The sequence below is a fragment of the Mauremys mutica genome, chromosome 12 (assembly GCF_020497125.1).
Source record: "Mauremys mutica isolate MM-2020 ecotype Southern chromosome 12, ASM2049712v1, whole genome shotgun sequence".
NCBI lineage: Eukaryota > Metazoa > Chordata > Testudines > Geoemydidae > Mauremys > Mauremys mutica.
The window spans coordinates 33921683-34063455 of NC_059083.1; the positions used below are offsets into that span (position 1 = coordinate 33921683).

Sequence of the window (141773 nt, forward strand, 5' to 3'; positions counted from 1 at the left end):
GCCCAGCTCAGAGAGGCTGTGCCCAGAGCTGGGGGTCAGGGCTGTGGGGGAAATGGGGTCAGGGGGGTGCCCAGGTCCGAGGGGCTGAGCTTGGAGCTAGGGGTCAGGGCTGGGGGGTAATGGGGTCAGGGGGTGCCCAGCTCAGAGAGCCTGGGCTCAGAGCTGGGGGTCAGGGCTGTGAGGGGGATGGGGCCAGGGGGGTGCCCAGGTCTGAGGGGCTGGGCTTGGAGCTGGGGGTCAGGGCTGGGTGGGGAGGATGGGTTTGGGGGGGTGCCCACCTCAGAGGGGCTGGGATTGGAGCTAGGGGTCAGGGCTGGGGGGTAATGGGGTCAGGGGTACCTGGCTCCAGCCTGGCCCCTTACCATGCCACTTACCCCCTCTCCCAGACAGCTCTGCAGCGGAGTGGTGTCTCCAGCGGGGCCTGAGTTCCCGCTGCTCAGCTGCAGCTCGCAGCCCCACCCACTTACCAGCTGAGACACCAGGGGATGGGGGAAGACGGAGGCAGGGGGAGCTTCAGACATACCCTGCGGGGCCCGGAGCCTGGGGAAAATTGCCCCACTTGCACCTCCACCCCCGCGCGGGCGGCCCTGACTCTGGGAGCCCTTCTCGCTGCCGCCGCAGCCCAGGCTCGGCTCCAGGGGACCCTGCCTCCGTCCCTGGCTCCTCACACACTCTGGGAGCCCCTCTCACTGCCGCCGCAGCCTGGGCTCGGCTGTGTGAGGAGCTCCCAGAGCGTGTGAGGAGCCGGGGATGGAGGGGGAGCCAAGCCCGGGCAGCGGTGAGAGGGGATCCCGGAATGTGTGAGGAGCCGGGGACAGAAGGAGGACGGGTCCTGCTGCCGCTGTCACTCCTGGTGGCGCCGCGTTTCCTAGTGGGCTGTGCAGGGCGGCCGCTGGGCTGGGCAGTGGGCGCAGATCCTGGCTCGGGCGAGTGGCTGCGCCAGGGCCGGCTCCTGGCAATGAGGCCCCAAGCAAAAAAATAAAAAAGGGGGGGAGGGGGGCAGAGTGCCGCCCCTTAGAAAGTGCCGCCCCAAGCACATGCTTGGAGGTCTGGTGCCTAGAGCCGGCCCTGCATGGTTTTGACTCCATCCTGGGCTTCCTCTCAACAGCACCTTCCCAGCACATGTTGCTGGTCTGGACCCACCTTTCTGCTGCTGGCGTCCCACTGGGGCCATGGGAAATGGCAGGGGAGGGGCCAGCACAACCAGCTCTGTCCCTGCATGGTCCTGATTCTCAATTCTGCTCATTGTCAGGCAGCCAGGCCAGAAATTAAAGCCGTGAAAACAATAATAAAGTACCATAGATCCCAATGACATCTCTATTGGGTCTGTGAAATGACAGGAGTTAATGTCTCACCCAGCATCAGCATCTCAGCGCACAAGGGAGCCGTGCTGGTGTCTGGTTGTGTTATAGCAGGGGGGATACAGAGAGAGAAACACAAAGGAAAGTGAATGTCTGTGAGGATCTCGTGACTCCCATAGTGTGTGTGGGCTGCAAAATCAGCAGCGTCACTAGGGGTGAACGATGAAACCCTTTCAACACTGCAAAGCCAAACTGCTTCCAGACTCCCCTGTCTGACCTCAGCGCAACACTCGCCCAGCTCAGGCTCACCAGCTCCCTCGCCACAGACGGCACCGAAGGAGGGGGCTACTGGGGACAGAGCAGGGCAAGGAGGGGTTAGGGGTCTGGTTGTACAGGAAGGTGCCCAGGTGAAGGATGTGGAGTTGGGGAGGAGCCATGTGGTTGGGTGAACACGTGGCGAGAACAGGAGACAAGCTGCCTGGGCTCCTTCCTGTGAGCGGGTCCCATTTACCCAGCCTGGGCCCATCACTCACATAGCCCTGGGCCTGGGCTCTCACTCCCCTTCCCCTGGCCCAGCCACCGAAGCCCCTTCCCCAGCTAACCCCACCCCTCCATCACATTGGAACCAGCTCCCCCACATAGCTGAGTTTGTAGCACAGAGTAGCCCCCTACAGCAGGGCCCTGGCGCTCTCACTCCTGCCCCCACACTACCCCCTGTGGCTGTTTCACTCCCCTCCATGGGCAGAGACTCCCCTGGGGCAGGAAATGCCGGGAGGTTCCCATCTCTGAGTCAGATAATACAGATAATGGCCCTGAGGGGACCTGGGAATCACTGAATCTCCCTCCCCAAGTTATCCCCTCCCCCATTGCACAGACACAGCCCCGCCAGGTAACGCTGAGTGGGGCGTTATCAGTGCAGATAAAGGTCTCTCTTGAGCTGGTCACTGTGTGTAACAGGGATGTAAATTCCTTTATCAGGCCCTTGTCAGCAGCCCAGTCACAGCCCCACAGTGACATCAGCTTAGCAACGTCCAAAGTCAGATCTCCAGTGCAGTGACTGGCTACAGGAACTTCCTGAACCAACGCTTCTTCCCCAGTGTCGCTGAGATCCAGGTCTCAGTGCAGCTCCCAGAGGCTGCTCAAGGAGTGTCGTAGGGCTCCTGGGGTCATATTGCATCAACAGTGATACACTTGAACCCAGGAGCGAATGAGCAAAATTTGGCCTCATCCCAACTTTTAAACAGGGAATGGGTCAACCTGGGAACTAGACAGCAGAGCAGAGGAGGGCATGCAGGTAAACAGGTCATTAAAGTTCCCTGCAAAGCAGTGTGGGATAGCTATTGGAGGACTGCCAAAGTGGTGTGCAGCAGGATTGTGTGCACACAAACAGACGGATCAAACTCTATTCGCAGCATGGGGATCCACTGTGCAAGAGGACTCCAGAGTTCACCATAAATGCAGAATTAGTGTGCTGGGAAGGACTGTGATATGTGTGCACATATGTTTTTAAATCAAATTAACTCAACTTAATCCAGTTTAAACCCCTCATGTAGACAAGTAGGGTGGCCACTGATACATCCCCAGAGTACTGGACATTCCAGTATTTCTGGAACGGGATGGGTTCACTCTTGCTGGCTTGACCCTGCCCCTGCCATCATGACTTCACAGGCTCCATTTGTGCAAAGTCAGGCTGTACAGAGGACACTATTTTGCAGAGTGTGCCGCCCTGCTCCTGTAATGCTTATGAAAACTCACGGAATCTTTTTCAGGGGACAAGGCAATACACCGTGTTTATTTAAAATGCTAAACAAGTATTAAAATCAGTATATGCACGCACACACACCAAAAAGGTTCTGCAGCTGGTATAGTTACCAGTCCTTATCGTTGCTCGAGTCAGCCTAGTGGCCAGCTAGACCGAACAGGAGTGGGAGCAGGGCCTTCGTTGGATGCACCTGATCCTCCGTTGTTGGTGCAGAATGAACCCAAAGTCTCCTGGCTCCTGCCCATCTTTATAGCAGTTGTCTCTTGTGTAAATCTATGGATTTTGCTGTGTCAGCTGGGATTCATTAATTACAAATTTGCCATTCTCACAGTGATGTTTGGATCCTTAGTCTCAAACTGCATACTGGATGTTTACACAGGGACAAACCTTTCCAAAAACAGCACTGTCTGACTGGAAACTGGACAAATGGCCTGCCTAGAGATGCGCCTTAAATAAGTTTTTTTTTCAACCAGTTTAGTTTAACTTGTGTGAAAGGCTGTGTGGACACTCTTAGTTTGGGTTGAACAAGACTTGTTTTAGTTCATCTCAAATCAATTAGGAATCGGGTTAATCTAAACTGCTTTTAAAATGAAATAAGAGGAGCCTCCACACAGGGATTTGCTCTGGTTTAACTTTCTACCTAAATAGTTCTAGCACTACAAACCATAGTGCAGCTGCATTGAGATCAGTATAAAGTGACTCCTCCTGGTAGAGCATATTCACCTCCCCATAAGGGAACAGCTGTACTGCTATAAACATCTTTGTACAGGTTTAACTCCATCTGCACTAGGGGGGCGTTTAATCACATTGGTTTAAAAAGACACTGTTAGTTAAACAGGTGTGAATGTGTATGCAGCAGGGGCCCAGCATTTACAGTTGTGGTGATTAACATGTTAATTCACAGTTAAGGATGTTGAGTTAAAAGAGGCCCTAACACTCTTCTGAACAAACCAGATGGGGAGTCACTTCCTGTCTCCCCATCCAGGGGACACCAGGTGCAGACTCTGCCCCAGCGATTGCCTGTCTCCCAGGGGAAAGTGCTACTGGGATACTGAAGACAATACAGAGAGGACTTGGAGCCATGTGATGGTTTGGCAAAGAGGGCTCAAGCCCTAGGGATCCAGGACTTGGGCCTTGGCTGCACTTGAGAGTTACAGCTGTTGGTGGCTTTATAGCTCTGTAACTTGCTCCCCATCCACACTGGCAAAGCACATACAGCGCAGTATCTCCCTGGCTACAGCGCTGCTTGTACTCCACCTCCACGAGAGGAATAAAGAGTATAGCGCTGCTGCTGTTGCAGTGCTGGGGTGCCAATGTAAACAGGGAATAATCTTAGTACGCAGTGACTGACCTCCGGAAGCTTCCCATAATCCTTTTAAGTGAAGGTCCCGCTCTTTGTTTTGTTGTGAACTCGGCTCCAGAGCTGCTTATCAAAAAACCAAACACAGCCCCTGTTTGCTGTGAATTAGCAGAGGCAGGGGGGCTCCCTTTGGAACGTCCACGGCTAGTGTTTGCTTGAGGAGAAGAGGAAGGAGGGGGGCTTGAGGAGAGAAGCAGCGTGGTGGGGGGGTCCATTTTGGAGCAGCTGCTTATCAGGTCTGTGAGGGGGGAAAAAAGCTGCTGTTTGCTTTCAGTGAGTGAGAGACGGGTGCAGGAGGGGGTTGGAACTAGCAAGGCAGCTCCTAACACAGTGTTGACTCCAAAAATCCACACTCTCTCTGCCCCACGCTCCTTCTCACACTCCACTCCACCCCCCTTTTGAAAAGCACGTTGCAGCCACTTGAACGCTGGGATAGCTGCCCATAATGCACCGCTCCCAATGCCTCTGCAGATGCTGCAAATGTGGCCACGACAGTGTGCTGGTAGCTGTCAGTGCGGACAGACTGCAGCGCTTTCCCTACTCAGCTGCACCAAGACAGGTTTAACTCTCAGCGCTGTACAGCTGCAAGTTTAGCCAAACCCTTGGATGAAATGGTGATGTCAAATGTCGGGGGTGGGAACTTCACCTCCAGAGAGACCTGGTCTGTCTGGGAGTACCAGGGGCTGGGGAACCTCAAATACCTTCCCTGACTGCAGGAAGCCCCCATTCCTGCTGGGGAGTGTGAAGAATGCTGCCAGGCAGCTTCAGAGCAGTTATTTGTCTGTGCATCTCCTCTCCACTTCCTATGCAATGATCCTGCAGCCTTCAGCTATGAATACAATGCATGCAGGGAGTCAGCCACCTGCGTGCCTGGGGATGTAGCAATGGCAGTGATGCCATTTGCCCAAGAACACTATCACCTATGATAAGTATGCGGAGACATGAAGACAGGAGACAGTGGTGTGGAAAGGGTGATGGCCCCAGGGGCATGGAGGGATCTGGAGAGAGTAGCAGACACATCAAGGACATGGTGGAGGGTATAAAGAAACCATGTTCCATGGGAGTAAGAATGGTTTAATGCAGGGGTCGGCAACCTTTCAGAAGTGCTGTGCCGAGTCTTCATTTATTCACTCTCATTTAAGGTTTCACGTGTCAGTCATACATTTTAACGTTTTTAGAAGGTCTCTTTCTAGACGTCTATAACTAAACTATTGTTGCATGTAAAGTAAATAAGGATTTTAAAATGTTTAAGAAGCTTCATTTAAAATTAAATTAAAATGCAGATCTTATCAGTTTAGTGTCCTTGCTCTGACTTTTCCTTGCTGAGTTTTCCAATGTCTGGCCCGTATTTGGATACTTTAAGCTGCACACAGGCTTCTGAGTGATCAGTTATTAACCGGCTCCGAGAGGGACAGAGGACAGATTTCATGTGTGAAAATACCTGTTCACACAGGTATGTGGATCCAAATGCTGAAAGCATTGCAAACACAATTTTCTTCAAAGAGTTAAATTTCACTGGCAGGGACGTCCAGCAGGTCAGAATAGAGGCCCCATGATCTCTCTCAGTAGCTTCAAGTGCACTCCACAGATCTCCAAACTGTGATGCCCACAATTCTGAGCTTTTTAACTGAATGAGCTGAATTTCAAAATCTTCAACATCCACCCACCAAAATAGAGACAAATCAAAGTCGCTTTAGTTGAACTTTTCAGGTTTAATTAGAAAAGAAAGCATTGGGCCGGATCGCTGGAAATCTTGAAATCTATCAGAAAAGTCTGATTCCAGTTCTTGCCTGTACATTTAATCTGAATGTCCAACGCAATGGGCTGTTCCACATGGCATGATAGTGATGTAAGCAGCAAATCAGGACTTAAAAATATCCCAGCACAATGTTGCTGGAACAATTTTTAAGGTGGAGGTGATGAGCTGTGCCCCCTCTTGCCCCGTCTGCACCCCTCACTGCCCCAGGCTGGGGCCAGTGGGCCACAGCTGGGGGAGGCTGCAGAGTCCCGGGCCGGCAGCAGAGCCCCCTGGACGGGTGGCCGGGACCCGGGGCTGGCAGCGGGCTGAGCAGGGCTGGCGGATGGAACCCCAGCTGGCAGGGGGCCAGCGGCTGGTACCCCAGGCAAGCAGCGGAGCCCCCGGGACTGGTGGCCAGGACCTGGGCAGTATGAGTGCCACTGAAAATCAGCTCATGTGCCGCATTTGGCACACGTGCCATAGGTTGCCTACCCCTGGTCTAATGGTTATGGCACTGGGCTAAGAATCAGGAGACCTGGGTTCTCTTTCCACCCTGCAGGGTAAGTCAGCAATTCTTAGTGCACAGACTGTAGATTAAAATAGGTTTGACTTCTTCAGGGACAAGAAACTGTCCAGAGCTGTGGCATTTGAGGCCCTTTCAATTATCTTGTGCTGGTTCCATCAGGCAGTTTGTGTTTCCGCTGCTTGGTTTGGGTCCCTCTGAGATCTCAAAGGAGACCGTTGAGGGCTCTGGGTAACGTTCTCTGGTTTCATTGGAAAGACAGCAGAGAACACAGGGAGTTACAGAAGGTTCTGGTCACCCTGCTGTCTCTGTCATATGCTTTGCAGGAGTTCATACAGGATCTCATGCCAGGCAAATGTCCTGCTTGGATTGGACTTAACTTTACAACTCCTGCAATGACGTGGACCTGAGCGGATGGCTCCCCATTAAATCAAACACTTTGCATCTTTCCCCATGTTAAATACATCTGACGTATTTTTAAACATTAGCCAAGCTGATTATTTATCATTATCTGTATTTATTATTGCTGCACAGTAAAGCCTCTAATCAGCTCTAACAAGTGCCCCTGTGAACTAATGGATGACATAGTGCAGCAACGACTTCTATTGTGTTTATGCAAGTTTTCAGTTGCAAAAGTTTGGCCTGTATGTTTGTCTGAAAAATACCAAAAGTTAGATTCTGACTGTGTGGAAACATCAACTATTATAGAAACCACATTATAATGTTTACTTTGCTTACTATGTATGGGATTATAATAAAAATGTCATAGGAAAGATCCAAATGATAACTCCAGCCTGTGTTCTTGCACACAGGTTGTTAAACCCTGGGGATTGCGGGGAGCAGATTTAATTGGGCTCTATCCAGTACCACAGAAGCGATACCAGTTTGTACTGACAGTTACAGATGATTTTTCAAAAGAGGTAGAAGAATTTCCACTTAGAACTATGACAGCACATGAGGGGAGAAGAAGACATGTAACATTATATACCAACATGGCTGTGCAGAGCAGACACTGGCAGATCTGGGTTCTGAACTGAATGATGAGGTAACAGTTTACATTTCCACTCTATGGTCAATTACACACTCATGGCCATGTGACAGAGGCTGTTAGCAGGTACAGACTGAGCGGCTCACCTTTGGAAGCCGGCAACCTGGTCACTGAGAACACCCAGGCTACCTGCAGGGCCGTCCCTAGACGTTGTGGTGCCCTAAGCAGCTCCCCCCCACCCCGTGGGAGGGGGACCCCAGGCCTCTGTGGGGGGGTGCCCAATGTCTGTGGGGCAGAAGCAAGCTTGGGGGGCAGAGGGGAAACCACCCCCTGGCATGAGCCAGCGGAGTGGAGCAGATTGGGGCTGGGTCGCTCCACTTCCCACTGCCTGGTGATTGCAGGACAGGCCCAACCCTGAACTCATGGGGTGGCAGGAAGTGGATTGACCTGGCCCCCGACCCCTCCTCTCTGCTCCCCTGACTCCCAGCCTTGGGATTTGAGGGGCTGGGGGGAACCACCCCCAAGCACTCACTGGCAGTGCAGCTGGGAGCTGGCGGAGCGGATCAGGCTGGGGCTGGATCACTCCACTTCCTGCCGCCTGCTGAGTGCAGGACAGGTATGACATTATTGATATAATCTGGGACCATATAGAACATGGTTGCAACCAAGGTCCTGTAGTGGCACCAAATCTTATGTAAAGGGGGTCATGTAAGGTGTCTAAGACCAGGTTACGGGTTGCTGGTTATGATTATGGTGTCTATATGTATGTATCATTTTGTAGTGGAAGTTATAAGTATTAGCTCTGTACTATCTGTATTTCAAATCTGTGCAGTGTTTCTGGTGGTGTTAGCTCTGCCTAGCCTGCTTAATGGTCCATTAAGGACCATCAGCTACACAATTGACCCATGGAGAGAAGGCAGATACGCCTTGTAACTCAGCAAAGTATGCAGGGCCTTGCCCAGGTGACTCCAGACTCCATTTTGCTGTAAAGCCTATAAAAGGCTGATGCCTCATCTCCATCTGATCTTCAATCCTGCTTCTTACCTCTGGAGGAACTTTGCTACAAACTGAAGCTCTGCATAAAGGACTGATCCCCCAGTGGGGGATGTTCTCCAGAGACTTGACTTGAACCTGCAGTTTACTCCATCACTGCTACAAGCCTGAACTAAAAACTTTGCCATCACTGTGTGTAATTGATTCCATTTAACCAATTCTAGCTCTCATCTCTACCTTTTTCCCTTTATGAATAAACCTTTAGATTTTATATTCTAAAGGATTGGCAACAGCGTGATTTGTGGGTAAGATCTGATGTGTATATTGACCTGGGCCTGGGGCTTGATTCTTAGGAATCGAGAGAACCAGTTTTCTTTTACTGGGGTGTTGGTTTTCATAACCATTCATCCCCATAACGAGTCGCACTGGTGGTAATACTGGGAGACTGGAGTGTCTAAGGAAATTGCATGTGTGACTTGTGGTTAGCCAGTGGGGTGAAACTGAAGTCCTTTTTGTCTGGCTGGTTTGGTTTGCCTTAGAGGTGGAAAAACCCCAGCTTAGGGCTGTAACTGCCCTGTTTAAGCAATTGGTCCTGACTTGGCACACTCAGTTGGGTCCCGTCAGAACTGCATTCTCACAACAGGCCTGACCGCTGCTGCAGTACCCCGGATGTAGCTCAGGGGAAGGGGTGGAGTAAAGGCGGGGCTGGGGTGGAGCCGGGGTGGGAAGAGGCAGGGTGGGAGCAGGGGCTTTGGGGAAGAGGCGGGGTGGGGACAGAGTGGGGGTAGGGGCAGCTTTCCTGGTTGGCTCAGCTGGCCGGGGGATCAGGCTGGCTTCTGGAGCAGCACGCAGCTGCGTAGGTGTGACAAAATGGGGGATTTTCTTATATTTTCATGGTTTTCCAATGGTTTGAGTGCAGAGGGAGTGGGACTCAGTGCCCCTGGGTGTTACTGGTTTAACGAGGTGAGGGGAGAGGGAGTTTGTTGTGGCAGAGGACCGGAGAGGGAACTTGGGACCCCAGCCAATGTCCTGGAGGAGGGACACCCCAGAGACTGGTGACCTGATGATGCAGCCGATTCTGGCCAGTGGGAGGACAATGGGCTGCGAAGAGAGGACCCCATGAGCTAACCAGCCGGTTCCAGCCAGAGGAGGGCGGAGAGGAGAGGAGGCCAGACGACCCTGTTTACCTGGAAAAAAGACAATTGACAGAGGCAGGGCCTGGGGCTGGTGATATCAGATGCCCAGCTGGGAAGAGAGGGGCTCTGGGCTGGAGAGGGGGAGCAAGCAGAGTCCACCTGGATGCAGGGGAGACTGGGATGTGCTGTGCTGAGGGAGGCCAGGCCTGGCCACCGGGTGCAGTTAGAGTAGCAGGGACAGAGCAGTTTGGGTTTGGAAGGGCAGAGGGGATCACTTGCACCTGTAGGGAGCCTGATGCGGTCACTAGCTCAGCGCTGAGAAGAAAGCAGCAGTATAAAAGGCTGAACCAGGGAGCTGGAAAGGGGCTCCTCATAACTGCTGCTATGTTGTGATGCACCATAAAAAATCATAAAGACGCTTGGTGGAGGTGCCCTGGCAGACTGCCTGCTGCTTCATTCACAGAGAGGTCTGCCAGCCAGGGGTTGCAGGAACTGATGGGGGATTGTAGAAGAGATTTCTATCTATAGGAAGAGAGCATTTGTGTTTTCTTAATTGATGTGAGAAAAAGAAAGGAAGGGTCACATCTTGATTAACAATTATATGTAGCTAGAAAGTTAAGTCCCATGAATTAATGCTGACAGAAGTTCAAAGACTATTATATAATCATGTGTGAGTTAAGTTAAATATATTGCTTAATTAATGCTATCATTTTTTTAACCTATTAATTTTCAAAGATGTACTGCAGGAGGTGGGTGTATGTGCTCTGCCTGCCAGGGAGAACCAGTCAACACAATAAAGCGGGTGAGGGGGAAACAGAGAGAGCAGCTGCACGTGTGTGTAGTTGTGATGTTTATAACACATGTACATTGTAACTGAACAACCCAGTCTGAGAATTTAATACTTTATTTTAAGATAAATGTTTTGCATTTCTTGTATTCCACAGTTGAAATACAAATGACGTTATTTAGAGAAGTTAAACTTCAATATAGATTAGATGGAAGAATCAAAAAATAAATGTAAATAATTCCATTTCTAAAAATGTTTACATGCTTGTTTTTGAAGTACTGTTTAAATGTAAATTAAAATATTCTTGTATTTTCACCTTGTTACAATATTTTCTAAATCTTTTTTCTTTCATATTTTACATTGAGATCTCACTGCAGAAAATTCTGACGGGGATAAATGTCTCTCATCCACCACTGTCTGCTACCCCTGGGGCAGGGGACGGGGAAAGGTGGGGCCTGGGGGTTGCCAGGTGTCCAGTTTTTGACTCCAGTTGAAAAGGGAAACTGGCAGCGTCCAGTCAGCACAGAAAGTCCAGTTGCTGCAGTAACTGGCCCCCACCACTGGGGACGGGAAGAGCAGCAGGGCTGGGAGGGGCCAGTCTGTGCGGCGGGGTCACTGTCAGGGACAGAGATTCCCTCCGGCCTGAGCTGGGACCGGGCAGATTATCAGGGGAGCCGCATTTGTACCCCCAGGGTTGAGACCAGGACTGAAATAAGGGTGGAGCTGCCCGGAGAAGGTGTCAGTGAAAGTGAAGAGATGGGACCTGTCAGTCACATTGTAAAACGAGACCTCGCCCACCTCATAGTCCATGAAAATCCCCACCCGGCTGGGCATGATGCTCACGGGGAGGGGGGTTGCGGGGGAGGTGCAGGCATTGTATCCTCCATCCCTCAGCACCATGACCCAGTATCCATCCTCAGGTGTGCCTGTGACCTGCCCCTTCCTGCTCACAGATTCCCTACAAACCCCCAGGTTCCAGCATGTCTTGTCTCCCACCTCCACCTCCCAGTAACGCCTCCCGCCCGCGAACCCCTCAGCGCCCAGGACAAAGACATAAGGATCAAATCTCTCAGGGTTGTTGGGCAGATCCTGGCGTTTGTCTCCAAGTCTCACACGTTTCCGATCCTCAGACAGGACGAGGTTGGGATGAGCCGTGTCTGGATCCAGAGTCACGTCCACTGGGGAGAGAGTCACAGAGTCAGGGCCGGGGGCAGGGGCTGGTCACTGGGATAAACGGTAAATTAACCTGCGTCCCCGTTAATCACTGGGGCAGGGGGAGAGGTCGTTGCCTGAGGGGAGTCAGGGCCCCTCTGCCTGTGAGGAGACGATGAGGGGAAAGGGCAGGAGGAGCAGGGGGAGGGGTGAGAAGGTGGTGGGGGAGGCAGGGGAGGGGAGGTGACAGACTGATGTTGGGAGAGGAAAGCGGAGGGGGAGGTGACAGGAGCTGGGGCGGAGGGAAGGACATAGGGGTGGGGCAGGCACAAGGGCTATGGGGTGATAAGGGAAGAGACGGGAACCAGAGGGCAGAGGGGTGTGAAAGGAAGGGCAGGTTGCAGGGGGTGAGGGGAGGGGCGGGCTCCATGGGAGAAGAATGGGACAGACCCCAGGAGGCTGCGGGGGCAAGGGATGGGGCAGGCACCAGGGGACAGAGGAGGGGTGAAGGGAAGGGCAGGTTCCAGGGGGCTGCAGGGGGTGGGCACCAAGGCAGAAGAAGGGGATAGACCCCAGGGGGCACAGGGAAGCAAGGGAAGGGGAAGGCACCGGGGGCAGAGGGGTGTGAGGGAATGGGGGTGCTCCAGTGGGGCAGGGGAAATCAAGGGCAGGGTGGGTGGAGGGAGGGACATAGGGTGGGGCAGGCACAAGGGCTATGGGGTGATAAGGGAAGGGAGGGGCACCAGGACGACAGGGGTGTGAAGGGAAGGGCAGGTTCCAGGGGGCTGCAGGGTGTGAGGGGAGGGGTGGGCACCAGGGCAGAAGAAGGAGATGGACCCCAGAGGGCACAGGGAAGCAAGGGAAGGGGAATGGGAGGAGCTCCAATGGGGCAGGGGAAATCAAGCGGAAGGACAGGTGCCAGGGGGTGGGACGATGAGGAGTGGGGAGGTGGAACCATGTGGGGGAGCGAATGAACAGGCATTGGTGCCAAAGAGGCAGAATGGGGGGTGAGGGAGCAGGTGAGCAGAAGGGGGCCAGAGAGGGGTGTGGAGAAGGGCAGGCCCTAGGGGGGCAGAGGTGTGTGCAGGGAGATGTGGGCACCAGGGGGGCAGAGGGAGGATGAAGCCCAAGGGTTAGGACACAGTGAGGGGAGGGGTGTGGCAGTGCTGAGGTTAGGGGAAGGGCTGAGACCAGGGGGGTGAGGGAAGGGACTTGCACCAGGCAGGCAGAGGGGGCAAAGGAAACAGCAGGCACCAGGGAGGCAGATGGGGCCAGGGTAGAGCTGGGACTTGGGGCAGAGGAGGAGCTGGCACCAGGGGACTGGAGGGGTGCTGTGGGGTGCAGGTGTCATGGAGCCAGAGGGTGAGGGGAGGGGCAGGGGTGAGAAATAAAGAGAAGGTGGCAGAGTGATGGTGGCAGAGGGGTGAGAGGAGAGCAGGGTCAGTGGGGCAGAGGGTGGTGAGGGGCTGGGCACCAGGAAGGAAGGGGGCAAGGGGAGTGTCAGGTGTTGGGGGGCAGGAGGAGGGAGGGAAGGGGCAGGCAGCAGAAGGGTGCAGGGGGGGGGGAGGGGAAGGGCAGGTGCCAGGGGATTGAGGGGGTTGAGCAGAAGGGCAGACACAGGGAGGGCAGAGGAGGGGAGGGACAAAAACCAGGGGGCAGAGAGGGGTGAGAGGCAGGGCAGGTGGGCAGAGGGAGGTGTTAGGGGAGGGGATTGGGGAGAGGCAGGTGCCAGGGGGTCAGAGTGGGGTTAGAGGAGGGGTGGGCACAGGGGGACGAGGGAAGGGGCGGGTGCCAGGGGTCAGAGAGGGTGGGGAGAGGGGCAGGTGTCAGGAGGGCTGAGGGGAGTGAGAAGGGCAAAAGTCAGGACAGCCGAGGAGGGTGAGGGGAGAGTTGGGAGACATGGCACAGAGGAGGGAAAGGGGAGAGGTGGATGCCAGGACATAGCGGGGGTGTGAAGTGATGGGAGGGCTCCAGGGTGCAGAGGATGTTTGGGGGAGAGGGGCAGATGCCAGGATGGCAGGGGGAGAAGGGATGGGCTGTTCCAGTGGGGCAGAGATGGGTGGAGGGCAGGGGCATGTGCCAGGGAGGCAAAGTGGGAGTAGAGGGGCAGGGGCCCAGGGGAGCAGAAAGGGAGTGAGAAGAGCGGGAGGGATGTTGGTGAGGGGTCAGAATAGACGCAGGGTCCAGGGTCCCTCACAGGGGTGAGGGAAGGGTAAGGGAGGGGCGGGAGCCAGAGAGGGGGTAGGAAGAGGAAGGCCCCAGGGAATCTCTGTTGCTTTCGGGCCACGTGTGGTTGGTTTCTCACTCAGACCAGGTCGGTGCTGTCCCCACTCACACTGGGGGTGCACCTCTGCCCCAGAGGAAGCAGTTGGGACTCTCCATGCTGGCAGGCCCCACGGGCCCCACCTTCCAGCCACGAAAACCTCACAGCCAGCCCCTACCCTTGCCAGGCTGAGCCCCACCCCCATGGGGTCAGTTGTCTGGATTGGGCTCACGTGGGGGGCATTACAGTGGAAGATTCTGGGGGAGGGGTATAAATGCGCACTAATGGGCTGTTGCTAATAAGGCCAGGACAGTGGGGAGAGAAGGAGGCATTTCCCCACTTATTGCCCCCTCCATCTGGGAGAAGCTGCACCGCGGACCAGTCCCAGTTCACACCTGCACAGCGCGTCTGCACTAGGGGTTTGCACCGGTGCAGCTACATCAGTGCAAGGAAACCCCGGTAGACATGGCCTGAGACACTGCTGTGCCAGGGGCCATAACCCCTCCCCTCACTGGGGTTATGGATCAATAATTACAGGGTCAGTGAAGCAGAGGAGCTGGACTCTGGGCTCCCAGGTGGGGGCTCAACCCACTGGGCTGCAGAGTCATTCTCACCCCCACGCTCTGGCCCAGTGCTCATGGCAGTGTTTGGACACAGGGGGACGTCATCAGACACCTGGAGCCCAGCGGTTCGAGCTCTCATGGCATCACACGGGGGGATTGAACCAGGGGCTCCCAGCTGAGGGCCCAGCCACTGAGCTAAAGGCTACAAGGGAAGCGGCGGCACCTTTTTCTCTTAACTGAAACGAGTCAGCGAACCTGACATGGATTCACAAATAATTTGTTGACCCGAAATATAATTTTGCAGCAAATAAACTATTTGTCCAAAACATTTCACCCAGCTCCACTGCAAACCTGTCTGAGCAACTTAGGAGCCCCAATCCCAATGACTTGCAATGAGAGACTGTCAACATCCCCAGAAACGCAGTTACAGGCAGGCCAGGCTCAGGACATCAGCTGTGAAACACTCCAGAGCTGCTGTTTAATTTGCCCTTGGCAGACAAATGCCCCCTGGGCCCCTGATCTCACCCCCACAAATCGGGCTGAAAATGGAGACTTGGCTCCAGCCTGAACTCTCTGCCCAGAGCCATTTTTTCCATGGACGATGCTAGCGGCACAGACCCCCTGCAGCTGCACCTGGGCATCTCCCAGAGCGGATAACAGTCACAGAGACCGTCTCAGAGCCCCAGGAGCTCAGGTGTCTCCATCTAACGACTGTGCCAGCCCCCCCCCCCCCCCGCTCTCATTAACCAGCCCTGGGACAGACACACTGGGAACTTTCACATCCAGACTCTGGAGACACTTTGGGTCGTTCTACACAGCCTGCAGCAGCGAGTCTTGGAACAGGGTGGACAGATTCAGGCTTGCGGGGCTCCCTCTTTGGAATTAAAAATAGCCGCATAGATTTTCAGGTTCTGGCTGGAGCTCAGGCTCTGAAGCCCAGCGTGGAGCCAGGTCTGCCCCTCACAGTGCAAGAGGGGACATTGTCTGTATCCACGTCCCCTTCACCCCCTTCCTGGGATGGGGAACAGCAGCCTCTCCTTCCACCCCCAGGGCAGGGGAGTGAGAGCCCTCGGGCTCCTGGGCAGTGGGGCCTCCCAGCACAGGTTCCTGGGTGAGCGTGAAAGTGTCTCCACACAGAGAGCTCTGTACACCCGGCAAATACATAGATGTGCCCGTGGATCAGGATCGGGGATGGTGCTCTCCCCAGGAGTGATGGAAGCTCCCTCAAAGTAGAGGGGTCACCCACTCGTGCCAGCCCTTCTCATTGAGCTCCTGTCCCCGCACCCCTGAACCCTCGCTCTCACACTGCCCCTTCTCCCTGAGCCCCTGCCTTCACCCCACCTCTTCCCCAACACCCTGACCCCCTGGTCTCTCCTCTCGGTCCCTTCCCCCATCCTCGCTCACCATTACAGCTGGTAAAAAGTGGGAGGGAATAGACCTCCCATTGGTAAAAGTGATGGGGCCATGGCCGCCATGGCCCCCTGGGCCCCCTCTTCCAGTGCCCCTTATCACCCCCCAACCCCAGTAGCAGAGGACCCTTGGGGCAGTGTCAGTGAGATCGGTGCTGGGGATACGAATTGGGTTTTGCACCCCATCTGCTGGAGCTCTGTGTATTGAGGGTATAAGGAGACAGAGGCCATGTGAGCCCCCCACTGTCCTGCCAACGTGACTCAGCCCTGACATCTGACGGAGCCTCTCCCTGGGGAGGAATCGTCCCTGCGGCCCATTCAGGCCTTGGCCTCCCTGCGGAGGTGGCCGGTGAGGCTGCCGTTAAAGCGAGTTACGATGTGAGCTCCTGTCTGCTGGGAACTGGACTCTAAGCCTGGGCTGATATCGGTGACTGGGGAGTGAAAGGCCCCAGCTCCCCTCACTGCCCCCCTGAGCCAGCCCAGTGCCCCCAGCCATTCAGTGCAATAACAGCGATGCTCAGGCTTGGTGACACAGCCAGTGCCCCAGCGGGCAGGGCGAGGGCCTGTCCATGGGGCAATGGGCACAATCTGCAGCAAGGGAGGTTGAGGCTGGAGATGAGGAAACACTTTCTAATTCTCAGGGCAGTGAAGCTCTGCACCAGGCTCCAAGGGAGGTTGTGGGATCCCCTTCACTGGAGGTTTGTAAGAACAGGTTGGACAAATCCCTGCCAGGGATAGTCCAGTCCCTGACCTAGTGTGGGGGGCTGGACTAGGTGACCTCTCAAGGGCCCTTCCAGACCTGCATTGCTCTAGTTCCAGGTTACAGCAGTTCCTGGGGCTGGGCCCAGGGGGCTCTAAGCCTGGTGAGTGGCACGTGACAGAGTTAACACTGTTAGTGACTATGACAGCTGGCAGCTCAGCGTCTCTGCCAGGGGCCTGGGCTGGCATGTGGCTGCATGTACCCGGCTCAGCAGGGTGTTAGTGGGCCATGTGGACAGGACCTAGGGTTGGCACCTGTCCATAGGGTTGCCAGGCATCTGTTTTTTTATTGGAACGCCTGGTCGAAAAGGGACCCTGGCGGCTCCGGTTGGCACCACCGACTGGGACATTAAAAGTCTGGTCAGTGGCGCAGCGGGGGCCCAGGGCTAAGGCAGGCTCCCTGCCTGCCCTAGCTCCATGCAGCTCCTGGAAGTGGCCACCAATTTACTTCCCTGGAGTTTGAAACTTTTCTAGCAGAATATAACCAAGTGTCAGCCACGGTCAAGCCTCCCTTTGAATACAGGTTGGCTCTGGGGGTGGGGGGAAATGTATCAAGAGGGCTGGTCCTTTTAGGGGACTCAGGGACCAGACCACCTGTGACAGGCAGCTGTAAGGGAGAATGAGACAACCCAGACCGAACTTGAAGTAATTTAATCCCTAGGTGGCTAGTCGGCAGCGAAACAGCTAATGAGGCTGATAAAGGGTAACCAGGGCTCAGCTGAAAGGATCCTAGGGACAGGAAGCTGCTGAGGAGAGGAGCTCCCAGGAGAGCTCACCAGAGCAAGGAGCCTGGAAGGGGCTCCTAGAGCAGTGTTCCCCAAACTGTGGGTTGTGCCTCCCTAGAGGGTGTGGAAGAACATTTGGGGGGCATGGCAGGGCCTGGACCAGCCCCCTTGGGTGGTGGGAGGGGAACCCCACCCAGCCCTGCTTTGCCCCCAGCTCCACTCCGGCCCCACCCTCAGCCACAGCTGCATCTCCGGCCCCGACCTCAGCCACGGACTCCCGGCCCTGCTCCAGGCTGAGAACCCAGCTGCAGCCCCAGCCCCAAACATGGTTCCGCCCCCGGCCGAAGCCCCCAGCTTCCTGCCCCAAGTGCGGGTTCACTCCCAGTCACAGCCCACAGCTTCTGGCCCCGACTAGAGCCCTGTTACTGGCCCAGCTCCTGACAGCAGCTCCCAGGGTGGGGGCGCCAACCAGGTAATGGAAGGCAGGACCAAAACAGTTTGGCGACCACTGTCCTAGACAGAGGAGTTCCCCTAAGGGGGAGAAACTGCCAGAGACGACAATGACAGCAGCAGCTGTAGCAGAACAGAGCCCTGGAGAGCTGCCCCCGGCTGGAGAAAGTGGATGCAGAGAATAAAGGCACAGTCTGAAATGACCCCAGCTCCAGGAGTGGGGGCTGGAGTCGTCCGATTCCACCATGGACACTAATCCAAGACCAGCTCCGGGAGGGACTGAGGGCTCCTGACTTGAGGACAGTGAGGAGCTGGAGTGAGAGCTGGAGGCTGGAGCAGAGTGAGGGAAAAGATTTTATTTCGGGGTTTACTTGGACTCAGAGCGGACCCCAGCAGGGGACTTTTCAGTCAGATCTTTTGGACTGTGAGGCGTGATTTAAGGAGTATTGAAGAGGATAAACTGAGGCAAGATGCTTCCCAAGATACCAGCCTCAGCCATTTCAGGGTATCAATAACAACACTCACTGCCCAGCCCCTAAGGGCTGCATGACAGCGCAGGACGTTCTCCATTGCACACAGGGACCCTGGGGTGCAGGGAGCTCTGGTTACTGTGCCCCACACATTCACCCAGAGACTCCCCTGAGCTGCTGGACCCGGGTCCCTGGGGTCAGAGCATGGGCAGTCGAGTGGCACTGACCAGCCGGGGCTGCTGGGGTGGGAGGAAGGAAAGGGTTAATCCCAGCGCGGTGGCACTTTGCTGCCCGGCCCTGGCTGGTCTCTGCCGTCTGGGTGCAGCTCAGGGCGTGTGTCTCTGAGCAGGTCCCTGCCCACTCACCCGCCATTTGCCCCAGACACAGAGAACCCAGGTGCCAAGGGAAGGAGCAGCCCCAGCAGCCGCATTGGCCCTGGCACGGGCTGAGCCTGCGAGCACAGCAGCAGAGGCAGCGGCACAGAGAGGGGCTCAGCCATTGAGAGCAGCAGTGTCTCCACCCGCAGGGGAGTGGTCAGCGCTGGGACAACAGGCCGGGCTGGGTCAGGGGCTGGGAGATCTGGCAGCGAGCGCGGTGCCAGCACCAACTGCCCTGCTGGAGACCCTGGGCCTGGCCAGCCTGGAGCAGCCAGCGAGTGACTCAGGGCCTGGGACCCTGCCCAGGAAGGGGCTTCTGGGGGGCTGACAGGAGGCTCCCCAGAGGCTGGTGATCCCCTAGAACGAGGCACTGAGCTGACTGGCTCAGGATCCCGACAGGCTCAGGGGCCAGGGGTGTGGAATGGCCCAGAGCCCAGCCGGGTTCAGGGCCCAGTGGGCACAGACTGGGCTGGGAGCAGTGAGGGGAGCAGGGATGTGCTGGCCCCAGCCACTCACAGACAGGAAGCTGTTTCCCCCACAGCCTGGGGTTCCTGCTCCCCGGAGCACTGAGATCCTGGCCCTGCAGCCGGCACCGACTGCACAGCCTCCATCAGCCGGGACAGACACACCCAGCTTGGCCCCTTCGACTGTCCCCTGCTGGGGTGGGTGGGAAGAGAGGAGCGGCGGGGGTAGGAGGAATGGGCCAGTTCAACAATCACAGACCGAGCTCACTGAACCTTCCCACCCCCCTCTCCTCTGCCTTAGTTTCTTCTCCGTCCCTCCTCACTGTCAGGTTTCTGCCTTTGCCCACAGTCTCGGTGCTGGGGTTGTGGGAGGGATTTGGATGGGGGCAGCTCACACTCCGCCGTTGTGACAGGGTCACACTCTTGTGAATGAGTCTCACTCACTGAGCAGCAAACCACTGACCCAACCTGACACTGGGCTGTGCTCAGAGCAGATGAGGGGCCCGTAGGATTCAGCTTGTTACCCAGTAACACACGGCCCAGGTCAGACGTCAGCAGCCAGACTGGCCCCTCCTCTGCTCATAAACTGGGCCAGCCTTGGCTGATGGGGGCTGGGGCAGTGCTGAGAGGTGGCCACACAACGCAGCCCTCATGTCCCAGGAGAGAGGCACAGACACATCATCCGTTACCCGTCTGTGCAGCTCCCAGCACGATGGGCCCAGTCCAGGCCTCACAGCACCTGGCTCAGGGACACCCAGTAGCTCAGCCATGGAGGGGTCAGGATATCAGAGTGACGGGGCCTGGTCAGACACCTGGGCAAGTACCAGCAGGTGGCTGTAAGTAGCAGGCAAACTGCCCAGCACTGAGCACATCAGCCTCCCGCTATCACAGCTCCAAGCCTGTCAACTGGGTTCAAGCGTGTCCTGGGGTCCCAGGCTCTGTCCAGAGCCCCAGGCACAACACAGCTGAATGTCCCAGTAGAATCCACTCACCTCCGAATCTCTTCAGCGCTTCCCCCATGTCAAGGGAAATTTTATACACGTTCTTCAGGTCAGTAGAAACAGCTTCTGGTTCCTGGAGTTTCACATTCTCACTCCTATGAAGAAAACATCCCGTCATCACTCAGCTGCTTGTACACACATCATCCCAGAACCACCACCAAGAATATAAGAGCAATGAACATAGGAAACACACCTGCTCAATGTGCTTTTCACATCCTGAAAGGAAAAAAAAGAATCAATGTTCTGTATTAACACAATGTGCATAAAACTGTGTGAGTTTCACTCTGAGCATCAAACTTTCATCTAGAAAATAGATGTATCATCCATTTAATCTCCCATGGCCTCACTGGGTCTCCATGAGGAGATTCCCCTCGAACATGAACTGGAATATTTTGGAACTGATGGAGCCCTTAGCCTGATGCTCTGTTTGTCAGTAAACCACAGAACACATTTACTCTAATTGTTGGAATCCAGACACAGGGATCTGAGTTCTAATTCTGGATGGGTGGAGAATTTTGATGCCATCTCACCTTTAGCAGCTCAACAACTGGTTGCTGACACTTCTCCTCTAGCTCTGTGATCAGCTGCTGCAGAGAGGAGCTTTGCTGGGAGAGTTTGGTTACATTTTCCCTTAGTCTCTGCAGAGTCTCCTTCTCCTCCTCCTCCAGGCTCTGTAGAAGCAGCTGCTCCTCCTCTCTCAGCAGTGTGTGCAGTTTGTTAAATTCACCCGCAATCATCTCTCTCCTATTCTTCACTTTCCCCTTGAAATAGAAGAATAGGAAAGGCACAGAGAAAACATGAGCCAGATGTTGACTTACACAGACTGGGACTCTGTCCATGAAGCAGGGCATTAGATCAGTATCAGGTTTGTAAGGAGATTTACTTCTTTGGGAAATGTACCATAATGGGTTTCTTTTAGTTCAGAGTTCATATGGCCAGTTCTATAGCGGGGTTGTCTAGGGTGCTTTGTAAAGCAGCAGTATGTTATTGCAGGGGATGGACACAGGGGATGGACACAGGGGAGTGGGGAGAAATCAACGGAGCAGGAGAGATTTACAGGGGGCCACACAGGGCATCCATGGGGGGATTTGGGTGCCAAGTGCTGGGCACTCAGACACCCAGGGGAGCCATCACAGTGGGATGTAGGCGATGCTCCTTCTTTGACAACCTGCTCCCAGGGCTGCAATGTTCAGGACTAGGGCGGGTTCTAATAGTCCTTTGGGTGCATCCGGGGGCTCACATGGGTGTTGGGTGCCCAGGGCATTGTCAAGGCTGGCTATGGCCTCACCCAGCCTGGCCGAGTGCCCGATGCCCATGTGCCCAGTGCCCCTGGGATCGCAGCCTTTAGGGAGCCCATCAGCTGTGGGGGGGCCCCACCAATTGCTCCTCTCCGTCCTTCCCCCGCATCACTCACCCTTAAGGGGGGCAGAAAGGAGCAAGCAGCAGGCGAGGGGGACTTGGGGGAGGGAGTGGGGGAGAGGAGCGAGCTGCAACAGTGAACGGTGAGCGGGGAGCCTCTGGGGAGGGGGCTGAGTGGGAGCCGGGCATGGAGCAGAGCAGGAGTGGTGCATGGGCGGGGCCTCAGGGAGAAGAGGAGAAATGGGGGTGGAGCAATGGGCAGGGCAATGATCTGGGTGCCAGGGAGTTTCCCGCACTCATGCCCGGCCTCCCCAAGTACCGGAGGCACACGCTGCCCATGGCCGGCACCAAGCCTGTGCAACGGAGCAAACAACCAGAGCACGTTCGTAACCTCATCCCAGAGCTTTATGGCCCCGTCTTTCCTGGGAACGCTGCAGGGGGAAGGGCTCAGGGAGGAATAAACCCGGACACCCACCTGCCACTCTGTGATCTCCTCCTCCTCTGCAGACATCAGAGCCAGGGCCTCTTCCAGCTCCTTCCTCAGAGGGCCCAGGGCTCCCTGGAGTTTCTCCTGCAGGGACATCACGTGTGATAAACAGCCATTAGTCTGCCTGTCCGATGGGTGGACAGTTCTGTCCATATTGGCATTTCATACACGAGCAGTAAATATCCTGGAAGGAGGCAGCAGACTGGGCTCTGCCTGCCCCAAAGGCCTCATGGGACCAGAGACGCCAGTCTCAGAGCAGGGGCTCTGCTCCCTGCAGATACTCAGGACTTCTCAGAGCCTATGTCTGAGCTAAAGCTTCACATCACTGAACACAGGCCAGAGGGGAAACAGCTGGGAAGGTTCTGAACGATCCCTCCTGCCGGTGCCAGTGAAGAGGTTGGGGCAGCACCTCGCTGCCCTGTACCCAGACCCAGGCCAGGAACAAGACCCCACTGTGCTCTCCTCTGTCCAGGCTCCCATGTGGCCTCCCTCAGGCAGCGGCCGAGCACCTGAGCCAGCGCAGTCCCATTAACTGCAGAGGGTGAAGCTGTGATGTGGCTGGAGGTCAGTGAGGACCAGGGAACACTCGGTCTGGGGGAATGTGTCACCCATAATTATAACTGCTCCAGAGCTGTAATAACCCAGGGCTCTCTTCCCCTTTGACAGCGTGTGATTCATTCACACAGCAACGTGCTCCTGTCCCGCCAGCCCCGCTCTGTGCAACACCCCTGGCAGCCCCCCAGAGCCGCCTGCTGAGATCTCCCCATTTCACTTTTTCTCTGAGCCCTCGAGTTCTTTCCTCCCCTCTGCCCAAGGGCCCAGGCTGCTGCTGAGAGCTCCTGGGGAGCTGTTCGGTGACACCCCTGCAGTGCTGCTGCAGGGAAGCAGTGAGTGATGGAGCCAGCAGGGACTAGTGAGAGACAGGAGGCGGAAAAGCAGCCTTTGCATCCAGCAAAACAGCGTCATAAACAGTAGGGATCAGAACCGGGGAGGGGCAAATGTGGCTGGATTCTTTGAAGCTCCACCCACAAAATAAGCTCCGCCCACACGAGTCACTAAAAGGAGACACATGATCTGTTCAAATGGTGCATTGTTCAAAACAGGATGGAGTTGCTGATTGTCTCCAAGGGGCTCCTGGGGCCGAACTCCCCTCATGGGGCTAGAATGTACCCCCGGACTCCCTCTCCGCTGTAATTCTCCCTCTCCGCTCTCACAGGGGAACGAAATAATTAACAGTGTTGAAATTTAAATGATCAGTTCTCCAGTCTGAAGGTAACACACTCACCTAGACTGGCCTGCAGCTCGTGTGATTTAAACCTCACTGATCGTTAACACCGGCCGTGGTGTAAAAAGTCCTCTTATTTCAGCAGTGGAAGCGGAGTGTGAAAAACATTCAGAATCTCAGAGAAAAGTTTCCCACATAAAGTATCTTTGAAGATTTGATATTCTAATTCTGTCACCACACTGCCAGATCATTCATTTTGTTATAGCATCTCCCATGCACTGAAGGCTTTACAGAGCTGAATGATGCATCACACCCATGATAGGCAACTTTCAGTGAAATAAGCCTGTAATTAAAATCCAGAGTTATTACCCATTAAACTTGACAGCAATTCCCTACCTTGTACTCCTGGGCAGCTTCCTTTATGGGAACCACCCTGTGATCTCTGTGATCCCGGGACAGATGGCAAACCACACAGACAGAAGTTTGATCCTCTTCACAGAACAGTTTCAGAGTCTCCCGGTGTTCCCCACACACCTTCTCCTCTCCTGCTCCCTTTGCTGCCTGTAAACTCAACCTTTTGACCATTTCTACAACATTTGCCAGCTTCCTGTTCGACCTGAGGTTTCCCTGTTGCACAGTTTCTCTGCACTGAGGGCAGGAGATGTCTGTATTCGATCCTTCCCAGCACTGGGCGATGCAGGCTCGGCAGAAATTGTGCCCACAGTCTATAGTCACTGGGTCCTTAAAATACTCCAGACAGATGGGGCACGTAGCTTCCTCCTGGAGACTTTCCACGGGGTTGTCTGTGGCCATGGCTCCCTCTGGGCAGCGTCACAGGGTTAGTTTCACTTTCCTGAGCTCAGAAATATGCCCCGCCTGCAGCAGCAGCAATTGGGTGTTTCCCTTCCTGGAACTGACTCAGGCTGTTCACTGAGCTGGAGCCAGATCACCCATAATGTTCCAGCCCTGGGGGCTTTGGTGAGAAATGTTCCAACAAGGCTCTGATCCTACAATCAGCCCCCTCTGCTGGTGTGTGTGGGGGGAGTCACTGGGGCTTCACGTGGACATCAGCTTCCCCTTGTCCTGCTGAGCTGACAGAACTGCATGTCTAAGGAGTGATATTTAGCCTTGGCAGAATTCATTTGATTTAATATGTAATTTTGACAGATAAGATTAATATTAATTTGTAAGAATGTTTATATATTTATCTATTTAAACTGTCACAGTTTCAGTTGTTATCAATATTATTGTTCACAGTTGTGGGAAATTGGGGGGGGGGGGTTCAGACAATAGTTTAGTCAGACAATTCTTTTATCACAGTAGTCACAGATTCAAAAAGTTAAAAAGTGTAACTGTTAAAACACAAATTGTCAACATCTCATGTCAAAACATGCTAAGTAAATTTCCTTAAATTAAACTCTAGTACAGGGGTCGGCAACCTTTCAGAAGTGGTGTGCCGAGTCTTCATTTATTCACTCTAATTTAAGGTTTCGTGTGCCAGTAATATATTTTAATGTTTTTAGAAGGTCTCTCTCTACAAGTCTATATATTATATAACTAAACTAGTGTTGTATTGTAAAATAAACAAGGTTTTCAAAATATTTTAGAAGCTGCATTTAAAATTAAATTAAAATGTTGATCTTGTTGGTGTTAGGCCTGAATAAATATAGCACAAAACCAGTTATGCCAACCTGACTGAAGTCAGGCTAACAGAGGTTTCTGGGTAATCCCAGCGTGGAAAAATACTGAGAAGCAGCATGTTTCACAAAGCCTTGGGAAAAAGTAAGATAAGAGAGGGGAGTGTTTGAAGGATTGATAGGGAGCCAGCCTCCCTGTATTCACTCCCTGTTTCTGTCTTAGGTTCATTGTTAACTCCTGTCTTCCAGTTTCTGGTGCTTGGCAACCATGCTGATAAGAAAGTTGCTGGGGCATCACGACTTGCTTACATTATAAAGAAAGACACATGTGCTTTGTTATTAGGGTTTGTTACTAACCAAAGGGGGGTGGGATATGGGTTGTGTGAAATGAATAATTTGTGACGCGACGGAACTGTCTATATAACCTATACTTCAGTTGTAAGAGGGGGCTGGTTCTTTTTTGGATACGGGCTGTTCTTTACTGATGCGTGCACTTGTCAATAAAGAACTTTTAATCGGACCTTGCTGGTGTTGCCTGTCACTCTGCGGTCAGACAATGAACATCGCTGTCGGGGTTCGAGTCCCTGACATCTTTGGCGACTCCGCCGGGGCTTTGTCTGACTCTCTGGCGGGGGATCAGACTCTGAGGCAACGCAGCGCGCATCCTCTGGTTTAGAGGAGCCTTGCCTGGTAATCTGATCTCTGTGTCGGCGATAAGGCGAGTTCTGTGAACCAGCTGAAGCTCGTAGAAATCCAGCAACATCCACCTACCCGTTGAGTAGGGTCAAGGTTGCCTGGGTTAGAGTCCCAGTGCAGATTGTCGGGGTTCGAGTCCCTGACAACTTAGGTCTGGGTTAGAGTACCAGTCCAGGTCTGGGTTAAAGTCCCAGTCCAGGTTTGCACAGGATCCAAGTAGTCTGGGTTAGAGTCCCAGCCTGGGTTTGAGTCCCAGTCCAGGTGTTCGAGTCCCCTGGAGAGGTAAGTGAGCGCTCGATGCGGGAGGTGGGGGTTAGAGTCCCTTTACCTCGACGCGGGGAAGAGGGGTTAGAGTCCCCTTACAAAATGGAACAAGTTGGCAGTAAGTGCCTGGGGGACGCCCCATTGTCTCTAATACTTAAAGATTGAAAGAAGATTTCTGGAACCGGATAGCTTTTGGAGCTGTATGTTTAAAGCTGTATGGAGAGCTCTTGTAAAAAGCCCCCATCATATGCCCCAGAGCCACACTGGGAGGAAGACTGTCCGTGGGGACGTCTGTCTCTGTTGGGCTCACGCCATCTGAATTTATTGACTGTGCAGCAAGATAAGATGCATCGTGGTAATAGGAAATAATGGCCTTGGTGTGTGTGTGTGTGTGTGCGGAAAATGGGGAAGGGACAATCTAAACATTCCACCTCACCCCCTAAGGGTACCCCAGCATATTATATGTACGTACATTATGGTCCTAAAACCTGCAGGAATTTAGAGAATTGGAACCTTTATACGCGTGAAGATCCATCTAAACAATGCCCATTAGAAGGTACCTTCAATCTAGATAAGATCATATATCTCAAAGGAGCTTTTAATCACCAAAGAAAAGCCTCTGACACAGTGTGAGCAATTTGTCTAGGAACGGGTTAATTTGAAATTCAGCTTGGCTTGGTGAAACTGGAGAAGCCACAGGCTGGAATCTGAACTGGAATCTCTGAAAGAGACACCACAGGAGATTCCAGGGTGTAAAGAACAGCTCTCCCAAGAGCAGAAGCATGTTGGAAATTCTGGACAAGCTGTATACAGGATAATCTCCCGTCCACTTATTCCCCTTCTCTGAACGTTATACAGACGTGGCCAGTTTGGACATGTGTGAGTATTAAAGTGGCTTAATGGTTGAAGTATTCATGTTTTTCCTGAGTGATGTGGGAGCGTTCCCAACACTCTCCATTGTTGTTTTATTATTTTTAATGAAGCTTTAAAATTTGATTATATGGTGTGTTTCCCCAACGTCCTGCAGTGACAGCCTGATCCCCTGACATGAGGGATAAATTGGTAACAGAAATTTGTCACAGTTTGGTGAGTAATTGAGAATGGGGGAGCCCTGCAGAATTCACACCATCTATTTGTTTTACCCTTGTTATTTTATGTTTGTTTTGTTTGGTATTGTTGGTGTTATATGTTGAGGATTGCATAATTAAAAGGTGTGCCCACTCTCCGCTGCAAGTTTCAGAACTGGAGAGGGATTTAGCATTTTTCTCTCCACCCTGGTTGACCGGAAGGGTGGCAGGTGGATCTACCCCCAGTCGTAGCAGGACTGGGCAATAGAGTAGTTGGAGAAAAGGGACGAGATGTGTACTTGATAACTAGAATTGAGCAATTAAGAGCATAGATCATGACCCAGGCAGCACCTCAAACCTGCGCCAGGGCAAGTTGCAGGCCTTGACACAGGACTTCCAGTTAGAAAAGGAAGCCCTGGCTAAGCAAGTACCAGTCCTTCAGGGACTTGTTAGAATTTAACCATTTGTGCTCAGCATATGTCGTAACAGCAGTGTGTTTGCTACAAGAGGAAATTGAATAGTTCAACGCCAGTGGGCCATGTGTTTTGCCCAGGTGGCAAGCCTCACAGGGGAAGACTCGAGTAGTTTTGTGAGTAGAAATGTTTTAGGGAAAGGACCAGAAGGGTGGGGGCTAGTTAAGAAGCCAACCCTCCTAGTTAAAACTGGTAGTGGAGCAAATTGGTGCCTATGGAAGGAACGGTTCAGCTAGAAAAGAAGGATCGGGCCCAGGTGGACAGGTAACAGACGGAGAGATTGGAAAACAGGTTGGAAACTTTTGAGGGTCTAGTGGAAGAAAGGAGTAAATAGGTATAAACATGGTGATTTCAAATACCCAGGATGATACTTGAAATGGTGATTTAAGTTGAGAAAAGTGGTTGTTGGAGAACAAGCGAGTGATTTAAGGCAGAGTGAAAAGTTAACTCTGTAGTTGCTGGAGGGAACAGCAGTTGAACTTTGTAAACGTACTAAAGTAAAAAGTTCTTGGTGTCTTTGAAATGTTTGTAAATAAATTCAGGCAAATAACTTATTAGAATGCAATCATTTGGCTATGAACAATTTTGTTAAATTAGCTGAAGAATGTATACAGTGCTATGTAATTAAAATTGTATTAGGCTCTAAGAGCACTGTGAGTGATGATGTTTTCTTTCAGTGTTTACAAGCAGGAGTTACAAGTAAAAAGCAAGCCAGAAAGCATCTGTATTAATGCAAATTATCTAACTAATAAGGTAGGACCCACTAAAAAGAAGGGGCTGCCTATAAAACACATACAAGAAAATATGGGGTAATTCTCTTGTTTTGCCTAAAATCAGCAAGAGTATTTGTATATTTTAAGTAATGATTGACTGCCCAGAAGGGGTAGACTTCTGTTTTTGTCTTTCAGATAATCAAAGAAAATTAATGCCAGCTGAACAGCGTTCAACATACCATGCATTTACTGATGGAGTAAAACATTAAGTTTTGTGTTCTATGTTCTGTCTTGTGGTGTTTGTCTTGTGGCCAGATTGATGTGTTTAATATTTTTATGGGATGGTCTGATTTAAAATCAAGCAGCAGTGTTGGATTGAAATGCAGATATTTGTTTTGTTCAACTTAGAATGCAAACTGTTTGAATACATTAGAAAAATGTAATATACTAAAGTCTAATACATTTCCTTAAGTAAGAGAAAGAAATGTTTTTGGCCAAAACTTTTAATTGACAATTGTTATTACGATTTGCATACCAACAGTCTTTGACAGCAAGGACATGGAAAGTTAACCCACTCCCCATATTGTACATGGGATCCTTCTGGCTACCTCAGACATCTAGCCAGAGGGCTGGGGATGGTGGAAAGCTATTGGACTAGAGTTTGTATTGACTGAACTCATCAAAGTGGGTGTGCTTGTCTTGGTTTGTTGTTCTCAAGCTCTGTAATAAGATTATTTTAGTGAAATGGTATATGTGGCATATATTAGATAAGACTAATGTACTGTATGACAGCAATGTGTATGTGTTCATTGTTAACAAGAGGTGTATAAGTAAAAAGTAAAAGTTTCTTTTGTAGGTTAAAACAAACAAAAAAAAAGCCGAGAAGGGAAGAAAAAAACAAAACAAAACAAGTTGACTGAGAAAAAAATAGTTCACATGCTCAGTTTAAAGATGAGATACTGACTCTGTTCAAGGACACTGCTCACAGCTAAGACTTGGCTGACTACCAAGGAAAGGGAGGATGGTTGCTGCAGTTAAACGAGATTGGTGTGCAACGGGCAGCCCACCCTCCTCCTTGGGGACCTTTTGTAGATATTCAGATTGATTTTATTTAAATGTCTAAATGTTGTGGGTATGAATATGTATTAGTTTTAGTTGATGTATTTACCAATTGGGTTGAAGCTTTTCCCTGCAGGAAAGCAGATGCCAGGACTGTTGTGAAATTTTGCTTAAAGATTTTGTACCACGTTTTGGCATCCCTGTGAGTATCAACAGTGATCGTGGAACTGATTTTACTGGACAGATTGTAAAGGAGTTATGTGCAGCTTTGCAGATCCAACACAACCTTCACTGCCCTCACAACTCATGGTCTGCTGGGACAGTGGAATGCCAGAACGGGATTTAAAAAAATAAACTGGCCAAGATTTGGGCTGAGACAAACTTAAAGTGGCCAGATGCCCTTCCTTTGGCACTGATGAGTATGAGAGCCATTCCCAATCAAAAGACTGGACTCAGCCCTCATGAAATTTTGCCAGGACGCCCAATGCGACTACCAGCTGCACCCCCACTAACCCTAGCTCAGATGAACATTCATTTGATGGATAACATAATACTTAAGTATTGTCAGGCACTAATGAAATGTGTTAAGTCTTTTTATACACAGGTGAAGGAAGCACTACCGAAGGATCCTGTGCAACCCTGTCACTCCTTGGAACCAGGAGACGGGCTCAATGTCAAGGTCCATCAACGGAAGACTGCCTTGGCTCCACCCTGGAGAGGCCCTTTCCAAGTCCTGTTAACCACCAACACCACTGTGAAGTGCCAAAGACTGACTGCCTGGACCCATGATTCTTACTGCAAAAAGACCCCTCCACATCAGAAGAATTCTCCTACTGATGATTAGCCTGTTCCTTTTTCTAGTTCTATTGTGCTTCTGGACAGCAGGGAAAAAGGACAAGGTGACGTGCCGGTTGAACCTCTCCCTTGTCCACGGACAAATCTATTGTGCCTTTGAATTTTTCTAAAAGAAGCAAAACCATTACAGGGTGATGTACTGATAATCTCTCCCCTGTAGAATGCTGAACTACATCTGTTTTGGGAAAGAAAAAGAAACACTCACTCCACTGACATTGCCAAAGTCCAGCAATTCCTGACTAAAAAGAACATTAAGAACTGACCCTGGTGAAGAAACAAAGAATTACACACTGGCAGGAAGAAATTTGTGGGACTTATGTTTGGAACTGTGGTATTAATTGGATTTTGGGGTTTATTCTACAGGCTGCGCCCTGTGTTTTGGATAAATCCTTCAGCATGTATTGCCCTCCCTCATTGCATTTTAAATAACATTGTCCTTATCCAGTTTTCAGATCGCTTTTACATACCCAGATTGCTCACAGGGGGCTGCCATTAGATTAGTATGACAGAGAGCCTGGGCTATTTCCTCTGGAAAAAAGAGGGACCTGACAGCCACGAACATGATGAAAAATTGGGCCAACTAGAAAAGGCCACTAGACTTATTTTTAAAGCTCAGCTATCCCGAGTACAGGCTGGAGTTGGTGAGTTACATGTCATTTCCGCCCTTAGTTCTGTGACCCAGAAGTGACTGACAGAGATGGTATTGAATATCACTGAGGCTGGGAAGGCATTGCAGTGGGATCTAGTATGTTTAAATTGATCCTGAGCACTGGACTTGGCCCACTGCCCTTACAGACACATCAGGAATACCATCTGATCTGTGGTCATGAAGACATACTTGGACACTTTCTGGATGAAAGTGTGGATATTCATAGTGCTCCTTCCAAGCATTTGGACCGGTTAGGGTGGGTGTGGGCTCCCACATACCAGATCCTGCCGGGTCCATGGGGAGGAGGCATGTGGGACTGAATTATTTACCGAGACATCTGGGAAATTAGACCACTTGGTATACCTAACTGATTTATAGTCAGTGCCCCAGACCAATGAACTGTTACCCCTGAAGGCGATTTGAAGCTTCGTCTGCAACTGAAGAAACCGTAACCCGGTTGTGCCCTGCCAAGCGGTAATTTGTTGTCCCAAGAGTCCCGTTGGTCCTCTAGGGACAAAGGGGGGATTGTTAGGCCTGAATAAAGATATAGCACAAAACCAGTTATGCCAACCTGACTGAAGTCAGGCTAACAGAGGTTTCTGGGTAATCCCAGCGTGGAAAAATACTGAGAAGCAGCATGTTTCACAAAGCCTTGGGAAAAAGTAAGATAAGAGAGGGGAGTGTTTGAAGGATTGATAGGGAGCCAGCCTCCCTGTATTCACTCCCTGTTTCTGTCTTAGGTTCATTGTTAACTCCTGTCTTCCAGTTTCTGGTGCTTGGCAACCATGCTGATAAGAAAGTTGCTGGAGCATCACGACTTGCTTACATTATAAAGAAAGACACATGTGCTTTGTTATTAGGGTTTGTTACTAACCAAAGGGGGGTGGGATATGGGTTGTGTGAAATGAATAATTTGTGACGCGACGGAACCGTCTATATAACCTATACTTAGTTGTAAGATGGGGCTGGTTCTTTTTCGAATACGGGCTGTTCTTTACTGATGCGTGCACTTGTCAATAAAGAACTTTTAATCGGACCTTGCTGGTGTTGCCTGTCACTCTGCGGTCAGACAACGAACATCGCTGTCGGGGTTCGAGTCCCTGACATTGGTGTCCCTAGGCCTAAGTGAACCAAAGTTGTGACTCTGGGCCTGAGTGAACCAAAGTTCTTCCATGCTGTAAACTTTAACCAGCCTAAGATGCTAATAAACAACAAGCAAAATGTGTAACTGTCAGCTTTCTTAGCTTGCAGCTGCAGGATAGCTCGAAACAGCAAAAAGCGGCAGTAAGACGGGGGGGGGGGGGAGAAGGGGGAGGAAAGTCTGCATGTGTCTGTGCTGTGAAGGCCATAGATAAATATGTGAATGAGAACAGTTCTAACAAGCTACATTATAGTGTTAAGTGTAACTGTTGCAAGGGGGAGGGAGAAAGGGGGAAAAACAAGGAGGGTATAAATGCTGGGACCCCGCCTGCACGCGGGTGTGCAGGATTTGAGATTGTAATTTCTCCCTTGCACCTTTATTTGAGCTCAAATAAACTTGGTTTGCTTCTCCACCCTGGTGTGTTAATTAGTGCGACGCACACCGGACAACGAACCCCGCTGTTGCTCCTCCTCGGGCCCTTTGGTCCGGCAACAATCTTATGCCGCCGGCCCAATGCTGGTCTGGGGTTCTGTTCTCCTAGGCCGGCAGTGGGCTGAGTGGGGCCTGTGGCCGGGACCCCAGCTGGGAAGGGTCTGGCAGCCAGAACCCCAGACCAGCAGCGGGCTGAGCGGCTCAGCCCACTGCTGCTAAGGGGTTCCATCCGCCAGCTCCTGCCAGCTGGCATCCCGGCTGCCAGACCCGCTCAGCCCGCTGCTGGTCTGGGGTCCCGGCCCTGCCCACATACAGTGGGTACCTACCTTCTCCCTGGTTCTGGCCCATTCTTTTCCCCTCTCTGCACTGAGCTGAGGGTGGGAGTGGACCGAGCACAAGGCTGGGGGTGAAGGGTCTGGCCAGGAGCTAGAATGAAGGAGGGGGCTAAGGGTTGGGGCAGGAGGTTTGGGTGTGGGGGCCCTTACCTGGTCATCTCCCATTAGTTGTGAGGGGTGCAGGTGGGAATGTGAGTGGGGGTGCAGGAGCTCCCGTTTGGTGCTCAGGGTGGGGGTGGGGATGTGCAGGGTGCATGGGATGTGGGGGGCTGGGTATGTGGGGGGTGCAAGAGTCAGGGCAGAGGGCTGGGGCATGTGAGGGGGGTGCAGATGTCAGGATAGGGAAGCTGGGTATGTGTGGGGGTGCCAGAGTCAGGGTTGGGGTCATGGGAGGGAGTGAAGGAGTCAGAGGGCTGGGTGGTACAGGGCTCAGGGCAGGGGCCTGTGGGGTGTGTGGGGCTGCAGGGCTCAGGGCAGAGGGCTGTGTGTGGGGGGGGTCAGGGCTCAGGGCAGAGGGCTGGGTGACCGCCCTCCCCTCCAGAACCCCCAAACCCCTCCCCTGCTCCTTGTCCCAACTACCCCCTCCTGGGACCCCACCCCCATCTAAGCCTCCCTGCCCCTTGTCCCCTGACTGCCCACTAGGACCCTACCCCCTACCTGTCCCCTGACTGCCCCAATCCTTATCCACACCCCGACTGAACCCCCTGGACTCCCATGCCCCATCCAACCGCTCCCCGCCCCCTGACAGGACCCCCAGAACTCTGGACCCATACAACCCCCCTGCTCCCTGCCTGCCCCAACCCCTCTCCACACCCCTGCCTCCTGACAGCCCCCCCGAACTCCTGACTCATCCAACCCCCCACAGCTCCTTGTCCCCTGACCACCTCCTCCAGAGACCCCCCTCCCTAACTGCCCCCCCAGGACCCTCCTTGATCCCTGTCCCCTGATTGCCCTGACCCCTATCCACCCCTCACCCCCTAACAGACCCCGGGACTCCCATGCCCCATCCACCCCTCCTGCTTCCTAACTGCCCCCTCCAGAGACCCCCGCCCCTAACCACCACCCCCCAGGATCCCCCCCCCCATCCAACCCACCCTGCTCCCTGTCCCCTGACTGCCCCCACCCCTTATCCAACTCCCACCCCGTAGCCCCGGACCCTTTACCTTGAGGCTCCCCTCTCATCCGGAGTTTTGTCGCTGCCGCGTGCGCGCAGCCCCGCCCTGCCTTTCAGAGCGCTGTGCGCATGGCGACAGGGCTCTGGATGAGCGGGGAGCGGTTTTCCCTCCCCACGGAGCCAAACGCTGCCCCGCGGGAGCACGGAACCCCAGCCCCTAGAGTGCTGAGCACAGCGGCAGGGCTCCGGAGGAAGGGGGGGGGAAGGCGGGGGAGGGGCCGGTGGCTTGCTGCGCTTGGCCGGCGCGCCGGCCAGGAAGCGCGGACCTTGCAGCTGGCCGCGTCGGCAGGATGTTTAATGGCACACTGGAGTCCCGGCAGGCTCCAGCGTGTCATTAAAAATCGGCTCGCGTGCCATCGGTTACCGACCCCTGCTCTCGTAAGTTCTCAAGCAGCATTTTTCTTACTATAGCTATTTGTAAATTTCAGTTCTTATCAATGGAAATGTTTTTTCATGGTTTGTGTGCGCAAAGTGAAATCAACATTTGCTGACATCTACCGATAAAATCTAATCCTTTCAAGTCTAGGGATATTCAATTCACAGGACAAAAACTTGCTTAAGCTGGAATCAAGGTTTCAAAGGCCTGATTCTGACATACGCTAAGGCAGCTCTGCCTCAGTGAAAAGGAGACGTAGTGTCAAAAGTGTTGCCAACACTGATGATTTTATAATGAATTTCATGAACATAAAAGAATGGCCAGACTGTGTCAGACCAATGGTCCATCTAGCCCAGTATCCTGTCTTCCCACAGTGGCCAATGCCAGGTGCCCCAGAGGGAATGAACAGAGCAGGTGATCGAGTGATCCATCCCTTGTTGCCCATTCCCAGCCCCTAGCAAACAGAACTTAGGGACACCTAAACAAAGGAAGTTTCTAATTGTCTTGGTTGCAGAGAAAAACTTAAAATGTGACCTGAGTCAGCCTAAAGCATGAGAATCAGAAGGCAAATAGAAAGAACATTTATTATTATTTTTATTTTTTAGTGTCACAAAAGGCATCACATAATTTTGGGGGTCCTGACTCATGATTTTCAAAAGTTTGGGGATGGCAATACTGTGCCACTGAGAAGTCAGGCCTTAAATCCCCATCCCCCATGGAAAGCCCCCTAATTTCGTGCCATCATTTATCTAAAACAGCAGAGTTAACAGATAGGGAAACAAAGAGGGAAAGATGTGGGAATGCGCATAGAGCCGGGCTGTGGGTCCAAGCAGCAAATGAGCACAGCCCCCCTGGAGTAAGGCTGATGTAAAGGAATCACTCAGAATGCTCATTTTTATATTTAGGTCCTTAGAGCCTTTGCTGGAGAAGCCAGGCCTGAAAACCTGAACTGATCACTGCCAAGGCAATATTGCCAGCACCATATAAGCAAAAATCAAGAGGCTGCTGAAGAAAACATGAGGGTTCTTCTTCTAAAAAATTATATTCTGGACTGTTTGTTTGTTTGTTTGTTTGTTTGTTTGTTTGTTTGTTTGTTTGTGAGCAAGCAGGCAGGATTCGCTCTGGTCACGTACTCAACCTTTTCTACTCAGCCCTGAGAGCAAGAAACTTACTTTTGTTAAAGTGAGAGCTGAGATTGTCACGTAATCACAGGATTCCAAGAGCTGTGGCATTAAGAGAAACACCAGCTAGTGAAGGAGTCAGTGTGAAATTAGGAAATCTTGCGACAATCCCAGTGTGACGTTTTTGTGATTTAATGTGGACAGGAAAGAGCTGCACTCCTAGCTATTGCAGGTCCTTACCTGGCCCCAATCCCTGCACTGTCTGAGCAACTCACAAACTTCCATGTGCTTAGACTCACCATACTGCTGTGCAGAGACACCTGTACCTGCCACTAGTGTGGGGACAGAGTCAGGGCAGTGCCTTCAGCTGAGGTTACTGAGCATGCTCAGTCTGTGTGAGCATGCTCACTACAAGGCAAGCAGCAAGTCAGTGGGGGGAAGGCACATGGGTTCATTTGTCCTCCTCCTCCCCACACAATGTCTCTGCTGCTGTGCGATGTGGAAGGTTGTTACCCCCATTTAGAAGAGGGGTAAGTCAGGCCCAGACAAAATAAATGACTTACCTGACTTCACACAGAGCAAACCTGAATCTGTGCAGGTTAACGTTGCACCTTAACTACTGGGCAAACCTTTCCCTCTGCAGCCAGAACCTGGGAGAAGAGGATGAGGAGATGGATGGACATGCCCAGACACAGAGTTTGTCTGATAATCATCTCACTGACCCTCCCCACAGGCACTAGGCCAGTCTGTGCAGAGTCAGGTGATAATGGTGAGATCACCGGTCCCTGATGTGGGCTTTCAGGGGGCTCTGCTACCCCCTGATTGGCTTCCTTTGGTTGGCCCCTGGCATCTAATCAGACCTAGAAGTCAATGCCTTTGGGCTGAGTCTCTAGAGGTAGCCTGAGCCAGGGGTTTTACCCTTCTATACAGGGACATCTGTTTTCTAGCAAAATCAAGAAAAGAAAAGGAGAAAACTCCGAAGAGGGTCCTCCTTGCGCTCACGTACATGAAAGTGAATTCTCTCTCAGTCCTCAAGGAGACACCTCGAGAAGGAGATGTGCTGAAGCAAAGCCACAGGGATCTCCAAGGTTGCCCCTGTCCTGCACCCCTGTCCTGCCTGGCTGATGTCAAGATCGCTCTGTGAGATCATCGCCTCCCCACTACCTTTGTCCAATAGGCTGAGGTCCTGCCAAAGGCCCTTGTGATGTCACTGCCACACCCACCCCTCCCCTGCGGTGCCGATGTCCTGCCCCTTTCCAGCCACATTGGATGGTTGAGCTGCTTCCCCTGGATCACCCCACTCAATGACTCTTCATTGTGGGGATGACACCGACTACACAGTAGAAGACAAGACGCTCTTCCCCAGGCCACAATCAGGTTTTCATAAGTTAGTATACTTTATGGCCAGAAGGAAACATTAGAGCATTTAATCTGATCCCTTGCGTATCCTAAGGCCTCCTGTATGTCAAAAGAGCTGGGTTTTTCTTTTACTCAAACAGTTTCCAGAAAGGCATCTAGTCTTTATTAGAAGATCTCAAGAGATGGAGAAGCCATCATTTCTCTTGGTAGTTTGTTCCAATGATGAATCAGCCTCTTACAAATCTGGGTCTTATTGTCATTAGACTTTTTCTGATTTCTGCTTCCATCCATGGGGTCTTGTCATGCCTTTCTCTGCTAGATAAAAGCCCTTTTATACTCAACATTTTCTCTCCATGAAGTCAAGTAACTCAGCTCTTATTCTTCTTTTGTACATAGTAAACAGATTGAGCTTTTTCAATGTCTCATTACAAGGCATCATCCCCATCACTCAATTATGAATCTTTCCTGTACCCTCTCCAATTTTTTTAACATAATATTCAAAATGTGGACACAAGAACTGGATTCAACATTCCAAGATCAGTCTCCCCAATGCTGAATCACTTCCCTTTCCATATTCACCGCTCTATCCACCCAAGGATGGCTTTAACCTTTTTTACCACAGTTTTACATGGACAGGTTATGTTGAGCAGCTCGTCCACTATGGCCCCGAAATCCTTTTCAGGGTCACTGCTTTCCAGCAGACTGTCCCCCATTCTGTAGGGTGCCACCTGACTCCTTTGTGCCTGGAAGTATGGGTTTGCCTATGGCTTTATTAAAACCTAATTATTTAGTAAGTATTTTAGAAGAACTAGCCCATTCAAGAGAGAATCATGAATTACTCAAAGACAATGAATGGAGAAAAGCAGCAAGAGCGATCAAACACATGTGTGGTTATGGCTTATTTCCTTGATCTTAAAAGTGAGTAACACAGGGCCGCCCAGAGGGGGGGGGCAAAAGGGGCAATTTGCCCCGGGCCCCGGGCTCCGGAGGGGCCCCCAAGAGAAGAGCGGAGGCTCCCGCCTCCGCCCCTCTCCTGGAGCCTCAGCCTCCATCCGAGCCCCTGAGCCCCGCCCTGCTCAGAGTGGCGTGGGGAGGGGGCGGGGCAGCTGCCTCCGCTGGGCGTGGAGCTCACAGCCCCGCCCCCTCACCACGCGGCTCTGAGCGGGACGGAGCTCAGGCCCCGCCGGAGACTGTGTTCGGGTAACGGGGGAGGGGAGTGGGACCGGCCGGGGGCGGGCAGGGGGGGAGTGGGACCTGCCGGGGCCAGGGGCGGGCAGGGGGGAGCGGGGCCGGGGCCGGGCGGGGGGGAAGTGGGACCCGCCGGGGCCGGGCGGGGGGAGCCGGGCCGGGGCCGGGCGGGGGGGAAGTGGGACCCGCCGGGGGCGGGCGGGGGGAGCGGGGCCGGGGCGGGCGGGGGGCGCGGGACCCGCCGGGGCCGGGGGCGGGCGGGGGGGGAGTGGGACCGGCCGGGGCCGGGGGCGGGTGGGGGGAGCGGGGCCGGGGCCGGGCGGGCGGGGGGGGGGAGCGGGACCCGGCGGGGGGAGCGGGGCCGGGGGCGGGCGGGGGGCGCGGGACCCGCCGGGGGCGGGGGCGGGACCCGCCGGGCCGGGGGGGGAGGGAAGCGGGACCCCCCCCCGCCGCGGGTCTTCGGGGCACTTTGGCGGTGGGTCCCGGAATGGAAGGGCCCCCCGCCGCCGAAGACCCCGGGCCCCCGGAATCCTCTGGGCGGCCCTGGAGTAACAAGGACCTGAGTTTCCTCCCTCACAATAGCCCCATGCTCACACAATCAGCATTGAGACTCTGAGAATCAGAAAGCTGAGAGTTCTCACCAGATGTCCCAGGTCACCACCGGAGGGAATCACTCTTAGAGCACTATTCCAACCACATGTCTTTGGGAGGACCTCCCGCAATGAGAGTTGGAGTGGAACCCCCCCTCCCTCCGCCCCCCACTCCTCATGCACTGACAGGTCCTGGTGGTGAAAGGAGAGCAGGGGGAATGGACAAAGATGCAAGAGAAGAAGAGAAAGGAGGGAGAGACAGGAAAAGGGAAAACAAAAAGGAGAAACTCCAATGTCCCAAGGGATTCTAAGGGACAAAGTCCTAGGTCGGAAATAAAATGCTGCCCCCACTATCTAGTGTTTTCCATTCCTAGAATTCAGCTGGCACCTGATGGATCAGACTGAACAGGTTCCAAACCTCTCGGAGGCTCTTACCTTCTATACAGGGACGTCTGTTGTCTAGCAAAATGAAGAAAAGGAGAAAACTCCAAAGAGGGTCCTCCTTGCACTCACATACGTGAAAGTGAAGTCTCTCTCAGTCCTCAAGGAGACACCTCGAGAAGGAGATGTGCTGAAGCAAAGCCACAGGGATCTCCAAGGTTGCCCCTGTCCTGCACCCCTGTCCTGCCTGGCTGATGTCAAGATCTCTCTGTGAGATCATCGCCTCCCCACCACCTTTGTCCAATAGGCTGAGGTCCTGCCAAAGGCCCTTGTGATGTCACTGCCACACCCACCCCTCCCCTGCAGTGCTGATGTCCTGCCCCTGTCCAGCCACATTGGATGTTTGAGCTGCTTCCCCTGGATCACCCGACTCAATGACTCTTCACTGTGGGATGTCACTGACTACACAGTAGAACATGAGATGCTCTTCCCTATGCTGCGCACAGTTGTTCATAAATTATCAGACTTTATGGACAGAAGAGACAATTAGAGCATGTACTCTGACATTCTGCATATCACATGCTTTCTGTATAGCACAGTAGCTAGTTTTTGACTAAACATGTTCCAGAAAGGCATCTAGTCTTCATTAGAAGACATCAAGAAATGCGCAATTCCCACCACTTCCATTTCTAGTTTGTTCCTTTGGTGATTCATCCTCACTGTTGAATATTTGTGCCCTATTTCTAATAGGAATTGGTCTCATTTGAGTTTCCAGCCACTGTCTCTTGTTATGCTTTTCTCTGCTAGATTAATGAGCCCTTTAATACCCGATATTTTCTCTCCATGAATTCACTTCAAGACTTCAGTGACGTCACCTCCCGATATTTTTGATAATCTAAACAGGCTGAGCTATTTCAATAGCTCACTAGCAGGCATTTTTCTCCAGCCCTCAAAACATTTCATTGCTTTTTGCTGCCCCATCTCCAATATTTCAAAATCTTTTTCGAAGGTGGACGCCAAAACTGGAGGCAGTATTCCAGGATCAGTCTTACTGATGGTGTGTCAGCTCCCTATGCTACACACTGCTCTTTTCCTACATCTAATGATGGCATTAGCCCTGGTCACCACAGTATCACACTGATTGCTCATGTTGAATGGCTTGCCCAGCATGGCCCCTAAATCCTCTTCACAGTTAGTGCTTTCCTAGCAGGGGTGGCTCTAGGAATTTGGCCGCCCCAAGCAGTCATGCCTGCGGGAGGTCCACCCGAGCCGCGGGACCAGCGAACCGTCTGCAGTCATGCCTGCGGGAGGCCTGCTGGACTCGCGGCTCCGGTGCACCTCCCACAGGCATGACTGCGGAAGGTCCGCCGGATCCGCCTGCTGCCCTGCTCGGAAAATGCCGCCCCAAGCGCGGGCTTGGCACGCTGGGGTCTGGAGACAGTCCTGTTTCCTGGATACACGGCCCCATTCTGTAGGTATGGCCTGCATGCTTTGCTGCTAGGTATAGGACCTTTCATTTGGTTATTTTCAAACTTGTTTTCTTTGAATTGGTCCAGCTTATCAAGGCATCCGATTACTCTGTGTCACTGCCCTGTCCTCAGCATTAATTACCACTCGGCTAGTATTTTATCACCCACCAATGTTAGCGGCAGTGATTTTATATTGTGTTGAATTTCATTGATATTTATTTTAAAGAATTAGCCCTTGAGAGCCTCTTCATATCCCTAGTGCCCAGAATCTGCTCCACAGAGCACAGCGAGAAAAGGCCACCCAGCCCAGCTGTTCCATAGGGGTTAAGCACAGAACAAACTTAGGAGCTTGTGTTATCCATAGGTTCTGAACAACATGTGGGGGTTATCAGCTTACAAAGACATTCTAGACCGGTAGCATAGACAGGCCCCAAATGTATCTAAGTTTCCCGCCTTGCAAAATAGGAGAGAGAAAAAACATAACCTTGATTAGCTTCATGTTATAGTTGTGGAAACTGAGGCACACAGAAGCAAAGAGATTCGCTTATGGTCAAAAAGTCAGGAATAGAAAATGGTAGATCTGCTGATAGTCAGTCCTGGGCCCTAGCTGTGTTTATCCTGGCCTCTCTGCTTCAGCTCCAGTAACAAACCGAGTAGAGGTTTTCTTCTTCTCCATGTTCTTTAACTTCATGTCACTGCAGAAGAAAGATTTTTTCTTACCGGGTGGCTCTAATGCATGGAGATGTCTTTCCAGAAGATGTGCTCTGGCTCAGTCACGTCATAGGTTTTCTGGAGGAAGCACTCGGTGACGTTCTAGGTCCTGTGTTATACACATGTTCTAGGGCCGCGCCGTCCCTCCCCGCTGCTCCTTCTACCAGCTCTGCAGATGCCCCTCCCCCAACCCCCAGGGCATATGCCCAGGTGGCAGTGACCCCCCCCCCACCTGCCACTATATCATCTCCTCCGACAGCCGCCTCCACTACCATCTATAGCGGCCGGGGCCCCTTCCGCACCTTGACCAGGAAGCACAGTGTCCGTTGCCTCCTGGTGCCCACCTAGCCCGAAGTGGAGACCTACGTGTGGGCGTTGGCGAGGGTAGTGGGGCTCACTGCCATCGAGGCGGCCTCCAAAATGTACAGAAAGGTCGTCTTCTTCCTAGCATCGGAGGCCGCCACTCAGGAGGCAGTGGAGAAAGGTCTGGCGGTGGGAGCGTGTTCGGCCCCCTGGAGCCATTGGAAGACCTGAGCGTCCAGTTAGTCCTGACCTCAGTCCCTCCCTTCCTGCCCAGTGCCGCCCTGCTGCCTGCCCTTTCTACCCTGGGGCGACCAATCTCTGTTATCAACCCTCTTCCATTGGGAGTCAGAATGGTCTAATGATTATGGCACTGGACTAAGAATCAGGAGACCTGGGTTCTATTTCTGCCTGTAGATTAAAATAGGGTTGACTTCTTCAGGGACAAGAAACTGTCCAGAGCTGTGGCATTTGAGGCCCTTTCAATTATCCTGTGCTGGTTCCATCAGGCAGTTTGTGTTTCCCCTGCCCGACCCCTCCTTGAGCATCGCGTTGCACCACCCAAGTCCCCACCCCCCAGCGCCACATCATGCCACCCGAGTCCCCACCCCCCCGAGCGTCGCGACGCCCAAGTCCCCGCCCCCCAGCGCCCCGTCACGCCACCCGAGTCCCCGCCCCCGCCAGCGCCCTGTCGCACCGCCCAAGCCCCGCCCCCCAGTGCTGCGTCGCGCTTCCCAAGTCCCCGCCCCCCCAGAGCCTCGTTGCGCCGCCCAAGTCCCTGCCCCCCCAGCGCCGCCTGGCCAAACCAAAAACAAGAAAAACAAACCCCGATCACCACCCCCTCCCAAGGTGCCACCCCAAGCACGTGCTTGGTAGGCTGGTGCCTGGAGCTGGCCCTGCCTGCAATGAAGTGGACCTGAGCGGATAGCTCCCCGTTAAATCAAACACTTTGCATCTTTCCCCATGTTCAATACATCTGAAGTGTTTTTAAACATTAGCCAAGCTAATTGTTTATCATTATCTGTATTTATTATTGCTGCACAATAAAGCCTCTAATCAGCTCTAACACTGTGCAGCAACAACTTCTATTGCCTGCTGTGCTGGCACAATGACAGCGTATTTAAGCAAGTTTTCAGTTGCAGAAGTTTGGCCTGTATTTATTTATGTCTGAAAAACACCAAAAGTTAGATTCTGACTGTGTGGAGACATCAACTATTATAGAAACCACATTATAACGTTTACTTTGCTTACTATAGATGGGATTATAATAAAAATGTCATAGGAAAGATCCAAAGGAGAACTCTTGCCTGTGTTCTTGCACATAGGTTGTTAACCCTGGGAACTGCTGAGAGCAGATTTAATCGGGCTCTATCCAGTACCACAGAAGCGATACCAGTGTGTACTGACAGCTACAGATGATTTTTCAAAAGAGGTAGAAGAATTTCCACTTAGAACTATGACAGCACATGAGGTGGAGAAGAAGACATGTAAAATTATATATCCACATGGCTGTGCAGAGCAGATACTGGCAGATCTAGGTGCTGAACTGAATCATGAGGTAACAGTTTACATTTTCACTATATGGTCAATTACACCATCATGGCGTGTGACAGGGGCTGTTAGCAACTACAAACTGAGCCCTTTGGAAGCCAGCACCCTGGTCACTGAGCACACCCAGGGCACCGGGTGCAGTTAGAGTAGGAGGGACTGAGTAGTTTGGGTTTGGAAGGGCAGAGAGGGTCACTTGCACCTGTAGGGAGCCTGATGAGGTCACTAGCTCAGTGCTGAGAAGAAAGCAGCAATATAAAAGTCTGAATCAGGGAGCAGGAAGGGGGCTCCTCGTAACTGCAGCTATGTTGTGATGCACCATAAAAAGTAATAAAAGACACTTGGTGGAAGTTCCCTGGCAGACTGGAGGCTGCTTAATTCACAGAGAGGTCTGCCACCCAGGTGTTGCAGGAACTGATGGGGGAGCCTATTCATAGTTAGAAATTTAAAAATGAACATTGCCTGCAATCGCTTCATGACACTTCATGGTGTAAATTGTGAGTGACAACACATTTTTATGTCTTGTCAGATACTAGAAAACATGTTGTATATTAACCTATTTGCCAACATATTTTCCTATGTAATAACACAACAATATTGGATAAGAAACCACAGTAATTACACATAAGTCAGTGAGAAATAGGGAAAGGAACGCAGATATTTCTGAAGGAAATTTTAGGGAAAAATTATCTAATTTTTATTAATATTTCCCTGTGTTAAAAACTAGGAAAAACACATAGCTTCAGCAGCCCATGCCACCTAGACACCAGCAGATGGGATAAAAGCCACAAATGAATCCATCACAAGATCATTTTAGGGTATTTATTTTCAAATAATCAAGGTAAGTTTAGGGCACACTGCCATGAATGGCATATTGTGAATAAATCTTCAAAACTGAATTATTACATTGAAAATGTTCCTAACGCATCATGTTTAAAACAAAAAGGAGTCCTAGTAATGCCATGTGATGTACCTCCCCTCAGACTCTGCTCAGCTAGATCTTCAAGAAATTAGGTTCAATTGCTAATTTCAAGGAATTAGATCAATCAGCCACTATTTTTACAGAGCATTAGAGAAGGTGGTGGACAGAACTCAGAGGAATTGTGATGAATTTCCTGGAGCAACTTTCTATTCCTTGTACTCTAAACCTCACATGAGAACAAAAATATCACCCTTTCAACTGATTTATGGCCGAGAAGAAAGGTTTCCCAAGAAAGCTTCACCAAATTTCATGTTATGTGTCATTAACTGCCGGCGTCTTTAATACAATTAAATTAATTTGTGATAGTAGAGTAAAGGAACACAACCCCTTCTCTATTTCTTTATCAAACTACATTTGTTGTGTCCTTATAACCAAGAACATGAAGAGCCTGGCAGTACATTGAAATCAATAGTGCACAGTGACAGTACGTTGCCAGTAAATAATATGTCTAAAGAAAAATAAACTAAAAACTGGAGGTTGTAGAAGAGATTTCTATTGATAGGAAGAGAGCATTTGAGGTTGGGGACTGTGTTTTGTTAATTGATGTGAGAAAAAGAAAGGAAGGGTCATATCTTGATTACCAATGATATGTAGTTAGTTAAAAAACACATGAATGAATGCTGACAGAAGTTCAAAGATTATTATACAATCTTGTGTGAGTTAACTTAGAATTAATTAAGCAATATATTTATCATTTTTTCAACTATTAATTTTCAAAGGTGTAGTGCAGGATGGAGGTGGGTATATGTGCCATGCCTGCCAGAGACAACCAGCCAAGACAATAAAGAGAGGAGGAGAGAGAACAGAGAGCAGCTGCACATGTGTGTGGTTGTGATGTTTATGACACATGTACATTGTAACTGAACAACCCAGTCTTACAATTTAATAGTTTATTTTGTTAAGATAAATATTTTGGATTTCTTGAAATTCCACAGTTGAAATACAAATGACATTATTTAGAGAAGTTAAATTTCACTATAGATTTGAGGGAAAGATTAAAAAAATGTAAATAATTCCATTTCTACAAATATGTTTAGATGCCTGTTTTTAAGATACTGTTGAAATGTAAATTAAAATATTCTTGTATTTACACCTTGTTACAATAATATTTTCTAAATTAGAATAATCTTTTTTCTTTCATATTTTACATTGAGATTTCACAGGGGTAGAAAATTCTGACAGGAGTGAATGACCCCATCCCCCACCATCTGCTACCCCTGGGGTAGGGGATGGGAAAGGTGGGGGCTGGGGGTTGCCAGGTGTCCGGTTTTCGACTGGAACCTCCAGTTGAAAAGGGAAACTGGCAGTGTCCGGTCAGCACAGAAAGTCCAGTTGCTGCAGTAACTGGCCCCGCACCGGGTCTGGGAAGAGCAGCAGGGCTGGGAGGGGCCAGTCTGTGTCGCGGGGTCACTGTCAGGGACCGAGATTCCCTCCGGCCTGAGCTGGGACCGGGCAGATTATCAGGGGAGCTGAGTTTGTACCCCCAGCGTTGAGACCAGGACTGAAATAAGGGTGGAGAGTCCTGGAGAAGGTGCCAGTGAAAGTGAAGAGATGGGACCTGTCAGTCACATTGTAAAACGAGACCTCGCCCGCCTCATAGTCCAGGAAAATCCCCACCCGGCTGGGCCTGACGCTCATGGGGTGGGGGGTTGGGGGGGAGGTGCAGGCCTCGTATCCCCCATCCCTCAGCACCACGGCCCAGTATCCATTCCCACGTGAGAGTCTGACCTGCCCCTTCCTGCTCACAGATTCCCTACAAACCCCCAGGTCCCAGCCTGTCTTGTCTCCCACCTCCACCTCCCAGTAACGCCTCCCGCCCACGAACCCCTCAGTGCCCAGGACAGAGACACAAGTATCAAATCTCTCAGGGTTGTCGGGCAGATCCTGGCGTGTGTCTCCGTGTCTCACACGTTTCCGATCCTCAGACAGGACGAGCCAGGGATGAGCTGTGTCTGGATCCAGAGTCACGTCCACTGGGGAGAGAGTCACAGAGTCAGGGCCGGGGGCACTGGCTGGTCACTGTGTGAAAGCGATAGCCCCCCCCCCCGCCCCCGCCTTTTCATAGTTTTGCAAATGGCCAGTAGGTGGAGGCAGAAGCCTCCACAAGGCCTCATGTACACAGTACCTTGAACTTTGTAACTAATCTTTCTTTTGCTGGCAGAGACAGAAAAAGATTCCGCTTCAAGCCAGTCTTTCTTGAACAGATAGCGGTGTTACGGGGCTTGACACCCACCAATGAAGTGTTAACATGGCATGGTCTTTGTCTGAAAGTGTATAAAAAGCTTGTGAAACTTGTGTGCAGTAGAGTTTTCTGTATCTACTACAGAGCTCTCCTTTCTTCTGCAGAATAAAGCATTTTTCCTTATCCCTGTCAGGCTGTTATTGGCTCTCAGCTAGGCAGACCCGATATTTCGGTAACAACTGGGATCAAAGGGAAATTAACCTGCGTCCCATTAATCACTGGGGTGGGCAGGGGGCGTTGTTGGCTGAAGGGAGTCAGGGACCCTCTGCCTGCGAGGAGACAATGAGGGGGAAGGGCAGGAGGAGCGGGGGAGGGCTGGGAAGGTGTCAGGGGAGGCGGGGGAGGGGAGGGGACAGACTGATGCTGGGAGAGGAAAGGGGAGGGGGAGGTGACAGGAGCAGAGGGGTGGAGGGAGGGACATAGGGGTGGGGCAGGCACAAGGGCAATGGGGGGACAGGGGAAGGGAGGGGCAACAGGGGGCGGAGGAGGGTGAAGGGCAGGTTCCAGGGGGCTGCAGGCGGGTGGTTGGGTACCAGGGCAGAAGAAGGGGATGGACCCCAGAGGGCACAGGGAAGCAAGGGAAGGGGCAGGCACCAGGGGGCAGAGGGGTGTGAGGGAATGGGGGAGCTCCAATGGGGCAGGGGAAATCAAGGGGTGGGTGAGCTGCCAGGGGGTGAGATGATGAGGAGTGGGGAGGTGGAACCATTGGGGGGGGGGGAGCGAATGAACAGACATTGGTGCTAAAGGGGCAGAATAGGGGGTGAGGGAGCAAGTGAGCAGAAGGGGGGCAGAGAGGGGTGTGGAGAAGGGCAGGCCCTAGGGGGGCAGAGGCGTGTGCAGGGAGATGTGGGCACCAGGGAGGCAGAGGGAGGATGAAGGGAGGGTGGGGCCCAGAGATTAGGAGAGGGGGAGGGGAGGGGTGGGGCAGTGCTGAGGTGAGGGGAAGGGCTGAGACCAGGGGTCCCAAAGGGGGGTGAGGGAAGGGACTTGCATCCGGCAGGCAGAGGAGGCAAAGGAAACAGCAGGCACCAGGGAGGCAGATGGGGCCAGGGTAGAGCTGGGACTTGGGGCAGAGGAGGAGCTGGCACTAGGGGACTGGAGGGGTGGTGAAGGGTGCAGGTGTCACGGAGCCAGAGGGGGAGGGGAGGGGCAGGGGTGAGAAATAAAGAGAAGGTGGCATGAGTGATGGTGGCAGAGGGGCGAGAGGAGAGCAGGGTCAGTGGGGCAGAGGGTGGGGAGGGGCTGGGCACCAGGAAGGAAGGGGACAAGAGGAGGGTCAGGTGTTGGGGGGCAGGAGGAGGGAAGGGGCAGGCAGCAGGGGGGCGCGGGGGGGGAGGGGAAGGGCAGGTGCCAGGGGATTGAGGGGGTTGAGCAGAAGGGCAGGCACAGGGAGGGCAGAGGAGGGGAGGGAGAAGCACCAGGGGGCAGAGAGGGGTGAGAGGCAGGGCAGGTGGGTAGAGGGAGGTGTTAGGGGAGGGGATTGGGGAGAGGCAGGTGCCAGGGGTCAGAGTGGGGCTAGAGGAGGGGTGGGCACAGGGGGATGAGGGAAGGGGTGGGTGCCAGGGGTCAGAGAGGGTGGGGAGAGGGGCAGGTGTCAGGAGGGCTGAGGGGAGTAAGAAGGGTGAAAGTCAGGACAGCAGAGGAGGGAAAGGGGAGAGGTGGATTCCAGGACATAGCGGGGGTGTGAAGTGATGGGAGGGCTCCAGGGTGCAGAGGATGTTTGGGGGAGAGGGGCAGATGCCAGGATGCCAGGGAGAGAAGAGAGGGGCTGTTCCAGCGGGTCAGAGAGGGTGGAGGGCAGGGGCATGTGCCAGGGAGGCAAAGTGGGAGTGGAGGGGCAGGGACCCTGGGGAGCAGAAAGGGAGGGAGAAGAGCGGGAGGGATGTTGTTGAGGGGTCAGAATAGACGCAGGGTCCAGGGTCCCTCACAGGGGTGGGGGAAGGGTAAGGGAGGGGCAGGAGCTAGAGAGGGAGGAGGGAGAGGCAGGCCCCAGGGAATCTCTGTTGCTTTCGGGCCATGTGTGGTTGGTTTCTCGCTCAGAGCAGGTCAGTGCTGTCCCCACACACACTGCGGGTGCAGCCCTGTCCCAGGGGGAGCAACTGGGACTCTCCATGCAGGTGGGCCACACGGGCCCCACCTTCCAGCCAGGAAAACCCCACAGCCAGGCCCTCCCATCACCAGCCCCAGCCCCACCCCCACGGGGGCAGTTGTCTGGATTGGACTCACTTGGGGGGCATTACAGTGGAAGATTCTGGGGGGGGGGTGTATAAATGCGCACTAATGGGCTGTTGCTAATGAGGCCAGGGCACGGGGGAGGGGAGGGGGCATTTCCTCACTTACTGCCGCCTCCATCTGGGAGAAGCTACACCGGGGACCAGTCCCAGTTCACACCTGCACAACGCGTCTAAACTAGGGGTTTGCACCGGTTCAGCTACGTCAGTGCAAGGAAACCCCGGCAGACATGGCCTGAGACACTGCTGTGCCAGGGGCCGTAACCCCTCCCGTCACTGGGGTTATGGATCAATAATTACAGGGTCACTGGAGCAGAGGAGCTGGACTCTGGACTCCCAGGTGGGGGCCCGACCCACTGGGCTGCAGAGTCATTCTCACCCCCACGCTCCGGCCCAGTGCCCATGGCAGTGTTTGGACACAGTGGGACGTCATCAGACACCTGGAGCCCAGCGGGTCGAGCCCTCATGGCATCACACGGGGGGATTGAACCTGGGGCTCCCAGCTGAGGGCCCAGCCACTGGGCTAAAGGCTACAAGGGAAGAGGCAGCACCTTTTTCTCTTAACTGAAACCAGTCAGCAAACCCGACATGGATTCACAAATAGTTTCTGTTGACTCGAAATATAATTTTGCAGCAAATAAACTATTTGTCCAAAACATTTCACCCAGCTCCACTGCAAACCTGTCTGAGCAACTTAGGAGCCCCAATCCCAGTGACCTGCAATGAGAGACTGTCAACATCCCCAGAAACGCAGTTACAGGCAGGCCAGGCTCAGGACATCAGCTATGAAACACTCCAGAGCTGCTGTTTAATTTGCCCTTTGCAGACAAATGCCCCCTGGGCCCCTGATCTCACCCCCCACAAATCAGGCTGAAAATGGAGACTTGGCTCCAGCCTGAACTCTCTGCCCAGAGCCATTTGTCCCATGGACGATACTAGCGGCACAGACCCTCTGCAGCTGCACCTGGGCATCTCCCAGAGCGGATAACAGTCACAGAGAACATTTCAGTGCCCCAGGAGCTCAGGTGTCTCCATCTAACGACCGCGCCAGCCACCCCCCTCACTCTCATTAACCAGCCCTGGGTCAGACCCGCTGGGAACTTTCACACCCAGACTCTGGAGACACTTTGGGTTCTTCTACACAGCCTGCAGCAGCGAGTCTTGGAACAGGGTGGACAGATTCAGTCTTGCGGGGCTCCCTCTTTGGAATTAAAAATAGCCGCATAGATTTTCAGGTTCTGGCTGGAGCTCAGGCTCTGAAGCCCAGGGTGGAGCCAGGTCTGCCCCTCACAGTGCAAGAGGGGACATTGTCTGTGTCCACATCCCCTTAACCCCCTTCCTGGGATGGGGAACAGCAGCCGCAGGGCCCCTCCCTTCACCCCCAGTGCAGGGGAGTGAGAGCTCTCAGCCTCCTGGGCAGTGGGGCCTCCCAGCACAGGTTCCTGGGTGAGCGTGAAAGTGTCTCCACACAGAGAGCTCTGTACACCCGGCAAATACACAGATGTGCCCGTGGACCAGGATCCGAGATGGTGCTCTCCCCAGGAGTGATGGAAGCTCCCTCAAAGTAGAGGGGTCACCCACTCGTGCCAGCCCTTCTCCCTGAGCTCCTGTCCCCGCACCCCTGAACCCTCGCTCTCACACTGCCCCTTCTTCCTGAGCTCCTGTCTTCACACCACCTCTTCCCCACACCCTGACCCCCTGGTCTCTCCTCTCGGCCCCCTCCCCCAGCGTCGCTCACCCTTACAGCTGGTAAAAAGTGGGAGGGAATAGCCCTCCCATTGGTAAAAGTGATGGGGCCATGGCCTCCTGGCCCCCCTCTTCCAGTGCCCCTTACTCACCCGCTCCCACCCCAGGAAGAGAGGGGGCTTGGGCAAGTGTCAGTGAGTTCAGTGCTGGGGGTACGAGTGCAGTTTACACCCCGGCTGCTGAAGCTCTGTCTATTGAGGGTATAAGGAGACTGAGGCCGTGTGAGCCCCCCACTGTCCTGCCAACATGGCTCAGCCCTGACATCTGCTGGAGCCTCTCCCTGGGGAGGAATTGTCCCTGCAGCCCTGCAGAGGTGGCCGGTGAGGCTGCCGTTAAAGTGAGTTACGATGTGAGCTCCTGTCCGCTGGGAACTGGACTCTGAGCCTGGGCTGAGATCGGTGACTGGGGAGTGAAAGACCCCAGCTGCCCTCACTGCCCCCCTGAGCCAGCCCAGCGCCGCCAGCCATTCAGTGCGATACCAGCGATGCTCAGGCTTGGTGACACCCCCAGTGCCCCAGCAGGCAGGGTGAGGGCCTGTCCAAGGAGCAACGGGCACAATCTGCAGCAAGGGAGGTTGAGGCTGGAGATGAGGAAACACTTGCTAATTCTCAGGGCAGTGAAGCTCTGGACCCAGCTTCAAGGGAGGTTGTGGGATCTCTGTCACTGGAGGTTTGTAAGAACAGGTTGGACAAATCCCTGCCAGGGATAGTCTAGTCCCTGACCTAGCGTGGGGGGCTAGACTAGGCAGGGCCGCCCAGGGCAGGGGCAAGTGGAGCAATTTGCTCCAGGCCCCAGGCTCCGCAGGGGCCCCCACGAGAATGGCTGAGGCTCCCTCCCCAGCCCCGGCCCGCCTCCGCCCCTCTCCCGGAGCCTCAGCACATCCAGCAGCGTCCCTGAACAGCGCTGCAGCGTGGCTCCGGCGGTGCCCCTGAGCTCCGCCCCGCTCAGAGCCGCGTGGTCAGGGGGTGGGGCTGCAAGCTCCAGGCTGAGCTCAGCTCCCTCCACTCATCCTAGAGCTCGCAGCCCCGCCCCCTGACCACGCGGCTCTGAGCGGGGCGGAGCTCAGGCCTCACCGGAGCCATGCTGCAGCTGTCGACGGAAGCTCCTGGATGCGCTGAGGCTCCAGGTGACGGGGGAGCCGGGACCCTGGGGTGCAGGAAGCCCTGGTTACGGTGCCCCACACATTCACCCAGTTACTCCCCTGAGCTGCCGGACACAGGTCCCTGGGGTCAGAGCACAGGCAATTGAGTGGCACTGACCGGCCGGGGCTGCTGGGGTGGGGGGAAGGAAAGGGTTAATCCCAGCGCGGTGGCACTTGGCTGCCCGGCCCTGGCTAGTCTCTGCCCTCTGGGTGCAGCTCAGGGCGTGTGTCTCTGAGCAGGTCCCTGCCCACTCACCCGCCATTTGCCCCAGACACAGAGAACCCAGGTGCCGAGGGAAGGAGCAGCCCCAGCAGCACCGCATTGGCCCTGGCACAGGCTGAGCCTGCGAGCGCAGCAGCAGAGGCAGCGGCAGAGAGAGGGGCTCAGCCATTGAGAGCAGCAGCGTCCCCACCCGCAGGGGAGGGGTCAGCGCTGGGACAACAGGCCGGGCTGGGTCAGGGGCTGGGAGCTCCGGCAGCGAGCGCGGTGCCAGCACCAACAGCCCTGCTGGAGACCCTGGGCCTGGCCAGCCTGGAGCAGCCAGCGAGTGACTCAGGGCCTGGGGCCCTGCCCAGGAAGGGGCTTCTGGGGGACTGACAGGAGGCTCCCCAGGGGCTGGTGATCCCCTAGAACGAGGCACTGAGCTGACTGGCTCAGGATCCCGACAGGCTCAGGGGCCAGGGGTGTGGAATGATCCAGAGCCCAGCCGGGTTCAGGGCCCAGTGGGCACAGACTGTGCTGGGCTGGGAGCAGTGAGCGGGGATGGGAGCAGGGATGTGCTGGCTCCAGACAGTCACAGACAGGAAGCTGCTTCCCCCACAGCCTGGGGTTCCTGCTCCCCGGAGCCCTGAGATCCTGGCCCTGCAGCCGGCACCGACTGTGCAGCCTCCATTGGCCGGGACAGACACACCCAGCTTGGCCCCTTCGACTGCCCCCTGCTGGGGGTGGCTGGGAAGAGAGGAGCGGCGGGGGTAGGAGGAATGGGCCAGTTCAACGATCACAGACCGATCTCACTGAACCCTCCCACCCCCGTCTCCTCTGCCTTAGTTTCTTCTCTGTCCCTCCTCGCTGTCAGGTTTCTGCCTTTGCCCCCAGTCTCCGCGCTGGGGTTGTGGGAGGGATTTGGATGGGGGCAGCTCACTCTCAGCCGTTGTGACAGGGTCACACTCTTGTAAGTGAGTCTCACTCACTGAGCAGCAAACCACTGACCCAACCTCACACTGGGCTGTGCTCAGAGCAGACGAGGGGCCCGTAGGATTCAGCTTGTTACCCAGTAACACACGGCCCAGGTCAGACCACAGGAGCTAGACTGGCCCCTCCTCCAGCTCAGAAAGCTCATCCAGCCTTGGCTAATGGGGGCTGGGGCAGTGCTGAATGGTGGCCACACAACACAGCCCTCACGTGTCCCAGGAGAGAGGCACAGACACGTCATCTGTTACCCATCTGTGCAGGTCCCAGTACAATGGGCCCAGTCCAGGCCTCACAGCACCTGGCTCAGGGACACCCAGTAACTCAGCCATGGAGGGGTCAGGATGTCAGAGTGATGGGGCCTGGTCAGACACCTGGGCAAGTACCAGCAGGTGGCTGTAAGTAGCAGGCAAACTGCACAGCACTGAGCACATCAGCCTCCAGCTATCACAGCTCCAAGCCTGTCAACTGGGTGCAAGCGTGTCCTGGGGTCGCAGGCTGTGTCCAGAGCCCCAGGCACAACACAGCTGAATGTCCCAGTAGAATCCACTCACCTATGAATCTCTTCAGTGCTTCCTTCATGTCAAGGGAAATTTTATACACGTTCTTCAGATCAGTAGAAACAGCTTCTGGTTCCTGGAGTTTCACATTCTCACTTCTATGAAGAAAACGTCCCATCATCACTCAGCTGCTCTGTACACACATCATCCCAGAACCACCACCAAGAATATCCAAGCAATGACAATAGGAAACACACCTGCTCAATGCGCTTTTCATATCCTGAAAGGAAAAAGAGAAAAAATGTTCTGTATTAACACAATGTTCATAAAACTTTCATCTAGAAAATAGATCAACCCTCCTAGGCTTCACTGTTTTGTGGTAAAATCTCATACACCATTTTGCATTAACACTTGTTTCATTTATGTAGGTGAGACAGGAATTTAGCTAAAGGATTCTCCCTTCTAGGGACCCAACCCATCAGTATCTGTGTTTATCATCTGTGTTGGGTCCAATGTTCTGGAGTCAGAGCAGGGATGGGTTCAGCTCAGTATCATTCTTGTATCATCCATTTAATCTCCCATGGCCTCACTGGGTCTCCATGAGGAGAATTCCCCTCGAACATGAACTGGAATATTTTGGAACTGATGGAGCCCTTAGCCGGATGTTCTGTTGATCAGTAAACCACAGAACACATTTACTCTAATTGTTGGAATCCAGACCCAGGGATCTGAGTTCTACTTCTGGATGGGTGGAGAATTTTGATGCCATCTCACCTTTAGCAGTTCGACAACTGGTTGCTGACACTTCTCCTCTATCTCTGTGATCAGCTGCTGCAGAGAGGAGCTTTGCTGGGAGAGTTTTGTGACATTTTCCCTTAGTCTCTGAAGAGTCTCCCTCTCCTCCTCCTCCAGGCTCTGCAGAAGCAGCTGCTCCTCCTCTCTCAGCAGTGTGTGCAGTTTGTTAAATTCACCTGCAATCATCTCTCTCTTGTTCTTCACTTTCCCCTTGAAATAGAAGAATAGGAAAGGCAGAGAGAAAATGTGAGCCAGATGTTGAGTTACACAGACTGGGCCTCTGTCCATGAAGCAGGGAATGTTAAATCACTATCAGGTTTGTAAGGATATTTACTTTGAGAAACATACCACAAAGGGTTTGTTTTAGTTCAAAATTAATAAGGCCAGTTTGGTAGCAGGGTTGTCTAGGGTGCTTTGTAAAGCCGCAGTGTGTTATTGCCGATGGCATGGAATGGACACAAGGAAGTGGGGCACACATGGGTGTTGGCACCCAGGGTATTGTCAGAGCTGGCTTTGGCCTCACCCAGCCTGCCTGAGCACGCCATGCCCATGTGTCCAGTGACCAGCCAGTGTCTTCCTCACACACCCCAAATTCTCTTCAGGGATTTCACTGTGAAAGGCAAGTGAACTGGCACAGACATTGATTGTATCCCATGGGTTCATCACCTGGCTACAGACAAGCACAGCTAAGGTCACAGTAACAGTAGCAGGTGACTGGGATGAGGTGGCCACATGATGGCAGCAGAGGCTGTGAAATTGGTAAACTCTGCCTGGCTTTACACTGATCTGCCTCTGGCTCTGCTGACTCAGGGGGTGTCCACACTGCAATGGAGGAGTGAAGGCAGCAGGTGAAGACACACTCCAGCTTGCTCGGGTGTTGGTAGTAGTGAAGCCACAGCAGCAGGAGCTGTACAAGCCCACCCAGCCTCCTGGGTAATGACTCAGTGACTAGCCTGCAGCTACCTGTTGGTGCCCTTGGGGCAGACTTTGCAAAGAGCTCAGCACCCACAACTGGGTTTGATGTTCAGAGGAGCTCAGCTCCCAGCCCAGCCCCAGCCCGGCCAGCTGAGTGATTTTGAACCTCACCCATGGGGTAAATCCTCCCCCCAGCTCTAGTGTCCAGCCCAGGCACTGGGCAGATGCTCTGCAGGGACTGTGGGGGAGGAGGTGGGGGAAGGATGAAGAAGGAACAATCCCTGTGTCCTCCAGGCTGCAGACACACTGTGGAGCTATTTCATGGAGGCCCCTGAATCCCACTGGCTGCAGCAGCCTCCACACCACACCCACCTGCAGGAGGGAAACAGGGTCCGTGTCATAGTGAAAACACTGCACCCACTATTGAGAATTTGCCCCTATCAATGAGCACTGGGGTGAGTTTGCACCACCTCACTATGCTCAGGAATTGACCCTCCTCTGCCGCATACAGGAGCTGCTGTGCTGAGACCCCCAACAGAGACACAGCCTGATCCTGCTGGCACCAAGCCTCTGTCACGGGGCAAGCAACCAGAGCAGGTTCATACCCTCATCCTGGAGCTTCACAGCTCCTTCGTCCTGGGAGCGCTGCAGTGGGGGAAGGGCTCAGGGAGAGAGAAACACGGACACCCACCTGCCACTCCGTGGTTTTCTCCTTCTCTTTAGACGTCAGCGCTAGGGCATCCTCCAGATCCTTCCTCAGAGGGCCCAGGGCTCCCTGGAGTTTCTCCTGCAGGGACATTGTGTGCAATAAACAGCCATTAGTCTGCCTGTCTGATGGGTGGAGAGTATAATAGAATCATAGAGTTGGAAGGGACCTCAGGAGGTCTTCGAGTCCAACCACCTTGCACAAAGCAGGACCAATCCCCAACTAAATCATCCCAGTCAGAGCTTTGTCAAGCCTGACCTTAAAAACCTCTAAGGAAGGAGATTCCACCACCTCCCTAGGTAACCCATTCCAGTGCTTCACCACCCTTCAAGTGAATTTTTTCCCCTAATATCCAACCTAAACCTCCCCCAGTGCAACCTGAGATCATTACTCCTTGTTCTGTCATCTAGTACCACTGAGAACAGTCTAGATCCATCCTCTTTGGAACCCCCTTTCAGGTAGTTGAAAGCAACTATCAAATCCCCCCTCATTCTTCTCTTCTGCAGACTAAATAATCCCAGTTCCCTCAGCCTCTCCTCATAAGTCGTGCTCCAGCCCTCTAATCATTTTTGTTGCCCTCCGCTGGATTCTTTCCACATCCTTCTTGTAGTGTGGGGCCCAAAACTGGACACAGTACTCCAGATGAGGCCTCACCAATGCCAAATAGAGGGGAATGATCACATCCCTCAATCTGCTGGCAATGCTCCTACTTATACAGCCCAAAATGCCGTTAGCCTTCTTGGCAACAAGGGCACACTGTTGACTCATTTCCAGCTTCTCATCCACCATAACCCTTAGGTCCTTTTCTGCAGAACTGCTGCTTAGCCACTCGGTCCCTAGTCTGTGGCAGTGCATGGGATTCTTCCGTCCTAAATGCAGGACTCTGCACTTGTCCTTGTTGAACCTCATCAAGTTTCTTTTGGCCCAATCCTCTAATTTGTCTAGGTCCCTCTGTATCCTATCCCTACCCTCCTGCGTATCTACCACTCCTCCCAGTTTAGTGTCATCTCCAAACTTGCGGAGGGTGCAGTCCATGCCACCCTCCATATCATTAATGAAGATATTGAACAAAACTAGCCCCAGGACCGAACCGTGGGGCGCTCTGCTTGAAACCGTCTGCCAACTAGACATGGAGCCATTGATCACTGCCCATTGAGCCCAATGATCTAGCCAGCTTTCTATCCACTGTGACAAAGGTCCTCCTCTACCTTCGTGGGTCCTGCGCTTATTTGTCAGATTTGCTCACCTCAGTGATCTTCCCCACAGTCTGGGTCAACTCCTCCTGTGTCTGATCAGGAGTTGGGAGGTTTGCAGGGAACCCAGGCCTGCTCTCTACTCTGGGTTCCAGCCCAGGGCCCTGTGGATCACAGCTGTCTATAGTGCCTCCTGTAACAGCTGCATGACAGATACAACTGCCTGGGCTACTTCCCCATGGCCTCCTCCAAACACCTTCTTTATCCTCACCACAGGACCTTCCTCCTGGTGTCTGATAACGCTTGTACTCCTTAGTCCTCCAGCAGCACACCATCTCACTCCCAGCTCCTTGTGCCTCTTGCTCCCAGCTCCTCACACACTTCTTCTCCTCTGGCTCCCCCCTCCCTGACTGGAGTGAGCTCCTTTTTAAACCCAGGTGCCCTGATTAGCCTGCCTTGATTGGCTGCAGGTGTTCTAATCAGCCTGTCTGCCTTAATTGGTTCTAGCGGGTTCCTGATTACTCTAGTGCAGCCCCTGCTCTGGTCACTCAGGGAACAGAAACCTCTGTCTCCAGAGGCCAGAAGACCTCCCTTTGACTTCTCTGCTGTAGAGGGTAGGAGGGAGAGGGCTGCTGCTGCTGCTGTTGATGTTCCAGCTGGGCCCTCGCTGCTGCTGTTACTGCTCCAGCTGCTCCCCTGGCTGGGCTCGACACCGCCACCCACCCCTTTTTTCTGCTACCTGCTTCCTGGCTGGCTAGTGGATTCCCCCCCCCCACCCTCAGTTGCTGCTGTTACTCCACCTACAGCCCCTTTGGGGGGGGGGCTGCTGGCCCGCTCCCCAGAGGAGGGGAGTGAGGGACCCCAGCTCCAGGCCTTGTTGCTGAGGAAGCCACCACCACCATCTTCTGAGCGGGGTCCCTCCTGCCTAGCCACCAGACCACCACCTGGAGCTGCTGGAGCTGCTGTGTTTGCTACTGGGGAGCCGCTGGAGCCCCGAGAAGGAGGAGGAGGAGAAGGAGAGGACCACCTGCTGCTGGAGGACCTCGTAGAGACTCTGAAGGCCACCGTGGAGGGGGCACCTAAGGACTGAGTATTTTTCGGACTGTGCTCTTGTGGTGGAGGCTTGGACTGTGTCTGTTGGGACACTGGGAGTGTGGCGTGGAGCCTGCCCCCGGTCCATCTGTGTCCCCCTTCGCCCCCACCACCATCGTTGCCCCCTCCACCGCCCCCGCTGGCTGTTTTCCATCTGCCTCATTCTCCTGCCTCTGGGACTGAGCTGCTCACCTGGCTTGCCACGCCCACCTCCACCATTTGGGCCTGCAGCAGCAGCCAGCTGCATTGACTTTTTGCACAAGTGCCCGTGGGCGCACCCCCCACCCCCACCCCCTTGGCCTGGCCCCCTCTCCTTTGCCTCGTTTGAGTGCCCCACCCATTTCCCTCTGTGGCCCTGATTGTCCTGCCCCAGCCCTGCAGCTAGCCCCGTGGTTCCTCTACCCCGCTCCTAGCTCAACTTTCGCCCCCCCCCCCGTGATCCCTCAGCCCTCATTGGCCCCTCCCCTCGTGCGCCCATGCCCCCTTCCATGCACTTGTGCCCTTCCCCCGTTTGAGTTTGCCCTTGTTCACTGCACCCCCCTATGCTGTTAGCCCCCCTGATTCCCTAGTGCATCTAGAGGAGCCGGAATTCCCCTCTGGGTCGGTGACCTGCTACCCTCCCACCCCCGGGTCCTCGATTGCTCCCCACGCCCCTTTAGCCTTCCCTTTCTGGCACCCTCCTCCCCTGCCTGCAGCCTAGAGGGGAGGGGTGGTCGCCTCCTTTCCCTCCCCTCCCCTCGCTGTTTGTCCCCCTTCCCGCTCTCGTTATGGCGGGGGACATGGCGGGGGAGACCCCTCGCGATGCTCCCACCGCCCCTCCTCCCGAAACCCCCGTGTCCAATCCCCAAGCCTCTACCTCGACCGCCGCTGCCGGTTTACCTGCCACTGCCCCCGCTGGGGCACCGGCAGCAGCGAGTATCGGGGAGACGTCCGCTGCTGCCACGTCCTTCGCCCCTTCCGATTCGGAGGGAGCCCCCCCAGCCGGTGGGAAAGGTCGGGGTGGGAAGAAGGGTAAGGGCCCAGCTAAAAAGACCAGGCCCTCCATGGCGGGGACTACCCCCGCTGCCGTGGTCCCGCTACCGGCCGCGGCATCCCTCCCCGCTGTTCCCTCTACCAGCTCCGCAGGTGTCCCTCCCCCGGCCCCCAGGGCATATGCCCAGGTGGCGGCGGCCCCCCCGCCTGCCGCTACTCCTCCGCCTGCCGCTTCCACTACCATCTCTAGCGGCCGGGGCCCCTTCCCCACCTTGACTAGGAAGCACGGCGTCCGTTGCCTCCTGGTGCCCGCCTCGCCCCACGTCGAAACCTATGTGAGGGCGTTGGCGAGGGTAGTGGGGCCCACGGCCATTGTGGCGGCCTCCAAAATGTACGGGAAGGTGGTCTTCTTCCTGGCGTCAGAGGCCGCCGCCCAGGAAGCGGTAGAGACGGGTCTGGCGGTGGGGGGCGTGTTTGTGCCCCTGGAGCCCTTGGAAGACCTGGGGGGTCCGCTTGGTCCTGACCTCCGTCCCTCCCTTCCTGCCCAATGCCGCCCTGCTGCCCGCCCTTTCTGCCCTGGGGCGCCCTATTTCTGTCATCAGCCCTCTCCCGTTGGGCTGCAAGGACCCCGCCCTCCGTCACGTCCTCTCGTTCCGCCGGCAAGTGCAGCTTCAACTGCCGCCGGCGGCACGTGACGGAGAGGCGCTCGAGGGGTCCTTTGTGGTCCCCTACCAGGGAGCCCGCTACCGGGTGCATTATTCAACGGGGGAGGCCCGGTGCTACCTCTGCCGGGCAATGGGGCACGTCCGGAGGGACTGCCCCTTGGCCCGGCACGGAGGAGCGTCCGGGACCCCCGAGCCCCGGTATGGCGCCGGCCCCATCACCGCCAGTGCCCCTGGCTGCCCAGCACCTGAAGCTGCCCCTCCTCCTTCTCAGTCCACCGCTGTGGAGGAGGGTGCGGCGGAGATAACGCCGGGCGTGGGAGAGGGCCCGCCCCAGGGAGACTCCTCCCTTGTTCCTGTTGCCCCTCCGTTGCCTCCCCGAGTCCCTAAGCCGCTGCCCTTGCCCCCAGACCTGACCCCTGTTAGCCAGCCCCCGGATGATGCCATGGAGGGTTGGTCCTTAGTGCAGGGGAAGCGGGGCAAGCGGAAGGCTCCGGTCCCATTACATCTTTCGGATTCGGAGGCCCCCCGGAAGAGCAGGAAGGGGGTCTCTGATGACGAGCCTTCCGCTTTGCCCCCTGACGACGCCCGTTTTGTGGTGCTGGCTGGGCACGACGTGGCAGCACCGGACGGTGATGCTGCCCCTCCTCCGGTGTCTCTTCCCGAGAACGCCCCCGAGGGAGCCCCTCTTGCCCGCTTGCCATCCGCACCCCCTGCGAGCGCTGAGGTGGGCGTCGCTTCGGGTGCTGGCGGGGAGGACCCTGGGGTGGCGGACGACGATCTCCCCTCCATCTATGAGGAGATCGAGGCCCTGGGTCTGACCCCGGTTGCACAGGGGGAGGACGACCTTTTGCCAGAGGGCCTCGATCTGAGTGACCTAACCTCAGTCCCCCTCTCCCTGGGTTCCCTTCCCTTGACTGCTGCTTCTGCTCCTGCCTCTGAGGGTCCCCTGGGGTCTTTCATCAGCTCGGCTGCAGGTGGCACCTCACTGACGGCCGCCGAGCCCATTGAGGCGACGGCCGGTGCCCCGCTGCCCGGACCCGATTCCCAGGGGGTGTCCCTCTTGGGTGTGGGCCAACCGACCCCTGGCCCCACCCTTGTCCCCTCCACCTCCCGTGATGCCATTGCCACCCCTGGGGATACTCCACTGGGCGCGGCCTTAGTTGTTTTTCCCTGCCCTGACCCATCAGGGGCTGCTGTTCTCCTTCCGCTGCCCCCTGTTGAACTGGGGAGCGGGGCGGGCCGTGTGGCGTCGGCCCATCGGCCGCCACGTCGAGGGTCTGCCCCCTGCCTGCCCGCCTCGGTGGGCCACGGGGCTGTGACGGGGACCCCGCTGGGGGACGGTCATCGATCCGTTACCCCGCCCCCCATGCACTGAGGGAGGAGCTGCGGGAGTTCCTTGAGGACGTCCGTGGCTCCCGCAACAAAGTCCAACTTGCGCTACAGCGGTGGGAGGATTTCCATCTGATCCTTCGGGCCGTAAAGGCCCTCATGGGGGAGGGTAAGGGGACCGGGAAGCAGGCCGCCGCGGCCTACCGGCGGGTCTGCTTATTCCGTGACTCTCTACTCACCTACGGGTTTGGTCACGGATTGCTGCGCGGCCCGACGGAGGCCGTGGGCGTGTCTGCCGGCGAGGATCCCCCCCAGCACTCCTCATGGCGCCGATCATCTTTGCCACTTTGAACGCCCGGGGCTGTAGGATGGGTCTCCGCAGGAGCCAGGTGCTCTCCTTCCTTCGGGTCGGGGGGTACTCTGTGGTTTTCCTGCAGGAGACCCATATGGATCCGGCCGCTGAAGCTAGCTGGCGGCTGGAGTGGGGGGACAGGGTCTACTTTAGCCATCTCTCGGTTCGCTCGGCAGGAGTGGCGACCCTGTTCTCCCCCGACCTACGGCCCGAGGTGCTCGGGGTCGCCGAGGCTGTGCCGGGCCGCCTGCTGCACCTCCAGGTCCGCATGGAGGGGCTTGTGGTTAATCTCGTCAACGTCTACGCCCCGACATCGGGCCTGGAGAGGTTGCGTTTTTATCAGCAGGCGTCCGCCTTCCTCGGCTCCCTGGATCCTCGTGAGTGCCTGGTCCTGGGCGGGGACTTTAACACCACCCTCGAGGAACGGGACCGCTCAGGGACCGAGCAGTGCCCGGCTGCAGCGGACGTCCTCCGGGAGATCGTCGAACGCCACTCCCTGGTGGACGTCTGGCGCGACCACCACCCGGACGACGTCTCGACGTTCACCTTCGTCCGGGTGGAGGCCCGTCGGTCGCTCCTGGTTGGACCGCATTTACCTGTCACGTTTCCACCTTTCACGAGCCCACTCCTCCAGCGTTCGGCCGGCCCCCTTTTCGGATCACCACCTTGCCACCGTGACGGCCTCTCTCTGCGCGGAGAGGCCGGGGCCGGCCTATTGGCACTTTAATAATAGTTTGCTGGAGGACGTGGGCTTCGTGGCGTCCTTCCGGGAGTTCTGGCTGGCCTGGCGAGGGCAGAGGTGCGCCTTTCCCTCGGCGCGGCGATGGTGGGACCTGGGGAAGGTGCGCGCCCGGCTCTTCTGCCGCGACTACACCCGGGGCGCCAGCCGACGGAGGGATGCGGCGATAGAGCAGTTGGAACGGTAGGTCTTGGAGCTAGAGAGGCGTCTGGCCGCCAGCCCCGAGGATCCATCCCTCTGCGGAGCGTGCTGGGAGAAGCGGGAGGAGCTTCGGGCCCTCGAGGATCATCGAGCCCGGGGTGCCTTTGTTCGATCCCGCATCCGCCTCCTTCGGGAGATGGATCGTGGCTCCCGCTTCTTCTACACCCTGGAGAAAAGGAGGGGGGCCAAAAAGCACGTCACCTGCCTCCTGGCGGAGGACGGCACCCCCCTCACGGATCCGGTGGAGATATGCGGGAGGGCCAGGGCCTTCTACGCGGCTCTTTTCTCCCCGGATCCGACCGATCCTGATGCTTGCAAAGTGCTCTGGGATGGACTCCCGATGGTCAGCGCGGGCGACCGGGACCGGCTAGAGCTGCCTCTCACTCTGGCCGAGTTCTCGGAAGCCCTCCTTCGCATGCCCACCAATAAATCTCCGGGCATGGACGGGATGACCGTGGAGTTCTACCGCGTGTTCTGGGACGTCCTCGGCCCGGACCTAGTCACCGTCTGGGCCGAGTCTTTGCGGGGCGGGGTCCTCCCTCTCTCGTGCAGGCGAGCCGTGCTCACCTTATTGCCGAAGAGGGGGGACCTCCGTGATTTACGGAATTGGCGTCCCATCTCGCTCCTCAGCCCAGACTACAAAATCGTTGCGAAGGCCATCTCGATGCGGCTAGGGTCTGTGCTGGCGGACGTGGTCCACCCAGACCAGACCTACACCGTCCCGGGCTGCATGATCTTTGATAACTTGTATCTGGTCCGGGACTTCTGGAATTAGGGTGTAGAGATGGTCTGTCGTTCGCCCTCTTGTCCCTGGATCAGGAGAAGGCGTTCGACAGGGTGGACCACGGGTATCTCCTGGGCACTCTGCAAGCGTTTGGCTTCGGACCCCAGTTTGTGGGGTTTCTCCAGGTTCTGTACGCTTCCGCGGAGTGTCTGGTCAGGCTCAACTGGACCCTGACCGAGCCGGTCAGCTTCGGGTGAGGAGTACGGCAGGGGTGTCCCCTCTCGGGTCAGCTGTACGCTCTGGCGATCGAGCCCTTCCTCTGTCTCCTCCGTCGGAGGTTGACGGGGTTGGTGCTCCGGGAGCCGGAGCTGCGGCTGGTCCTGTCGGCGTACACCGACGATGTGCTCCTCGTGGTCCAGGACCCGGGCAACTTGGTGCGGGTGGAGGCTTGCCAGGCCATTTATTTGGCGGCCTCCTCCGCCCGAGTCAACTGGGTCAAGAGCTCTGGCCTGGTGGTCGGGGACGGGTGGCAGGCGAGCTCCCTCCCAACCGCGCTTCAGGCCATCCGGTGGAGCGCGGGTCCGCTGCTCTATCTCGGCATTTACCTTTCTGCCACGCATCTATCTCCGCCAGAGAACTGGCATGGTTAAGAGGGCGGGGTGAGGGCGCGGCTCCGGAAATGGACAGGACTACTCTGGTGCCTCTCTCTTCGAGGGAGGGCGCTGGTGCTGAATCAATTAGTCCTGTCCATGCTCTGGTACCGGCTCAACACCCTGGTCCCGGCCCCGGATTTCCTGGCCAACCTCCGGACGGCGGTTCTGTAGTTCTTTTGGCCAGGAACGCACTGGGTCTCTGCAGGGGTCCTCCACCTGCCCCTGGAGGAGGGGGGGCAGGGCCTGAAGTGCCTGCGCACTCAGGTCCACGTCTTCCACCTCCAGGCCCTGCAGAGACTCCTGTATGGTGTGGGTAGTCCGGCGTGGAGCGTATTGGCGCACGCCTTCCTCCGCTGCTTCCGAGGGCTCCGATACGACTGGCAGCTCTTTTATCTCCATCCGAGAGGTCTTCCGCGAGACCTCTCTGGGCTGCCGATCTTCTACCAAGACCTCCTCCGGACCTGGAAGCTCTTTTCGACGACCAGGTCCGTGGCAGCCACCATGGGGGTTGATCTCCTCGTGGAGCCCCTGCTACACAACCCCCAGCTCCGTGTGCAGGTGGCGGAGTCCCCCGCGGTGCACCAGAGGCTGGTCTTGGCAGGAGTCACCTGGGTCGGAGACCTCCTGGACTACTACCGCGGAGGCTGGCTGGATCCCCTGACGCTCGCTAAGCGCATGGGGCTCTCCAGCCCTCGTACTCCCCGGCGCGTACTTCAGGAGGTGAAGGCCGCTTTACTGCCCGCTGCTTGGGCCTACCTCGACCGGGTCCTGCGAGAGGGCACGCCCCGCCCACCTTCCACCCCGGGCCCCGTGGACCTTTTTATCGGGCCCCTGCCCCGTGGACCCAATCGACCCCCTCGCCCTTTCATGGCGAGCCGGCTGCCTACTCTGCAGCCGGTTCTGTTCCAGACCGCACCAAGAAAACATCTGTACACGCTTGTGCTCCACACACTTCACTACCTCACCCTCGCGTCCCGCCCCGATACGAAATGGCGTGACCTTCTGCCACCTCTCGAGGGTGAGGAGCCCCGGTGGGCCAGCCTGTATTCTGCCCTGGTCCCGAGGCCCGCCGGGGATGTCAGTTGGCGGCTCCTTCACGGGGCCGTGAGCACGGGCGTGTACTTGGCGCGGTTTACCCTTGTCCCCCACACCTGCCCCTTTTGCGGCATGAAGGAGACCCTGGTGCACGTTTATTTAGAGTGCGCCAGGTTGCAGCCCCTGTTCCGGCTCCTCTTGGCTCTCCTCTTACGTTTTTGGTTGCACTTTTCCCCTCTCCTGTTTATCTATGCACTCCCCATCCGTGGCCCCACGAAGTCGCGGGATCTCCTTGTCAACCTCCTCTTGGCCCTGGCCAAACTAGCCATCTATAACACCAGGGAGAGGAGGTTGGCCGACGGGATTTCCTGTGACTGTGGGGCCTATTTCCGCTCCTCCGTCCTTTCATGCATCCGGGCAGAGTTCCTCTGGGCGGCGTCCACTGGCTCCCTTGATGCCTTCGAGGAGCAGTGGGCGTTGTCTGGGGTTCTCTGCTCGGTGTCCCCGTCAGGTTCCCTTCGTTTAGCCCTATGACCTCACTCCCTATCCTGGTTTTTTTCATTGGTTGTCCCATGTACTTAGTTAGTATCCCAGACCTGTAGATCCTCCCCTTAGGCTGGGGGGAGGTCCTTTAGCAGTGGGCGGGCTTTGCCCGCCCACTTCCTGGATACTAATATGACCAGACTCCTGTACCCCACTGGCCTGGCTCTGTCACACCACCTTATAATCCATTCATCCAGCCCATGATTCTTTAACTTGCTGGCAAGCATACTGTGGGAGACTGTATCAAAAGCTTTGCTAAACTCAAGGAATAACACGTCCACTGCTTTCCCCTCATCCACAGACCCAGTTATTTCATCATAGAAGGCAATTAGGTTAGTCAGGCATGACTTGCCCTTGGTGAATCCATGCTGACTGTCCCTGATCACTCTCCTCTCCTCAAAGTGCTTCAAAATTGATTCCTTGAGGATCTGCTCCATGATTTTTTCCAGGGACTGAAGTGAGGCTGACTGGCCTGTAGTTCCGCAGATCCTCCTTCTTCCCTTTTTTAAAAATGGGCACTACATTAGCCTTTTTCCAGCCATCCAGGACCTCCTCGATCGCCATGAGTTTTCAAAGATAATGGCCAATGAGTCTGCTATCACATCAGCCTACTATTTTAGCACCCTCGGATGCAGCGCATCCAGCCCCATGGACTTGTGCTCATCCAGCTTTTCTAAATAGTCCTGAACCACTTCTTTCTCCACAGAGGGCTGGTCACCTTCTCCCCATATTGTGCTGCCCAGTGCAGCAGTCTGGGAGCTGACCTTGTTCATGAAGACAGAGGCAAAAAAAGCATTGAGTACATTAGCTTTTTCCACATCTCTGTCACTAGATTGCCTCCCCCATTCAGTAAGGGGCTTACACTTTTCCTGACCTTCTTCTTGTTGCTAACATACCTGTAGAAACCCTTCTTGTTACTCTTAACATCCCTTGCTAGCTGCAACTGCAAGTGTGATTTGGCCTTCCTGATTTCACTCCTGCTTGCCTGAGTAATATTTTTATACTCCTCCCTGGTCATTTGTCCAAACTTCCACTTCTTGTAAGCTTCTTTTTTGTGTTTAAGATCAGCAAGGATTTCACTGTTAAGCCAAGCTGGTCGCCTGCCATATTTACTCTTCTTTCTACACATCAGGATGGTTTGTTCATGCAACGTCAATGAGGATTCTTTAAAATACAGCCAGCTCTCCTGGACTCCTTTTCCCCTCATGTTATTCTCCCAGGGGATCCTGCCCATCAGTTCCCTGAGGGAGTCAAAGTCTGCTTTTCTGAAGTGCAGGGTCCATATTCTGCTGCTCTCCTGTCTTCCTTGTGTCAGGATCCTGAACTCGACAATCTCATGGTCACTGCCTCCCAGGTTCCCATCCACTTTTGCTTCCCCTATTATTTCTTCCCGGTTTGTGAGCAGCAGGTCTAGAAGAGCTCTGCCCCTAGTTGGTTCCTCCAGCACTTGCACCAGGAAATTGTCCCCTACATTTATTTGCCAAAATCTTCCTGGATTGTCTATGCACCGCTGTATTGCTCTCCCAGCAGATACTGGAGTGACTGAAGTCCCCCCTGAGAACCAGGACCTGTGATCTAGTAACTTCTGTTAGTTGCCAGAAGAAAGCCTTGTCCACCTCATCCCTCTGGTCTGGTGGTCTATAGCAGACTCCCACCACAACAACACCTCACACTTCTAAACTTACTCCAGAGTCGCTCCGGTTTTTCTGCAGTTTCATACTGGATCTCTGAGCAGTCATACTGCTTTCTGACATACAATGCAACTCCCCCACCTTTTCTGCCCTGCCTGTCCTTCCTGAACAGTTTATATCCATCCATCACTGTACTCTAGTCATGTGAGTTATCCCACCAAGTCTCTGTTATTCCAATCACATCATAATTACTTGACTGTGCCAGGACTTCCAGTTCTCCCTGCTTGTTTCCCAGGCTTCTTGCATTTGTGTATAGTCACTGTGGCAAACCCAGGCCAAATGGCTACAAAGGGAGGGGTAGGAATTAGTCCCAGGGGGGTTAAAAGGCTTCTCCCTATCCATTGAGGAGAGACAGCTGTGAGAAATTAGGTTCAGCTGGAACAGGGGTTACCAGGGAACTAATTTGGTTCAGCTGGCCCCAATTGCTGGTGACCTTTCAAAACCCTCCCTGACAGGGAAACAGGGGGGAGTGAGAGAAGCAGAGAAGCTGCTAGCGAATAGGTGCAGCAAGGCTCTGCCCTCTTCCAGCAAGGAAGACTGCACTCTGTCCCCAGAAGGGGAGAAAAACAGCAAGGGACTGACTGAGAGGAGGATCAGCCAGACCCTGTGTGACTGGGAAGGATTTTACTTTGCCCAAGCCTGTGTCTCCAAGGCAAAAAGGGACTGAGCCAGCAGACGAGACGTAGGTACTTTGCCACACGTGGTGTCAGGAGTGGGATGTGCTAGTGAGTGTGGCTCTGTGGCAAGCCATCTCAGGGCAAGGTAAATCACAAAAAAAAAAAAGAAAAAAAGAAAAAAAAATGGAGGATGTAGTGAAGGCGTTGTTACAGGCCACTGCGGCCCAGCAAGAGGCTACCAGAGTACAGGTGGCGGCCCAGCAAGAGTCAGTACGTGTCCAACAGGAGACAAACCAGCTGCTGATGAACCAGGTGGCCCAAGATCGAGCCACCCTAAATGAAGTAGTGAACCAGCTGAAAGCCCTGGCTACGCTGACGCACGGGGCCCAGGGAACCCGGCTGCTACGGGCAAGCAACTATTTACAGAAGATGACTACAGATGATGATATAGAGGCATATCTCCTCGCATTCGAGAGGACGGCACTGCGGGAGGCCTGGCCCCAAGACCAGTGGGCAGGCCTCCTGGCCCCATTCCTGTGTGGGGAGGCCCAGAAGGCCTACTTTGATTTGACACAGAAGCAGCTATGGATTACCCCCAGCTGAAGGCGGAAAACCTGGCGAGGCAGGCGTGACGCCGGTCATAAGGGCCCAGCGCTTCCATGAGTGGAAATACTGGGATGACAAAGCTCCAAGGTCCCAGCTATTTGACTTGATACACCTCGCCCAGAAGTGGCTCCACCCCGAGACCCATGGGCCGGAGAAGGTAGTGGAAATCCTGGTATTGGACAGGTACATGAGGGGGTTGCTGCCAGACATACGAGGATGGGTCTGTCAAAATGATCCCTCCTCTTGTGATGAACTAGTTGCTCTTGTAGAGAGACACTTAGCAGCCCAAGAACTTTCTCGGACCACCGAGGAAGGGAGGCGCCAGAATCGGAGACCAGTCTCTGCGCCAAGGCCCCGGTTTGCCCTAGCGCCAGGCCGGACAATGGAGGGGAAGAAGGAGGCGGGAGAGCAGCCGGCAGTCCCGGAGAGGCTGGAGGACTGGGGGAGAAAGACTTGGGGGATAAATCCCAGCAGCCCGAAAAATAGGGGGCTGCCCCAAGCGGGGTACCGATACTATGCCTGTGGCGAATTGGGGCATATTGCTGCCCAATGCCCAAATCTAGGAGAGCTTATGCAATGTGAACTGGAAGATATAGGGGGACCATGTGATCTAATAAGTCTGGTTGGGGTTGCGATGGTCCCGCATAGATACACTAGGCCCGTTAAGATGAATGGTATAGAGACCACAGCATTAATTGACTCAGGAAGTGCAATCACATTAGTCTCGGGGAAGCTGGTCAGGCAGGACCAACTATTCCTGGCCAAACGCTCGGGAATATCCTGTGTGCATGGGGATGTCAGCTATTATCCAACCATCCCCATAAGCATAGAAGTTCTCGGAAACCCCACTAAGTTGACGGTGGGAGTAGTTCCAAAACTCCCTTACCCTGTCCTTATCGGACGAGATTTCCCGGGGTTTGATGGCCTACTCCCCGGGGACGAGATAGAAGAAAATAATGACCCTGGTACCCAAGGTGTGGTCCAGATAGATGACCCTTCCCCAGCCTTCCATGAGTTTAGCCAGTATTTGTTCTCCCCGCCAGGGAAGCCCAGGAAGACTCGGAGGGAACGGAGGGCGGATAAAAGGAGGGGGACAAGGATCCTGACCCAGTACCAGAAGTCTACGCTGGCAGGGGAAAGAAGGGGCTCGGCTGACAGCGGGACTGGGTCGGCCATCAACAACCCTATCATCGGGCCTAGTTCCCCAGGGGCTTTCCCTGAGGGGGAGACAGAAGTAGACCCCCCAGAATTTGGTCAAATGGGGACCGCACGCAGGAATTTTGGTCAGGATCAGGCCAATGATCCCATATACCACAATATTCATAAGGAAGTAGTCGAGGTAAATGGGGTCCCAGTGGAGGGGAGAGTTAAGGGCCCAAGGCCATATTACATGATTAAGAAAGAGCTGCTATATAGAGTAGTCCGGGTCCAAGGGCAAGTCATAGAACAACTCTTGGTCCCCCGGAAGCATCAGAGGGTGGTAATGGATCTGGCCCATAGTCATCTGTTCGGGGCCCATCTACGGGTAGATAAGACTCTTGATCGGATCCTACTGAGGTTTGTTTGGCCTGGTATTTATGCGGCAGTCCAGCGATATTGTATCTCCTGTCCGGAATGCCAAATACATGGGCCCCGACCATACTTAAGGGCCCCTCTGGTACCTCTGCCAATTATCGAGGTTCCATTTGAGCGAATAGCTATGGACATAGTAGGGCCATTAGAGAAGTCAGCCCGGGGCCATCAGTGCATTCTGGTAGTGCTAGATTATGCCACTCGATACCCCGAGGCCAAACCCCTATGGAATACTATGTCCAAGACCATAGCCAAAGAATTAGTCCACATTTTTTCCAGAGTAGGAATACCTAAGGAGATCCTGACGGACCAAGGGACCCCCTTTGTGTCTAAACTGATGAAGGACCTATGTACCATGCTCCACATACGGACCCTTAGAACATCGGTCTACCATCCCCAGACCGACGGCCTTGTTTAACGTTTTAATAGGACATTGAAAAACATGTTACGGAAAGTGATTAGTCGTGACGGGAAAGACTGGGACGCCCTGCTGCCTTATGTACTGTTTGCTGTACGGGAGGTCCCTCAGGCTTCCACTGGATCCTCCCCCTTCGAGCTATTATATGGTCGCCACCCCAGGGGCATACTGGACCTGGCTAAAGAAGACTGGGAAGAACAGCTGAATCTGGGGAGAAACGTTGTGGAACATGTGCTGGGGATGAAGGACAGAATAGCCCGAGTCGCTCCCCTTGTGCGCGAACACACGGAGAAGGCCCAAGGGGCACAACGGACATACTACAATGGTCAAGCGAGGACCCGGAAGTTCCAGGTAGGGGACTGGGTGATGGTGCTCATCCCCACAGCGGAGAGCAAGCTCCTGGCCAGGTGGCAGGGGCCATATGAGGTAATAGAAGCTATAGGAGAAGTCGACTATAAGGTCCGACCGCCAGGTCACCGGAAGCTGGAGCAGATCTACCATATAAATCTGCTGAAACCTTGGCAGGATAGAGAAGCTCCGGTGGTTGCGCTGGGGGCACCATCCCCTACAAGCAACCAGCCCGACCTGGTGGGAATATCCTCGGAGTTGACTCCGGAACAACGTTCAGAAGTGATCAGCCTGATCGAACGCAACCAGGATGTGTTCTCGGAAAAACCAGGCAGGATGACTGAGGTTCACCATCACATCTTCACAGAGCCCGGAGTGAAGGTGAACATCAAGCCATACCAGATCCCGGAGGCCAAGAGAGAAGAGATTAGGAGAGAGGTCAGGAAGATGCTGGCCTTAGGAGTCATCGAAGAATCTCATAGTCAATGGTCCAGCCCCGTGGTTTTAGTGCCTAAGCCAGATGGCAGTATGAGGTTCTGCAATGACTTCCGCAAGCTGAACGAGGTGTCCCGATTCGATGCATACCCTACACCCAGGATAGATGAGCTGATTGGCCGATTGGGAAAGGCACGGTTTATGTCTACCTTTGACCTTACCAAGGGCTATTGGCAGATTCCCCTGGCCAAGGCCGACAAGGAGAAGATGGCCTTTGCAACTCCAGAAGAACTATATCAGTACACTGTTCTCCCCTTTGGGTTGCATGGGGCTCCCGCTACCTTCCAACGGCTAATGGACAAACTGTTACGACCCCGTGGCAGCCTATCACGATGACGTCCTTATCTATAGCCCTGACTGGGAGACACACCTGGAGAAGGTAGAAGCAGTCCTGGACACTCTGAGGAAGGCAGGACTGACTGCAAATCCCTCCAAATGTTCAATCGGGTTAGCTGAGGCCAAGTACCTTGGGTATATAGTGGGGAGGGGCGTGGTGAAGCCCCAACGCAACAAGTTAGAAGCTATAGAGAAGTGGCCCCGACCACTCCGGAAAAAACAGGTCAGAGCATTCCTGGGACTAGTGGTGTACTATAGACGGTTCATTCCCCACTTCGCCACCAGGGCATGCCCATTAACAGACCTAACCAAAGCTCGAGGCCCAGACATAGTAAAATGGTCTGCTGCAGCCGAAGCCACTTTTGCCGATCTGAGGACGGCCCTTTGCACAGACCCCGTACTAGTAGCTCCGGACTGGGCGAAGGAGTTTATCTTACAAACAGACGCCTCTGAAGTAGGGCTGGGGGCGGTGCTTTCACAAATGGTTGGAGATGACAAACACCCCATCCTCTTCCTCAGTAGGAAGCTCCTACCTAGGGAACGGTATTTTCCATAGTGGAGAAGGAATGCCTGGCAGTAAAATGAGCCATAGAAAGCCTCCGCTACTATCTACTTGGGCGGAGGTTTATCCTGGTCACGGACCATGCGCCTTTGCAGTGGATGCCCCAAAACAAGGAAAAAATGTGAGGGTACCAAGATGGTTTCTGTCGCTTCAACCCTTCCACTTCACAGTATGACATAGGTCTGGAACCCAACATGGCAATGCAGATGGCCTGTCGAGGGTGCACTGCTTTCCGACCCAAGTAGCCCAACCCCGTAGTGTTGAGCGGGGCGGCGGGGGGGAGATATGTGGCAAACCCAGGCCAAATGGCTACAAAGGGAGGGGTAGGAATTAGTCCCAGGGGGGTTAAAAGGCTTCTCCCTATCCATTGAGGAGAGACATCTGTGAGAAATTAGGTTCAGCTGGAACAGGGGTTACCAGGGAACTAATTTGGTTCAGCTGGCCCCAATTGCTGGTGACCTTTTTAAACCCTCCCTGGCAGGGAAACAGGGGGGGAATGAGAGAAGCAGAGAAGCTGCCAGAGAATAGGTGCAGCAAGGCTCTGCCCTCTTCCAGCAAGGAAGACTGCACTCTGTCCCCAGAAGGGGAGAAAAACAGCAAGGGACTGACTGAGAGGAGGATCAGCCAGACCCTGCGTAACTGGGAAGGATTTTACTTTGCCCAAGCCTGTGTCTCCAAGGCAAAAAGGGACTGAGCCAGCAGAGGAGAAGCAGGTACTTTGCCACGGCACTTAAGATAACTCGCCGATGATCCTGCTTTCTCAGTATGAGACAGGAGTCCTCCCCTCTTCCACTCTCCTGCTCGTGCTTCCTCCCGGTATCCCATTTCCCCACTTACCTCAGGGCTTTGGTCTCCTTCCCCTGGAGAACCTAGTTTAAAGCCCTCCTCACTAGGTTAGCCAGCCTGCTTGCAAAGATGCTCTTCCCTCGCTTCATTAGGTGGAGCCCATCTCTGCCTAACAATCCTTCTTCTTGGAACACCATCCCATGGTCAAAGAATCCAAAGCCTTCTCTCCGACACCACTAGCGTAGCCATTTGTTGACTTCTATGATTAGACGGTCTCTACCTGGGTCTTTTCCTTCCACAGGGAGGATAGACAAGAACACCATTTGCACCTCAAACTCCTTTATCCTTCTTCCCAGAGCCACATAGTCTGCAGTGATCCGCTCAAAGTCGTTCTTGGCAGCATCATTAGTGCCCGTGTACCATAGATATCGTCCTTTCATACACAAGCAGTAAAATATCCTGGAAGGAGGCAGCAGACTCAGCGCTGCGGGCCCCAAAGGCAGCGTGGGAGCAGAGACGCCAGTCTCAGAGCGGGGATGCTCTGCATCATGCAGACACTCAGGACTTCTCAAGGCCTGTGTTTTTAGCTAAAGTTTCATATCACTGAGCACAGGCCAGAGAGGAAATAGCTGGGAAGGTTCTGAACGATCCCTCCTGCCAGTGAGAGCGAGGAGCTTAGGACGATGCATCACTGCACTGTGCCCCAGGCCCAGGCCAGGAACAAGATCTACACGGTGCTCTCACCTGTCTGCCAGGCTCACATGTGGCCTCCCCTAGGCAGCAGCTGGGAGCCTGACACCAGCGCTGCCCCATTAACTGCACAGGGTGAAGCTGTGGGATCAGTGAGGAACAAGGGACACACTCGGTCTGGGGGGAATGTGTCACCCATAATTATAACTGCTCCAGAGCTGTAACAATCCAGGGCTCTCTTCCCCTTTGACACCCGGCACAGCAACGTGCTCCTGCCCTATCAGCCCCGCTCTGTGCAACACCCCTGGCAGCCCCCCAGAGCCGCCTCCTGAGATCTCCCCGTTTCACTTTTTCTCTTTTCTCTGAGCCCTCGAGTTCTCTCCTGCCCTCTGCCCACGGGCCAAGGCTGCTGCTGAGAGCTCCTGGGGAGCTGCTCGGTGACACCCCTGCCGTGCTGCTGCAGGGAAGCAAAGAGCGATGGAGCCAGCAGGGGCTAGTGAGAGACAGGAGTCGGAAAAGCAGCCTTTGCACACATCAAAACAGCTTCATAAATGAGCAGGGATCAGACTGGGGGAGAGGGCGAAGGGACAAAGGGCAGAGGGCAGGAGAGAACTCGAGGGCTCACAAAGAGCCATTCAGCCCTGTTCTCTCTATTAGGCATTGAAACTTGTAGTGCTGGGGCAAAAATGTCTGGATCTCTGAAGATCCACCCACAAAATAAGCTCTGCCCATGTGAGTCACCAAAAGGAGACAGCATGGTCTGTTCACAGGAGATGGTGCATTGTTCAAAACGGGATGGAGTTGCTGATTGGTTCCAAATGGCTCCTGGGGCCGGTCTCCCCTCATGGGGCCAGAATATACCCCTGGGCTCTCTGGGCCTGGACCTTCTTTACTGGGGGGGAAATAAGAGGTGGCATCTCCCAAACATCACCCGCCTGTGGCACCGGAAGGAGGCATCACTGGCAGTACGTGGTGCTGGGCTGTAACTCTCCCTCTCCGCTCTCACAAGGTGAATGAAATTGTTAACAATGCTGATATTTAAAGGATCATCCCCAGGCACCTGAGCCCACCCCCCACTCAGGGACTGGAGCTGTTCAGACCTCTCCGAGCTGCTGTGCCCAGCTCTCTGTATCCCTACATGTGGGTCAGTTTTGAGGTTTTCTTCACAACCAGAACAGCTGGAGAGTCAGTTTAACACAAAGTGAAAGCTGAGATCCTGGAGAACAAAGCAGTCGCAGAGAAGTGCCAGTATTTCCTGGCTTTTTCTGAGCCCTGTCAGTGAAACTAGACGCCGGGACGTATCAGTGCTACCTGCACCAGACCCGGCTTCCTTAACAGGGTGGGTGGCTCTGGCCCCCTGGAAGGGGTGGGGTGTTATATCCTTGGGGGCAGCCGGTTTAGGAAGAAATCACTTGAGGCCAGACAGCAGACAGCTAACAAAACCACCATTTTATTTACAGACTCAGAGAATTCACCCAGCTGGCTGAAGCTGGCTGAGCTATCCCCTAATAATCTAAATCAGTTACCATAGGAACCAAAAACCATGACAACCAAATACACAACATATTCCTCCCCCCCTAATAAGAACATCCCCTAAATAAAACACACACTAGACTAGAGAATGAGGATAGACAGCCTCCATTCCCGGCTAAACCCTGGGGATTATTTTGCCCCATAACCGTGGGTTCGCCCTAGCTAAAGATCCAGCCGATGAGGAGGCCTTCTGTCTCTAGGTGGATTACGGCGAACTTCTGGTGTTGTTGCACCCGAAAGTACCATGGGCTCAGGGTCCTCAGCACAAACGGGTGAGGAGGTGGTATCAGCTCATGCTGGGCAAAGGGGCATCTCAGCCTCCGGCAGTAATGGAGGAGGACAGTCAGGAATAGGTGATTCGTGATTCGGTGTCTCACCAGAAGAGGTGAAGTCAGACCCCTCAATTGCAGATGTGTCCTGAGGACGGGCATGACCTGGCAACAGCTGATCTACATGTCGCCGCCAGGTAAGATTCTCTGCAGTCCGGACTGCGTAGGAAACAGGTCCTGTTTGAGTGATGACTGTGGCCGGGACCCATTTAGCTCTGGAAGTATAATTCCGAGCCAAAACTGGCTGTCCCGGGCTAAAGGTTCGGTCTTTTGCTCTGGGTGCCCGTCTGATGACTTGATATTGCTGCTGATGTTGCACAGTTTGTCTAGGTTCAGAAGGTTTCAGCAGATCAAAGCAAGTGCGCAGCTGTCGTCCCATCATTAGAAAGGCCGGAGATGCCTGGGTCGTAGCATGAGGTGTGTTTCGGTAGGAAAGTAAGAAGGTATCCAGACGCTTTTGAATGGAGTGTTGTCCCCTTGCTGATTTCAAAGCGTTTTTCATTGTCTGCACAAATCTTTCAGCTAATCCATTGGTGGATGGATGATATGGTGCTGACGTGATGTGGTGTATCCCATTTGCCTTCATAAAATTTTGAAACTCCTGAGAAACGAACTGTGGTCTGTTGTCGCTCACAAGTTGTTCTGGCAGACCAAAACGACTAAAGAGTCCTCGTAGTTTTTGGATAGTACTCTCTGCAGAAGTGGACTGCATTATAGAGACTTCTGGCCATTTAGAATGGGCATCTATTGCCACCAAGAACATGCTTCCTTCAAGGGGACCAGCAAAGTCAACATGAATACGTTGCCACGGGTTTTCAGGCCAGTCCCATGGGTGTAGGGGTGCCCACTGGGGTGCATTCCTCACACCCTGACATGACATACAAGCTTTTGCCTTCTCTTCAATAGCACTGTCCAATCCAGGACACCAAAAATAGCTTCATGCAATTTCCTTCATGCGCACTATTCCACAGTGACCAGAATGTAGCTGTTCTAACAGCTGTGATCTCAGTGGTGGTGGAATAATGACACGTCTCCCCCACAACAAACAACCAGATTGGACCGATAACTCCGTCCTTCTGGACATGTAGGGAACAAGGTCAGATGAGACTGGAGAGGTTTGTCGAGATTTTCCATGCATCACCAGGTCCATAAATTGGGACAATACTGGGTCAACGCGGGTTGCCTTCTTTATCTGAGTAGCAGTGATGGGTGTATTCTCTACCTGTTCAAAGTAGAAGATTTCCTTTTGGGCACTATCTTGATGTTTGACCGGCAAATGCAACCTTGAGAGGCCATCTGCATTGCCGTGCAGAGTGGATTTCCGATATTTGATTTCATATGTGTGTGCTGAAAGTAACAATGCCCAACGTTGCATACGACTAGCAGCTAATGGGGGAATGCCTGTGTAAGGTCCAAAAATTGACGTCAGAGGTCGATGGTCTGTGAGAAGAGTAAACTTTCGCCCAAACAGGTACGGATGAAACTTCCGAATTCCAAAAACAATTCCTAATGCCTCACGTTCAATTTGGGCGTAGTTAGTTTCTGCTTTGCTTAGAGTGCGTGAAGCAAAAGCAATAGGTCTCTCTTCTCCCGAAGGCATAATGTGTGACACGACTGCTCCCACTCCATAAGGGGAGGCATCGCAGGCCAATTGTAGGGGTAAGGATGGATCAAAGTGCGTTAGAACCTAAGAATTCAGCAATGCATCCTTAGCTTTGTTAAATGAAACATCACAGGCTTCAGTCCACTTCCAGGCCTTGTTCTGCCCAAGGAGCTCATGAAGTGGTTTTAGCAGTGTGGCTAACTGTGAGATGAAATTTCCATAGTAGTTCAGTAGTCCTAGAAATGAGCGCAGCTGGCTTACATTTCGAGGTAGGGGAGCCTCCACAATAGCTTTAACTTTTGCAGGGGCCTTATGAAGACCTGCAGAATCAATGATGTGTCCCAAATATTCAACAGAGGGCTTGAAGAATTCACACTTGTCTTTGCGAACTCGTAGGCCATACTCTTCCAGTCTTTGTAGGGTAGCCTCTAAATTCTTTAAGTGATCCTCTTCATTTCTTCCAGTGACCAGGATATCATCCAGATAGCACTGAACTCCTGACAAGCCACACAAGATCTGGTCCATAGCCCTCTGGAACAGGGCGAGAGGAGATGTTATTCCGAAGGGTAGGCGGCAGTATCGATAAAGCCCCTTATGAGTCACAATAGTCAACAGCTCTTGGGACTTTTCATCAACTTGCATCTGTAAATATGCTTGACTCAGATCAATCTTACTGAACTTTTGTCCCCCAGCCAGGCCTGCGAAGAGGTCATCGATGCGGGGAAGCGGGTATTGCTCTGCACACAACACTGGGTTGACAGTGACTTTAAAATCACCGCAAATCCGGAGAGAGCCATCTTTCTTCACTATTGGAATGATAGGAGTGGCCCATGAGCTATGGGTAACTGGTATTAGGACTCCATTGGTGACCAGGCGCTCCAGGTCTGCTTCAACTTTTGGCCTGATGGCATATGGCACAGTTCGGGCTTTCAGATATTTTAGTGGACTGTCAGGTTTAATGTTCAATGTCACAGTGATTCCCTTCATACTTCCCAAATCATCTCCAAAAACAGCAACATGTTTCCTTACTATAGGGATTAGACTGGTTTCTTCTTTAGTCATCCGGTGCACTTCTGCCCAGTTCAGTTGAATCTTCCCAAGCCAAGACCTACCCATTAAGGCTGGGTAGTTACCTCTCACCACAAACAGTGGCAATTTAGCCACCTGTCCATTGAGCTCCACCTTAACATCAATAGTGCCCAGCATAGGCACAGCTTCTCCCGTATACGTCTTCAGAACAGTTTTTGTTGCCTTAAGCGGAAGATGCTGTAGCTTTTCTTTATACACAGTCTCGGAGATCAGTGAGACGGCTGCACCGGTGTCCAGTTCCATGCGTATACGTTTGCCATCCAATAACGGGGTTACCCAGTATTCATGTGAGCCCACTGCCAAAGACAAAACATGACGTGGCACTTTCTCTTGCGCTGAGGTGTCACCTTGATCATCCTGGGTCTGCTCTAGGGTATGCAAGGTTCCTCTTTTTGTCAGCCAGACCACAGGCCTCCTTTTCTTTTGTTTACAGGCACACTCAATGTGTCCCTTTTTGCCACAGTGTCGACACACCAGGTCCTTACACCAGCATTCCAATGCCTGGTGACCCGGCTTACCACAGCGGTAACATTCTTGACTCTGCACCGTTTTGTGGGTCAGTTCTTGTGACACTTTTTTCACCCTAGGGGATGCACCGATGTATTGCGCCTCCCTTGTAGCCAGTTCCATGGAGACAGTAATATCCACAGCCTTCTGTAATGTAAGCTGATCCTCTATCAGTAGGCGCTTCCGTATAGCTTCGCTGTACAGGCCACACACTAACCTGTCACGCAGGGCATCATTTAACATCTCTTTAAATTCACAGTGTTCTGCTAGCTTTTTTAAAATGGCTACAAATTGTACAACTGTTTCATCTTCCTTTTGGTCTCTTTTGTGGAACCTATATCTTTCAGCAATTACCAGTGGTTTTGGGGAGAAATGGGACCCCAGGATTTCCACAATGTCACTGTAAGATTTAGTCTCAGGCTTAACAGGGTGTAGTAAGCTGCGTAGCAGGGAGTAGGTTTTAGCCCCTACAACACTTAAGAATATTGGCACCTTCTTCGCTTCTGTAATGTCATTTGCAATAACAAAAAGCTCAAAACGCTCAGTATACACATGCCACTGCTCTATATTCTCATCAAAAGGTTCCAGTGGCCTGGTCAGAGTAGCCATGATTTTAGTTTCACTTTCACAGTCAGTGCAAACAAGCAGTATTTTTATTTGTTTGTTTTGTACCTTGACTTCTACTTCCTTCTGTTACTGGAGCAGCACCAGGATCCCATCCATCGTCGCCACTTGTTATATCCTTGGGGGCAGCCGGTTTAGGAAGAAATCACTTGAGGCCAGACAGCAGACAGCTAACAAAACCACCATTTTATTTACAGACTCAGAGAACTCACCCAGCCGGCTGAAGCTGGCCGAGCTATCCCCTAATAATCTAACTCAGTTACCATAGGAACCAAAAACCATGACAACCAAATACACAACATGGGGCCTTGGGGCAGAAGGGCCAAGGGGGCTCCGCTTCCCACCACTGGTGAGTGCAGGGACTGGGGTGGTTTCCATTCCTCCCCCTCCCCCAAGCAACACGGCTGGGGCCGGGTCGCTCCGCTTCCCGCCGGCTGCAGTGGGTGCGGGGGTGCACCCAACCCCTGCTGCCGGCCAGCGCCAGGCCCCCTGCTAGTCCCTCAGGCTACCCTGGGCCCCTTTTGCTCCTTCCTTTCGGCGGCTCTGCTGGTAGGGTCCGGCAGCGCTGCCAAGCCAGCACTTTAGCCTTGCTTCGGCGTCCGTCCTGCTGGGACCTACCAGCAGGGCCGCCGACGGGGGAGCAAATTTCAGCTGTGTGCGGGCTGGACTGGCGGCCGGCTCTTGCCAGAGCACTGCTCCGGCCCGCACCGGCCCACTTTCACCTCTGCAAAGCACCCTGGTGGCCAGTTTTCAGAGCGGGATCGCTACGAACCGTGCAGCTCTCTGTGTGGATGTAAGATCTGCTAGTGTGAATGTGCTCTGCCTGCACAAGGAGCTAATGTTCACATGCAACAGCAGCTTTAAAGTGGCATCACTTTTGCCAACAAAACTTTGTAGTGTAGACAAAGCCAAAGAGCTGACAATCACTAAGAGCAGGGTAGAACCTCAAGAGACTGATCTCTAGAGCTTATAGTAGAGAAGCAGGTAACAGCTGGTGGGGCGGCCGGTGGAGTGGATCAGTTGGGTATGTGGCAGGGTGGTGATTGACAGGTGATGCAGAGGAGCAAGCAAGGTGCCTTCTTCCTCCCCTCCACCAGGTGTACCTCCGAGTCTTCACTACCCTGGGACAACCACTGTGAGTGGGGTGTGGTGAGGGACTTGTTAAAGGAACTTTTGGTTGTAGAACTAAAAAACCTGAGGCAGAAGACACTGCCCATTACACTCTGGGGTGGGTGTTTTGCTCACGGTTTTATGTTCATCATCCTGCTTGCAGCATTTTCCTTAATCAACACCTGGTGACTTCCCCCCTCTCATTTAAAGTTTCTTCTCTACGATCGGCACCAACTCTGGTGTCCTTAAGGGATTTAATTAAGCAAAGTCAACAGCATTTCCTACCTTGTACTCCTGGGCAGCCTCCTCAATGGGAACCACTGTGTGAGACTTGTGGTCCCGGGATTTCTCACACATCCAGCAAATGGTTTCTCCATCCTCCTCACAGAAGAGTTTGAGACGTTCCTTGTGTCTCTCACACAGATCCTCCTTTTGTCCTTTTCCTGGTTTTAACCCCAGTTGTTTGAGCTTTTGTACAATGTTGCTCAGCTGGGTGTTGGGCCTGAACTCCCCTTTCTGGAACTGGGCTCTGCACTGGGGACAGGTCAGGGGTGTCCCCGCTCCCTTTTCCACACAGTACTGGGCAATGCAGGCTCGGCAGAAGTTGTGCCCACACGTGATAGTCACCGGCTCTGTCAGATACCCCAGGCAGATGGAGCAAATAGTGTCATCTTGAACTTCCCCTGCTGTAGCTGCAGAAGCCATCGCAGCTGGGTGGGTCTCTGTTCTCTCTGCCCTTTGCAGGCAGCCAGCAGCCCAACCAACCACACCCGCAGGCAACCCGAAAGCAAAAGGGAAAAAATCAAGGGCAAGCAGCCTTTTAAAGCTTCTTTTAGCAGACTGTGCAACTGGGAGCCAATCATGTGCTCCGGCAGGATATTCCACCCCCCTCCCCCCAAAAAAAGCCTAAATAGACTTACTGGGAGCAGAGGGGATAAAAGTTACCACAGTGGGGTGAGCCATCTGCAGTGGTTTCCAAAATAGGCCATGTGGCAGAGAGGCTGGTTCCTTGCTGGCCTGTCTCAGCACCCCTCCCCCAGGGCTGTGGTGTTAAAGCCCATTGCCCCATATGTCTTTGTTACATAAAATAATTTATTGTCACTTGATGTGGCTCTGACCTGCTGTTCCCATGGCCTCAGGGCCGGCTCTAGACACCAGCCTACCAAGCACGTGCTTGGGGCAGCTCCTTAGGACAGGGCGGCGATCGGGGTTTGTTTTTGGTTTTTTGGTTCGGCCGGGCGGCACTGGGGGGAGGCGGGGCTTGGGAGGCGTGGCGCCATGCTGGGGGGGCAGGGACTTGGGCGGTGCGACGCTCGGGGGGCGGGGACTGGGGCAACGCTACGCTTGGGGCTGGGGCAACGCTCGGGGGCCAGGGAGGGGCAGGGCGGCGCTCTTTGTTTTCACTTGGGGTGGCAAAAATGTTAGAGCCGGCCCTGGCTGGAGGCTGCATGGCCTGACAGTTACTCTGTTTCCTAGAAGCCATTGTAAATGCAGCGTCACTCTATTTTAGTTATTTATTTTTAATTCCTTTTTAAAGCAGTGTATTGGTTACTCCTATTTTCCTGAGCTTCAGTTCATCTGCAAATTTGACACCATCAGCTCAGGATTAAACAAAGACTGTGAATGGCTTGCCAACTACAAAAGCAGTTTCTCCTCCCTTGGTTTTCACACCTCAACTGCTAGAAGAGGGCCTCATCCTCCCTGATTGAACTAACCTTGTTATCTCCAGCCTGATTCTTGCTTGCATATATAAACCTGCCCCTGGAAATTTCCACTACATGCATCTGACGAAGTGGGTATTCACCCACGAAAGCTCATGCTCCAAAATGTCTGTTAGTCTATAAGGTGCCACAAGACTCTTTGCTGCTTTTACAGATCCAGACTAACACCCTCTGATACTTGACTTCAGGAAGGATGCGGGTCAAGCTGCCCTTTCTGTGACACACAAACCCCCTCCCCTCCTGACTCGGTCATGCTGCTGCATACCCAGTGCTGTAACAAGGGCGAGGCGAGTGAGGCACTTGCTTCAGGTGCAAAAAGCCCAGGGGTGCAGAAAGTGGTGGAGAAAAAAAAATCCGCTGGCAGGCACAGAGATATCTATAACCGAGGTGATCTTCCCCCTGCGCCACCCCTGAGTGTCCTCCACCCCCCTTCCCAGACCTGAAGCAGAGCAGCTCCATGCTGCCTCCCTGCAGCTACTGCTGCTGTAGGGTCCTAGTGCCCCCCGTGTCACTGCCAGGGCAGACTGACTCTGAGCCTGCCCTTCCCCCTCAGACCCTTTCATTTTCCAATGGGACCCTCCAGCAGCACAGCCCCCCACCCCGCCCGCAGTCACTGCTCCTGCCCCATGCTGGGCAAGGAGGCAGCCCCAGTGAGGCTGGATCTGAGAGGGGCCCTAGAAGCACATGCAGTGACAGTGGTGGGGGTGAGTGTGCTGCTGGGGAGGCAGGAAAGGGGGACTCCTCCCCCAGAACTCACTGCTGCCAGCAGGGAATGGGCTGGGGGGAGTCCTCCTCTCTGGCCCCTGTCCCGGAGCAGCCTGCCTGCACCCCAAACTCATCCCCAGCCCTGCCCCAGCCCAGAGCCCACACCCCCAGTCAGAGCTTTCACCCCCCACCACACCCTCATCCCTCTGCTCGAGCCCTGAGCCCCTCCAGTACCCCAAACACCTCATCCCTAGCCTCAGACAGAGCCCTCACCCCAACTCTCGCTCTGAGCCCCCCCATATTCCAAACCCTTCATCTGCAGCCACAACCCACAGCCCTCACCCCTGCACCCCATCCCTCTGCATCCCTTTCATCCCCAAACTCCCTCCCAGAGCCTGCACCCCAATCCCCTGCCCAAGCCTAGGGCCTGCACCCCAGACCTCCTCCCTCACCCAAACTCCCTCCCAGAGCCTTGGGTGGGGGGGGGCAGAGTTTGGGCGGGGGCGGGTTCTGGGCACAACCAAAATTTCTACAAACCTGCCACCCCTGATCCTGCCCTGCAGACCTGAACTCCCAGCATTCTCAAGACACATGCTAATCCCTAGTCGCCACTGATAATATCCAGCACCTCCCACCTCTCTTAACCTGTGAGTCCCTCTCTGATTTGGAACTGGACTGGACTCAAAGACCATCTTGGAAGCAACATTACCAGCCCAAGCAGTCAAAAATAATGAGTTGACCCCCCAAAATCACAGGTTTTACCGCCGCCACTTCATTCATCCTTTGGTGGCAATTTGGCGGCAGGCCCTTCCCTCTGAAAGGGACTGAGGGACCCGTCGCCGAATTGCCGCCGAAGAGCCAGCCCTGGGGGAAGGCGCAATTTTATATTCTTGCCTCGGGTGCAAAAATACCTAGTTACGGCTCTGGCATACGCCCACTTACAGCCTGCTGGCTTGGCTACTTTTACCAATAAGCAGTCGTGGTTCGGCACTTTACTGGTCTGTCGAGATCTCCCCGTACACTACTGGGGGCTGGTTTGGGAATAGTGATTAGGGACAAGGAGCCAGGAACCAAGAACAAGACCAATTTTGTAGCTTGCAGCTCCAAGCCCGTTTAGTCAACACCAGACGCTCTCTCTAGATTGTCCGGGGTCACACTGTGTTCACAGCGGCTGCTTGGCTTTTGCCTCTGCCTCTCTGTCCTTTTCTGTTCGCTGGTCCTCTGCATTTTGCATATTTTCACACACAAACACCCTCCTACCCAAAATACTGCTCAGCAAAGCCCTCCTGTCCCAACCCCCTGGGTGGGTTCACATACCTCCTTTGTCTTAGGTAGGGGCTGGTGATAAATGTATCCTTACGGTTATGTTAACTGAAGGATGAATTCACATCCATCAATCTCAGAGAGTTTTTAACTTGACCCATATCAAGGTTTCACCCAGTTCATAATGATACTAACCAGACTGTTTTTCCTGTACCAACTCTCTCAATAAACTTTGAAAACCTGCACAAGTGAACAGAATCATTATTTGAATCTACCCTGGAAGGGAAAGGAGGGGAGGTAGAGGCTGTGACTGCTCCAGGAAGTCGCCATTTTGAGCTCACAGATGGAGGCTGGGGGATGGACAGATGCTCAAAGGGAAAAGACAATTAGTAGCTGGGGATGTGCCCACCATGGCCTGGGCATGTTAACAGTCAGTGGTTGGGGCTTCAGTCCGAGTTAGAAGCCAATTGCCTGGGCATCCAACTCTGTTTGAAAACTTGTTCAGGGGGCTGAACGAAGGGGGAGAGTGTAGGGGGAGAGAGGAAGGTGGGAGCTGGAAATTCGGAAAGGCTCCTAGCTCAGGCCTGGTCTACACTAGGCGTTTAAATCGGTTTTAGGAGCGTAAAACCGATTTAACGCCACAACCGTCCACACTAGGAGGCACCTTATATCGATTTTAATGGCTCTTTAAACCGGTTTCTGTACTCCTCCCTAACGAGAGGAGTAACGCTAGTATCGGTATTAACATATCGGATTAGGGTTAGTGTGGACGCTGATCGACGGCATTGGCCTCCGGGCGGTATCCCACAGTGCACCAGTGACCGCTCTGGACATCATTCTGAACTCGGATGCACTGGCCAGGTAGACAGGAAAAGCCCCGCGAACTTTTGAAATTCATTTCCTGCTTCCCCAGCGTGGAGATCTCATCTCATCAGCACAGGTGACCACGCACAGCTCATCAGCGTTAACAATGCAGTCTCCTGAGAATCGTAAAAGAGCCCCAGCATGGACTACACAGGAGGTACTGGATCTGATCGCTATCTGGGGAGAGGATTCAGTACTAACAGAACTGCGTTCCAAAAGACGAAATGAAAAAGTATTTGAAAGAATTTCTAAGGCTATGACGGATAAAGGCCACAGCAGGGACTCAGTGCAGTGCAGAGTGAAAGTTAAGGAGCTCAGACAAGGCTACCAGAAAACCAAAGAAGCAAACGGAAGGTCAGGGGCAGGTCGAAAAACATGCCGCTTCTATGCTGAGCTGCATGCAATTTTAGGGGGCTGCGCCACAAGTACCCCACCCCTGATCGTGGATTCCGAGGTGGGGGTTGTAATCTCTGCCATGTCTGAGGATTATGCAGACGGGGAAGAGGAAGATGAAGAAGAGGAGGAAGACCTAGCAGAGAGCACACAGCACTCCGTGAGCCACAGCAGCCAGGAGCTTTTTATCACCCTGACGGAATTACCGTCCTCCCAGCCCTCACAAGCCACTATCCCAGACAATGACGCCATGGAAGGGACCTCTGGTGAGTGTACCTTTGCAAATATCAAACATTTTTTTTAAGCAAGCCTTTTTTAATGATTGATTTGCCCTGAGGTCTTGGGATGCATTCGCAGACAGTATAGTTACTTAGAAAAGTTTGTTAACATGTCCAGGGATTGAGAGGAAATCCTCCAGGGACATCTCGATGAAGCGCTCCTGTAGGTACTCCAGAAGCCTTTGCAGAAGGTTTCTGGGCAAGGCAGCCTTGTTCCGCCCACCATGGTAGGACACTTTACCACGCCATGCATGTAGCAAGTAATCAGGTATCATTGCGTGGCAAAGCATAGCAGCGTATGGTCCCGGTGACTGCTGGCATTCAAGAAGCATCCGTTCTTTATCTTGTTCTGTTATCCTCAGCAAAGTGATATCGTTCAGGATAACCTGGTTAAAAATCAGGAATTTAAGTAAGGGGGGGGTGGCCATTTTTCTACTGGGTTCATGGACTGCATCAGCTTAAAAAAAAACTTTCCTGCACGTAGCGAAGCGGGGGGAGGGGAGGAGTGAAATGCCGATGATCTTTTCTGTGTTTGGTCACCGGCAATCTTCCCCAAGGCACCAGACACGCAGTGGGTGGGGGGGGGGAAGGTTGTTGATTAGCAGGGAGCTAGCGTGGTATTAGCCATGCATTGTTGGGGGGGAAGGGTTAAATCACTACAGAAGCCGAAAGACAGTGGCTTACCATGGCCGCATGCAAGCTGAATTATGATGCCTGGACCTGCGACTGTGAGATCTGTAACTCCAGAGCTGCAGGCACTCACTATTAAGATGAAAAAATGCGACCTTGTAGGGAAATCACATGTGCTAGGTGGTGAATACTGCTGTTCACTGTGAAATAGTATAACCATTGTTCTGTAAAATGTATCTTTCTAAATATTTATCTCCCTCATGCAGCTGCAAATTTTTCAACCATCCCTCCTCCATCCCAAAGGCTAGCACAGATAAGGCGGAGGAAAAAAAAGACGCGAGATGAGATGTTCTCGGATATTATGGAAGTTACACGCAATGAAAGAGCTCATCTGAATGAGTGGAAGGACGTGGTTTCAAATTACAGGAAAGAGGCCAGTGAACGTGAGGACAGGAGGGACAACCGAGATGAGAGGTGGCGGCAGGAAGACCGGCAGGAAAATCAGCGGTGGCGGCAGGAAGATCAGCGGTGGCGGGATGCAACTCTGGGGCTGCTGCGTGATCAAACTGACATGCTCCGGCGTCTTGTGGAGCTTCAGGAACGGCAGCAGGATCACAGAGTGCCGCTGCAGCCCCTGTATAACCACCCTCAACCCTCACCATGTTCCATATCCTCCTCACCCAGACGTGTAAGAACGCGTGGGGGGAGGCTCCGTGCACCCGCCCACTCCACCCCCGTGGACAGCCCAACCAGAAGGATGTCGTTACTGTGAATTTTTTTTAATGGCCTTCTCCATCCCTCCTATCCTCCTCCCAAACCACACCCTTACTTCTCTCCCTCTTTTTATAATGAATCAATAAAGAATTCATGCTTTTTAAATGACAGTGACTTTATTTGCATAAGTAAGCTGTACTCGAAGGGGGAGGGTGAGTTGCTAACAGGGAATGAGTCAGTCAAGGCGGGGTGGGTGTTCATCAACAAACACAGCAGTCACACTGTACCCTGGCCATTGATGAAGCTCGTTTTCAAAGCTTCTCTGATGCGCACCGCTTCCTGGTGTGCTCTTCTAATCTCCCTGGTGTCTGGCTGTGCGTAATCAGCGGCCAGGTGATTTGCCTCAGCCTCCCACCCCGCCATAAAGGTCTCCCCCTTACTCTCATAGAGGTTGTGGAGAATACAGCAAGCAGTAATAACATAGGGGACATTGGTTTGGCTGAGGTCTGAGCGAGTCAGTAATGTCCGCCAGCGCGCCTTTAAACGGCCAAATGCACATTCCACCACCATTCTGCACTTGCTCAGCCTGTAATTGAACAGATCCTGACCACTGTCCAGGCTGCCTGTGTATGGCTTCATGAGCCATGGCATCAAGGGGTAGGCTGGGTCCCCCAGGATAACGACAGGCATTTCAACATCCCCAACTGTTATTTTCTGATCTGGGAAGTAATTCCCTTGCTGCAGCCATTTAAACAGAGTAGTGCTTCTGAAGACGCGAGCGTCATGAACCCTCCCTGGCCATCCCACGTGGATGTTTGTGAAACGTCCCTTGTGATCTACCAGTGCTTGCAGCACCATTGAAAAGTACCCCTTGCGGTTTACGTACTGGGTGCCCTGGCGCTGCGGTGCCAAGATAGGGATATGGGTTCCATCTATCGCCCCCCCACAGTTAGGGAATCCCAGTGTAGCAAAGCCATCCACTATGGCCTGCACGTTTCCCAGAGTCACAACCTTTCGTAGCAGCAGCTTAGTGATTGCTTTGGCTACTTGCATCACAGCAGCCCCCACAGTAGATTTTCCAACTCCAAATTGATTCCCGACTGACCGGTAGCTGTCTGGCGTTGCAAGCTTCCACAGGGCTATCGCCACTCGCTTCTCTACTGTGAGGGCTGCTCTCATCTTGGTATTATGGCGTTTCAGGGCAGGGGCAAGCAAGTCACAAAGTTCCATGAAAGTGCCCTTACGCATGCGAAAGTTTCGCAGCCACTGGGAATCGTCCCACACCTGCAACACAATGCGGTCCCACCAGTCAGTGCTTGTTTCCCGGGCCCAAAATCGGCGTTCAATGGATAGAATCTGCCCCATTACCATCAGGATCTCCAAAGCGCAGGGGCCCGCGGTTTGAGAGAATTCTGTGTCCATGTCCTCATCACTGTCATTGCCGCGCTGCCGTATCCGCCTCCTCCTCGCCTCGGATTGAAGGTCCTGGTTCAGCATATACTGCACGAGAGTGCGCGAGGTGTTTAAAACATCCACGATTGCGGTATGGAGCTGAGCAGGGTCCATGCTTGCTGTGTTATGGCGTCTGCACAGTTCACCAAGCAAAAAAAGGCGCGAGACGGTTGTCTGCTGCTCAGGGAGGGAGGGGTGAGGCTGTACCCAGAACCACACGCGACAATGATTTTTGCCCCATCAGGCACTGGGATCTCAACCCGGAAATGCCAAGGGGCGGGGGAGGCTGCGGGAACTATGGGATAGCTACGGGATAGCTACCCACAGTGCAACGCTCCAGAAATCGACGCTAGCCTCGGACCATGGACGCACACTACCGATTTAATGTGTTTAGTGTGGCCGCGCGCACTCGATTTTATAAAATCTGTTTTACAAAACCGGTTTATGCAAATTCGGAATAGTCCCGTAGTGTAGACGTACCCTCACATCCACCAGAAATGGCTGAGGCCACGGGGCACCCAGAACAGCAGTGAGCCCAGCAGTAGAGCATAACAATAATACATTGTAAAGAAGGATCCTTACATGCCAAGCTCCCCTCAATCAGATCTCCCTTCTGTGTCCTGGGCTGGGTTTGGGGCTGGGAATCAGGGCAGCTTCCTACAAGGCCACGCTCAGAGGCCTGAGTCCCGAAGAGATCCTGGCTCTCCGGGGATATCTCCTCACGGCCCTCTCCATGTGCTTCCTCCAGTGACTCTTGCTGCTCGGCTTCGGGGCTCCACTGTCCTTATGGTGGCATCATTGCATCCACATGAGCAATAGTCCGCAAACTAACTTAATTCACATTGAATTTAGCGCACTTTTAAAGTGGAATCCAGAATTCACAAGTGGGGAGTCAGTGCGCTTTATGGGTTTGTGTTATGTGCACACAGGTATTTTCAATTCGCATTAACTTGAGTTAGTCTGGACTTAACCCCGCCCCGCCCCAGAGATAAGCCCCTAGATTCCAAGGGCAGGGGCTGGGGGTTGGCTCTGCGCTGTGTGACTGAGCCCTCGCAGTGGCAGGGTGATGCTGGAAGGCAGCAAAGGCAGAGAGAGCTGCTTCTCGGGCACAGCGCTGGAGTGTTGGGCTTGGGATTTCTGTAGGCGCCTGTGCACTGTACATCCCCACTGCTTTTCAGGGGAACAGGACTTGCTCTGTGTTTCTGTAAATAACCAGATGACACTGAAGATAACCCTGACTTCATGTCTGCAATTGCTCATCCAAACGGATCCCGGCTCCCCCGGCCAGGTCCAAAATTTCAACTGCTGCTCAGCCAAAGAGGCATCGAGACCTGTCAGAAATCATGTGATGTGAGCAGGCATGGAGCAAATCACCTTGTATATTCCTTATGTGTGATGTGATTGGTCACTTAAGTCCCCTGGGTTGAAAGCACCACCAGACTGGGGTGAGAGGGTTTGTGTGTGGACAGAAGGGGGGTTAGGGCAGTGCCTGACTTAGAGCCTGAGTTAACTCTGCCATGGAGACAGAGCCCGTTAGACACAGGCGCTAACTTTTGTTTTTCCCACGGGACGCTCTGGCCCTGCTCCACCCTAAGGCCCTGTCCCCGCGGGGCATCTTCCCCCAGGCCCCATCCTCACTTCACCTCTTCCTGCCCCTACTCTGCCTCCTCCTGTACCTGCAACTTGCTCCTCTGCACCCCCTCCCTGAGCCTTCCCGCCCACCCGCCAACCTCTCACTCCTCTCTGCCCCCTCCCCGAGAGCCTCCCTCCAGCCGCTTGCTGATCAGTGGCCAGCCCCAGGGCCAGTCAAATAGAGCTTGGGGAACAGCTGATTGGTGGCCAGCCCCAGGACTCCTGCAGAACAGCTGATTAGCGGCCAGCACCAAACAGCTGTGGCTGGTGGGTGTTGAACACTCCCTATTTTTTTTCCATGGGTGCTTGGGCCCCAGAGCACCCTCGGAGTCAGTGCCTCTGCTGTTAGCGTAGAATGCAGCCCCCAGACTAGGTACAGCAGGTTTCTGCCGGCCAGTCCCAATACAGAATGAGGAAATAAAACCTCTTTATCAACTACCAGAAAGCCCAAAGCAAAGAGGTGACTCCTGAGTGTTTCACGTCACTCGGAGGCATTTACATTACAATCATGAAGCTGCATGTCTCTTCAGATACCTGCTTAAAGCAACCTGAATGTAAACAACAAGCCATTGTCAATCTCTGACTCAGCCCAGGGAACCGGTCTGAGTGGTTTGTGAAGAATTGTACAGAGGGGAGGAGAAGTTCATACAAATAAATGTTTCTGCTAAGACTCCACAGCTCCAAAGTGCTTCACTAGTAAATATTTTGTATGATTGCCACATCTGGAGCAGTCAATCAATTAACAACAGAGAAATTTTGTTTTAAAAAACTTTCTCTATACATGGACACTCTCATAGACCGCAAGTACACAGAGAGCAAACAGACCCAAATACAAACAGAGACCGTTACTGTCAAGGTTCCTTGCCCACTCTGGACTTTAGAGTACAGATATGAGGACCTGCATGTGAACCCCTAAACTGAATTACCAGCTTAGATTTGGTTTTGCTGCCACCACTCCCAAATACTAACTCTCTTCCCTGGATAGTCTTGAAAGACTTCTTCACCAAGTCCCTGGTGAACACTGATCCAACCCCTTGGATCTTAACAGAAGGAGAATTTAACCATCCCCCCTCTTTTCCCCCACCAATTCTTGGTGAGTCCAGATCCAATCCCCTTGGATCTTAAAACAAGGAAAAATCAATCAGGTTCTTAAAAAGAAGGCTTTTAATTAAAGAAAGAAAGGTAAAAATCATCTCTGTAAAATCAGGATGGAAAATAACTTTACAGGGTAATCAGATTTGTAGAGCCCAGAGGAACTCCCTCTAGCCTTAAGTTCAAAGTTACAGCAAACAGAAGTAAATCTTCTCAGCAAAAAGGAATGTTTACAAGTTGAGAAAACAAAGATAAACCTAACACACCTTGCCCGGCTGTTACGTACAAGTTTGAAATATGAGAGACTGGTTCAGAATGATTTGGAGAGCCTGGATTGATGTCTGGTCCCTCTTAGTCCCAAGAGCGATCAATCCCAAAGCAAAGAGCACACAAACAAAAGCCTTCCCCCCACAAGATTTGAAAGTATCTTGTCCCCTTATTGGTCCTTTGGGTCAGGTGTCAGCCAGGTTACCTGAGCTTCTTAACCCTTTACAGGTAAAAGGATTTTACCTGTCTCTGGCCAGGAGGGATTTTATAGTATTGTACACAGGAGGGTTGTTTCCTTCCCTTTATAGTTATGACAGTTACACACAGGTGTGTCCTCTTTCCAAAGCTCAAGGCAGCCATTCCAGAAGTCACTCCCCTCCCACTATATCTACGTGTCCTGCCTCGCTCACCACAATTCTTTGGTAACCCACCAAACAGTTTCACATTCCAAACTCGCAGGGATGTTCTGCAGAAAGGCAGCAAGGAATGTGCTGCATGTAGAAGGAGGTGTGTCCATACTGTTTGCACAGTGGGCATTTTTGAGAATGCTGCCTCCCATAGGTGACCCATTCTGGGCTCCTGTGACTTAGGGTAGCTCCCCTGGCTACCTTAAATGACACTGGGGGATGGTTTATCCCCTCCCACCCCCCAGAGCAGCCTGGAATGCCAAAGGTGCAGAAGTGGTGTCAAGGGACCTTTGCCATCTCCCCCAGAGCTGTGAGTTCTGTGCTGCACGTACCTTAGGCCCGGCACAGTATCGCACCCTGTGTTTCTAGACCTTGTGGTTGCAGAGATAACCCTGAAAAGGAACTGAGTGTAAGTGATGCAGTGATGTCTTCCTGAGTCTGCAGACAGCCTGAAACCATAGCGCTAAGAAATGGGAACTTCTCCATTCCTCACAGTGCAGGGGACGCGTGATGCCATGGAATTCTGCGCGTCTGCTACAATTCACAGGTTGCCCCAAGTTTTATCTTCTGTGTCCCTGCCCTGCTGCAGACAGGAGTGGGGGGAGCCACCCCCTCACCTAAACAGCCAACGCCCCAGTCAGAGAAGGAATCTTCTCTCCCTCTTTCAAACATGTAATAGTCCAACCAACACTGACCAAACCCACCCTGGATGCTTCAGTTTTCACCACTATTACCAGCATCGTATCTATTCCTGAGCGAGCTGAGAGGGGAGCTAGCAAATGGCCCCCCACTAGCTCATCTAGCTGGAGCTACACTCTAGATACGGCTCGCTCTGGATTGAGGCCAGGCCATTGAACTGCAACTGCTTTGGGGGCACTGATGGACGATCTCCTGTCACTGAACGGGTGGTTAGAAACTGACCAAGGAGCTATGAACTCCTGCTGACATGATGCTGTAAACAAGCGGCATTCACACACTGCTCCAGAGTCTGCACATGCTGTGTGGGGTCAAATTTACCCCTGCCCTGGGACTTTGCTTTATTCATAAGGTAACTCACAATAACACAACGGGAACTCCAGCCCCAGCTTTCCTCCCAGTCTGGCTTTTCCTAGGGCTCCTCCTGTGGTGCCAGCAGAGAGTGGGCGCCGCACATCCTGGGGTGGCTGACAACGGGACATGCTCACAGAGGTTGAGGGCCTCGGCTGGCCCCTGGCTGCCCAGAGGGAAGGGCCTGTGCACTCACAGAGCTGGGCACAGGAAGCACAGAGGGGTCGAGGTCTAACACAGGCAGATGTCCCGACCAGTCCAGCCCATGGAATTTCACTATGGGCCAGAGTTAGGAGGGTACAGCAGTGCCTACAGAGGCAGACAGATGCCTAGTGGGTTCTCAAAAGCTTCTAAGCAAGTAATGCACCCAAGGGAAATCAATAGGAGTTAGGTACCTAAGGGCTATTGAACCCAATGGGAGCTAGGCACCCAAGGGCTATTGAAACCAAAGGGAGTTAGGTGCCTACAGACTATTGAAACCAATGGGATTTAGGTGCCTAAACAGAAACACTTTTGAAAATCCCACAAGGTACCTAACTACCTAACTTTCTAATCGCTAATTTCAAGGAATTAGACCAGTCGGTCACTATTTTTACAGAGAATTCCAGAAGGTGGTGGACAGAACCCAGAGGAATTGTGATGAATTTCCTGGAGAGAACCAATCAAGACAGTAAAGGGGGGGGGGGGCGAGAGAGAGCAGCTGCACACGTGTGTAGTTGTGATATTTATGACACATGTACATTATCAATGAACAACCCAGTCTGACAATTTAATAGTTTATTTTGTTAAGAAAAATATTTTGGATTTCTTCAAATTCCACAGTTGAAATACAAATGATGTTATTTAGAGAAGTTAAACTTTAATATAGATTTGAGGGAAGAATCAAAAAATAAATGTAAATAATTCCAGTTCTAAAAATTATGGTTAGATGCTTGTTTTTTAAATACTATTAAAATGTAAATTAAAATATTCTTGTATTTACACTTTGTTACAATAATATTTTCTAAATTCAAATGATCTTTTTTCTTTCATATTTTACATTGAGATTTCACAGGGGTAGAAAATTCTGACAGGACTGAATGACCCCATCCCCCACCATCTGCTACCCCTGGGGCAGAGGACGGGAAAGGTGGGTCTGGGGGTTCCCAGGTGTCCGGTGTTAGATTGGAAACTCCAGTTGAAAAGGGAAACTGACAACTGGGATCAAAGGGAAATTAACCTGTGCCCCGTTAATCACTGTGGGGGGAGGGGTTGTTGCCTGAGGGGAGTCAGGGCCCCTCTGCCTGTGAGGAGACAATGAGGAGAAAGGGCAGGAGGAGCGGGGGAGGGGTGGGAAGGTGTCAGGGGAGGTGAGGGAGGGGAGGGGACAGGCTGATGCTGGGAGAGGAAAGGAGAGGGGAAGGTGACAGGAGCAGAGGGGGCGGAGGGAGGGACAGAGGGGTGGGGCAGGCACAAGGGCTATGGGGTGATAAGGGAAGGGAGGGGCACCAGGACGACAGGTGTGTGAAGGGAAGGGCAGGTTCCAGGGGGCTGCAGGGGGTGAGAGAGGGGTTGGCACCAGGGCAGAAGAAGGGGATGGACCCCAGGGGGCACAGGGAAGCAAGGGAAGGGGCAGGCACCAGGGGGCAGAGGGGTATGAGGGAATGGGGAAGCTCCAATGGGGCAGGGCAAATCAAGGGGCAGGTGAGCTGCTAGGGGGTGAGATGATGAGGACTGGGGAGGTGGAGCCATGGGGGGGAGTGAATGAACAGGCACTGGTGCCAAAGGGGCAGAATGGGGGGTGAGGGAGCAGGTGAGCAGAAGGGGGGCAGAGAGAGGGGTGTGGAGAAGGGCAGCCGCTAGGGGGGCAGAGGCGTGTGCAGGGAGATGTGGGCACCAGGGGGGCAGAGGGAGGATGAAGGGAGGGGTGGGGCCCAGAGGTTAGGAGAGGGTGAGGGGAGGGGTGGGGCAGTGCTGAGGTGAGGGGAAGGGCTGAGACCAGGGGTCCCAAAGGGGGGCGAGGGAAGGGACTTGCACCAGGGAGGCAGATGGGGCCAGGGTAGAGCTGGGACTTGGGGCAGAGGAGGAGCTGGCACCAGGGGACTGGAGGGGTGGTGAGGGGTGCAGGTGTCACGGTGCCAGAGGGGGAGGGGAGGGGCAGTGGTGACAAATAAAGAGAAGGTGGCATGGGTGATGGTGGCAGAGGGGCGAGAGGAGAGCAGGGTCAGTGGGGCAGAGGGTGGGGAGGGGGATGGGCACCAGGAAGGAAAGGGACAAGGGGAGGGTCAGGTGTTGGGGGGCAGGAGGAGGGAAGGGGCAGGCAGCAGGAGGGTGTGGGGGGGGAGGGGAAGGGCAGGTGCCAGGGGATTGAGGGGGCTGAGCAGAAGGGCCGGCACAGGGAGGGCAGAGGAAGGGAGGGAGAAGCACCAGGGGGCAGAGAGGGGTGAGAGGCAGGGCAGGTGGGTAGAGGGAGGTGCTAGGGGAGGGGATTGGGGAGAGGCAGGTGCCAGGGGGTCAGAGAGGGTGGGGAGAGGGGCAGGTGTCAGGAGGGCTAAGGGGAGTAAGAAGGGCAAAAGCCAGGACAGCAGAGGAGGGTGAGGGGTGGTGTGGCCATCAAAGGTGATGGCGGTGGTAGGCACCAGGGAAGCAGAGGAGGGTGAGGGGAGGGGTGGGAGACATGGCACAGAGGAGGGAAAGGGGAGAGGTGGATGCCAGGACATAGCGGGGGTGTGAAGTGATGGGTGGGCTCCAGGGTGCAGAGGATGTTTGGGGGAGAGGGGCAGATGACAGGAGGGCAGGGGGAGAAGGGAGGGGCTGTTCCAGTGGGGCAGAGATGGGTGGAGGGCAGGGGCATGTGCCAGGGAGGCAAAGTGGGAGTAGAAGGGCAGGGGCCCAGGGGAGCAGAAAAGGAGTGAGAAGAGAGGGAGGGATGTTGGTGAGGCTAGACGCAGGGTCCAGGGTCCCTCACAGGGGTGGGAGAAGGGTAAGGGAGGGGTGGGAGCCAGAGATGTGGGAGGGAGAGGCAGGGCCCAGGGAATCTCTGTTGCTTTCGGGCCAGGTGTGGTTGGTTTCTCACTCAGAGCAGGTCGGTGCTGTCCCCACACACACTGGGGGTACAGCCCTGCCCCAGGGGGAGCAGCTGGGACTCTCCATGCTGGCGGGCCCCACAGGCCCCACCTTCCAGTCAGGGAAACCCCACAGCCAGCCCCTCCCCTCGCCGGGCTGAGCCCCACCCCCACGGGGGCAGTTGCCTGGATTGGGCTCACTTGGGGGGCATTACAGTGGAAGATTCTGGGGGCGGTATAAATGCGCACTAATGGGCTGTTGCTAATGAGGCCATGGCAGTGGGGAGGGGAGGGGGCATTTCCCCACTTACTGCCCCCTCCATCTGGGACAAACTTCACCGGGGACCAGTCCCAGTTCACACCTGCACAGCGTGTCTGCACTAGGGGTTTGCACTGGTGCAGCTACATCGGTGCAAGGAAACCCCGGCAGACATGGCTGAGACACTGCTGTGCCAGGGGCTGTAACCCCTCCCATCACTGGGGTTATGAATCAATAATTACAGGGTCACTGGAACAGAGAAGCTGGACTCTGGGCTCCCAGGAGGGAGCCTGACCCACTGGGCTGCAGAGTCATTCTCACCCCCACGCTCTGGCCCAGTGCCCATGGCAGTGTTCAGACACAGGGGGACGTCATCAGACACCTGGAGCCCAGCGGTTCAAGCTCTCATGGCATCACACGGGGGGACTGAACCTGGGGCTCTCAGCTGAGGGCCCAGCCACTGGGCTAAAGACTAGAAGGGAAGCGGTGGCACCTTTTTCTCTTAACTGAAACTAGTCAGCAAACCCGACATGGAGTCGTGAATGGTTTTTGTTGAAATATAATTTTGCAGCAAATAAACTATTTGTCCAAAACATTTCTCCCAGCTCCACTGAAAACCTGTCTGAGCAACTTAGGAGCCCAAACCCCAGTGACTTGCAATGAGAGACTGTCAACATCCCCAGAAATGCAGTTACAAGCAGGCCAGGCTCAGGACATCAGCTATGAAACACTCCAGAGCTGCTGTTTAATTTGCCCTTTGCAGACAAATGCCCCCTGGGCCCCTGATCCATCTCACCCCCACAAATCAGGCTGAAAATGGAGATTTGGCTCCAGCCTGAACTCTCTGCCCAGAGCCAGGGGCGGCTCTAGAAATCAGGCTGCCCCAAGCAGCGCGGTGCGCTGCGCCACCCTTCCCCGGTCCCGCGGCGGGTCCCCTCTTCCCGCGGCTCCGGTTGAGCTCCCGCAGGCATGCCTGCGGAAGGTCCACCGGAGCCAAATGCCGCCCCCCCGGGAAAGGGCCGCCCCATGCGCCTGCTTGGCGCGCTGGGGTCTAGAGCCGCCCCTGCCCAGAGCCATTTGTCCCATGGAAGATACTAGCGGCACAGACCCTCTGCAGCTGCACCTGGTCATCTCCCAGAGCGGATAATGGGCACAGAGAACATCTCAGAGCCCCAGGAGCTCAGGTGTCTCCATCTAACGACTGTGCCAGCCATCCTCCTCGCTCTCATTAACCAGCCCTGGGTCAGACACGCAGGGAACTTTCACACCCAGACTCTGGATACACTTTGGGTCGTTCTACACAGCATGTAGCAGCTAGTTTCGGAACAGGGTGGACAGATTCAGGCTTGCAGGGCTCCCTCTTTGGAATTAAAAATAGCCGCATAGATTATCAGGTTCTGGTTGGAGCTCAGGCTCTGAAGCCCAGGGTGGAGCCGGGTCTGCCCCTCACAGTGCAAGAGGGGTCATTGTCTGTGTCCACATCCCCTTCACCCCCTTCCGCGGATGAGGAACAGCAGCCCCAGGGCCCCTCCCTTCACCCCAGGGCAGGGGAGTGACAGTCCTCGGCCTCCTGGGCAGTGGGGCCTCCCAGCACCGATTCCTGGGTGAGCGTGAAAGTGTCTCCACACAGAGAGCTCTGTGCACCCGGTAAATACACAGATGTGCCCGTGGATCAGGATCCGGGATGGTGCTCTCCCCAGGAGTGATGGAAGCTCCCTAAAAGTAGAGGGGTCACCCACTCGTGCCAGCCCTTATCCCTGAGCTCCTGTCCCTGCACCCCTGAACCCTCGCTCTCACACTGCCCCTCCTTCCTGAGCCCCTGCCTTCACGCCACCTCTTCCCCACACCCTGACCCCCTGGTCTCTCCTCTCGGCCCCCTCCCCCATCGTCACTCACCCTTACAGCTGGCAAAAAGTGGGAGGGGATAGCCCTCCCATTGGTAAAAGTGATGGGGCCATGGCCCCTGGCCCCCCTCTTCCAGTGCCCCTTACTCACTCCCCAACCCCAGGAAGAGAGGGGGCTTGGGCAAGTGTCAGTGAGTTCGGTGCTGGGGATACGAATTGGGTTTTACACGCCGGCTGCTGGAGCTCTGTGTATTGAGGGTATAAGGAGACAGAGGCCGTATGAGCCCCCCACTGTCCTGCCAACATGGCTCAGCCCTGACACCTGCTGGAGTCTCTCCCTGGGGAGTAATTGTCCCTGCGGCCCGTGCAGGCCTTGGCCTCCCTGCGGAGGTGGCTGGTGAGGCTGCCGTTAAAGTGAGTTAGGATGTGATCTCCTGTCTGCTGGGACCTGGACTCTGAGGCTGGGCTGAGATTGGTGACTGGGGAGTGAAAGGCTCCAGCTGCCCTCAGTGCCCCCTGAGCCAGCCCAGCGCAGCCAGCCATTCAGTGCAATAACAGTGATGCTCAGGCTTGGTGACACAGCCAATGCCCCAGCGGGCAGGACGAGGGCCTGTCCAAAGAGCAATGGACACAATCTGCGGCAAGGGAGGTCGAGGCTGGAGATGAGGAAACACTTTCTAATTCTCAGGGCAGTGAAGCTCTGGACCCAGCTCCAGGGGAGGTTGTGGGATCCCCGTCACTGGAGGTTTGTAAGAACAGGTTGGACAAATCCCTGCCAGGGATAGTCTAGTCCCTGACCTAGCGTGGGGGGCTGGACTAGGTGATCTCTCGAGGGCCCTTCCAGCCCTGCATTGCTCTGGTTCTAGGTTACAGCTGTTCTGGGGCGGAGCTCTAAGCCTGGTGAGTGGCACGTGACAGAGTTAACACTGTTAGTGACCATGGCAGCTGGCAGTTTGGGGTCCCTGCCAGGGGCCTGGGCTGGCATGTGGCTGCCTGTACCTGGCTCAGCAGGGTGTTACTGGGCCATGTGGACAGGACCTAGGGTTGGCACCTGTCCATAGGGTTGCCAGGCATCTGTTTTTTTATTGGAATGCCTGGTCGAAAAGGGACCCTGGCAGCTCTGCTTAGCACCACCTGGGATATTAAAAGTCTGCTCAGTGGCGCAGCGGGGGCCCGGGGCTAAGGCAGGCTCCCTGCTTGCCCTAGCTCCATGCAGGTCCTGGAAGTGGCCACCAATTTAGTTCCCTGGAGTTTGAAACTTTTCTAGCAGAACATAACCAAGTGTCAGCCATGGTCACACCTCCCTTTGAATACACGTTGGCTCTGGGGGTGGAGGGAAATGTATCAAGAGAGCTGGCCCTTTTAGGGGAGTCAGGGACCAGGCAACCTGTGACAGGCCCCTGTAAGGGAGAATGAGACAACCCAGACCAACCTGGAAGTAATTAAATCCCTAGGTGGCTAGTCAGCAGCGAAACAGCTAATGAGGCTGATAAAGGGTAACCAGGGCTCAGCTGAAGGGACCCTAGGGACAGGAAACTGGTGAGGAGAGGAGCTCCCAGGAGAGCTCACCAGAGCAAGGAGCCTGGAAGGGGCTCCTAGAGCAGTGCTCCCCAAACTGTGGGTCGTGACCCACTAGAGGGTGTGGAGGAACATTTGGGGGGCCTGACAGGGCCTGGACCAGCCCCCATGGGTGGCGGGAAGGGAATGGTACCCAGCCCTGCTTTGCCCCCAGCTCCACTCTGGTCCCATTCTAAGCCCCAGTTGCATCTCCAGCCCCAACCGTGGTTCCACCCCTAGACTAACCCCCATCTCCTGGCTCCAATTGCAGCTCAGGCTGCACCAATGGCTTCATTCCCGGCTGAAGCCAGCGGCTCCCAGCCCCAACTGCGGGTCCACTCCCAGCCATGGCCCCCAGCTCCTGGTCCCAATTGCGGCCCTGTTCCTGGCCTAGCTCCTGACAGCAGCTCCTGAGGTGGGGGCGCAAACCAAAAAAGTTTGGGGACCACTGTCCTAGGCAGAGGAGCTCCCCTAAGGGGGAGGTGCTGCCAGAGATGACAACGACAGCAGCAGCTGTAGCAGGACAGAACCCTGGAGAGCTGCCCCCAGCTGGAGAAAGTGGATGCAGAGAATAAAGGCACCGTCTGAAATGACCCAGCTCCAGGAGGGAGGGCTGGAGTCAACTAATCCAAGCCCAGCTCTGGGAAGGACTGAGGGCTCCTGACTTGAGGACAGTGAGGAGCTGCAGTGAGAGCTGGAGGCTGGAGCAAAGTGAGGGAAAAGATTTTATTTTGGGGTTTACTTGGACTCAGGAGGGGACCCCAGGAGGGGACTTTTCTCTCAGATTTTTTGGACTGTCAGGTGTAATTTAAGGAGTGCTGAGGAGGGTAAACTGAGGCAAGATGCTTGCCAAGATACCAGCCCCAGCCATTTCAGGGTATCAATAACAACACTCACTGCCCAGCACCTAAGGGCTGCATGACAGCGTGGGGCCTTCCCCATTGCATACGGGGACCCTGGTTACTCTGCCCCACACATTTACCCAGAGACTCCCCTGAGCTGCCGGACCTTGGTCCCGGGGATCAGAGCGCAGGCAGTTGAGTGGCACTGACCAGCCGGGGCTGCTGGGGTGGGGGGAAGGAAAGGGTTAATCCCAGCACGGTGGCACTTTGCTGCCCGGCCCTGGCTGGTCTCTGCCCTCTGGGTGCAGCTCAGGGCGTGTGTCTCTGAGCAGGTCCCTTCTCATTCATCCGTCATTTCCCCCAGAGACAGAGAACCCAGGTGCCGAGGGAAGGAGCAGCCCCAGCAGCCGCATTGGCCCTGGCACGGGCTGAGCCTGCGAGCGCAGCAGCAGAGGCAGCGGCAGAGAAAGGGGCTCAGCCATTGAGAGCAGCAGCGTCCCCACCCGCAGGGGAGGGGTCAGCGCTGGGACAACAGGCCGGGCTGGGTCAGGGGCTGGGAGCTCTGGCAGCGAGCGAGGTGCCAGCACCAACGGCCCTGCTGGAGACCCTGGGCCTGGCCACCCTGGAGCAGCCAGCGAGTGACTCAGGGCCTGGGGCCCTGCCCAGGAAGGGGCTTCTGGGGGGCTGACAGGAGGCTCCCCAGGGGCTGGTGATCCCCTAGAACGAGGCACTGAGCTGACTGGCTCAGGATCCCGACAGGCTCAGGAGCCAGAGGTGTGGAATGGCCCAAAGCCCAGCCATGTTCAGGGCCCAGTGGGCACAGACTGTGCTGGGCTGGGACCAGCGAGTGGGGAGGGGAGCAGGGATGTGCTCAGGGGCGGCTCTAGAAAATAGGCTGCCCCAGGCAGCGCGGTGTGCTGCGCCGCCCTTCCTCGGTCCCGCGGCGGGTCCCCTCTTCCCGCAGCTCCGGTTGAGCTCCCGCGGCAGGTCCACCGGAGCCCCGGGACGAGCGGACCTGCCGCAGGCATGACTGCGGGAGCTCCACCGGAGCCGCGGGAACAGCGGGCATGGCTGCGGACGGTTCGCGGGTCCGGCGGCTCCGCTTGAGCTGCCGCAGTCATGCCTGCGGGAGGTCCAGCCGAGCCGCGTGACCAGCGCCCCCTCCGCAGTCATGCCTGCGGCAGGTCCGGTCGTCCGCGGCTCCGGTGGACCTCCCGCAGGCATGACTGCGGCAGGTCCACCGGCCCAGCCTGCCGCCCCCTAGATTTGGCCGCCCTAGGCAACAGCTTGGTTTGCTGGTGCCTAGAGCCGCCCCTGGATGTGCTGGTTCCAGCCCGTCACAGAGAGGAAGCTGATTTCCCCACAGTCTGTGGTTCCTGCTCCCCGGAGCCCTGAGATCCTGGCCCTGTAGCCGGCACCGACTGCGCAGCCTCCATCGGCCGGGACAGACACACCCAGCTTGGCCCCTTCAACTGCCCCCTCCTGGGGGTGGGTGGGAAGAGAGGAGCGGGGGGGGGGCGGGGGTAGGAGGAATGGGCTAGTTCAACAATCACAGACTGAGCTCACTGAACCTTCCCACCCCCCTCTCCTCTGCCTTAGTTTCTTCTCTGTCCCTCCTCGCTGTCAGGTTTCTGCCTTTGCCCCCAGTCTCCGCGCTGGGGTTGTGGGGAGAGGTTTGAATGGGGGCAACTCACACTCAGCTGTTGTGACAGGGTCACACTCTTGTGAGTGAGTCTCACTCACTGAGCAGCAAACCACTGACCCATCCTCACACTGGGCTGTGCTCAGAGCAGACGAGGGGCCCGTAGGATTCAGCTTGTTACCCAGGAACACACGGCCCAGGTCAGACCACAGCAGCCAGACTGGCCCCTCCTGCAGCTCAGAAAGCTCGGCCAGCCTTGGCTAATGGGGGCTGGGGCAGTGCTGAGCAGTGGCCACACAACGCAGCCCTCACATGTCCCAGGAGAGAGGCACAGACACGTCATCCGTTACCCATCTGTGCAGCTCCCAGCACAATGAGCCCAGTCCAGGCCTCACAGCACCTGGCTCAGGGACACCCAGTAATTGAGCCATGGAGGGGTCAGGATGTCAGAGTGACGGGGCCTGGTCAGATACCTGGGCAAGTACCAGCAGGTGGCTGTAAGTAGCAGGCAAACTGCCCAGCACTCAGTACATCAGCCTCCAGCTATCACAGCTCCAAGCCTGTCAGTGTCCTGGGGTCCCAGGCTCTGTCCAGTTCCCCAGCACAACACAGCTGAATGTCCCAGTAGAATCCACTCACCTCCGAATCTCTTCAGTGCTTCCCTCATGTCAAGGGAAATTTTATACACGTTCTTCAGGTCAATAGAAACAGCTTCTGGTTCCTGGAGTTTCATATTCTCACTCCTATGAAGAAAACGTCCCATCATCACTCAGCTGCTCTGTACACACATCATCCCAGAACCACCACCAAGAATATAAGAGCAATGAACACAGGAAACACACCTGCTCAATGTGCTTTTCACATCCTGAAAGGAAAAAGAGAATCAATGTTCTGTATTAACACAATGTGCATAAAACTGTGAGAGTTTCACTCTGGGCATCAAACTTTCGTCTAGAAAATAGATCAACCCTCCCAGGCTTCACTGTTTTGTGGTAAAATCTCGTACACTGTTGTGCATTAACAATTGTTTCATTTATGTAGGTGAGGCAGGAATTTAGCTAAAGGATTCTCCCTTCTAGGGACCCAACCCATCAGTATCTGTGTTTATCGTCTGTGTTGGGTCCAATGTTCTGGAGTAAGAGCAGGGATGGGTTCAGCTCAGTATCATTCTTGTATCATCCATTTAATCTGCCATGGCCTCACTGGGGCTCCATGAGGAGAATTCCCCTCTAACATGAACTGGGATATTTTGGAACTGATGGAGCTCTTAGCCGGATGTTCTGTTTATCAGTAAACCACAGAACACATTTACTCTAACTGCTGGAATCCAGACCCAGGGATCTGAGCTATAATTCAGGATGGGTGGAGAATTTTGATGCCGTCTCACCTTTAGCAGCTCCACAACTGGTTGCTGACACTTCTCCTCGATCTCTGTGATCAGCTGCTGCAGAGAGGAGCGTGGCTGGGAGAGTTTGGTTACATTTTCCTGTAGTCTCTGCAGAGTCTCCCTCTCCTCCTCCTCCAGGCTCTGCAGAAGCAGCTGCTCCTCCTCTCTCAGCAGTGTGTGCAGTTTGTTAAATTCACCTGCAATCATCTCTCTCCTATTCTGCACTTTCCCCTTGAAATAGAAGAATAGGAAAGGCACAGAGAAAACGTGAGCCAGATGCTGAGTTACACAGACTGGGCCTCTGTCCATGAAGCAGGGGATTAGATCAGTATCAGGTTTGTAAGGAGATTTACTTCTTTGGGAAACATACCATAATGGGTTTGTTTTAGTTCAGAGTCCATGTGGCCAGTTCCATAGCGGGGTTGTCTAGGGTGCTTTGTAAAGACACAGTCTGTTACTGCAGGTGCCAGGGAATGGACACAGGGGAGTGGGGAGAAATCGAGGGTGCAGGAGAGATTTACAGGGGGCCGCACAGGGTGTCCATGGGGGCATTTGGGTGCCCAGTGCTGGGCACTCAGACACCCAGGGGAGCCGTCACAGCAGGATGTGAGTGATGCTCCTTCTTTGACAACCTGCTCCCAGGGCTGCAAACTTCAGGACCTAGGGCTGGTGCTAATAGTCCTTTGGGTGCCATTCGGGGGATCACATGGGTGTTGGGCACCCAGGGCATTGTCAGGGCTGGCTTTGGCCTCATCCAGCCTGGCCGAGTGCCCCGTGCCCAGTGCCCTGGGATCGCAGCCTTTAGGGAGCCCTCTAGGCTCACAGAGCAGCGGGTTGGCTGATGCCAGCTCTGTCCCCACCTGCTCTCTGGGCACTTTGCCGGACACATTCAAACCTGGCTGTTAATTGTTATGCACCTAAATCCCTATTGTCTGAGGAACTGAGCACCAGTTGCTTCCGGTGCAGCTGTGGGAGCTGCTGCAGTTCTGTCCTCTGGAAACCAGCCCACTTCCACTGGGCTCTAAATACGGCTTCAGATGCAGAATCAGAGGCACCCAGCTCTGAGCACGTCAGCTCTTGTAAATGGCCATTTTTATCTGACTAGTGGGACACCTACTTCTCCTCTCATCCTTGCTCTGGCGTCTTCCTCACACCTCCCACGCTCCCTGCAGGGATTTCACTGTAAGAGGCAGGTGAATCTGAACAGACTTTTTCCCCTGGGTTCATCACCTGGCTACAGACAAGCACAGGTAAAGTCACAGTGACAGTAGCAGGTGACTGGGATGAAGTGGCCACGTGATGGCAACAGAGGCTGTGAAGCGGCCGAGCGCAGCCTGGCTTGACACTGACCTGCCCCTGGCTCTGCTCACTCAGGGGGTGTCCCCACTGCAATGAAGGTGTGACAGCACCACGTGTAGACACACCCAAGCTAGGTCTGATCTGGCTAGCTCAGGCACTGGTAGCTATGAAGCTGCAGCAGCACAGGCTGTACACGCCCACCCAGACCCTGGATATTACTCAGTGACTAGCCTGCAGCTGGTTGTTGGGGCCATGTAGATGCACCCTGTACAAAGTCCAGGAACTGCCCCTCTTCCGCCTACAGGAGCTGCTGCGCTGAGATCCCCACCAGAGACACAGCCTGGTGCTGCCAGCACCCTGGATGGCAGGTATCATAGGGCAGGGGAGGCTGAGTTTCCCCGAACAGGATGCAGCACCCCTTCCTTTGGGGGCAGGCTGCAGACCTGCTGCCTTTGGAGTGCTGCCTGCGCTCCGCCAGGAGCCCTCGCTCCCGCTCTTCCCCCGAAGCCCACAGCACCCGCCGCTTGCTGCCTGTCAGCTGTGTGTGGGGCCCCACCATTTGCTCCTCTCCGCCCCTCCCCCGTCAGTCACCCTTAAGACAGGAGGGAGCAGAAAGGAGCAAGCGGCAGGCAAGGGGGCCTTGGGGGAGGGGTTGGGGGAGAGGAGTGAGCTGCAACAGTGAACGGTGAGCAGGGAGCCTCTGGGGAGGGGGCTGAGTGGGAGCCGGGCATGGGACAGAGCAGGAGCGGCGCATGGTCGGGGCTTAGGGGAGAGGAGGACAAATGGGGGTGGAGCAGTGGGCAGGGCAATGATCTGGGTACCGGGGAGATTCCCGCACTCATGCCTGACCTCCCCAAATGCCGGAGGCTTGTGCTGTCCATGGCCGGCACCAAGCCTGTGCAACGGAGCAAGCAACCAGAGCAGGTTCATAACCTCATCCTGGAGCTTTACGGCCCCGTCATTCCTGGGAACGCTGCAGGGGGAAGAGCTCAGGGATGAATGAACCCGGACACCCACCTGCCACTCTGTGATCTCCTCCTCCTCTTCAGACATCAGAGCCAGGGCCTCTTCCAGCTCCTTCCTCAGAGGGCGCAGGGCTCCCTGGAGTTTCTCCTGCAGGGACATCGTGTGCAATAAACAGCCATTAGTCTGCCTGTCCGATGGGTGGACAGTACTGTCCATATTGGCACTTCATACACGAGCAGTAAAATACCCTGGAAGGAGGCAGTAGATTGGGCTCTGCCGGCCCCAAAGGCCTCATGGGAGCAGAGACGCCAGTCTCAGAGCAGGGGCTCTGCTCCCTGCAGACACTCAGGACTTCTCAGAGCCTGTGTTTGAGCTAAAGCTTCACATCACTGAGCACAGGCCAGAGGGGAAACAGGTGGGAAGGTTCTGAACGATCCCTCCTGCCGGTGCCAGTGAAGAGGTTGGGGCAGCACCTCGCTGCCCTGTACCCAGACCCAGGCCAGGAACAAGACCCCACTGTGCTCCCGTCTGTCCAGGCTCCCATGTGGCCTCCCCCAGGCAGCAGCCGAGCCCTGAGCCAGGGCAGTCCCATTAACTGCACAGGGTGAAGCTGTGATGTGGCTGGAGGTCAGTGAGGACCAGGGAACACTCGGTCTGGGGGAATGTGCCACCCATAATTATAACTGCTCCAGAGCTGTAACAACCCAGGGCTCTCTTCCCCTTTGACAGCGTGTGATTCATTCACACAGCACAGCAACGTGCTCCTGCCCCGTCAGCCCCGCTCTGTGCAACACCCCTGGCAGCCCCCCAGTGCCACCTGCTGAGATCTCCCTGTTTCACTTTTTCTCTTAGCCCTCGAGTTCTCTCCTGCCCTCTGCCCAAGCTGCTGCAGCTGCTGCTGAGAGCTCCTGGGGAGCTGTTCAGTGACACCCCGCGGTGCTGCTGCAGGGAAGCAGTGAGGGAGAGAGCCAGCAGGGGCTAGTGAGAGACAGGAAAAGCAGCCTTTGCATCCAGCAAAACAGCTTCATCATTGAGCAGAGATCAGAACAGGGGAGGGGCAAAGGTGGCTGGAGTCTTTGAAGCTCCACCCACAAAATAAGCTCCGCCCACACGAGTCACCAAAAGGAGACACCATGATCTGTTCAAATGGTGCATTGTTCAAAACAGGATGGAGTTGCTGATTGGCTCCAAGGGGCTTCTGGGGCCGGACTCCCCTCATGGGGTAGAATGTACCCCTGGGCTCCGCAGGGTTCTCTGGGCCTGGTCCTCCTTTACTGGGGGGAAATAAGAGGTGGCATCTCTCAAACATCACCCGCTTGTGGCACTGGAAGGAGGCGTCACTGGCAATAAATGGTGCCAAGCTGTAATTCTCCCTCTCCGCTCTTACAGGGGAACGAAATAATTAACAGTGTTGATATTTAAATGGTCAGTTCTCCAGTCTGAAGGTAACACACTCACCTAGGCTGGCCTGCAGCTCGTGTGATTTAAATGGCACTGATTGATAACACCGGCTGTGGTGTAAAAAGGCCCCTTATTTCAGCAGTGGAAGCTGAGTTTGAAAAACATTCAGAAACGCAGAGAAAAGTTTCCCACATCAGGTATCTTTGAAGACTTGATATTCTGATTCTGTCGCCACACTGCCAGATCATTAATTTCGTGATAGCATCTCCCCTACTGTAAGCAGAGTCAGGATGAGCCCCACCCTGACATCTGGTGGTAAATTATGGGGAGTGCGGAAAGTGTTGCATTGGTATTTCGGTTATTTGCATGGGCACTCCCACCCCACTTAGCATACCGCAAAGCAGCATGGGATGGTTACTGTCACAGCTGTGGGAGCCCCCAATTTCGTTGTTATTGGGGCAGGAGGAATGAAATGTTGTCACCCTGATTGGGTAAATGGGGAACTACAAAATTGTCTTGTGATGGGGGGTTTCATTGTCAGCTGGATAGCGCTTGCTAGATGGGGCACATGGGTTCCAAAACCCATTGAGAGGAGAGAGGGGGGGGGGGGCCAGTATCTGTACTTGGTGGTGCAGGCTTCTTGTGTGAGCCAGAAGCACTAGTTCTACCTGTGCCTCTCTCCACTGTGGAATGTCAGAGTTAACTTTTGATACCTTTAAGAATCTAGATGCCTGTTACTGAGCTGAATTCACTGGTACTGGGGCTCCCCTACTATGAGCTGAAATCACTGAAGAGCTGGACTTGCTGAGCTGAGAGCACTGTGCTAATGAGTGGAGCTGAAATCACTGAAGAGCTGGACTTGCTGAGCTGAGAGCACTGTGCTGATGAGTGGGGGAGCCTGAAGCAATACTGGCAGAGCAGAGTGGAGCAGTTTGTGCAGCCACTGGGTGAGTGGAGCTGAGCAGCTCGTGAGGACGGCTGGAGCGGATCACAGGACAGCTGGTGGACCAAAGCAGCTGGCAGAGTGGAGCAGCCCACAGAGTAAGCGGAGCTGAGCTGTTTGCGGGGACGACTAGTGGAAGCAGAACCCCACGAAGAGGCAGGGCAGCTGGCCCCGAACCACGTAAGGTGCCCCTTTCTACCTAGGCTGGGGAGGGGGACCTCTGCAAAGAGACTCTTGAACTCTGGGCTGCCTGACCCGGGACAGAGACTTTTGAATTGTGGGACTTTTGGGACTGTGGGTGATTTAGGGGGGTTGCTGGACTCAAGGGCCCAGAGAGAAGGACACGGCCCAAGTTGCTGGGGTGGGTCTTTGCTCACAGTTTGACCTATGAACTCCAGTTGAGGTATTTTCCAAATTTCATGCTTGTTGTTGTTTATCTTATGTAATTAAACCTTTTCTGCTACACCAAGAGTCTGTGCTTGCGAGAGGGGAAGTACTGCCTCCTTGAGGCGCCCAGGGGTGTGTGTAAGATTTTCCCAGGTCACTGGGTGGGGGCTCGAGCTGGTCTGCATTACGTTGTGGGGAAGGGACCCCTAGGTATGGAACCTGGCCCTTGCTGCTATTGTTTCAGCCTGGCAGAGGGGTTACACTACAAGGTTTTACAGAGCTGAATGATGGATCACACCTGTGCCAGGCAACTTTCAGTGAAATCAGCCTGTAATTAAAATCCAAAGTTATTACCCCTTAAACTTGACAGCAATTCCCTACCTTGTACTCCTGGGCAGCTTCCTCTATGGGAACCACTGTGTGAGCGCGGTGAGCCCGGGATCTGTCGCACACCACACAGATGGGGGTTTGATCCTCTTCACAGAACAGTTTCAGAGTCTCCTGGTGTTCCCCACACACCCTCTCCTCTCCTGCTCCCTTTGCTGCCTGTAAACTCAGCCGTTTGGCTATTTCCACAACATTTGCCAGCCGCCTGTTCGGCCTGAGGTTTCCCTGTTGCACAGTTTCTCTGCACTGAGGGCAGGAGACGTCTGTATTCGATCCCTCCAAGCACTGGGTGATGCAGGCTCGGCAGAAATTGTGCCCACAATCTATAATCACAGGGTCCTTTAAATACTCCAGACAGATGGGGCATGTAGCTTCCTCCTGGAGACTTTCCACGGGGTTGTCTGTGGCCATGGCTCCCTCTGGACAGTGTCACAGGGTTAGTTTCACTTTCCTGAGCTCAGAAATATGCCCCACCTGCAGCAGCAGCAATTGGGTGTTTCCCTTCCTGGAACTGACTCAGGCTGTTTGCAGAGCTGGAGCCAGATCACCCATAATGTTCCAGCCCTGGGGGCTTTGGTGAGAAATGTCCCAACAAGGCTCTGATCCTGCAATCAGCCCCCTCTGCTGGTGTGGGGGGTCACTGGGGCTTCACATGGACATCAGCTTCCTGTTGTCCTGATGAGCTGACAGAACTGCGTGTCTAAGGAGTGATATTTAGGCTTGGCAGAATTCATTTGATTTAATATGTAATTTTGACAGATTAATATTAATCTTAATTTGTAAGAATGTTTATATATTTATCTATTTCAACTGTCACAGTTTCAGTTGTTATTAATATTATTGTTCACAGTTGTGTGAAATTGGGGCGGGGTTCAGACAATATTTTAGTCAGACAATTCTTTTATCACAGTAGACACAGATTCAAAAAGTTAAAAAGTGTAACCGTTAAAACACAAATTGTCAACATCTCATGTCAAAACATGCTAAGTAAATCTCCTTAAATTAAACTCTAGTACAGGGGTCGGCAACCTTCAAGAAGTGGTGTGCCGAGTCTTCATTTATTCACTCTAATTTAAGGTTTCGTGTGCCAGTAATACATTTTAATGTTTTTTAGAAGGTCTCTCTCTACAAGTCTATATATTATATAATTAAACTAGTGTTGTATTGTAAAATAAACAAGGTTTTCAAAATATTTTAGAAGCTGCATTTAAAATTAAATTAAAATGTTGATCTTATGCCGCCGGCCCACTGCTGGTCTGGGGTTCTGTTCACCTTGGCCGGCAGTGGGCTGAGTGGGGCCTGCGGCTGGGACCCCAGCTGGAAGGGTCTGGCAGCCAGAACCCCAGACCAGCAGCGGGCTGAGCGGCTCAGCTCACTGCCGCTCAGGGGTTCTATCCGCCGGCTCCTGCCAGCCAGGATCCCGGCTGCCAGACGCGCTCAGCCCGCTGCTGGTCTGGGGTCCCGGCCCTGCCCACATACAGTGGGAACCTACCTTCTCCCTGGTTCTGGCCCATTCTTTTCCTCTCTCTGCACTGAGCTGAGGGTGGGAGTGGACCGAGCACAGGGCTGGGGGTGGAGGGTCTTGCCAGGAGCTAGAATGAAGGAGGGGGCTCAGGGTTGGGGCAGGAAGTTTGGGTGTGGGGGCACTTACCTGGTCATCTCCCATTTGTTGTGAGGGGTTGTGATGATGCGGTTCTGGCGGGACCCAACTGAGAGTGCCAAATCAGGACCAATTGCTTAAACAGGGCAGTCACAGCCCTAGGCTGGGGTTTTTCCACCTCTAAGGCAAACCAAACCAGCCAGACAAAAGGACTTTGGTCTCACCCCACTGGCTAACCATAAGTCACACAAGCAATTTCCTTAGACACTCCAGTCTCCCAGTATCACCACCAGTGCACTCGTCCTGGGGATAAATGGTTATGAAAACCAACACCCCAATAAAAGATAAAGGTTCTCTCGATCCCAAAGGACCAAGCCCCAGACCCAGGTCAATATACACATCAGATCTTACCCACAAATCACGCTGTTGCCAATCCTTTAGAATCTAAAATCTAAAGGTTTATTTACAAAGGGAAAAAGGTAGAGATGAGAGGTAGAATTGGTTAAATGGAATCAATTACATACAGAAATGGCAAAGTTCTTAGTTCAGGCTTGCAACAGTGATGGAGTAAACTGCAGGTTCAAATTAAGTCTCTGGAGTACATCCCCCACTGGGATGGGTCCTCAGTCCCTTGTGTAGAGCTTCAGTTTGTAGCAAAGTCCCTCCAGAGGTAAGAAGCAGGATCGAAGACAAAATGGAGATGAGGCATTAGCCTTATATAGGCTTTTCCAGGTGTAAGAACCTCTTTGTCCTCACTGTGGAAAGTTACAGCAAAATGGAGTCTGCAGTCACATGGACAAGTCTCTGCATACTTTGCTGAGTCACAAGGCGTGTCTGCCTTCTCTCCATGGGTCAATTGTGTAGCTGATGGTCCTTAATGGGCCATCAAGCCAGCTAGGCAGGGCTAACACCAGCTTGTCTGGGATATTTTCCAGAAGCAGAGCATAATACAAAATACAGACAGTACAGAGCCAACACTTATAACTTCAACTACAAAATGATACACAGACATACAGACAGCATAATCATAACCAGCAACCCAGAACCTAGTCTTAGACACCTTATATGACCCCCTTTACTTAAGATTTGGTGCCACTACAGGACCTTGGTTGCAACCCATGTTCTATATGGTCCCCATTTATATCAATAACGTCACAGGGGTGCAGGTGGGAATGTGAGTGGGGGTGCAGGAGCTCCCGTTTGGTGCTCAGGGTGGGGGTGGGGACGTGCAGGGTGCATGGGATGTGGGGGGGCTGGGGATGTGGGGGGTGCAAGAGTCAGGGCAGAGGTCTGGGGACATGTGAGGGGGGTGCAGATGTCAGGATAGGGAAGCTGGGTATGTGTGGGAGTGCCAGAGTCAGGGCTGGGGTCATGGGAGGGAGTGACGGAGTCAGAGGGCTGGGTGGTACAGGGCTCAGGGCAGGGGCCTGTGGGATGTGTGGGGCTGCAGGGCTCAGGGCAGAGGGCTGGGGGGGGTCAGGGCTCAGGGCAGAGGGCTGGGTGACCGCCCTCCCCTCCAGAACCCCCAAACCCCTCCCCCGCTCCTTGTCCCAACTATCCCCTCCTGGGACCCCACCCCCATCTAAGCCTCCCTGCCCCTTGTCCCCTGACTGCCCACTAGGACCCTACCCCCTACCTGTCCCCTGACTGCCCCAACCCTTATCCATACCCCCGCACCCAGGCAGAACCCCCTGGACTCCCATGCCCCATCCAACCGCTCCCCGCCCCCTGACAGGACCCCCAGAACTCTGGACACATACAACCTCCCCTGCTCCCTGCCTGCCCCAACCCCTCTCCACACCCCTACCTCCTGACAGCCCCCCCCCGAACTCCTGACTCATCCAACCCCCCACAGCTCCTTGTCCCCTGACCACCTCCTCCAGAGACCCCCCTCCCTAACTGCCCCCACAGGACCCTCCTTGATCCCTGTCCCCTGACTGCCCTGACCCCTATCCACCCCTCACCCCCTAACAGACCCCGGGACTCCCATGCCCCATCCACCCCTCCTGCTTCCTAACTGCCCCCTCCAGAGACCCCCGCCCCTAACCACCCCCCCGGGATCCCACCCCCCCATCCAACCCACCCTGTCCCCTGACTGCCCCCACCCCTTATCCAACTCCCACCCCGTAGCCCCGGACCCTTTACCTTGAGGCTCCCCGCTCATCTGGAGTTTTGTCGCTGCCGCGTGCGCGCAGCCCCGCCCTGCCTTTCAGAGCGCTGCTCGCGTGGCGACAGGGCTCTCGATGAGCGGGGAGCGGTTTTCCCTCCCCACAGAGCCAAACGCTGTCCGGCGGGAGCACGGAACCCCAGCCCCCAGAGCGCTGAGCGCAGTGGCAGGGCTCCGGAGGAAGGGGGGGAAGGCGGGGGAGGGGCCGGCGGCTTGCTGCGCTTGGCCGGCGCGCCGGCCAGTAAGGGCGGACCTTGCAGCTGGCCGCGTCGGCAGGATGTTTAATGGCACACTGGAGTCCCGGCAGGCTCCAGCGTGTCATTAAAAATCGGCTCGCGTGCCATCGGTTACCGACCCCTGCTCTCGTAAGTTCTCAAGCAGCATTTTTCTTACTGTAGCTATTTGTAAATTTCAGTTCTTATCAATGGAAATGTTTTTTTAAGGTTTGTGTGCGCAAAGTGAAATCAACATTTGCTGACATCTACCAATAAAATCTAATCCTTTCAAGTCGAGGGATATTTAATTCACAGGACAAAAACTTGCTTAAGCTGGAATCAAGGTTTCAAAGGCCTGATTCTGACATACGCTAAGGCAGCTCTGCCTCAGTGTAAAGGAGACGTAGTGTCAAAAGTGTTGCCAACACTGATGATTTTATAATGAATTTCATGAACTTAAAAGAATGGCCAGACTGTGTCAGACCAATGGTCCATCTAGCCCAGTATTCTGTCTTCCGACAGTGGCCAATGCCAGGTCCCCCAGAGGGAATGAACAGAGCAGGTGATCGAGTGATCCATCCTTTGTTGCCCATTCCCAGCCCCTAGCAAACAGAACGTAGGGACACCTAAACAAAGGAAGTTTCTAGTTGTCTTGGTTGCAGAGAAAAACTTAAAATGTGACCTGAGTCAGCCTAAAGTATGAGAATCAGAAGGCAAATAGAAAGAACATTTATTATTATTTTTATTTTTTAGTGTCACAAAAGGCATCACATAATTTTGGGGGTCCTGACTCATGATTTTCAAAAGTTTGGTGATGGCAATACTGTGCCACTGAGAACTCAGGCCTTAAATCCCCATCCCCCATGGAAAGCCCCCTAATTTCGTGCCATCATTTATCTAAAACAGCAGAATTAACAGATAGGGAAACAAAGAGGAAAAGATGTGGGAATGCGCCTGGAGCCGGGCTGTGGGTCCAAGCAGCAAATGAGCACAGCCCCCCTGGAGTAAGGCTGATGTAAAGGAATCACTCAGAATGCTCATTTTTATATTTAGGTCCTTAGAGCCTTTGCTGGAGAAGCCAGGCCTGAAAACCTGAACTGATCACTGCCAAGGCAATATTGCCAGCACCATGTAAGCAAAAATCAAGAGGCTGCTGAAGAAAACATGAGGGTTTTTCTTCTAAAAAATTATATTCTGGACTGTTTGATTGTTTGTTTGTGAGCAAGCAGGCAGGATTCGCTCTGGTCACGTACTCAACCTTTTCTACTCAGCCCTGAGAGCAAGAAACTTACTTTTGTTAAAGTGAGACCTGAGATTGTCACGTAATCACAGGATTCCAAGAGCTGTGGCATTAAGAGAAACACCAGCTAGTGAAGGAGTCAGTGTGAAATTAGGAAATCTTGTGACAATCCCAGTGTGACGTTTTTGTGATTTAATGTGGACAGGAAAGAGCTGCACTCCTAGCTATTGCAGGTCCTTACCTGGCCCCAATCCCTGCACTGTCTGAGCAACTCACAAACTTCCATGTGCTTAGACTCACCATACTGCTGTGCAGAGACACCTGTACCTGCCACTAGTGTGGGGACAGAGTCAGGGCAGTGCCTTCAGCTGATGTTACTGAGCATGCTCAGTCTGTGTGAGCATGCTCACTACAAGGCAAGCAGCAAGTCAGTGGGGGGAAGGCACATGGGATCATTTGTCCTCCTCCTCCCCACACAATGTCTCTGCCGCTGTGCGATGTGGAAGGTTGTTACCCCCATTTAGAAGAGGGGTAAGTCAGGACCAGACAAAATAAATGACTTACCTGACTTCACACAAAGCAAAACCTGGATCTGTGCAGGTTAACATGGCACCTTAACTATTGAGCAAACCTTTCCCTCTGCAGCCAGAACCTGGGAGAAGAGGATGAGGATACGGATGGACATGCCCAGACACAGAGTTTGTCTGATAATCATCTCACTGACCCTCCCCACAGGCACTAGGCCAGTCTGTGCAGAGTCAGGTGATAATGGTGAGATCACCGGTCCCTGATGTGGTCTTTCAGGGGGCTCTGCTACCCCGATTGGCTTCCTTTGGTTGGCCCCGGCATCTAATCAGACCTAGAAGTCAATGCCTTTGGACTGAGTCTCTAGAGGCAGCCTGAGCCAGGGGTTTTACCCTTCTATACAGGGACGTCTGTTTTCTAGCAAAATCAAGAAAAGAAAAGGAGAAAACTCCAAAGAGGTTTCTCCTTGCGCTCAAGTACGTGAAAGTGAATTCTCTCTCAGTCCTCAAAGAGAGACCTCGAGAAGGAGACATGCTGAAGCAAAGCCACAGGGATCTCCAAGGTTGCCCCTGTTTCTGCACCCCTGTCCTGCCTGGCTGATGTCAAGATCTCTCTGTGAGATCACCACCTCCCCACCACCTTTGTCCAATAGGCTGAGGTCCTGCCAAAGGCCCTTGTGATGTCACTGCCACTCCTACCCCTCCCCTGCAGTGCTCATGTCCTTCCCCTGTCCAGCCAGTGGTGAACTGGAGCCGGTTCGCACCGGTTCCCAGGAACTAGTTGTTAAAATTTAGAAGCCTTTTTAGAACCGGTTGTTTCAGGACAACAAGTTCTAAAAAAGCTTTTAAATTTAACAAAAGCTCTGGCAGCTGTCCACCTCGTCCCTGGCCCCAGCTCACGTCCCCCTCCTCCCCTGAACGCTCCACCCTCCTTCTCCTCCCCCTCCCCTGCTTCCCGCGAATCAAATGTTCACAGGAAGCCTGAAACAAGCAGCAGGCAGGTAAGCTGGGGCGGGCGGGTGGGGGGCGTGAGGAGGGCTCCAGGGAGGCATAGCGGGGCCCAGTCCGGCTTCGGCTGAGTGGCTCCTTCTGGCCCTGGCCTGGCCCCGTCTGAGCACCCCAGCTCGGTCGCAGCCAAGCACCCCTGGCTCGGCCTGGTCCCGGCCGAGCGGCTCCGACCCAGCCCAGCTCGGGCCCCACAGCACCGAGCAGTTCCAGCCCGGCCCAGCCCAAGGAGTCGGGCCCCGGGGCGCTCGTCCCGGTCCCAGTCCCAGCCAAGCTGCCCTGGCCCTGACCCCAAGCAGTGCGGTAAGGGGGCTGGGAGCAGGGAGGGGGTGTTGGAACAGGGCAGGGGAGTTTGGTGGGTTTCGGGGGGGTGGATAGGGGTCAGGGCGGTCAGAGGGCAGGGAACTGGGGGATTAAATAGGAACAAGGGTCCTGGGGGGGAAGTCAGGAAGGAGCAGCGGTTGGATGAGGCGGTGGGGGGCAGTCAGGGACAGAGAAAAGGGGTGGTTGTGTTGCCGGCCAGAGGGCCCGAGGACAGCAACAGTGGGGGTTCGTTGCCCGGTGTGCGTCACACTAATTAACACACCAGGGTGGAGAAGCAAACCAAGTTTATTTGAGCTCAAAAAAAGGTGCCAGGGAGAAAAAGCAATCTCAAATCCTGCACACCCGCGCGCAGGCGGGGTCCCAGCATTTATACCCCCCTTGTTTTTCCCCCTTCCTCCCTCCCCCTTGCAACAGTTACACTTAACACTATAATGTAGCTTGTTAGAACTGTTCTCATTCGCATATTTATCTATGGCCTTCACAGCACAGACGCATGCAGACTTTCCTCTACCTTCTCCCCCTTACTTACTGCCACTTTTTGCTGTTTCGAGCTGTCCTACAGCTGCAAGCTAAGAAAGCTGACAGTTACACATTTTGCTTGCTGTTTATTAGCATCTTAGGCTGGTTAAAGTTCACAGCATGGAAGAACTTTGGTTCACTCAGACCTAAAGTCACAACTTTGGTTTACTTAGGCCTAGGGACACCAACAATTCCCCCCTTTGATAATACGCAACAAACTTTTGGCAAGTTTTCTCAAATTTAAAGACAAAAAGCAATAAAACTCTGCAGAAATATGTACAACTGCTCTTTTGAGCTTAGTCACCCCCAATCCAGGAATGAATGCATGGACAAAAGAGTGGAATTTTGTTCATATAACAACTAAGGGATCGGGGCACTGACTATAAATCAGGTAGGTTAATTCAGTCCCATATGCATCCTCCCCATGGACCCGGCAGGATTCGGTATGTGGGAGCCCACACACCCCTAACTGGTCCATATGCTTGGAAGGAGCACTGTGAATGTCCACACTTCAATCCAGAAAGTGTCCAAATATGTCTCCATGACCACAGGTCAGATGGTTCCTGATGTGTCTATAAGGGCAGTGGGCCAAGTCTGGTGCTCAAGATCACTCGGAATGGCCATCAGCTGGTCATTCAGGAAATCCTGAATTTCTAAACCACTGCAATGCCTTCCCAGCCTCAGTGATATTCAATACCATCTCTGTCAGTAACTTCTGGGTCATAGAACTAAGGGTGGAAATGACATGTAACTCACCAACTCCAGCCTGTACTTAAGATAGCTGAGCTTCAAAAATAAGGCTAGTGGCCTTTTCTAGTTGGCCCAATTTTTTATCATGTTCTTGGCTTTTAAGAATATTCCAAATGGCTGCTGCACTATTGGCCCTAGCCCACAGGGTTCTGGTTAATTCTCCCTTCTTTCCAGAGGAAATAACCCAGGCTTTTTGTTGTGCTAATCTAAGGCAGCCCCTTGTGAGCAATTTGGGTATGTAGAAATGATCTGAAAACTGGATAAGGGCAATGTCATTTAAAATCCAATTAGGGAGGGCAATACATACTGAAGGATTTATCCAAAACACAGTGTGCAGCCTGTAGAATAAACCCCAAAATCCAATTAATACCACATTCCCAAGCATGGGTCCCACAAATTTCTTCCTGCCAGTGTATAATTCTTTGTTTCTTCACCAGGGTCAGTTCTCAATGTCCTTTTTAGTCAGGAATTCCTGGACTTTGGCAATGTCAGTGGAGTGAGTGTTCCTTCTTCTTTCCCAAAACAGTTGTGGTTCAGCATTCTACAGGGGAGAGGTTGCCAGCACATCACCCTGTAATGGTTTTGCTTTTTCTAGAAAAGTTTAAAGGTACAGTAGATCTGTCAGTGGACAAGGGAGAGGTTAACTAGCACGTCACTTGTCCTTTTTCCCTACTGTCCAGAAAGCACAGTGGAGCTAGAAGGAGAAATAGGCTAATCATCAGTAGGAGAATTCTCCTGATGTGGAGGGGACTTTTTGCAGTGAGAATCATGGGTCCAGGCAGTCAGTCTTTGGCACTTCACAGCGGTGTCGGTAGTCAGCAGGACTTAATAAGGGTCTTTTCAGCATAGAGTCAAAGCAGTCTTTCGTTGGTAGACCTTTACATTGATCCTGTGTCCTGGTTCCAAGGAGTGGCAGGGCTGCTAGGGTCTTTGGGTAGCGCTTCTTTACCTGTGAAAAAGAAACCTAACACATGTCATTAGTGCCTGTCAGTAATTTGCAGACTTTACAGCTGTTTGGGCACATTCAAGCCCCCCTTTTCTTGGTTGTTAGCCAAGTCTTAGCTGTGAGCAGTGTCCTTGAATGGGGCCAGCGCCTTATCCTTAGACTGAGCATGTTAGCTATTTTTTTCAGTTAACTCGTTCTTTTTTCTTTTCCCTTCTTGGCTTTTTTTAACCTACAAAGGAAACTGTTACTTTTTACTTATACACCTTTTTTTTTAACAATGAACACATATACATTGCTGTTATACAGTACATTAGTCTTATTTAATGTATGCCACATATATCCTTTTACTAAAATAACCTTATTACAGAGCTTTGGAACAACAAACCAGGACAAGCACACCCACTTTGATGAGTTCATTCAATACAACCTCTAGTCCAATAGCTTTCCACCATCCCCAGCCCTCTGGCTAGAAGTCTGAGGTAGCCAGAAGGATCCCATGTACAATATGGGGAGTGGGTTAACTTTTCATGTCCTTGCTTTTAAAGACTGTTAGTATGCAAATTTTAATAACAATTTTCAATTAAAAGATTGGGCCAATGTAGTTTCTTTCTCTTACTTAAGAAAATGTATTAGACTTTAGTATATCACATTTTTTCTGATGTATCCAAACACTTTGTATTCTAAGTTGAACAGAACAAGTATCTGCATTTCAATCCAATCCTTCCGCTTGATTTCAAACCACACCAGACCAAACCATCCCATGAAAATATTAAACACAACAATTCTGGCCACGAGACAAACACCACAAGACAGAACATAAAACACAAAACATAATTTTTACTGTGCCAGTAAATCATGGTACGTTGAATGCTGTTCAGCTGGCATTAGTTTTCTTTGATTATCTGAAAGACAAAAATAGAGGTCTACCCCTTCTGGGCAGTCAATCATTACTTAAAATATACAAATACCCTTGTTGATTTCAGGCAAAACAGGGGAATTACCCCATATTTTCTTGTATGTGTTTTATAGGCAGCCCAGGTTTCAGTGGCTTCTACCTTATCAGTTAGATAATTTGCATTAATACAGATGCTTTCTGGCTTGCTTTTTACTTTTAACTCCTGCTTTTAAACACTGAAAGAAAACATCACCACTTACAGTGCCCTTAGAGCCTAATACAATTTTAATTACATAGCACTGTACACATTCTTCAACTAATTCAACAAAATTGTTCATAGCCAAATGATTGCAATTTAATAATTTCTTTGCCTGAATTTATTTACAAACATTTGAAAGACACCAAAAACTTTTCTCTTTAGCATTTTTTACAAAGTTCAACTGCTGTTCCCTCCAGCAACTACAGAGTTAACTCTTCACTTTCCCTTAAATCACTTGCTTCTCTTCCAACAGCCACTTACCAATTCAAATCACCATTCTAAATATCCTCCTGATTATTTGAAATTCCCATGCTTATACTTACTTTCTCCTTCCTTCCACTACACCAGGGGTCTCAAACATGCGGCCCGCGGGCCACATGCGGCCCTCGGAGCTCTTCCCTGCGGCCCGCGGAGCTCCCCCAGTTACTTCCTGTCGCCGCCAAACTCCCCTCACCCCCGCCCCCCTCCCCGAGTTATTTTCTGTGCCTAAGCTCCCCCTGCGCTGCTCCCCAATATTTGGGGTCGGGTCTCTCCCCTGGCCCCACCTGCCGCCCCCACGTGCCTCCCCCCAGTGTCTCCCGGACCCCACTTGCTGCCCCGTCACCGCCCGGGAGCCTGCCTGGGAGCTCACGCTGACTCCACTCCTCCGCTATGCCGGCTTCCGGCATCACCTGCTGCCGCAGGGTCCTAGCGCCCCCCTTCACTAGGGCCAGGGCAGGCTGCCCTTCCCCTGCCCTTCTGCCCTAGTCCTGACACTCTCCAATGCCCCGAGCCTCTCCAATGCCTCAAACCCCTCACCCTCAGCCCCACAGCCCTCACCCCTGCACCCCCTCCTATCCCCAAACTCCATCCCAAAGCCTGCACCCCAACCCCCTGCCGCAGCCTGGAGCCAGCACAGAGCCTGCACTCCAGACCCCCTCCCCCACCCACACTCCAGCCCCGGGCCTGTATTCCAGACCCCTCCCCCACCCAAACTCCCTCCCAGAGCCTTAGGCAGTAAATCTAAGTGCGTGTTTTCTCCTTTGAGTGAGGTGCATTACTGAGTGAATATATTTATTAAAACTGCTTGGAAATGACTTCGTCAAAAAAAAGAACACTCATGGAAGAAAAGAGAGTTTCCCAAGACAAATGGGAGAATTTATATTTTTTCACAGAGGTAAAAGATAAAATTCAATGCCTTATTTGTCAGCAAACGATTGCTGTTCCCAAGGAGTATAACGTGCGTCGGCACTATGACACGATGCACCGTGAAAAATATGATGCATTCACCGGAAAAATCCGAGAGGAACTTAAAGCAGCATTTGCCAAGCAAAGAAATTTATTTTCAGGGATTAACAAGTCTAGCGAAGATTCAGTAAGAGCAAGTTTTGTGATAAGCGAAATGATAGCTAAATCATCGCGATCTTTTACAGAAGGCTTATTCATAAAAGAATGTCTTATGAAGGCCAGTGAAATTTTATGTCCTGATAGGAAGAAAGTTTTTGAAGGCATAAGCTTGTCTGCAAATACAGTTGCCTGCAGGATAACGGATTTAGCTGATAATGTGCAAAAACAATTGATTCAAATGGCAAAAGACTTTGAAGTATTTTCAATTGCTCTTGATGAGAGTACAGATGTATCAGATACCGCACAGTGTGCAGTGTTCATTAGAGGTGTGGACTGCAATTTGAATATAACTGAAGAATTTCTAGACTTAATGCCACTGAAGGGTACCACAACGGGACGTGACATATTTCAAGGATTGGAAGAGTGCATTGAAAAAGCTGCGCTGCCATGGAACAAACTCGTATCTTTGGCTACGGACGGTGCGCCATCAATGTGCTCTGAAAACATTGGTGTGGTTGGATTATTGAAGACCAAACTGAACAGCCTCAATATACCAGGAATTAGCTTCACCAGTATACATTGTATTTTGCACCAAGAAGCCCTGTGTAGTAAAAGTCTACAAATGAAAGAAGTTATGGATGTAGTTGCTAAAACTGTTAATTTTATACATGCACGAGGGCTGAATCACAGACAGTTCACTTCTTTTCTAGCAAGTATGGACAGTGAATATGGGGAACTTCTGTATCACACTCAAGTTAGATGGCTGAGTCGTGGAAATGTTTTGAAGCGTTTTTTTGCACTTAAAGAGGAGATTGATTCCTTCATGAAAATGAAAAACAAGGAGGTTCCACAGCTTGCTGATTCCACTTTTATCTGCAACCTTGCTTTTCTAACAGATGTAACTGATCACCTGAATGCACTGAACTTGAAACTTCAGGGTAGAAAACAGGTGATAACACAGATGTATGACAGTATTAAGTCATTCAAAGTCAAGCTTACTTTATGGGGGAAACAGCTGACTGCTGGCAATTTGGTCCATTTCTCAACTCTGAATTCCTTAGGAAAAGTTGAACCCAAATCCTTGAAAGAATATGCAGAGATCATTTCTAACTTACACAAACAGTTTGATGTGCGGTTTAAAGATTTCAAGGCACTTGAACCACATTTTCAACTTTTTTCCACACCATTTGCTGTTGAAATTGACAATGTTGCAGAGGAAATGCAGATGGAGTTAGTGGAGCTTCAGTGTGACACGATTTTGAAGCAGAAGTATACAAATGTTGGAATTCCAGAATTCTACAGGTTTCTTTCACAAGAAAGATTTCCCATGTTATTCTCTGCTTCTGCAAGGATAATGGCAATGTTTGGAAGTACATATATATGTGAACAGTTTTTCTCTTCCATGAAAATTAACAAATCTGTGTTAAGGTCAAGGCTCACTGATGAACATTTGCAAGCAACACTGAGATTGGTTTCGTCTCAGGATATCAAACCTAATATTGATGCTCTGGTTGATGCAAAACGCTGCCAGCTAAGTGGCCAAAAATGAAATGACTGTCAAAATTAGCACTGACGTTTCACATTACAGTTAAAGAAGTTAATAAAAAAGTTAATAAATTGACTTTTAATAGCATACTATATTTTAATACTATACTACTATATTACTCTTCATTTTTTTTCTGCCTACCTTCCCGCCGCCAAGCCGCCAAACAGCTGTTGGTGGTGCTTAGCACTTTCCAGGAGGGAGGGGGGAGGAGCGGGGAGCCGCACGCTTAGGGGAGGAGGTGGAGAAGAGACAGGGCAGGGGCGGGGCCTCATGGAAGGGGTGGATTGGGGGTGGGGCTAGGGGCAGCAAGGAGGCGTGTCAGTGATGCAGCCCTCGGGCCAATGCACTAGTCCTCATGCGGCCCTCGGGGTCATTTGAGTTTAAGACCCCTGCACTACACCCTCAAAAGTTTCCAACCTGTTTTCCAATCTCTCTGTCTGTTGCCTGCCCGCCTGGGCCCGATCCTGCTTTTCTTGCTGAACCGTCCCTTCCATGGGCACCAACTTGTTCCACTACCAGTTTAGCTAGGAGGGTGGGCTTCTTAACTAGCCCCCACCTTTCTGGTTTTTTCCCTAAAACATTTTACTCACAAGACTACCTGAGTCCTCCCTTGTGAGGCTTGCCACCTGGGCAAAAATACATGGCCAGTGGGTAAAGGCCATTTACTTAACATATAATCCAAGCCCCTTTAGGGGGTTTACCCAGAGACCCACCCATTTGTCTGCTGACACTTAAACAGAAAAGAAAATTACACAGAGAGCAGAGAGAATTACAGTCTAAGCCAGATTTTCCTACTTCTATTACATTGTCCGTTACATGGGATGGGACAGAGGGTGTAAAGAAACCATGTTCCAGGGGAGTCAGAAGGGTCTAATGATTATGGCACTGAACTAAGAATCAGGAGACCTGGGGTCTATTTCTGCCTTGCTGGGTAAGTCAGAAATTCTTAGTGCACAGACTGTAGATTAAAATAGGGTTGACTTCTTCAGGGACAAGAAACTGTCCAGAGCTGTGGCATTTGAGGCCCTTTCAATTATCCTGTGCTGGTTCCATCAGGCAATTTGTGTTTCCACTGCTTGGTTTGAGTCTCTTTTAGCTCTCCAAGGAGACCTCTGAGTGCTCTGGGTAACGTTCTCTGGTTTCATTGGAAAGACAGCAGAGAACCCAGGGAGTTACAGAAGGTTCTGGTCACCCTGGTGCCTCTGTCATATGCTTTGCAGGAGTTCATACAGAATATCATGCCAGGCAAATGTCCTGCTTGGATTGGACTTAACTTTACAACTCCTGCAATGAAGTGGACCTGAGCGGATGGCTCCCCATTAAATCAAACACTTTGCATCTTTCCCCATGTTAAATACATCTGAAGTGTTTTTAAACATTAGCCAAGCTAATTGTTTATCATTATCTGAATTTATTATTGCTGCACAATAAAGCCTCTAATCAGCTCTAACACAGTGCAGCAACAACTTCTATTGCCCGCTGTGCTGGCACAGTGACAGCGTATTTATGCAAGTTTTCAGTTGCAGAAGTTTGGCCTGTATTTATTTATGTCTGAAAAACACCAAAAGTTAAATTCTGACTGTGTGGAGATATCAACTATTATAGAAACCACATTATAACGTTTACTTTGCTTACTATATATGGGATTATAATAAAAATGTCATAGGCAAGATCCAAATGAGAACTCTAGCCTGTGTTCTTGCACACAGGTTGTTAAACTCTGGGAACTGCTGAGAGCAAATTTAACCGGACTATATCCAGTACCACAGAAGCGATACCAGTATGTACTGACAGGTACAGATGATTTTTCAAAAGAGGTAGAAGAATTTCCACTTCGAACTCTGACAGCACATGAGGTGGAGAAGAAGACATGTAAAATTATATATCAACATGGCTCTGCAGAGCAGATACTAGCAGATCTAGGTTCTGAATTGAATCATGAGGTAACAGTTTACATTTTCACTATATGGTCAATTACACAATCATGGCCGTGTGACAGGGGCTGTTAGGGGCGGCTCTAGACATTTTGCTGCCCCAAGCACAAAGGGTCCACTGGTCCCGCGGCTTCGGCGGACCTCCCGCAGCGGATCCTCCGCAGGCGTGCCTGCTGGAGGTCAGCTGAAGCCACGGGATCAGTGGACCCTCCGCAGGCAAGCCGCAGAAGGCACCCTGCCTGCCGCCCTCACGGTGGCCGGCAGAGCGCCCCCCGCAGCTTGCCGCCCCAGGCACACGCTTGAAGCGCTAGTGCCTGGAGCCGCCCGTGGGGGCTGTTAGCAGCTACAAACTGAGCCCTTTGGATGCCAGCACCCTGGTTACTGAGAACACCCAGGGCACCGAGTGCAGTTAGACAAGGAGGGACTGTGCAGTTTGGGTTTGGAAGGGCAGAGGGGATCACTTGTACCTGTACTGAGCCTGATGAGGTCACTAGCTCATTGCTGAGAAGAAAGCAGCAGTATAAAATTCTGAATCAGGGAGCAGGATGGGGGCTCCTTGTAACTGCTGCTATGTTGTGATGCACCATAAAAAGTCATAAAGACACTTGGTGGAAGTTCCCTGGCAGACTGAATGCTGCTTCATTCACAGAGAGGTCTGCCAGCCAGGGGTTGCAGGAACTGATGGGGGAGCCCATTCAGAGTTAGAAATTTAAAAATGAACATTGCCAGCAATCTCTTCATGACACTTCATGGTGTAAATTGTGAGTGACAACACATTTTTGTGTCTTGTCAGATAGTAAAAACCATGTTGTATATTAACCTATTTGCCAACATATTTCCCCATGTAATAACACAATAAGATTGGATAAGGTAACACAGTAATTACACATAGTTCAGTGAGAAATAGAGAAAAGAACATAGATATTTCCGAAGGAAATTGTATGGAAAAATTATCTATTTTTAGATTAATATTTCCCTGTGTTAAAAACTAGAAAGAACACAAAGCTTCAAGAACCCATGTCACCTAGACACCAGTAGCCTGGATAAAAAGCACAAATGAATCTATTAAAAGATAATTTTAGAGTATTTATAATCAAGGTAAGTTTAGGGCACTCTGCCATGAATGGCATATTGTGAATAAATCTTCAAAACTGAATTATTACATTGAAAATGTTCATAACGCATCAAGTTTAAAACAAAAAGGAGTCCTAGCAATGCCATGTGATGTGCCTCCCCTCAGACTTTGCTCAGCTAGCTCTTCAAGAAATTAGGTTCAACAGCTAATTTCAATGAATTAGATCAATGAGTCACTATTTTTACAGAGCATTAGTGAAGGTGGTGGACAGAACCCAGAGGAATTGTGATGAATTTCCTGGAGAAACTTTCTATTCTTTATACTCTAAACCTCACATGACAACAAAAATATCACCCTTTCAACTGATTTATGGCTGAGAAGAAAGGTTTGCCAAAAAGCTTCACCAAATTTCATGTTATGTGTCATTAACTGCCGGCGTCTTTAATACAATTAAATTAATTTGTGATAGTAGAGTAAAGGAACACAACCCCTTCTCTATTTCTTTATCAAACTACATTTGTTGTGTCCTTATAACCAAGAACATGAAGAGCCTGGCAGTACATTGAAATCAACAGTGCACAGTGACAGTACATTGCCAGTAAATAATATGTCTAAAGAAAAATAAACTAAAAACTGGAGGTTGTAGAAGAGATTTCTATCGATAGGAAGAGAGCATTTGAGGTTGGGGACTGTGTTTTGTTAATTGATGTGAGAAAAAGAAAGGAAGGGTCATATCTTGATTACCAATGATATGTAGTTAGTTAAAAATCACATGAATTAATGCTGACAGAAGTTCAAAGATTATTATACAATCTTGTGTGAGTTAACTTAGAATTAATTAAGCAATATATTTATCATTTTTTCAAATATTAATTTTCAAAGGTGTAGTGCAGGATGGAGGTGGGTATATGTGCCCTGCCTGCCAGAGACAACCAGCCAAGACAATAAAGAGAGGAGGAGAGAGAACAGAGAGCAGCTGCACATGTGTGTGGTTGTGATGTTTATGACACATGTACATTGTAACTGAACAACCCAGTCTTACAATTTAATAGTGTATTTTGTTAAGATAAATATTTTGGATTTCTTGTAATTCCACAGTTGAAATACAAATGACATTATTTAGAGAAGTTAAATTTCACTATAGATTTGAGGGAAAGATAAAAAAAATGTAAATAATTCCATTTCTACAAATATGTTTAGATGCCTGTTTTTAAGATACTGTTGAAATGTAAATTAAAATATTCTTGTATTTACACCTTGTTACAATAATATTTTCTAAATTAGAATAATCTTTTTTCTTTCATATTTTACATTGAGATTTCACAGGGGTAGAAAATTCTGACAGGAGTGAATGACCCCATCCCCCACCATCTGCTACCCCTGGGGCAGGGGATGGGAAAGGTGGGGGCTGGGGGTTGCCAGGTGTCCGGTTTTCGACTGGAACCTCCAGTTGAAAAGGGAAACTGGCAGCATCCGGTCAGCACAGAAAGTCCAGTTGCTGCAGTAACTGGCCCCCACCATGGGGGTGGGAAGAGCAGCAGGGCTGGCAGGGGCCAGTCTGTGCCGCGGGGTCACTGTCAGGGACAGAGAGTCCCTCCGGCCTGAGCTGGGACCGGGCAGATTATCAGGGGAGCCGCGTTTGTACCCCCAGCGTTGAGACCAGGACTGAAATAAGGGTGGAGAGTCCCGGAGAATGTGCCAGTGAAAGTGAAGAGATGGGACCTGTCAGTCACGTTGTAAAACGAGACCTCGCCCGCCTCATAGTCCAGGAAAATCCCCACCTGGCTGGGCCTGACGCTCATGGGGAGGGGGGTTGCGGGGGAGGTGCAGGCCTCGTATCCCCCATCCCTCAGCACCACGGCCCAGTATCCATTCCCAGGTGAGAGTCTGACCTGCCCCTTCCTGCTCACAGATTCCCTACAAACCCCCAGGTCCCAGCCTGTCTTGTCTCCCACTTCCACCTCCCAGTAACGCCTCCCGCCCGCGAACCCCTCAGTGCCCAGGACAGAGACACAAGTATCAAATCTCTCAGGGTTGTCGGGCAGATCCTGGCGTGTGTCTCCGTGTCTCACACGTTTCCGATCCTCAGACAGGACGAGCCAGGGATGAGCTGTGTCTGGATCCAGAGTCACGTCCACTGGGGAGAGAGTCACCGAGTCAGGGCCGGGGGCACTGGCTGGTCACTGTGTGAAAGCTATAGCCCCCCCTAACCCCCCCCGCCTTTTCATAGTTTTGCAAACGGCCAGTAGGTGGAGGCAGAAGCCTCCACAAGGCCTCATGTACACAGTACCTTGAACTTTGTAATGAATCTTTCTTTTGCTGGCAGAGACAGAAAAAGATTCCGCTTCAAGCCAGTCTTTCTTGAACAGATAGCGTGTTACGGGGTTTGACACCCACCAATGAAGTGTTAACACGGCATGGTCTTTGTCTGAAAGTGCATAAAAAGCTTGTGAAACTTGTGTGCAGTAGAGTTTTCTGTATCTACTACAGAGCTCTCCTTTCTTCTGCAGAATAAAGCATTTTTCCTTATCCCTGTCAGGCTGTTATTGGCTCTCAGCTAGGCAGACCCGATATTTCAATAACAGTTTTTGGCGACTCCAGACGGGACTCTCCTAGCTCAGACATTGGACTCCGGACAGCTGCGGTGAACTGAGAACGGAGCCCACGGGGTGTTTGGCCCCTCTTTCTCTGCTTCACCGCGGCCCCTGGGGTTCGTGTTCCGATAAGGTGAGCCCTAATAGGATAAGGAAACACTATCTGGTTTTGTTCTGTTCTGTTTAACCGGTTACTGTTGTTTTTCTGCTCTGTTCATTTGGGCGTTAGGTGTGTGGGCGGAACTGAACTTCTCGTTCGTAATTCCCCAGAGTGGAAGCCATGTGTGTGATGTAGCTCTGAGGTTGTATTGAGATCCTTCTGTCCCGCCCCCTGTAACGGACAGTGTAATAGAAGTAGGAAAACCTGGATTAGACTGTAATTCCCACTGATCTCTGAGTAATTCTCTTTTCAGGTTGAGTGTCAGCAGACAGATGGGTGGGTCTCTGGAAAAACCCTCTAAGGATAGCCCTTTAGATTATATGTTAAGTAAATGGCCTTTACCCAGTGTTCAGAAAGGTATATCAAGGAAGCGCTTTGTACAACTTTGCACCCAGGACTGGCCAACCCTGGGGACTGCATGGCTCGAATTTGGCTCCTTTGATATTCTGACTTATTTAACTCCTTTGCGCCTGATATTAGAGAATCAAGCGCCTGGTCAAATGGACTATTGGTTTTTGTGGGACGATGAGGCTCATCGTCGTTTAAAGAAGATAAAAATCCAGAACCCCCTATTCCCGAAAGCTTCTGCCCCAAGTGAAGCCGACTGTTGGGAAGATACCCCCCTCCCCCATGTATTGTCCTAGACCGCGGCCACCCTCGGCAGCAATATCACAGGCTGTGATGGATCAGGTTTCCTTGTCTACGGGGCCCAAGACAGTGATCCCCCCACTGAAGACTGAGGCAACCAAAATTCAAGTTAATGAATCCACTAGTGGAGCGACGGGTAGTGGGTACACTTCTGTTCTGTCTACCGCCATTAGTCCATCTCGTACAAGACAGGGAGTAATCTATGGGGAGGATGCAGTTAAAATCCAGGCACCCCTTCGGACCATCCTGGTACCCACTACGGATGGAGAGGTTGTGGACCGTTATGTACATGTCCCTTTTACTACAGCAGATCTTATGAACTGGCAAAACACTACACCTCACCTCAGAGATGACCCGGACGTCGTTCACAGGCGATTCCATGCTATTTTTCATCTCTTAATCCTGATTGGCAAAACGTGGGCCAACTTTTAGATTGCCTACTGCGCACGGAGGAGAAAGAGCGGGTCCTAAGGGGGGCCTGGGAGGCAGCGGAGGCTGCCGGTGACAGGCGTGATTTGATAGCTCTCACTAACCCTACCCAATGGAATCCGAATAATTCAACCCACCAGGCAACCTTAAAGAAATTTTTAACCCATGTTTTGACAGGTATAAAACAAGCAGGAGAAAGTCCATAATACTGTGCAAGGGAAAGAAGAACACCCTTCTGACTTTTATGAGAGACTTTGTAAAGCATTTTGTACTTTTACTAATATAGACCCCAAGGCTGCGGACATACAGTCCACGGTCAGGCTTATTTTTATCTCTCAGTCAGTTCCAGACATTAAGAAGTGGTTGCAGCAGCTCGAAGGCGCTGAGGGAAAATCCCTGGAGGAACTGGTAAGCGTAGCCATCCGTGTGTATCACACAAGAGATAAAATTCAAGAGACCAAACAGGTGAGAATGCTAGCAGCCCTTGTGAATGCGGGGAGCGAAAAACAAGGAGGGAGGTGGGGACCCCCCATGTGGCAACCGAAGGCAGATCGGGGGGGGGGCCAAGCCGTGCAAATGATGTATGCCATTACTGTAAGCAACTTGGTCACTGGAGGAGAGAGTGCCCAAACCGACGTACCGGACACGGAAAGGATTTATAAGCTATTAAGAATGCTGCTGTTGTATTTCATGCTGTATCTCTTGATCACACCTTTAGTTTTGAGGACCTCCTGCCAGACCTTGGGTCTTGGTTCACTGACCTTTTCCGTACTATTGTTAAATGGATTGTTTTCTCTCTATTCTTCCTATGTGTTAGTTGGATGATGATTCAATGTGCAAAATGTCTGTGTAATACTGTAACCAAAAGCTCTGCTGTCAGTAAGACAACCCAATACCTGTCTCTTCAGCTTGATCGCAAGTTACGTAACGGGCCTGACAATCTGGGCTGGGGGAGGGCCCGGGAAACCTCACCCGGCCCGGACATGGAAAGGATTGACAGATTCATAGCTCAGACTGTAAGGCCCGAATGGGGGAACTGTGAAAGCTATAGCCCCCCCGCCCGCCTTTTCATAGTTTTGCAAACAGCCAGTAGGTGGAGGCAGAAGCCTCCAAAAGGCCTCACGTACACAGTATCTTGAACTTTGTAACTAATCTTTCTTTTGCTGGCAGAGACAGAAAAAGATTCTGCTTCAAGCCAGTCTTTCTTGAACAGATAGCGTGTTACGGGGCTTGACACCCACCAATGAAGTGTTAACACGGTATGGTCTTTGTCTGAAAGTGTATAAAAAGCTTGTGAAACTTGTGTGCAGTAGAGTTTCTGTATCTACTACAGAGCTCTCCTTTCTTCTGCAGAATAAAGCATTTTTCCTTATCCCTGTCAGGCTGTTATTGGCTCTCAGCTAGGCAGACCCGATATTTCGGTAACAACTGGGATCAAAGGGAAATTAACCTGCGTCCCATTAATCACTGGGGTGGGGAGGGGGTGTTGTTGGCTGAAGGGAGTCAGGGACCCTCTGCCTGCGAGGGACAATGAAGGGGAAGGGCAGGAGGAGCGTGGGAGGGGTGGGAAGGTGTCAGGGGAGGGGGGGAGGGGAGGGGACACACTGATGCTGGGAGAGGAAAGGGGAGGGGGAGGTGACAGGAGCCGAGGGGGTGGAGGGAGGGACATAGGAGTGGGGCAGGCACAAGGGCAATGGGGGGACAAGGGAAGGGAGGGGCACCAGGGGGCGGAGGAGGGTGAAGGGCAGGTTCCAGGGGGCTGCAGGCGGGTGGGGAGGGGTGGGCACCAGGGCAGAAGAAGGGGATGGACCCCAGGGGGCACAGGGAAGCAAGGGAAGGGGCAGGCACCAGGGGGCAGAGGGGTGTGAGGGAATGGGGGAGCTCCAATGGGACAGGGGAAATCAAGGGGCAGGCGATCTGCCATGGGGTGAGATGATGAGGAGTGGGGAGGTGGAACCATGGTGGGGGAGCAAATGAACAGGCATTGGTGCCAAAGGGGCAGAATGGGAGGTGAGGGAGCAGGTGAGCAGAAGGGGGCAGAGAGAGGGGTGTGGAGAAGGGCAGCCGCTAGGGGGGCAGAGGCGTGTGCAGGGAGATGTGGGCACCAGGGGGGCAGAGGGAGGATGAAGGGAGGGGTGGGGCCCAGAGGTTAGGAGAGGGTGAGGGGAGGGGTGGGGCAGTGCTGAGGTGAGGGGAAGGGCTGAGACCTGGGGTCCCAAAGGGGGGTGAGGGAAGGGACTTGCACCCGGCAGGCAGAGGGGGCAAAGGAAACAGCAGGCACCAGGGAGGCAGATGGGGCCAGGGTAGAGCTGGGACTTGGGGCAGAGGAGGAGCTGGCACCAGGGGACTGGAGGGGTGGTGAGGGGTGCAGGTGTCATGGAGCCAGAGGGGGAGGAGAGGGGCAGGGGCCCAGGGGAGCAGAACGGGAGTGAGAAGAGAGGGACGGATGTTGTTGAGGGGTCAGAATAGACGCAGGGTCCAGGGTCCCTCACAGTGGTGAGGGAAGGGTAAGGGAGGGGCAGGAGCCAGAGAGGGGGGAGGGAGAAGCAGGCCCCAGGGAATCTCTGTTCCTTTCGGGCCATGTGTGGTTGGTTTCTCACTCAGAGCAGGTCAGTGGCTGTCCCCTCACACACTGGGGGTACAGCCCTGCCCCAGGGGGAGCAGCTGGGACTCTCCATGATGGTGGTCCCCACAGGCCCCACCTTCCAGCTAGGAAAACCCCACAGCCAGCCCCTCCCCTCACCAGGCCGAGCCCCACCCCCACGGGGGCAGTTGCCTGGATTGGGCTCACTTGGGGGGCATTACAGTGGAAGATTGCAGCGGGGGGTATAAATGCGTACTAATGGGCTGTTGCTAATGAGGCCAGGGCAGTGGGGAGGGGAGGGGGCATTTCCCCACTTACTGCTCCCTCCATCTGGGAGAAGCTGCACCGGGGACCAGTCCCAGTTCACACCTGCACAGCACGTCTGCACTAGGGGTTTGGACCGGTTCAGCGACATCAGTGCAAGGAAACCCCGGCAGACATGGCCTGAGACACTGCTGTGCCAGGGGCCGTAACCCCTCCCTTCACTGGGGTTATGGATCAATAATTACAGGGTCACTGGAGCAGGGGAGCTGGACTCTGAGTCTCCCAGGTGGGGGCCTGACACACTGGGCTCCAGAGTCATTCTTACCCCCACGCTCTGGCCCAGTGCCCATGGCAGTGTTTAGACACAGGGGGACGTCATCAGACACCTGGAGCCCAGCGGTTCGAGCTCTCATGGCATCACACGGGGGGACTGAACCTGGGGCTCCCAGCTGAGGGCCCAGCCACTGGGCTAAAGGCTACAAGGGAAGAGGCAGCACCTTTTTCTCTTAACTGAAACTAGTCAGCAAACCCGACATGGAGTCGCGAATAGTTTGTTGACCCGAAATATAATTTTGCAGCAAATAAACTATTTGTCAGAAACATTGCACCCAGCTCCACTGCAAACCTTTCTGAGCAACTTAGGAGCCCCAATCCCAGTGACCTACAATGAGAGACGGTCAACACTCCCAGAAACGCAGTTACAGGCAGGCCAGGCTCAGGACATCAGCTGTGAAACACTCCTGAGCTGCTGTTTAATTTGCCCTTGGCAGACAAATGCCCCCGGGCCCCTGATCTCACCCCCACAAATCAGGCTAGAAATGGAGACTTGGCTCCAGCCTGAACTCTCTGCCCAGAGCCATTTTTCCCATGGACGATGCTAGCGGCACAGACCCTCTGCAGCTCCACCTGGGCATCTCCCAGAGCGGATAACAGTCACAGAGACCCAGGAACTCAGGTATCTCCATCTAACGACTGTGCCAGCCACCCACCTCGCTCCCATTAACCAGCCCTGGGACAGACCCGCTGGGAACTTTCACACCCAGACTCTGGAGACATTTTGGGTCCTTCTACACAGCCTGCAGAAGCGAGTCTTGGAACAGGGTGAACAGATTCAGACTTACGGGGCTCCCTCTTTGGAATTAAAAATAGCTGCATAGATTTTCAGGCTCTGGGTGGAGCTCAGGCTCTGAAGCCCAGGGTGGAGCCAGGTCTGTCCCTCACAGAGCAAGAGGGGACATTGTCTGTGTCCACGTCTCCTTCACCCCCTTCCTGGGATGGGGAACAGCAGCCCCACGACCCCTCCCTTCACCCCCAGGGCAGGGGAGTGAGAGCCCTCAGCCTCCTGGGCAGTGGGGCCTCCCAGCACAGGTTCCTGGGTGAGCGTGAAAGTGTCTCCACACAGAGAGCTCTGTGCACCCGGCAAATACACAGATGTGTCCGTGGATCAGGATCCGGGATGGTGCCCTCCCCAGGAGTGATGGAAGCTCCCTCAAAGTAGAGGGGTCACCCACTCGTGCCAGCCCTTCTCCCTGAGCTCCTGTCCCCGCACCCCTGAACCCTCGCTCTCACACTGCCCCTCCTTCCTGAGCCCCTGCCTTCACGCCACCTCTTCCCCACACCCTGACCCCCTGGTCTCTCCTCTTGGCCCCCTCCCCCATCCTCGCTCACCCTTACAACTGGTAAAGAGTGGGAGGGCATAGCCCTCCCATTGGTAAAAGTGATGGGACCATGGCCCCCCTCTTCCAGTGCCCCTTACTCACCCCCAACCCAAGTAGGAGAGGACCCTGGGGGCAGTGTCAGTGAGTTCAGTGGTGGGGGTACAAATTGGGTTTTGCACCCCGGCTGCTGGAGCTCTGTGTATTGAGGGTAAGGAGACAGAGGCCGTGTGAGCCCCCCACTGTCCTGCCAACGTGGCTCAGCCCTGACATCTGCCAGAGCCTCTCCCTCGGGAGGAATCATCTCTGCGGCCCCTTCAGGCCTTGGCCTCCCTACGGAGGTGGCCGGTGAGGCTGCTGTTAAAGCGAGTTACGATGTGAGCTCCTGTCCGCTGGGAATTGGACTCTGAGCCTGGGCTAAGATCGGTGACTGGGGAGTGAAAGGCCCCAGCTGCCCTCACTGCCCCCCTGAGCCAGCCCAGCGCCGCCAGCCATTCAGTGCAATAACAGCGATGCTCAGGCTTGGTGACACAGTCAGTGCCCCAGCGGGCAGGTCGAGGGCCTGTCCAAGGAGCAATGGGCACAATCGGCAGCAAGGGAGGTTGAGGCTGGAGATGAGGAAACACTTTCTAATTCTCAGGGCCGTGAAGCTCTGGACCCGGCTCCAGGGGAGGTTGTGGGATCCCCGTCACTGGAGGTTTGTAAGAACAGGTTGGACAAATCCCTGCCAGGGATAGTCTAGTCCCTGACCTAGGGTGGGGGGCTGGACTAGGTGACCTCTCGAGGTCCCTTCCAGCCCTGCATTGCTCTGGTTCTAGGTTACAGCTGTTCTGGGGCTGGGCCCTGGGGGCTCTAAGCCTGGTGAGTGGCACGTGACAGAGTTAACACTGTTAGTGACCATGGCAGTTGGCAGCTCAGCCTCCCTGCCAGGGGCCTGGGCTGGCATGTGGCTGCCTGTACCTGGCTCAGCAGGGTATTACTGGGCCATGTGGACAGGACCTAGGGCTGGCACCTGTCCATAGGGTTGCCAGGCGTCTGTGTTTTTACTGGGACGCCTGGTCGAAAAGGGACCCTGGCGGCTCCGGACGGCACCACCGACTGGGACATTAAAAGTCTGGCAAGTCGTGCAGCGGGGACCCAGGGCTAAGGCAGGCTCCCTGCCTCCCTAGCTCCGTGCAGCTCCTGGAAGTGGCCACCAATTTACCTCCCTAGAGTGTGAAACTTTTCTAGCAGAACAGAACCAAATGTCAGCCATGGTCACACCTCCCTTTGAATACAGGTTGGCTCTGGGGGTGGGAGGAAATGTCTCAAGAGGGCTGGTCCCTTTTAGGGGAGTCAGGGACCAGACTACCTGTAACAGGCTCCTGTAAGGGAGAATGAGACAACCCAGACCAACCTGGCAGTAATTGAATCCTTAGGTGGCTAGTCGGCAGGGAAACAGCTAATGAGGCTGATAAAGGGTAACCAGGGCTCAGCTGAGGGATCCCAGGGACAGGAAGCTGCTGAGGAGAGGAGCTCCCAGGAGAGCTCACCAGAGCAAGGAGCCTGGAAGGGGCTCCTAGAGCAGTGCTCCCGAAACGGTGGGTTGTGCCCCCCTAGAGGGTGTGGAGGAACATTTGGGGGGGCCTGACAAGGCCTGGACCAGCCCCCATGGGTGGCGGGAAGGGAACCCCACCCAGCCCTGGTCTGTCCCCAGCTCCACTCCAGCCCCACCTTAAGCCCCAGCTGCATCTCCGGCCCCGACCTCATCCACCCACTCCCAGCCCTGCTCCAGGCTGAGAACCCAGCTGCAGCCCCAGCCCCAAACATGGTTCCGCCCCCAGCCAAAGGCCCCAGCTCCTGGCCCCAACTGTGGGTCCACTCCCAGCCATGGCCCCCGGCTTCTGGCCCCAACTGGAGCCCCCTTCCTGGCCCAGCTCCTGACAGCAGCTCCCAGGGTGGGGGCACAAACCACGTAAGGAAGGACATGACCAAAAAAGTTTGGGGACCACTGTCCTAGGCAGAGGAGCTCCCCTAAGGGGGAGGAGCTGCCAGAGATGACAATGACAGCAGCAGCTGTAGCAGGACAGAACCCTGGAGAGCTGCCCCCGGCTGGAGAAAGTGGATGCAGAGAATAAAGGCACAGTCTGAAATGACCCAGCTCCAGGAGGGAGGGCTGGAGTCATCTGTTTCCACAACGGAAACTAATCCAAGCCCAGCTCCGGGAGGGACTGAGGACTCCTGACTTGAGGACAGTGAGGAGCTGCAGTGAGAGCTGGAGGCTGGAGCAGACTGAGGGAAAAGATTTTATTTCAGGGTTTACTTGGACTCAGAGCGGACCCCAGGAGGGGACTTTTCTCTCAGATCTTTTGGACTGTGAGGTGTAATTTAAGGAGTGCTGAAGAGGATAAACTGAGGCAAGATGCTTGCCAAGATACCAGCCTCAGCCATTTCAGGGTATCAATAAGAACACTCACTGCCCAGCTCCTAAGGGCTGCATGACAGCGCGGGGCCTTCCCCATTGCACACGGGGACCCTGGGGCTCAGGGAGCCCTGGTTATTCTGCCCCACATAAGACTCCCCTGAGCTGCTGGACCCAGGTCCCTGGGGTCAGAACGCAGGCAGTCGAGTGGCACTGACCGGCCGGGGCTGCTGGGGTGGGGGGAAGGAAAGGGTTAATCTCAGCACGGTGACACTTTGCTGCCCGGCCCTGGCTGGTCTCTGCCCTCTGGGTGCAGCTCAGGGCGTGTGTCTCTGAGCAGGTCCCTGCCCACTCACCCGCCATTTGAACCAGACACAGAGAACCCAGATGCCGAGGGAAGGAGCAGCCCCAGCAGCGCCGCATTGGCCCTGGCACGGGCTGAGCCTGGAAGCGCAGCAGCAGAGGCAGCGGCAGAGAGAGGGGCTCAGCCATTGAGAGCAGCAGCGTCCCCACCCGCAGGGGAGGGGTCAGCGCTGGGACAACAGGCCGGACTGGATCAGGGGCTGGGAGCTCTGGCAGCGAGCGGTGGTGCCAGCACCAACAGCCCTGCTGGAGACCCTGGGCCTGGCCAGCCTGGAGCAACCAGCGAGTGACTCAGGGCCTGGGACCCTGCCCAGGAAGGAGCTTCTGGGGGGCTGACAGGAGGCTCCCCAGGGGCTGGTGATCCCCTAGAACAAGGCACTGAGGTGACTGGCTCAGGATCCCGACAGGCTCAGGGGCCAGGGATGTGGAATGGCCCAGAGCCCAGCCGGGTTCAGGGCCCAGTGGGCACAGACTGTGCCGGGCTGGGGGCAGTGAACGGGGAGGGGAGCAGGGATGTGCTGGCTCCAGCCAGTGACAGAGAGGAAGCTGCTTCCCCCACAGCCTGGGGTTCCTGCTCCCCGGAGCCCTGAGATCCTGGCCCTGCAGCCGGCACCGACTGTGCAGCCTCCATCGGCCGGGACAGACACACCCAGCTTGGCCCCTTCCACTGCCCCGTGCTGGGGGTGGTTGGGAAGAGAGGAGCGGGGTGGGGTGGGGGTGTAGGAGGAATGGGCCAGTTCAACAATCTCAGACCGAGCTCACTGAACCTTCTGTGATGGAGTAGTGGCTGGCTATGTGGGAGATAGGTGAGAGACGGGTATGCAGCCAGTAACTTGAGCTAGGCCTGGGGGAGGGGAGGTCGACACCTCTGCCAGAGAGCTAGACAAAGGGAAGGAGCTGAGTGGAGAGGGTGGGGTCAGTTTTCAGTTTTGCAGTTTGGGAGCTGGGTGGTGGGTTTTCAGGGGAACCTATGCTGGAATCCAGACACCCTGAACCCCCAGAAGGGCCAGAGTGAGGGGTCCTGGCGCTGAACACGAGCCCTCCTGTATCCTGTGTTCCTGTTGTCCAATAAACCTTCTGTTTTACTGGCTGGCTGAGAGTCACTGTGAGTCCCAGGAAGAGGGGTGCAGGGCCGGACTCCCTCACACTCCGTGACAACTGGTGGTAGCAGTGGGATCTACTGCACCCCGTGGACGGCACTTCCTGCAGTAAGTGACAGGGGAGCAATAAAACGAAGGGGATACTGCAGGGTGATTAACCCCTGGGAGAGTGTGACCAAAGAGAAGGACTTTGCAGTAACAGGGTCCCCCGGGGAATCACAGCGAGCGGTCCCAGGGGCGGAGGAGTCTGCAGCTCGACCCTGGCAGAGAGGTGGTGACCTCAAGGACTGGCACACTAGGGGTCCCCCTGGAACCCGTGGGGAGCAGTGAGCACCCCGGCCTGCGAGTGGCCAGCAGGAAGATGTATGCCAAGCAGCACAAGTGCGACCTGGTGGAGCTGTGCTAGTGCAGGGGGCTGCGCAGCAGGAAGCTCACCAAGGACCAGCTGATTGCCCAGCTGGAGGAGGGGGATCGCGTGAATGAACCGATCCCTGTCCCTGAGGGAAGCAGCCCGGCAGATGCAGCACAGGCACCAGTGTCTGTCCCAGCTGGGAGTGGTCAGCCGGCTGCTGAGGGCTTCCCGAGACCCCCCCATCCCTATGCCTAGGGGCAGGGGGAGGAGGAGTCCAGCAAATACCGAGGGCACCGTGACACCCCCCCCCCCCCCCGGCCAGCACGGGATCCTCCCGGCGAAGCTCACCCCCCAGCAGGGGATCGTCCCGGCGACACTCATCCGTGGAGCGCATGCGGCTGGAATGGGAGAGAGAGATAAAACTGAGAGAGCTGAAGGATTGTGAGAAACTGAGGGAACATGACCGGCAGGAGAAGGAGAGACAGAGGGAGCATGAGGAGAGACAGAAGCAGTGTAAACATGAGCTGGACCTGGCCCAGCTGAAAAGCAGTGAGGCCCCGGCTGCGGTGAGTGAGGGGGGACCCAAGCCTACAAAGAGCTTTGATAAGAGCTTCCTGGCCCGGCGTAAGGAGGGGGAGGACATAGACACCTTCCTGGCGGCCTTTGAGAATGCCTGCGAGCTGCACCGGGTGGACCCTGCAGACAGGATCCCGTTTCTCACCCCCTTACTGGACTCCACCACCGTGGAGGTGTACAGCCGGATGAAAGGGGTGGATGCAGGGGACTACGAACTGTTCAAACAGGCCCTGCTCCGCGAGTTTGGGCTGACTCCTGAGATGTACCGGAAGAGGTTCCGGAGTCAACATAAGACCCGGGAGGTCACATACTTACAACTGGTCAACCGGGTGCAGGGGTATGCCCGCAAGTGGACAGCTGGGGCCCAAACTAGAGAGGACCTGCTTGACCTATTCATACTGGAGCACCTGTATGCGCAGTGCCCACCCGACCTGCGGCTGTGGTTGATGGACCAGAAGCTGGAGAACCCGCAGTACGCAGGCCAGCTGGCCGACCAATTTGTGGACAGTCGGGCAGGGGATGGCAGGGAGGAGTCTCGAAGGAGCAGGCCTGCCTCCACGCAGAGAGAAAGTCACCATGGGACCTCCCAGCGGGGGCCTATGGAGAACCCCCACCAAAGGGGAACATCCAGCGTCAGGTCCATCCGACCCACTCGAGGGGACCCACGAGACATGGGCTGCTATCACTGTGGCCAATGAGGCCACATACGGGCCCAGTGCCCCAAGCTCAGGGACAGACCGAGCAGACCAAACCCACAGAAGGTTGACTGGGGAAAGACCCAGTCGGATGAGGGGCAACATTCCCAGGAAAGGGGGGCTGGCAGCGTTCCACCTGGGAAGGAGGGAGGAGGGCCCCAGCTCAGCTCCTCTAGGGGGCTGGATGCTCCGGACACAGGGTTTTTGGTCTACAGGGTGGGCACGGGGCTGCCCCTCTGGAAACAGTGCCTTGTTTCCCTGGAGGTGGATGGGAGGAAGGTCACTGGGTACTGGGACACAGGCGCAGAGGTGACGCTGGCCCGGCCCGAGGTGGTGGCCCCAGATCGGATGGTGCCTGACACCTACCTGACCCTGATGGGTGTGAGCGGGACCCCATTCAAGGTGTCCGTGGCGAGGGTGCACCTGAAGTGGGGGGCCAAGGAGGGCCCCAAGGACGTGGGGGTACACCCACATTTGCCCACAGAGGTGCTAATGGGGGGGGACCTCGAGGGCTGGCCAAGCAACGCCCGGGGTGCCCTGGTCGTGACCCGTAGTCAGAGGCGGCGCAGGGCACTGCGCCCTGACAACGGGGAAGGTACTCTGCCCGAGGCGCAGGACCCTAACCTGGTGGGGAGGGAACACCCAGAGACACGGCCCAGAGAGGCTGCTACCTCAGACCCAGCCGGCGAGAGAGAGCAGGTCCCCATCCCTGTCCCAGCTGCTGAGTTCCAGGCCGAGGTGCAGAAAGATCCCTCCTTGTGGAAGCCCAGGGACCGGGCTAACCTCAGTGCAGTACAGACCATGAGGAGAGGTTGCAAGGAGAGGTTTCTGTGGGAGAAGGGGTTCCTGTACCGGGAATGGGCTCCCCTCGGGGAAGTAGAGTCATGGGGGATCAGGAGGCAGCTGGTGGTTCCCCAGAAGTTTTGCCACAAGCTCCTGTACCTGGCCCATGACATCCCCCTCGCCGAGCACCAGGGAATCCGGCGCACCAGGCAGAGGCTGCTACAGAACTTTTACTGGCCTGGGGTCTTTACCCATGTCCGACAGTACTGCCAATCTTGTGACCCCTGCCAGCGGGTGGGGAAGGCCCGGGACAAGGGGAAAGCAGCTTTGAGGCCTTTGCCCATCATAGAAGAACCTTTCCAGAAGGTGGCCGTGGACATAGTGGGACCTCTCAGCAAGGCGACCCGGTCAGGGAAGAAACACATCCTGGTGGTGGTAGATTTCGCCACTCGCTACCCCGAGGCGGTGGCCTTGTCCTCCACCGAAGCAGACACCGTGGCAGATGCGCTGTTGACTATTTTCAGCCGGGCGGGGTTCCCCAAGGAAATCTTAATGGACCAGGGGTCCAACTTCATGTCGAGCCTGCTCCAGTCCCTGTGGGAGAAATGTGGGGTCCGGCACAACTGGGCCTCAGCGTATCATCCCCAGACCAACGGGCTGGTGGAGAGGTTCAACGGGACGCTAAAGATGATGCTAAAAACATTTATGCACCAGCACCCACAGGACTGGGACAAGTACTTACCACACCTGCTGTTTGCATACAGGGAGGTATCCCAGGAATCTACCGGGTTCTCGCCTTTCGAACTGTTGTATGGAAGGCGGGTAAGAGGGCCCCTGGACCTGATGAGAGACGAATGGGAGGGGAAGGCCGCTCCCGATGGCGAGTCAGTGGTGGAGTATGTCCTGACCTTCCGGGAAAGACTTGCCGAGCTCATGGGCCTGGCCAGGGAGAATCTGGCCCAAGCCCAGAGGAAGCAGAAGATCTGGTACGACCGCACAGCGCGGGCCCGCGCCTTCGCCACTGGGGATCAAGTGATGGTTCTCATCCCCGTGAGGAAAAACAATCTCCAGGCTGCCTGGGAAGGGCCCTTCAAGGTTGTCAAGCAACTAAATGAGGTAAACTATGTGGTGGAGCTGTCGAACCAAGCTCATCACCGCCGGGTGTACCATGTGAATATGATGAAGCCATACTATGACAGGGGGAATATGGTGTTGGCCGTGTGTGGACATTGGGAGGAGCAGGGAGACGACCCTTTAGTGGATCTATTCCCAGGGACAAAGGCTGGTTCCCCCCTGGAGGCGATTCCCCTCTCTGATCAGCTGACCCCGGCCCAGCACGCTGAGATCAGAGGGGTGCTGCACCTGTACCGACAGCTGTTTTCCAACCAGCCTGGATGCACTAATTTGACTGTCCACCGGGTGGAGACCGGGTCACACACCCCTATAAGATGCTCCCCTTTTCGGGTCACTGGGAAGACTGCCCAGGACCTAGAAAGAGAGGTCAGGGACATGCTGACCTTGGGGGTGATCCAGCCATCCGCCAGCCCCTGGGCCTCCCCAGTGGTGCTGGTCCCCAAGAAGGACAGGTCGATCCGGTTCTGTGTGGACTATCAAAAGCTCAATGCCATCACTGTATCTGATGCCTACCCCATGCCAAGACCTGACGAGCTCCTAGACAAGCTGGGAGGCGCTCGGTACCTCACCACCATGGATCTTACCAAGGGCTACTGGCAAGTGCCGCTGGACGCAGATGCCAGGCTGAAATCGGCCTTTATCACCCCTTTGGGGCTCTAGGAGTTTCTGACCCTGCCCTTCGGCCTCAAGGGAGCGCCGGCCACCTTCTAGCGCCTGGTGGATCAGCTGCTGAGGGGGATGGAGAGTTTTGCTGTGGCGTATATTGACGACATCTGCGTCTTCAGCCAGACCTGGGAGGACCACGTGTCCCAGGTTAAACAAGTGCTGGACCGACTCCGAGAGGCTGGGTTAACCATAAAGGCTGAGAAGTGCAAGGTGGGGATGACAGAAGTATCTTACCTGGGCCATCAGGTGGGGAGCGGCTGCCTAAAGCCGGAACCAGCAAAGGTGGAGGTGATCAGAGACTGGCCCGCTTCCCAGACCAAAAAGCAGGTCCAGGCCTTTATTGGGATGGCGGGGTACTATCGAAGGTTCGTGCCCCACTTTAGCGCCATAGCTGTCCCCATCACTGAGCTGTGCAAGAAGGGGAAGCCAGACAAGGTGGTCTGGACCAAGGAGTGCCAGCAGGCTCTCCGGGCGCTGAAGGAGGCTCTGCTCCGTGGCCCAGTTCTGGCAAATCCAGACTTTGACAAGCCCTTTCTGGTGTTCACCGACGCCTCAGACACGGGGCTGGGAGCGGTGTTGATGCAGGAGGATGAAAAGGGGGAGAGGCACCCCATCGTGTACCTGAGCAAGAAGTTGCTACCCCGGGAGCAGAACTACGCAGCCATCGAGAAGGAATGCCTGGCCATGGTGTGGGCCCTTAAGAAACTGGAGCCATATCTCTTTGGGCGCCACTTCACCGTGTACACTGATCACTCTCCCCTGACCTGGCTGCACCAGATGAAAGGAGCCAACACCAAGCTCCTGAGGTGGAGCCTGCTCCTGCAGGACTATGACATGGACGTGGTCCATGTGAAGGGAAGCGCCAACCTGATAGCGGACGCGCTGTCCCGGAGAGGGGGCCCCAAACTTCCCTGGGTCACTGGGCAGAGT

The 141773-nt window shown here is 53.7% G+C and overlaps 2 protein-coding genes across 2 annotated transcripts in view; both read right to left on the reverse strand.

The window, feature by feature from the left end:
• Positions 1-11146: 11146 nt before the first annotated feature.
• LOC123346691 lies at positions 11147-108623 on the reverse strand. Its single transcript, XM_044984163.1, has 15 exons — positions 108109-108623; positions 105048-105143; positions 101465-101604; positions 79977-80427; positions 55263-55358; positions 53636-53866; positions 53119-53141; positions 52916-53019; positions 45253-45785; positions 23689-24111; positions 22056-22151; positions 20752-20982; positions 20415-20437; positions 20213-20316; positions 11147-11766 (listed from the first exon to the last, which is right to left on the reverse strand). The coding sequence occupies exons 1-15, from the start codon at positions 108523-108525 to the stop codon at positions 11207-11209; spliced, it is 3528 nt and encodes a 1175-aa protein (XP_044840098.1). The 5' UTR covers positions 108526-108623; the 3' UTR covers positions 11147-11206.
• Positions 108624-126015: 17392 nt separating this feature from the next.
• LOC123345280 (E3 ubiquitin-protein ligase TRIM39-like) overlaps positions 126016-141773 on the reverse strand; it is a 20810-nt gene continuing 5052 nt past the window's right edge. The window contains exon 6 of the mRNA XM_044982037.1: positions 126016-126576. Coding sequence (XP_044837972.1) covers positions 126017-126576 — 560 coding nt within the window. The 3' untranslated portion in view covers position 126016. The remainder of the gene's footprint in view (positions 126577-141773) is intronic.

Bases quoted from the DNA above. Each gene is read 5' to 3' on its own strand.
- LOC123346691 (XM_044984163.1), bottom strand. From the start codon at position 108,525: ATGGCCACAGACAACCCCGTGGAAAGTCTCCAGGAGGAAGCTACATGC. The intron at 105,144-108,108 runs GTAGGGAATTGC...ATGTCCCTGCAG, and splicing joins AAGCTGCCCAGGAGTACAAG to GAGAAACTCCAGGGAGCCCT. The intron at 20,317-20,414 runs GTGTGTTTCCTA...TTTTCTTCATAG, and splicing joins GTGAAAAGCACATTGAGCAG to GAGTGAGAATGTGAAACTCC.